The sequence below is a fragment of the Neltuma alba genome, unplaced genomic scaffold (genome assembly GCF_004799145.2).
Source record: "Neltuma alba isolate B1F8T4 unplaced genomic scaffold, ASM479914v2 tig00011850_pilon, whole genome shotgun sequence".
Classification (NCBI taxonomy): domain Eukaryota; kingdom Viridiplantae; phylum Streptophyta; class Magnoliopsida; order Fabales; family Fabaceae; genus Neltuma; species Neltuma alba.
The window spans coordinates 898,077-1,035,098 of record NW_021636455.1 but is presented as its reverse complement, the minus strand read 5'-3'; the positions used below and the strand labels follow the sequence as shown (position 1 = coordinate 1,035,098).

At 36.1% G+C, this 137,022-nt stretch overlaps 19 protein-coding genes and 1 long non-coding RNA gene across 26 annotated transcripts in view; 8 read left to right on the top strand and 12 right to left on the bottom strand.

Moving 5' to 3' along the window:
* Positions 1-6,270, bottom strand: part of LOC114718464 (uncharacterized) — an 11,206-nt gene extending 4,936 nt beyond the window's left edge. The window contains exon 1 of the long non-coding RNA XR_003737819.1: positions 6,192-6,270. This is a non-coding gene — a long non-coding RNA (uncharacterized LOC114718464). The remainder of the gene's footprint in view (positions 1-6,191) is intronic.
* Positions 588-2,571, top strand: LOC114718461 (pirin-like protein). The gene is made up of 7 exons (XM_028903779.1): positions 588-713; positions 854-900; positions 1,006-1,044; positions 1,161-1,189; positions 1,281-1,343; positions 1,772-1,875; positions 1,962-2,571. Exons 1-7 carry the CDS (start codon positions 622-624, stop codon positions 2,452-2,454), a joined length of 867 nt encoding a protein of 288 aa, XP_028759612.1. The 5' UTR covers positions 588-621; the 3' UTR covers positions 2,455-2,571.
* Positions 4,806-6,908, top strand: LOC114718458 (pirin-like protein). The gene is made up of 7 exons (XM_028903777.1): positions 4,806-5,043; positions 5,160-5,206; positions 5,298-5,336; positions 5,453-5,481; positions 5,587-5,649; positions 5,757-5,860; positions 6,197-6,908. The coding sequence occupies exons 1-7, from the start codon at positions 4,817-4,819 to the stop codon at positions 6,678-6,680; spliced, it is 993 nt and encodes a 330-aa protein (XP_028759610.1). The 5' UTR covers positions 4,806-4,816; the 3' UTR covers positions 6,681-6,908.
* A 1,117-nt stretch (positions 6,909-8,025) lies between these two features.
* LOC114718460 (pirin-like protein) lies at positions 8,026-10,470 on the top strand. The gene is made up of 7 exons (XM_028903778.1): positions 8,026-8,359; positions 8,533-8,582; positions 8,727-8,765; positions 8,882-8,910; positions 9,020-9,082; positions 9,212-9,315; positions 9,453-10,470. Exons 1-7 carry the CDS (start codon positions 8,142-8,144, stop codon positions 9,937-9,939), a joined length of 990 nt encoding a protein of 329 aa, XP_028759611.1. The 5' UTR covers positions 8,026-8,141; the 3' UTR covers positions 9,940-10,470.
* A 1,343-nt stretch (positions 10,471-11,813) lies between these two features.
* On the bottom strand, positions 11,814-15,048 carry LOC114718463 (ras-related protein RABA5e). The gene is made up of 2 exons (XM_028903783.1): positions 14,613-15,048; positions 11,814-12,441 (listed from the first exon to the last, which is right to left on the bottom strand). The coding sequence occupies exons 1-2, from the start codon at positions 14,944-14,946 to the stop codon at positions 12,119-12,121; spliced, it is 657 nt and encodes a 218-aa protein (XP_028759616.1). The 5' UTR covers positions 14,947-15,048; the 3' UTR covers positions 11,814-12,118.
* A 6,145-nt stretch (positions 15,049-21,193) lies between these two features.
* Positions 21,194-24,015, top strand: LOC114718412 (WUSCHEL-related homeobox 8). Its single transcript, XM_028903707.1, has 3 exons — positions 21,194-21,474; positions 22,598-23,128; positions 23,610-24,015. The coding sequence occupies exons 1-3, from the start codon at positions 21,270-21,272 to the stop codon at positions 23,693-23,695; spliced, it is 822 nt and encodes a 273-aa protein (XP_028759540.1). The 5' UTR covers positions 21,194-21,269; the 3' UTR covers positions 23,696-24,015.
* A 1,050-nt stretch (positions 24,016-25,065) lies between these two features.
* LOC114718522 (transcription factor bHLH128) lies at positions 25,066-30,991 on the bottom strand. The gene is made up of 6 exons (XM_028903867.1): positions 30,455-30,991; positions 27,878-28,200; positions 27,580-27,711; positions 26,948-27,013; positions 26,234-26,302; positions 25,066-25,502 (listed from the first exon to the last, which is right to left on the bottom strand). The coding sequence occupies exons 1-6, from the start codon at positions 30,828-30,830 to the stop codon at positions 25,449-25,451; spliced, it is 1,020 nt and encodes a 339-aa protein (XP_028759700.1). The 5' UTR covers positions 30,831-30,991; the 3' UTR covers positions 25,066-25,448.
* Positions 30,992-38,119: 7,128 nt separating this feature from the next.
* LOC114718508 (signal peptide peptidase-like 3) lies at positions 38,120-48,432 on the top strand. Its single transcript, XM_028903845.1, has 14 exons — positions 38,120-38,552; positions 39,446-39,604; positions 39,893-40,004; positions 40,817-40,930; positions 42,303-42,448; positions 42,816-42,989; positions 43,803-43,837; positions 43,948-44,104; positions 45,616-45,669; positions 45,779-45,871; positions 46,136-46,278; positions 46,867-46,937; positions 47,670-47,753; positions 47,903-48,432. Exons 1-14 carry the CDS (start codon positions 38,388-38,390, stop codon positions 47,992-47,994), a joined length of 1,599 nt encoding a protein of 532 aa, XP_028759678.1. The 5' UTR covers positions 38,120-38,387; the 3' UTR covers positions 47,995-48,432.
* A 1,544-nt stretch (positions 48,433-49,976) lies between these two features.
* On the bottom strand, positions 49,977-50,617 carry LOC114718445 (putative lipid-transfer protein DIR1). The gene has a single exon (XM_028903755.1). It carries the CDS (start codon positions 50,572-50,574, stop codon positions 50,263-50,265), a length of 312 nt encoding a protein of 103 aa, XP_028759588.1. The 5' UTR covers positions 50,575-50,617; the 3' UTR covers positions 49,977-50,262.
* Positions 50,618-52,629: 2,012 nt separating this feature from the next.
* On the bottom strand, positions 52,630-54,903 carry LOC114718500 (crocetin glucosyltransferase 3-like). Its single transcript, XM_028903833.1, has one exon. It carries the CDS (start codon positions 54,225-54,227, stop codon positions 52,773-52,775), a length of 1,455 nt encoding a protein of 484 aa, XP_028759666.1. The 5' UTR covers positions 54,228-54,903; the 3' UTR covers positions 52,630-52,772.
* Positions 54,904-56,412: 1,509 nt separating this feature from the next.
* LOC114718501 (transcription factor IBH1) lies at positions 56,413-57,391 on the bottom strand. 2 transcript variants are annotated; one of them, XM_028903836.1, is made up of 2 exons: positions 57,068-57,391; positions 56,413-57,011 (listed from the first exon to the last, which is right to left on the bottom strand). In XM_028903836.1, exon 2 carries the CDS (start codon positions 57,004-57,006, stop codon positions 56,449-56,451), a length of 558 nt encoding a protein of 185 aa, XP_028759669.1. In that variant the 5' UTR covers positions 57,007-57,011; positions 57,068-57,391; the 3' UTR covers positions 56,413-56,448. The 2 variants fall into 2 exon arrangements, with proteins under 2 accessions (XP_028759669.1, XP_028759668.1); XM_028903835.1 differs by having other exon boundaries at positions 56,413-57,014; positions 57,071-57,391.
* Positions 57,392-60,533: 3,142 nt separating this feature from the next.
* On the bottom strand, positions 60,534-75,642 carry LOC114718496 (histone-lysine N-methyltransferase ATX2). 4 transcript variants are annotated; one of them, XR_003737823.1, is made up of 26 exons: positions 74,717-75,642; positions 74,403-74,454; positions 74,248-74,322; positions 73,917-74,124; positions 73,520-73,643; positions 73,289-73,393; positions 72,820-73,025; positions 72,071-72,163; positions 71,870-71,967; positions 71,171-71,341; positions 70,955-71,098; positions 70,738-70,785; positions 70,448-70,565; positions 70,304-70,369; positions 70,163-70,224; positions 69,892-69,948; positions 68,947-69,015; positions 68,605-68,800; positions 67,350-67,634; positions 67,073-67,134; positions 66,915-66,992; positions 66,011-66,106; positions 64,944-65,047; positions 64,725-64,867; positions 63,868-64,062; positions 63,248-63,538 (listed from the first exon to the last, which is right to left on the bottom strand). XR_003737823.1 is itself a non-coding variant. In XM_028903829.1 (25 exons), the coding sequence occupies exons 1-24, from the start codon at positions 75,334-75,336 to the stop codon at positions 64,726-64,728; spliced, it is 3,279 nt and encodes a 1,092-aa protein (XP_028759662.1). In that variant the 5' UTR covers positions 75,337-75,642; the 3' UTR covers positions 60,534-62,397; position 64,725. The 4 variants fall into 4 exon arrangements, 2 of the variants coding, with proteins under 2 accessions (XP_028759662.1, XP_028759661.1); XR_003737822.1 differs by having other exon boundaries at positions 63,868-64,035; XM_028903829.1 differs by lacking the exons at positions 63,248-63,538; positions 63,868-64,062 and adding an exon at positions 60,534-62,397.
* A 3,341-nt stretch (positions 75,643-78,983) lies between these two features.
* On the top strand, positions 78,984-89,108 carry LOC114718497 (ATP-dependent DNA helicase 2 subunit KU70). Of its 2 annotated transcripts, XM_028903830.1 has the most exons (19): positions 78,988-79,151; positions 79,274-79,351; positions 79,886-80,002; positions 80,541-80,655; positions 81,048-81,153; positions 81,254-81,371; positions 81,480-81,563; positions 82,373-82,431; positions 83,161-83,294; positions 83,458-83,501; positions 84,063-84,139; positions 85,056-85,203; positions 85,734-85,795; positions 86,768-86,828; positions 87,008-87,100; positions 87,225-87,345; positions 87,908-88,010; positions 88,171-88,354; positions 88,599-89,108. In XM_028903830.1, exons 1-19 carry the CDS (start codon positions 79,086-79,088, stop codon positions 88,710-88,712), a joined length of 1,884 nt encoding a protein of 627 aa, XP_028759663.1. In that variant the 5' UTR covers positions 78,988-79,085; the 3' UTR covers positions 88,713-89,108. The 2 variants fall into 2 exon arrangements, 1 of the variants encoding a protein (XP_028759663.1); XR_003737824.1 differs by lacking the exon at positions 88,599-89,108 and having other exon boundaries at positions 78,984-79,151; positions 87,916-88,010; positions 88,171-88,310.
* Positions 89,109-90,327: 1,219 nt separating this feature from the next.
* LOC114718499 (aspartic proteinase-like protein 2) lies at positions 90,328-98,032 on the top strand. Of its 2 annotated transcripts, none has more exons than XM_028903831.1 (10): positions 90,328-90,673; positions 90,957-91,086; positions 91,322-91,569; positions 91,815-92,042; positions 92,592-92,754; positions 92,838-92,911; positions 93,943-94,030; positions 95,717-95,792; positions 96,493-96,564; positions 97,396-98,032. In XM_028903831.1, the coding sequence occupies exons 1-10, from the start codon at positions 90,447-90,449 to the stop codon at positions 97,548-97,550; spliced, it is 1,461 nt and encodes a 486-aa protein (XP_028759664.1). In that variant the 5' UTR covers positions 90,328-90,446; the 3' UTR covers positions 97,551-98,032. The 2 variants fall into 2 exon arrangements, with proteins under 2 accessions (XP_028759664.1, XP_028759665.1); XM_028903832.1 differs by having other exon boundaries at positions 90,614-90,673; positions 91,012-91,086.
* Positions 98,033-99,237: 1,205 nt separating this feature from the next.
* LOC114718527 (probable protein phosphatase 2C 33) lies at positions 99,238-103,262 on the bottom strand. Its single transcript, XM_028903873.1, has 7 exons — positions 102,808-103,262; positions 102,660-102,719; positions 102,186-102,569; positions 101,120-101,494; positions 100,922-101,039; positions 100,295-100,518; positions 99,238-100,140 (listed from the first exon to the last, which is right to left on the bottom strand). Exons 2-7 carry the CDS (start codon positions 102,666-102,668, stop codon positions 99,793-99,795), a joined length of 1,458 nt encoding a protein of 485 aa, XP_028759706.1. The 5' UTR covers positions 102,669-102,719; positions 102,808-103,262; the 3' UTR covers positions 99,238-99,792.
* A 4,227-nt stretch (positions 103,263-107,489) lies between these two features.
* On the bottom strand, positions 107,490-110,036 carry LOC114718543 (chitinase-like protein 1). Its single transcript, XM_028903897.1, has 3 exons — positions 109,434-110,036; positions 108,588-108,747; positions 107,490-108,106 (listed from the first exon to the last, which is right to left on the bottom strand). The coding sequence occupies exons 1-3, from the start codon at positions 109,819-109,821 to the stop codon at positions 107,689-107,691; spliced, it is 966 nt and encodes a 321-aa protein (XP_028759730.1). The 5' UTR covers positions 109,822-110,036; the 3' UTR covers positions 107,490-107,688.
* A 2,108-nt stretch (positions 110,037-112,144) lies between these two features.
* LOC114718423 (CRIB domain-containing protein RIC4) lies at positions 112,145-114,724 on the bottom strand. Its single transcript, XM_028903725.1, has 3 exons — positions 114,488-114,724; positions 114,199-114,372; positions 112,145-112,906 (listed from the first exon to the last, which is right to left on the bottom strand). The coding sequence occupies exons 1-3, from the start codon at positions 114,600-114,602 to the stop codon at positions 112,659-112,661; spliced, it is 537 nt and encodes a 178-aa protein (XP_028759558.1). The 5' UTR covers positions 114,603-114,724; the 3' UTR covers positions 112,145-112,658.
* Positions 114,725-116,151: 1,427 nt separating this feature from the next.
* LOC114718419 (phosphoglucan, water dikinase, chloroplastic) lies at positions 116,152-126,818 on the bottom strand. The gene is given in 18 exon segments (XM_028903717.1): positions 116,152-117,507; positions 118,257-118,365; positions 118,779-118,929; positions 119,041-119,117; positions 119,165-119,317; positions 119,817-119,934; positions 120,587-120,657; positions 120,991-121,109; positions 121,240-121,448; positions 122,299-122,351; positions 122,465-122,626; positions 123,210-123,294; positions 124,081-124,259; positions 124,350-124,475; positions 124,744-124,875; positions 124,961-125,050; positions 125,458-126,070; positions 126,506-126,818. Coding segments are annotated over 18 exon segments (3,552 nt in total). The 5' UTR covers positions 126,706-126,818; the 3' UTR covers positions 116,152-116,602.
* Positions 126,819-128,995: 2,177 nt separating this feature from the next.
* On the bottom strand, positions 128,996-130,552 carry LOC114718565 (probable xyloglucan galactosyltransferase GT12). Its single transcript, XM_028903922.1, has one exon. It carries the CDS (start codon positions 130,550-130,552, stop codon positions 128,996-128,998), a length of 1,557 nt encoding a protein of 518 aa, XP_028759755.1.
* Positions 130,553-131,987: 1,435 nt separating this feature from the next.
* On the top strand, positions 131,988-135,591 carry LOC114718418 (mediator of RNA polymerase II transcription subunit 18). Its single transcript, XM_028903716.1, has 6 exons — positions 131,988-132,222; positions 132,892-132,934; positions 133,276-133,375; positions 133,910-133,967; positions 134,063-134,419; positions 135,167-135,591. Exons 2-6 carry the CDS (start codon positions 132,899-132,901, stop codon positions 135,267-135,269), a joined length of 654 nt encoding a protein of 217 aa, XP_028759549.1. The 5' UTR covers positions 131,988-132,222; positions 132,892-132,898; the 3' UTR covers positions 135,270-135,591.
* Positions 135,592-137,022: the final 1,431 nt, after the last annotated feature.

Sequence of the window (137,022 nt, the reverse complement as noted above, 5' to 3'; positions counted from 1 at the left end):
CTATTCAATTTCTTTGTCAATAAATGGGATCGCCCCCGATCGATGTAGCAGCTTAAGGTTAGCATAGAAAAACTATTTCTTCAAGGAAGAAAATATTATTTATTATTAATTTTTTGTCTTTTGTGAGTGAGAAGCTCAGTAATAAGAAGAATGCTGAAGAAGATGACAGAGAAAAGAAAGAAAATGGAGTAGGAAACACACCACAGAAGGTGGTGAGAATCCAAAAAGATAATGTAGGCTCTCCAAACTAGTCAAAGGGAATCAATCATTCGGAGTACTCTTACAAATCCAATCCCCAAGAAAGCCAAAAGGAAAAAACAAATTGGTGCACGTTAAAGAGATTTAATGACAGTACTGCAATGGCCATTATTAAATATGATTTTGTCCATATGAAATGAAGCTGCATTCCCATTTGCCACCCTAATGTACGTGATCCTCTCCATTAAACTATTTCCAAATTCTCATCTCCCCTTTTCACACTGTTAGTCACATCGACCATCCCAATCAACAATGGCGACTATATATACACACCTACGTGCATATACAGTTGCAATTCAAGTCGACATTCCCAGAGATAGAAGATCAGAAACCAAGATCTAGAGAGAAGCCCACAAGGGCATCATGTTATTAGAATCACCAAGACTGGTTGCGAAGAAGGTTTTAGCCAAGTCCCTCCTGGAATCCAATGGAGCTCTTCTCAGAGGCTTTGGAAGGTAGTGCTCTGCCACATTCTTTATATGATTTTCTCTCCTTCTCAACCTTATTTACTTTCTTGACACTTGAATCTGCGATTCTCGATGGATATTCATGATTTTTTTTTCCCTTTTGGTTTCTAACCTGCGATCCTGAAAAGAGAGTTGGACTGTCTGGATCCATTCGTGATGTTGATTCACTTCTCAGGTACATAATTAATGCCAATATATGCATAGGTTTTATATGACTTGTATGTCACTTCAGCATGATTATTTTTATCGTGTCTGTGTATTGATAATTGTTTTTGTGCAGTGACTCCACCTGGAGGGTTTCCTGATCATCCCCACAGAGGTAATTTAGCGTAACACCCCCCACAAACATTATAATGCTTCTTTCATTATTTCATTTGATGATCTGCATGAACAAGGAAATTGATTTTGTTGATATATCTTTTGATTTGACTTCAGGTTTCGAGACCGTCACCTACATGCTGCAGGTATACACACACACACACACAAATTCTGATCATTATTAGAGAGTGCGGGAAATTTTTAGTGGGAATTATTAATTGAGTGGATTTATTATAGGGAGCCATAAACTATCAAGATTTTGGTGGGCACAAGGGTACTTTAAGAACCGGGGACCTTCAGGTGTGTTATCAACTACTACCTCTGGTTTTTAATATAAGATCTTGTTTGACTTTTATTTTAGTTCTAAATATAAGACTCCAATCCACTTTTTATCTCATATTTATATATATTTTTCAATATAGTCCTTCTAACAATAGTAGTTCTAGCCAATATACTTAATTAGTAAGGATATTTTAGAAAAGATAATATCTATTTATTACAAATAACTAGTTTAACTTCTTTTTTTAATCTCTTCAAATTAGTCAACTAGTTCTTATAAATAGGACCGGACGTAGTATCTTGGATTGCCCTTTTGTCATTTAGTTTAGTGATTGCAATAATGATCTAGTACACACAATGATACACACAATGATATACTAAATAATAACAAAGATACGTGTGTGTGTGTAAGATTGATATTTGTGAAACAAACGTGGTGGTGGATGCAGTGGGTGAGGGCAGGAAGAGGAATAGTTCACTCCGAAATGCCGGCAGAAGAAGGAACACACACAGGACTTCAGCTCTGGATCAATTTATCTTCCAAACATAAAATGTGTGTGTGTGTGTGTCATCACTATATTTTCGTTTATTAACTATACATGTATATATACTCATCAGTCATCGTCATGCATGCGTCAGGATTGAACCTCGGTGCCGAGAGGTTGTGAGCAAGGAGATACCGAGCGTGGAGAGAGATGGAGCAGAAATTAGGGTTTTGGCGGGAGAAGCATTAGGGGTTAAAGCTCCAGTGTGGAGCAAGACTCCGATCATGATGCTGGACGTGACTGTGAAGCCCGCTTCACAGGTGCATTTGAGGACCCCGGAATCATGGTGGAACTACTTCGTGTACGTGATCGAAGGAGAGGCTGTGGTGGGGTGTGAGACGTCAGAGGCCATCGCGGCGGAGGAGGTGGCGGTGCTGGGCGGAGGAGATGGGGTGAGGGTGTGGAACAAGTCGGGGGAGAAGAGGATGAGGTTGGTGGTGGTAGGTGGAGAGGCGGTGAAGGAGAAAGTGGCGCAGAGGGGACCATTTGTGATGAGCACAGAGTCAGAGATAGAGGAAGCCATGGAAGATTTTCGTCTGTTTAGGAATGGCTTCGAGATGGCCAAGTCTTGGAAATCTAATCCCTAGTTCATTTCCTCATATCAACTTCCTTTCTTTTTCCTTTTGGTTCTGTTCATTAGTACTGCACAATGCAGGCTAGCTAGATTCTCATCGTGACATCAATATTATCTGATGAATATATTTTTTTCAATGATTTTAGGCAGGAGTATACAGTTCTGAATTAAAAAATATTATATCTTAAAGTTTTATATCTACAGGTTATTGCGACCGGTGGTATTTATTAATTTTCTTATCTTTCTCACGTGTGAATTATTTTTATAAAAAGACAATTTATCAAAATCTAAGTAAAATGATCCACAATGTATCTGTTTCGGAGACCTTCCAAACACTTCTTGCATGAAAAGCACAAAGCACTGATGCATGTCACAAGAAATGGCTCACTTATTATGATTCTCTCAGGCTCTCTCTTGTGCTCGTCTCGAACACGCGACCTTGCGGCTGAGACCGTTCCTCCACGCCAGCAGGCCACGCGAGACGCAAGCGGAAATGGCTCACTTCTATCATGGGTTGGGCCTTAAGAAAATAGTACTAAGAAATAGTTTGGGTTTTTGGCTCCCTCACTTTTTTTTAAAACCTGTTTAAATCTTTTGATAATTTAAAAAAACTTTAAAAATTTTAAATAAAAAGCTAAGAATTCAAAAATCATTATTTTTGATAAAAATCATATGCGTTTTACTCTTATTATTTATGATGTTGTTTTTATGGTAATAAACTAGTAATAATAATTTACTTCGATGTTGCTAACTAATAATTCAAACATTAATTTATAACATTTATAAAAGGTATATTATTTATATATATAATAAAAATTATTATTTAGATATATATAAATATAACAAAATGAAATGATTCAAATTGTACAGTGCAATATGGATAATGCAATATTTTTAAAATTTTATATCACATATTTATATTGGTATTCATGTTCATGTCCTAAAAGGTATGTTATCCCCATTATTATTAACACAAAAACTGGCAAAAAAAATTGCTGTCGAAAGGCATCTGCAAATTTCTTTTTAATTTAACAATGAAAGGCAATCTATCTAGAACCTCTTCGATTACAGATGCAATTAAGACCATTCTAATTCTAAAACTAAAAGTATGAGCACCATTTTTTTTTTTTTGCGTGTTGCTACAAACGTAGAAAATAAATAAATTCATTAATTAACGTATGGTATTAAAATTTAATTTTTGATTATTCAAGCAAAACTGGAGGTGGACAAGTTATAGGATGATTGGATTGGATCCATTCATTGCATAAGATAACGTTAATCAAATATGAAACCTGGGCGATGGTGGGGATCTAGAATCAACAATTTTAAATGCCAAACAACAAACAAGTGTACATGAATATTGTATTCATTTTTCTGTTTCTAGATAGCGAACCATTTTCAGAACACGAAGTCAACGAAATCCTAATTATTCGGGGAAAAAAAAACTGTCGAATAAAATATCCGATTGCATGCTGTCTTACTTTCACTATTATATTGATGATTATTGACTTTCTTTTTCACTAGTTTATCCTCTGGAGATTGAATTTCTGCCGATCCATATTCCTTATCTGAAGAAAGCATATATAGCACTTGTTAGGCCAAAAAAATTGAAAGTCTGACTTTTATCATAGAAAAATTATCAAATAGGAATATTTGCTTCGATTTTAAGATAAGACGCGAAAAACAAAAAAGTTTTAACGACATATGATTAAAATTGTTCATATATCTCATCCAACCCTTAATTTCTAACCATAACGAAGAAACCTGTGAAACAGCTGTATCATTGGATGGTAAAACACAAGATACTTTGACCATAGAAAGAAGAACCTTCTCAAACAGCGCCGTGCGTTCACATGAAAGTTCGGTATCTTTATTCTGGTTTTTCACTATATTCTGCTATGTTCATAATTTTCAAAGAGAGAATCCCAAAAAATATATATAATTTTGAATTTTAAAATTCTAAATGACACTTTGATAAAAATTGACAATATTTAAAAAGTAAATGACAGTGCATTTTTGTAAAATTTAAAATTTTAAAGGTATTTTTTTGAGATTTTTCTATTTTCAAATCACGTTTGTTTTACGCTATGGGATTATTTGTTTATTTATACTATTTCTACCTGGTATAAGAAGATCAAGAATTCAACTTTTTGACCTGTGACCGGGATCTCCCACGTTATGACGACAGGAATGATGTGTCGTTTGTTTTTCCCCACTTAATTTAATGATAAAAGAATCATCCATCGTTTACTTGGTCCAAAGCAGGCCTTCTATTTTCAACTTCACTGCGTCACAACAATTTGAAAATCAGCATCCCGCAGGATATATATTTATATCCAAACCTGAGGGATCAAGCATACACATAAATTCAGTTTATGAGAGCCATAAGGAACATTTTGGGATTCAACTGGAGTGATTCTTTTAATTCTACTTCTGGCCTTAGAAGCATCAACAGCAGAAAAACTTTCTCCTTCGTTAGAAATATCATGTCGCAGTCAGATGAATCGCCTGCTTTTAGCAAACCCAGATTGGTACTCAAGAAAGTGTTTGCCAGAAATGTAAATGAAGGAAGTCGTCTAATGGTTAACAGGACCATTGCAAGGTAGTCCTTCGCTGTTAATGTCTATCTGATGATATTTATTGCTATTAATGTTATTTTTCCATGTGGGGTACTGATGATTTCTCTCATTTCCCTTTGGCGGTATCTGATTCTTGAAGCGAGTTCAAGGGTTTGGATCCTTTCTTGAACATGGATCACTTTTCAGGTACTCTGGATTGTGGCACACGGTCTTAATTACTAGTTCTGTTAGCCCCTAGTCTTAGAATTTTAAGCCGTTGAATTGTTTGAATCTGCAGTGACTTACCCTGGAGGATTCACTGATCATCCGCATAGAGGTACTTCATTTGCTTTTTAACTTGCGCATCGGTTTTTAGTATTCACTATTTCACTGCTGGATCTGTATACCTTGTAGAGTCCACTTCTTGATATCTTATCTGCTTGTTATTTTCAGGCTTTGAAACTGTCACCTATATGCTAGAGGTATGCACATATTTGAAGCCCATGACCTGTTTGATTATTTATTTGTGAGGGAGAGAAATAGTTGGACAGTTTGGCATTGACTCTGTTTACCTGTATGGATCTCAGGGAGCATTAGTTCATCAAGATTTTGCTGGCAATAAAGGAACAATAAGAGCTGGTGATGTTCAAGTGAGTAGCATAAACGGATCATTTATGCCTGTCGTTTTCGCCAGATCAAACCACTTTTGCTGCAGAAAAACAAGTCAATTTATCATGTATGTTTCCTTTTTGTGCAGTGGATGTCTGCAGGCAGAGGGATCATTCACTCTGAGATGCCTGCAGGAGTGGGCACACATACTGGAGTGCAGCTATGGATCAATCTTTCCAAGAAAGACAAAATGTAAAAACTCCTTTATTTTTCACTTGTACCCTTGGGATGATGATCATCTAGGACGGTCTAGTCTATTGGATCATCTAGATGTGGATTAGTTCAATATGGATTTGGAACTGATATTGAAGATTGAGTTTAGATAAAACTTGAGTTCAGTTTAAAGAGACGGCTGAGTCTAAATTCCCAGAGTAAGCTAAGTCTGAACTAGAACCTTAAATACTGGTTTCACATCTATTCTAGTGTGACAAACACAAACAGAGATCTTTTTTGAAGTAACAATGCATGCTAGGTAGGAGTAAAGCTTCGTGCCACAACTGAAAAAGGGGTTTGAAATTTGCACCGCAGGATTGAACCAAAGTATCAGGATCTGCTAAAGGAGAACATTCCAAGAGCAGAGAAAGATGGGGTTGAAGTAAAAGTGATAGCAGGCGAGGCATTAGGGGTTCAATCAGAGGTGTACACGAGAACTCCAGCCATGTTTCTTGATTTCAAGCTCAACCCACAAACCCAAATGCACCAGAACATTCCAGAGACTTGGAATTCCTTTGCGTATGTGCTTGAAGGAGAAGGAGTATTTGGCTCCCCGAGCTCATCTCCAATTGGACCCTGCAATGTGGTGTTCTTGGGGCCTGGAGATGGTGTGAGCGTGTGGAACAAATCTTCTGAGCCACTGAGGTTTCTGCTGATAGGTGGCGAGCCATTGAAGGAGCCAGTGGCTCAGTATGGTCCTTTTGTGATGAACGCACATTCTGAGATTGAGAAGGCCATGGAGGACTTCCAGTATTGCAAGAATGGTTTTGAGAATGGCAGGCATTGGAGGTCTTCGTGATGTGGGGTCTGAGTCAGAGGCTTGTATCAGAAATAGTCTGATGATGACGCGAGTATTATTATTCATGTAGTATTTACTATATTTTGCATAAAGTGAATGAGGATAATAAGGTTGCATGTTGGTCTGGGCAACGTTTGTTGTGTGGTTGGTAAAACTAAAGGGGCACTTTATTTTTCGTTCTTATGTATCTTAATTCTTAAATATGATTTATGTTTGATTCATGTAGTATTTTACTTAGTGCTTCGTTAATTTTTCCCCCGCACAAATTTAATCCTCCTGATGGGGAAGACTGTAACCTATTTGATCATCCGTAGATAATCCTCATGCTTGGTGAACCATTTATGCGGGGGAGAATTTGGGCAATGGAACTTTTGGGCCACTTTAAGTGGGCTTGAGTGGAGTGTTCTTTTGGCCCAAAACAATGGGCTTGAGCACCGTGGCCCAGAGATACAAACGAAGCTCATTGGGCGCGAGCTGTCCTGAAAGGAGGAGGTGCTGAGCTGCCAGCTGAGTTACAAAATTATTGACGATGGGAAATTGAGGACTGTTTTGAAAACTAACTTCAGTAATTGTTGTTATCATACTCCGGTTTGAAATTATTCCCAGAAAACTAACTTTAGTAACTGTTGTTATCATACTCCGGTTTGAAATTATTCCCATTAGTACTTTTTTGTAGGAAAAATTTATCTTTTTTCTTCCTTTCAAAAGTTGTCTGCTGCGTCGATTCCCTTTTTAAAAATACTTTTATTTATTTCCCATTAATTAATTGATTAAAGAAAATGGATCCTAATAAATGAAAGGATAATTTTAAAATTCATACAAATTATCGACCCGATGCAGTACCATAAACGTGTGTTAAAAGGTAATATTAGGAGGTGTTTGGATTCTAAAAAAAAAATATTTTAAAATTTTTTTGATATAAATCGAGAGAAATCTCCTCTGACATTATTAATGAGTGTTAGCTAGTATTGGCCTATGAGGTTTTACCTCAAATTCTTATGAAACGCACTTTGATTCTTGTTTGCTCCACTGGAATGTAAATCTTGACGTGGTTGGACGTATCACTCGCACGAAAAATTCTTCGTTATGCTCGATGGGTCCTTGTACACGTGGCGTCTCATGGGAAGAACACGTGGCGAATTGGAAAATGCGGATTCTCAGAAGGGTCGAAAGGAGCGCCAGCATCACGATGACAAGAGCTTGACATCACCATTATCATTGGTCCAAGGATAGAAAGTGGCCCCACACCCAAAGTGAATTCCCATCTCGCCCACGCCTCCAATCCGACTTCCAAATGTCAGACCCAACCAACCCCTATTCCCTCCTTGCTTCGCATTCCTTCCCCTCTCTCCACATTCTCTCCCATTCCCTATATATACACACACCTATAGATATATAGCTATACATCTACCTATCCCCGTTAGCGAACACGCATTATTCTCACGCACACGATTACCGTCTATGAGAGCCATCAGGCACAGCTTTTCACTGTTCAATTGGCGGCCTTTTCCTCCTCCTCCTCCTTCAACTGCCTCTGCACTTTCATCTCTCCCAATTATCATGTCGTCACAATCAGATCAATCTTCGGCTTTCGAAACGCCCAGGTTGGTTCTCAAGAAGGTGTTGGCCAAATCTCAACATGAAGGTGATGGTGCTGTTGTTAGGAGAGCCCTCGGAAGGTATTGTTGTTTCGCTTCATGAGGGTGATTTCATTTATGGGGGCATTTTTGTGTCCCTCATTTTTCCATTTCGCTTCACTCCTCGGTTTCTTCTTTTCCTCTTTCTCGTCAAATGGGTATGGATTGGTTTTCTGATTTCATTTGGTGGGGGCAACTGGAATTAAAATTATCAGGAGCGAGTTGAAGAGTTTGGATCCCTTTCTGATGATGGATCACTTCTCAGGTGCGTTCCTGGCGTTACTTGGCTCGCTGAAGACCACTTTGGTTGACACATTTCATTATTTCTTTTGTTCTGTTGCTGTCGGCCCATGATATTTTTATTACTAGTATTTTAAAACCGTGTGGTCTGTCTGACTCTGTTTTGCAGTGTCTCCACCCGGAGGTTTCCCTGACCATCCACACAGAGGTTTTCTACTATGTTTCATTTCCCTTCTATTTGTTCTCTGCTCAATTTTCAATTTCTGCAGCTATTTAATTCCCATAATACGTTTGCTAATATTTTGAGTTACACATCGCCTGCAGGTTTTGAAACTGTCACATACATGCTGCAGGTATATTTAGTTACATTTTCCTATAACCTATTTGATCCCTTGACCTTATGGTCAAAAAGGTAAAAACCACAGCTATATGACCCTGTTCTTTTGCCTTCGCTGATATCAGGGAGCCATAACTCATCAAGATTTTGCTGGGCATACGGGTACCATAAGAACAGGTGATGTTCAGGTAAGCGACGTGCATGCATGATTGATACTTTCTTTTCCATTTTTCTTTCCCCTGGAAAATTTATGTATCAGTAAGAATGATGAACTAGATTGTTGTCACTGCATGTTTCCTTTTGTAATTTATGTGCAGTGGATGACCGCAGGCAGAGGAATAATTCACTCCGAAATGCCTGGAGGAGAAGGAACCCACAAGGGATTGCAGCTATGGATCAATTTATCTTCCAAAGATAAGATGTAATTAATGAATATGATCCATTCACAGCAAAAATTACCAAAATTTGAACCACTAATTCACCTGAACTGATATTGATCTTGTTTTAACTCAAACCGTGCCACATAAATAATAGTGGGTTTTAAAATTTTTATTTCAGGATTGAACCAAATTATCAAGAACTTCCAAAAGAGGACATACCAGTAGCGGAACAAGATGGGGTTGAAGTGAGGGTTATAGCAGGAGAAGCAATGGGAGTTCATTCACCTGTTTACACCAGAACCCCAACCATGTTCCTTGATTTCTCTCTCAGCCCAGGAGCTGAATGGCATCAGAACATTCCAGAATCATGGAACGCCTTTGTTTATGTGATTGAAGGAGAAGGGGTTTTTGGGTCTGTGAGTTCTTCACCAGTGGCGGCTCACTATGTGCTGGTCTTGACCCTTGGAGATGGTCTAAGTGTCTGGAACAGATCTTCAAAGCCTCTGAGGTTTGTGTTGATTGCAGGCCAGCCACTAAATGAACCAGTGGTTCAATATGGACCCTTTGTGATGAATACACAGTCTGAGATTGAAAAGACCATAGAGGACTATCAATATTGCAAGAATGGATTTGAGATGGGGAGATATTGGAGATCTCAACAGTAATATGGATAGTAGAAGAAAATATCAGAAAAATAAAAATAAAAAATAGGATGGTATCCTTTTCAACGTCATTATCTGCATCCTCTGGGAGCAATCAAAGTAGTAGGAGCTGAAAAGAAAGATTGATTGCTAATTCTTTAGCAGCAAAAAAAGCTTCTAGAAGATTAAAATTGCTGCTGAGGCCATCATATGCTGTCACTAGAGTCATGATGGGCCAGCTTATCTTTAGTTCATCTCTCACTCTCTTTCCCTCCCTGCCCCAGCTTTCAATAGATATGTTCATATATTTAAACTTTGTGCGTGGTAGTTCATGACAGAAATGGATTTCTATTTCAGCTTTCTTTTGAGGGCTTTTCCCCCCCTCAATTTCTAATATATTTTCTTTTCTGGTGGTGGATTTGAGGGAAGGATGGGTCGGTTGGCTTTTGTTGTTGGGTTGACAATCATGCCTTACACCCACAGTTGACCCTCCACCAAGAATTTTATTGCAGGAACCACTTAGCAAAAATAAAAGAAAGATCAGTGGGGCATGAATATTTTCGTCAAAGTTATATAAACTAGACATTTTTTATGTATTGTATATAATTTAAAAAATAAGATGTCTGGTTCATAATTTATAAATAGCAGGCCTCAATACAAATTTTATATTTTATAGTTTTATACTGATGTGGGTCATCCACTTGATTCCAGGGTGACCCAATATCAATAGGTAGAATTTGTTCTTCCATTTTGTGATAAACAGGAGATCATCATGTTAAGTTTTTTTTTTTTAAAAAAAATAGTACAGTAAAACTGAGTTCATGGTTTAAATTTATAACTTTTTAATCATAATATAAATGGAGGAAAAAATATTACTTATAAGAGCCGGAGCAAAAAAAAAAAACAAAAAGCAAGAAGCCAGTTTTTCTTCCTATAACCATCACTAAACATAAGAAAACCAACATCTTAAATTCAAATCAGTTTGATCTCTTTAAAATTGGAGTTTGTAAGAGAGAAGTAGAGAGAAAATAATTAAGATATATAGAAATAAATCAAATAAGTTGTATAACTCTCCCTCCCATAGCAATACAACGCAGCTGCAGAGGATCCAAAAGTATATAATACGTTATATGGTCCTCCAAGACAACAAGGAACAAAGAATAAATAGTGCCCTCTAGTATGAAAGCAACCAGATAGTTCAGTGAATCATGCATAAAGAAGTAGAATTCAATGGATGGAGGTAAATTTCAACATAAATATCTGGGAGGAAAATCTGTGGGCAAGATTGTGGCCATTTAGGGAGTATTAAACTTTTCTGTGCTCTAATAATTCTTGAGGTTGAATTGGTTTGGCAACGCTCGGTAGTGGATTTGGCAACTTTTCATAACCTTTAGGTCCCATTTGGTACGAAGCAATGAAGACGAGGGATAAGGACTGAAATTGCAATTGAAAAAAATCATCAAAAAAGTCTTTAATATGAATAATTACTTGTTATATGGGATTAGACAAGCCCATGGAAGTGGGATTGGGAAATACTACTTCGTTCCATGATATTCCTCAATCCCACATACATGGGTTTGTTTAATCTCATGTAATAAGCAATTTCTCATATTAAATACTATTTTGTCAATCTCAATTCCAATTCCTACCCCCCATTTTCAATGTTTCATACCAAACACTACCTTAATGCCATTCTTGAAAATGAGATGGTCGGTCTGTTGCTATCTGACATATCCCTGAGTCTCTAGAAATGAGGATCTAGATTCCAAAACTTCCAACTTCATCCTCTCTTGAACTCCCAGAATATATTAGAGAGGGGAAAAAAAACACAAGAATCAGGGGGAAAAAAGAAGAATTTGTTCTAAAACTCAGAAGGCTCTTCTTTAGTGAAACCAAAATTTTGCTAACAAGTAAACACTAGATATCATGTGAAATCTTCTCTAGACGTATTTAAAAGATAAATGTCTTAATTTGATGAAAATTGCCGCTACAAGCTTCTTGTATCCCAACTATAAAATTATACTTGTTTTCGTACGGCTGAAGATAACAATTTCATTTCTGTACCATGTCTTGTTTTTGTAAGCAGAGCACCTTTCAAATTATATCATGTGCATTAAGGAACAAGCCAACCCATTTGATCAACCAGCCAACTAAGCACCAAATTGAATTAACAAACCAACTTGTATAGAAATAAGAATGGAGGTCATCTTGAACAGCAAGAAAAATGGCCTTGGGATTGCTTCGATGCGCTGGTACCATCATTAACAAGGTTCACCCTGTTGACTGACAACTCTGCCTTGCAGGTGTCGGAGTTGAGAACCTTCCTGCTGACATTGTTGTATATCTCACGAATGACCATCTCAAAAGCTGTATCAACGTTTGTTGAGTCTAAGGCTGATGTTTCCATGAAGCATAAACCTTCTGATTCTGCAAGGCTTTTGCCTTCCTCAATACTCACATTCCGGATATCCACCAAATCACATTTGTTGCCCACAAGCATCATGGCTATAGTTGTATCACAATGAGCTGCATGATAGTTGTGGTAAGCTTAGACCGTGAGAATTCCACAAAACGCACAATACATGAAACTTATATTCAGAAGAAGAAAATGCATGGAGAAAAGGACAGGAGGAGATCTTGCATGGCACTTTGTTGCATTATTGATAACAAAATCTCAGCTGAAAACTCTTTTTTGTCACACAAAGCACAGTACCATTGTTAGAATGTCAATATGATAACTCTAGACATGCATACAAGACACCCGCCATAACTATATTTAGCATGATCGTTTGAACAATAGGCGCTAGTGAAAACCATATACTCGCGATTTTTTATCACAAGATGAATTATTAAGCGCAATGATGGAATCATGCAACCAAAAATGAGAGCATATACCAGGATTACTCACAGAGAAGCAAGACTACATGCAGGGTGATAGTGGGTGAAAATCTAAATGCAACCAAAAAAAAAAAGGGTTCAACAAAAATAACAAAATGGCCCCCCAGAAAGGATTCAAAAAATACAAGCAAACTCTAAATTTTAATAATGAAGGGTAAAATCTACATGTTTTCCGTAAGTAGTACATAAGATCAATTTACTTCTAGGGGTTATTTTTTTCCTTCCTCCTTCAAATGAAAACTCCTAAGCGTTAATTAATTTACAAACGGTCCCACCTTAAAGGAGCACAAAGTCCACAAACCCATTGACATTTAACAATAAGTGTAAGGAAATAGCGGACAAACTTATAAAAAACAAAGACCTCGTGACAGCAAAAGAACAAAGAAAGAAATAGGGGAAGTTATTGAACCAAAGGCTTAAATTGTTGACAGCTAGAGAATAATATGTTCAAGATTAACTGTTTATCTTCCCCTTCTGGGTTGCTTAGGGAGCAAAATTTTGCCAGCTGGGGAATGGGGGGCCCAGCCTGCTCCCTATCTTTTGTGGAAAGGCGGGCTACCACAGAGATAAAGCTCAAAGATTAACTATACTTTAAGTATACAGTGCACTGAACTCTTATATGTGATCTTCACTAAAGACTTCTTCATATATGGTAAAGGTACAAAATGCCAGAACTTAGCACTTTTGTCAACATTTCAGGATGATATGGCAAATAAAGGAATAAATTTTTGGTATTTGCTAACTTACTGCAAGGTTTATGCCAAAACTTTTTACGTAAAATAGAGTTCAAAAATTTTAAGGGATGCCTGATGCCTCTGCTGCGCAATGTCAAAGAATATAAAAGGTTCCACAACCCGATCTTAAAAATACTCAGCATCCCAGTAAATTGCACCTTTCTGAGAACCTTCTAACGAGAGGCACTTTACTGGTGGCCCTACAATTTTAGCAGAACCGTCCTACATGCTGCAGGGAATATTTTGTGCTAAAATAAAATTCACTGGATAAAAAGTGAAGGTGATGTTTTTATTGCAAAGCAACCCCATAAAACTAGAGAAGAATGCGCAGGCTGCTTATTTATATATGCCTCACCTAATCGAAGGTACTTGCAGTATCTGAATTGAATTTTTGTCCTAATTGTATACAGCAGTTAGAGAAAAGGGAAACAATCGCAAGCACTGATAGTTGGCAACCGGTATGGTAAAGGAGAAAAAGACAAAGACAAAGAAAGTCATTTTTCCAACTAGAACCATCAAAGGATCCAATCCAATCAGATCCCAGAATAGAATTCAATGTGAAGATGGAAACTGAATTTGTGTAATGACATCATATCAAGATTAGTTCCATCTTCACATAGTTCCTTACATATTAAATCTTTACCTACACTTTCAAATAGTGCCCCATCGAGTCTTCTGTGTAAGTCCAAAATTTTAGAATTCAGTTATCTACGCCTAGAATGACATGCAATGATCTGTGTGGGAAATTTTGCAGCATCAGCATCACAGGCCATTTCGCAAAGCATCTAAAAAAAATTGGTGCCGCTAATGTTATCTATAAACGGTTTTGACAAAATGAGTTCCTGAATTTAGAAGCAAGGAGCCTTTTCGTTTTCCCTTTTCCCTTTTCCCTGTATCTTTCTCAAGCAGTTTCATTGCTGGCTTTCTTCTGAATTAAGTCAACTGAAGCCATCATAAAGCTCAGATCTATTAGCAATACGAGCACAATCATTCAATCAACTAGGAAATAACAAGCAGATAAGGCCCACAGGTCAAATCATGAGCATTGCAGCGTAAAATACTTACTTTTGAGCTCATCAAGCCAGCGACCGACACTCTCGAATGTGGTTCTCCGGGTGATATCGTAGACAATGAGAGCACCAACAGCGCCTCTGTAGTAGGCAGAGGTGACTGCACGGAATCGCTCTTGGCCAGCGGTGTCCCAAATCTGAGCCTTGACTTCCTTGCCGTCGATTTCCAAGCTCTGCGTCTGAAACTCGACCCCTATGGTGGCCTTAGAGTGAGGATTGAATTCATTGCGTGCATAGCGAGAGAGCAAGTTGGATTTGCCGACGGCGGAGTCGCCGATGACGACGATTTTGAAGAGATACTCTTCACCACTCTCGTCGTCGGAAGACATGTTCGCCAATAACACAGTCACTGAATCTTCACACGCACAGAGTGATGATGCACCAAGCTGGCAGTGGAAGAGCCATTATATTCGCATGGATTGTGGATTCATTATAGATTTTGAAGGCTTTTTTATTTTTCACGCAAGTTTCCAAATACTCGGATATTATCAATTCAACCCAAGTCAGATTGGATTAATTTCGTGTCAGTACAAAATTAACTTCATTGCAAAACTTAACTAATTTAACTATCAAATTATGAACGCATTATCAATTTTTTTGGTTCTTTCGAGAATTCCGTCTCTTTTTCCGCTAATGGTTCTTCTAAGAATTCGCAGGAAGGAAGAATTGGTTGAAGAATTTAGTATATGTGGTAAAAATTAACTAATATCTTTAATATAAGAATTAGTTAACTGATATGAGTAAACCAAAAAAATAGTTAAATTAATTATTTATAATAAGTTATCTTCTCTAAAATATCTTTACTAATAATATGTATTAACTAAAACTATATTTGATAAAATATTTAGCATATATAATTATCACGAGAACTATATTATGAAAAATGAATAAACATAATTAGAATTTAACCAAATTAAATATCAAACTAGTTCTTATATTAAAAATAAAAATAACATATCAAATGTAATAAGATAGGTTTAATTTTAGAAGTAAAAAATATATACATGCCCTGTAATAAATTAATATTATCACTTTCAAATAGTAATTAAATCAATAACGCGATGAATACTATATATTTTGTTTTCCACCTATGCAAAAAAAAAATTTACTTGTAAAAGAAAACAGTTGAAATGACCAACTCGTTGTGAGTTAATATATTTATGAAAACTGCAAACAAAAATAATAAGCTCGAAAGCTGCGTAATTCTCTCCTCGTAAATTCAGTTAATTCCGTAACACGTGATGGACCCCACTTCTGCCATTAGAAAAATAGAATTTGAGACCTTTTTTTTTTTTAGTTTCAAATTTAGAGATGGCTTTGCAAAAGCAAGCCCATTGTTTTTCTTTCTCTCCTCTTTCTTTTGAAGACCCAGGAGGTCACGATTTAGGCCCATGGTCCATTTCTTCTTAGAATAGTATCCCATCTCTTGGGCCGAACTTGTTAAAAATGCGATAGATGGCCCAATGAGATCTTGGGAATGTCTATTTTTACTTTCTCCGGTCTTTTTTTTATAAGATTCTATTAACTAAATTATACAGTTTGAGAAAATAATTTAAATCAGTAAAAGCAATAAATACTCCTCCAATTCTTAATATAGGATTTAATTGTTGAGTTGGTTTTGGTCCTAAATATAAGACTCATTTCTCATATTTATCAATTTTCTTTAAATTACCCATATGGATACTTCCTCAACCACAGTCAAATAGAAGAGGGAGAGGAGGTATTAAGAAAGTTGATTATGATGTTTTAGAAAAAATGTGTCACATTTCTTGTAATTAACTAACTTACCAAACTTCTTTAATCTAATCAAATAAGTTAAATGGATCTTATATTAAGGGCCGGAGGAGTATATAAAAATTAAACCTTTTTTGAAAATATGTCCTTATTTAATGAGGGAGAAAATAAAAGAGATAAATAGTAGGAATGAGAAAAAGGATGAAAAAAAATGAAAATTAATTAGGGACAAAACTGGTTAAAACTCATTTAATGTTCAAACAATTCTTAGTAAGATTCTATAAAATGAACCAAACTAATTTAAATTTGGGGATCTTATAAATAGAGAATAAGGGAGTAATAATCTAGTTAAATTCTTATTTTAATCTTTCAAATTCAAAGATAACCTGTCTCCCCCCATTCATTCTTCTATTCAAGTCATTTTATTCAGTATTTTGAGAAACAGATATAATAATGTCATCTGGAAAATAATTTTAATGATCATTAGACAAAGGGACTATGAAGACAATGACTGTGTGATATATTTAGCAATCATGAAAACCAAATCAAATAGGAGTATATTTTACTGTTATGTCTTTCAAATAAAGAACATTAAATGGTATTTATTTGTCATGTTTTTGGAGTTGTTGCCATTTGTTAAAATATGGGCATTTGTTTTTAAAAAATTACCCTATAATATGTTGTGGGTTGGGATTGTGTCTGATGTGGAAGCGGAGGTTGACGCGACGGAAATGATGTGAAAAGGGGTGGGGAGGAAAGCGTCAATTAGGTTGGGGGCGGGTCCCACGAACTTTTGACTTTGGTCACGGAGGTGGCGGTGCCACATGCTGTTGTCCCCCTTCTCCGTCTTCTTATTATCCGAATTTTCAAAATTCTAAAACACATTTTTTTTTTTCAGTTCCAATTTTGAGAGGGTCGCGCGTGATTTACGTTGCCATTGCCAGCTCCATTGGACTTAAATTTAATTTAATTTTCCCAAAATGTGAGGTTCGCTCATCGCATATGTGACTCCCTTTGACTGGATTCTTTTCAGCTCCAACACCATCATGGCGGAATCTCTTGGCCTCTGCCCTCTCATGTTTTTTAATTGAACAAAAAAAAAAAGAGAGCCGAAAAAGATTTTTTTTTTGGCAGCAATATATTACAGGGAGGTTATGACAAATAAAGATAAAAATATTTTAAAAAATGCATATGTATTTTTTTCCTGCCCTTTCTTTTTGGTTATTGCATGAGCGTGTATGCGATGAGGTATTTATTGCAGGCATATTTGACTCTACTCTGTGCGCATTAATTACTTGTTTGAAATTTGGTGGCGGAGGAATATGCAAATGGATGGAGCTTCTAATGTTATGAAAAGCTCGTTCATTTCTGTTGAAAGAAATGGAATTCATCAGAATATAAGGTTGGGCGTGAAATCATAGTTTGACCTTCCATATATCAGCTTTCAGAGGCTCCTGATCAGTAATGGTTATGAACCCAGCTATTTTGTGCTGCCTTTTCGCCTTTTATAAGAAATATTTTTTTCTTTATAGTGATGTCTATAAAATTAAAAAACAAATTTTTTTTGTCTAATATTTTAAACTAATCTGTTTAATTGTGTCCTCATCAATTCAAATATCCATTACTTATTATCTATCTGTAATAAATTTTTATTTATTATTTCCCATTCACTCTATTATGCATTCATTATTTTTAGCTAGATTTAACGTGAATTTTGAACTGTGTGATTTTGATTGTTGTAGTTTTTTTTTTTTAAATGTGAAGGGACGCAGAGAGTAAGATTTACAACCTTCCTTCGATTTTTTATATGGGAAGGCTGCTACTGCGACTAGACGAGCACCTTCAACACTAACGGCTTTCATTTGGCATCAAACCATGCATCCGTATTTAACTTTGTCATATTTATTTTGAGCGTGACAGCATGTAAATTTAATTGCACGATAGCATTATATCAACCTGAGTAAATCTGTACAAGCGAGAAAAATAAATTTAACACAAGTAAATTTGTATAGATGGGGAAAATAATAAGAACAAAATTGCTGGAAAAATTCTTCATTACAGAATTCATTATCCAAAACTAAAGGTACTTGAGGATTCAAGTGTTTAAGCGGATATAACTCTTATTCAGTTGCGAGTAACATATATTTTGCTCTATGCAAATACTTTTTATTTCACACATATAGTTAAAGATATGTTACACAACGCTGAAAAAAAGTTGTATCTGCGGAAAATAAGTTGCAAGTTGTAACCGAATCTTAAGCAAATTTTAGATATCTTATAATAAATTTTGCGATTAAGATGTATCTAGTACTATGAAATATTTTCTCAGATGTATCTAATATCTAAAAATATTTTGTGATACATTTAACACCCTGAAATAATTTTTTAAGTGTATCTAGCATCTTGAAATATTTTTTTTGACTTGATATTAGATGCACAAAAAAATATTTTTAGGTATTAGACGTACCTATAAAAACACTTTAAGGTACTAGATGTACTAAAAAATATTTTTCAGTGGTAAACACACCCAAAAAATATTTTAGGATACTGAAAGCATCACAAACTATTTTTGAATACTTAATGTACCCAAAAACATAATTTGAGAAGCTGGATGCATCTAAACCCTAAATTTTGTAATGAGAGATTTTCAGCAATTTTTTTAAATAATTATAATAATAAGTCAATTAAAACTACCACCTCTAAGCCTAATTATAAGGGCTAGTTGATTAATCAGAAGAGATTAAGAAAATACATTAAATTAGTTATTTATAATAAATATGTGCTGTCTTTCCTAAAATATCATTGCTAATCAAGTACATTGGCTATAACTACTAATATTAGAAGGATTACCTTAAAAAAATTATAAATAGAAGAGATAAAATAGATTAAAATTTTGTATTTAGAATCAAATTAAAAATTAAATAAGATCTTATATTAAAGATTAGAAATAGTATTAATAATTTAAAAAGAACGTTTAAAAAAAAAAAAAAGCAGGGGACAGCCAAGAAACGAAAAGACGGCACCAAAATTTTGGTGAGTCCAGCGGTTCACAGACCAGACATTCCCACCGAATTCTGACCATTTCAACTTCCCAACATATCCTATCCCTACTCTATCACAGCTGCTTTTAATGCTTGCAAAAATTAATATATAAAATTCACATTTTATTATGGCTTTCATTATATTTATTTCGGTTTCAACTTTCAAATACAAAATATATATATATATATATATAAATACACACACAATTGTGTGTGTGTGTGTGTGTGACTCAATAATTTAAAAACGTGAGCCATGCTCTCGTGTTCATCTCCCTTCAGTGTTGTTTTTAGCCACTTGAAAAATCTGCCTAATAATATAAGCCGTAAAAACTGCTTAATAATAACAATGACGAAAGTGGCCGGATAATTTTAAATTGGCCCGATTTAAATTCCATCCTTCAATTTGTAATGTGCTATTGTATTGTCGTCTTATAATTTTTTTTTAATAATTTTGTTTCCTTAGAAATGCAATAATACCTTAAAAACCCATCACGGTTCAGCCCCAGAAAAAATAAAAAGAAATATATAAAATCCCCTCGTGATTAATGCATTTCTCTGACCCCAATAACCACACTAGTAATATATTTAAATCCAAATATGGAAAAAAGCCATTTAACAATTTTTTGACACCCCCATTTAAATTTTTTTAAAAAAAGGGGGAAAAAAAGAACCATGGCTGATTGATATGATTTAATGCATGAAAAAAAGGCAGGAAATTATAGAGAAAATAATGTGACGAACATTGGAAATACATTACATGCGCAGCGCATGCATACTTTTATGCAGTGGACGAAAGGGTAAATTAAGTAAGAAAATTATGAGAATCCTCCTCCTCCCCCGCCTTCTTTTTTTCCCTGAAAATCTGGAGATGATTCAGGGATTTTATTTATTTTTCATACTCAAAACACGAGTTCATTTTTTATTTGCTTCCGATCCTCAGGCCCCGCAACCAATACAATTAATTCCATTCTATAATTATTTGTGTAAAAGGCCCACAAGTATTAAAATTCATTACAGGCCAAACCATTATGATTTAATCTATATTTTGGATTAAAAACAGAAAAATACAGATATTCTTAAAACATATAAAATCATTTTGGGTTCAAATTCCACATCGTTTTTACCTATGAAAATCATTTTAAAAAATACTATTCATATTGTACGTGTTGGCCGGAATTAAAATAATTTTTCAGATTATTCTATCTGATCCTGTCTTATTTGTTTTGTGAAAACCGTAACTTGTAAGAACACACCTAGTGGAGTTAGCTATGGTACTGTTTGTTTTAAAAAAAGTTATAAACTAGATTTTATATTTAGGAGAAGAAGTAGTATTATTATTTGTTTTAAAGCGTTTGCAATTGTGCGTGGTGGTCGTTTTAGTTTAAATTTGAACAATTTAAATAATGTGCTCGTGATTACATGTAAAATTTATCCAATAAAAGCTGCCAAAAAAAAAAAGGGATAAAAAATTGCTTGAGTGGGCGTCAGGTCCAGCATTTTTCTTTTTGGGACAAGATGGATTTAGATAATTTTAATACAAAAAATGCTTTGTCCGAAAATGACAAATTTGGTTAACGCGGGCAAACGAAAAATACAAAAAACGAGCAGACGATGGAATATAAATCACGTAAATATATATATATACATATGTATGTATGTATAAAGGAATTACTGTAGCGTTTAAATTGAAGAGGATGCCATATTGGGCGCAATTAAGAGCGAGAAATTAAGGAGAAGGATGACATGTGGCACCGTAAAAGACGGTTAGGGTTCATATTTATATGCGACTGTGTTTTGTCTGCTTGTGGAAGCTTTTTCTGAGGGATCATTGCTGACCGGAGACATTCTTCCTGAGAGAGAGAGAGAGAGAGAGAGAGATGGTGAACCTCATGGAATGGCAGAAGCAGCAGCAGCAGCAGCAGAGCGGGAATGCTAATAATGGAAACGGAGGAATGATGTACGTGAAGGTGATGACCGATGACCAGTTGGAAACTCTCAGGCAGCAAATCGCTGTCTATACCTCCATTTGCGAGCAGCTCGTTGAGATGCACAAGACTCTCACTGCTCAGCAGGATCTTGCAGGTCTTTTCCCTTTTCTTCTTCCTCTCTCCACTTTCCTCAGATAATTCTCCCTCTTTGTGCTTCTGATCATTGTCTGCGTCTCCCGCTCTTCATTACTACAAAATTGTTTTTGGATTTTTTGACAATTTGGGAAATTCTATTCAATTTTACCTCTTTTCCCGCGTCCTTTTTGCTTTTCTCCAGTGTGATCTGCGTATCGGTTGATTTGGAAATTATCTCAGTTAAAATTCATCAGATTATACCTTTGCTGTATACAGTTGGAGTAGTCAAAGCTTGGTAAGATTATTCATTGGGTTTTAAGTCCTCCATGAGAATTATCTTGAAAATATAGTATCTTGAAAACTGTTACCTCTCTATTTGATCCTCCGTCTCTGTACTCTGTTCTATGCATCTTCTATAAGTCCTGCTCTCAAACTCAATAGCTGTTAAATCTGAGTCTGGTCTAATCATATGTGCAATATTCTCTTGTTCTTGTTTGCCTTTACCCTTCAAGACTCAATGATAATATTTTTGGGTGGTTCAGTGCTCAACTGAGTTTCTTTGTGATAGTAGTGGAAGAGTAAGAAATGGATCACGTTGAAATAGCTATTTAATTACCATATGCTGCCCGGAACTGCTAATTTGGGATCACGTCTATGACAAAATCAATGCCCAAGGGCTTTGTCCTTGGATTTTCTTGTTCGCTTTTGCGTATGAAAATGGCTTTAAGTTGTGCAATAATGTTTCAGCTAGTTTACTATTTATTGATCAAATGTAGCCTGTGCTTTGTATAAAGGCTGAGATGTGTTGTGTTGCTTATATACATGTTGAGGCTCCAAGTAAGTTTTATATCATCTATAGATGTATAGATTAAGCAAACTCTTGAAAGATTGACGCTTCAAGCAAGTTTTATATCATCTATATATGTATAGATTAAGCAAACTTTTGAAAGGCAATCTAGATTTTCTTGACTTAAATGCAATCCTGAGGATGTATGCTACAAGACTTCAGTTGTTACTTTAGACTAAACATTCGTCCCAAATTAGTCACCATTTTAAGATCAGCTCCCGCCCGTGCATATTGTTTATTAAAACTGGATATTCTCTAATTCTCTAAATAAAAATAGTATGGTTTTCGATGTCAGGGGTTCGGCTGGGAAATATATACTGTGACCCATTGATGACTTCTGCTGGACACAAAATAACTTCCCGACAGCGGTGGACTCCAACGCCCGTGCAACTTCAGATTCTTGAGCGTATATTTGATCAGGGGAACGGAACTCCAAGCAAGCAAAAGATCAAGGAGATTACTGCTGAACTGAGCCAGCATGGCCAGATTTCTGAAACAAATGTCTATAATTGGTTCCAGAATAGGCGTGCTCGATCAAAAAGAAAGCAGCAAAATGTGGCACCCAATAACACTGAATCTGAAGTAGAGACTGAAGCTGAATCTTCCAAGGATAAGAAAACAAAACCCGAGGAGTTTCAGTCCCAACATAGTGCATCAACCAGGGCTGAAGATTTGTGCTTTCAGAATCATGAAGTCTGCTCTGAGTTGCACTACTTGAATCCAGACTCCTGTAAACCAGAATCCATGTTTCCATCAGATGGCAGTCTGAAAAATACAAGAAGTTTCGGCCAAATGTCTGTTTTTGATGGAATGCTATCAAACTCGAGTAAGTAATCACTATAATTCGTGGTGAACCGAGTAATACAGTTGTAGCACATCGAGGCAATTAAGTTAAAATTCATCAGCAAAATATTGGTTAACCGAGTATAGTAATATGGTCGCATAAATTTCCCTCTTCATGGTTCTTCTTCCATAAATTCTTTGATAAGTAAGCATCTCCTGATATACACAGATCACAGTCTAGCAATGGAAGTTTTAAATGTTTTTTTGATGAAATTTTTGGCTCCTTCCATAAAAGTCATTCTACTAGCAAATTTGGAAGTATCTTCGCTTGTTATTGCCATGGAAACAAAATATTTACCTAGTAATTTGGGGCTTCGGGCCCTTTAATATTGTTGAAGTTGCCTTTTCCTTACGATATAGATCAAGTTATTATACTTCTCAGATAATCCTCCTCTTCTACCTCCCTCTCTCTATCCTGGAATTGATCATCAAGACTGCTATCACAACCCAACCATATTTTGCAGGGGATGGATATATCACTGGAAAAATGCAAGTGCCCGGAAGCTACAATTTATACCAGCAAGCTGGAGACTACAGCATGACGGGTTGACATTCATTGTAAATTCTGACAACGATTACTTGAAGCTGTAAAGAATCCAGAGTGAGGTTGTTGGGCCTGTCTTGGAGTGGAACATAAATTCGTCCAATGAAAATCTGGAAACTTTTAGAAACCTTTATTTAGATTTGTTGTATAATAGCGGTGCTTAAACTTTGACTGGGGAATGGCGTATAGGTTTGACATCATATTGTGAAGTTGGTTTTCTCGTTACGGACTAAATACTGAAATATTGCAAGTATCATTTGCATTTGTCTTTTGGGTATTTTGCTGAAACAGATGCATTTAGAACGATAGTTCTTTGATCTTGTCAACTTGCCTTTAGCTTTTGTTTGCCTTTGCATAACAAGACTGTATCTTCTTTATTTTTTTTTTTTAAAGCAATTAAGCTGCGAATTTTTTTAAACCTCCTAACAAAAAGATCTTGACCAAAAGCTTCATGAAAACTTGGAACATTCGTTCACGTGATATCAACGTCCTGGATGTCGATACTACCTTCACTCCTATTCTTCTTCTTCTTCTTCTTCTTCTTCTTCTTCTTCTTCTTCTTCTTTAACAGGTAGAGGTATCTAGTTCACCCCCTGTTGGCTCCCTCTTATTTATCTTGATATTAAATGGAATTTTTATAACCAATCTCCGAGAATGCCCTTCGTCTCTGCCCTTGCCTCTCGTACTCTATATAATGGATTCTCTTTCCTATCTTCTTATTTCTTAATAAGCTTTGCCAATCAAAATGTAATTTTGGAGGAAAAAAATTAAGTTTTGAATGGTTAGCTAACTTCGACAAATTTCATTTATCTTAAGAAAGTAGCAAGACATTTCAAATTGGATGGGAGGTATCCATTTTATTGTGTTAAAATATTGGATGTTCATTTATGTGGAACGCGAAACCTGAGATTACCTAGAAGAGGTAAGATGGCGGAAGCTTGACTCAGACAGATGGTCCAATGGAACACAATTTGATATAGTTAAGCCATACCTGACAGATTAAATAACTGCAAGAAGACAGCGTTACGTCAGGGTGGCATTTGGTAGGAGGAATGCCTGCTTTTACATCACCTGCCTAGGCTGACATAGGACAACACATGTGCCTCAGTTTAGTCAAAAAAGGTTTGAGTCTAATTAATTGAACCAAGCCATTAACATCCACGTAGCTGCATTTTATGGATATGGAATAACTTGTATCGTCGTCTTCTTTCAACATAGAATCCCTTTTTGCTTTTTTAACTTCAGATATTAAAGAAGCTTAGAAAATGAAAGATACAATGTATTTGCTTCTGTTCCAGGGTAACTAAAAAGTTCCTCGTTCATAACATCGCCAACATCTTAATTTAATTTAAAATTTAGAGAACAGAAAAGGAAAGTTTACGCTCTACTTTTGCGACAAGCATTCCAAAATAAAGCATTTGTACACCAAACATTCGCCCATCCCAGACCCAGAGCTCTAAGAGTAATGCCAAAATACTTGAAAAAGGGCCATAACAAAAACCTTGAAGAAGAGGGGAAAATTATCTCCAATAAGATGTCGATACCCAATTCTTGAAGATGATGATGCGTTTTCTAAACGAGAAGATAACGACATACATTATGTACAGTTCTACGCACAGAATTTCTGTGATAGCTACTACTGCATTATTATTAGTATTAAAATTAAAGTTGGTAAGTCCAAAATCAGTTGATCCTTTGGCATCAGAATCCATGAACTCTATCCACTTTCTTCCGCCACAGCCTCTTGTCAAAACGAACACTATGAGCTTTGTTTACATCCACAGGTGCAATTCTCGAGTTCTTGGTGGAGCTCCTGCGAGGGAGAAGGGGGGAAAAAGTGGGTGGTGTTTAGGGAAGGTGATCAATTAAGATAAGTAGAAATATTGAATGTTCATGGATGCTTCAGTCCACACATTGAGATTCTAATATTTTCAATTTCATTATGATATGAACGATTATTATTTCTTTACACTAGAAAACACTCCCACCCGCTTTTTCCAATATACATACAGTCCAGTTTCATTTCACTAATATATAAGAACCAAGGTGCCATACCCAGCGTGCATGATGACGATTGAGACGGGTAACCGAATGGCAACCATATATGGCTTATTATAAAGCATTGCTGGTCAAACTTTTATTTTTATATACCAAGCTGAATAGTCTACTCTTCGCAATAAAAAATTAATGCGGGCGACGGGTGAAATGGATGTGAGCCAAACCATCAGGGTAGTTGGATTTGCGACTATTTGGATTTGACCCTAATCCAAGTAAATTTTATTATTACAAATTCTTTAGAATTTTAAATCCTTATTCTAACCTAATTATTTCAAATATGAACCTTCACAAAGAATTTTAATGTATTAGAATTTGAAATTTTTATACTACCCAAACTAGGATTTTAAATACATTATTTAAAAAATGAGATTTTAAATGTGAAATCCAAATCCAAATCCATCTATCCAAACAAATTCTAAGTTAATTTGTTGGTATACATAAAACATGTAGAATATTTTACAAGACTAATTTGGTTTTTTTACACACCTGTACTTGAGTTTGTAGACCTTTGATATGTTGAACAGCCAAATCCAGCATGTCCGCATAGCTTGTTTGCTGGAATGTCATGTTAAGCACAAAGTCAAGCCAATTGAAACCTACTAATACCAATTCAACATACAAAATATTATATGATACTAACTTACTAATGGATATGCTCCATTATTTCAAAGCGAAGCAACTTAGTTTTCCAAAAGGTTTGTATACCCCAAATCATGTTTCTCATGGCATGACTTGTATACCAAGAGCGGAGGTTAAAAAGTTACGTCTGCAGAAATAATCATTTTTGAATTAAAAAAAGTTTACTCTGCATCGTTACAAATCGTGCAGAGGAAACAAAATTGTGCTTGCTCTAAGATTTATCGCTGAGAAGAGACTTTCATGATAAGTAGCAAATGATAGTGCGTAAACAACTGTAATGAACTTTTCTTCTGCAAGCTAGATGTTGCCTCATTATTTGTGTGTGAGGCTCAACATCAATTCAATATTAATTTATCAATTTAATGAAAATGCAAATAAAACGTAATCTAAGTAAATCAAAAGCAGCTCCTTTTCTTCTCATGTCCTTAGATATAAGCAACAATGTCGAGAATGCATTAAGAAGGTGAACTTCACAAGATGATGGCATGCCTTAAGCATCGATGATGGCTAAAAAGAGGTAGTAGGAATAGATGGCATGATCAAAGAAGAGATTGCAATTACCTTGTCCATATTAGGCACCAGCTCTTGCAACTTCTTCAGCTTCCCACTAATTCTAGTTCTTCTCTCCTGTACACATGAACAATCATCAAAAGGAGTCAATGGCTTTTGAAGAGTTAATACAATGTATGAAATAGACTTTTCTTTTTGTCCCATTAACTAGCCAACATACAAAACATTTCAGGACAAGAAAATGTGTTGCTGGAAGCCAAAACTTCCAAAACCCAAGATCTGCTGGTGTCTAACCAGCTCACTTTGATTTACTTAAAAAGAATTAGTAAGAAAAGGGACAGATGCTACCAATTGCCATCACTTTTTTTTTTTTTTAGCGCATTAAAGTACAATAGAAGGCCACAACATGGCCAGGCCAAGGGTTAGCGCTTTCCTTTCCCTTGATCCCACCCAACCCCCTCCGAAAAATGTATGAAACTGAAATTTCCAGCCCAGAAATAAAAACCAGGCTGAAAGTTTCAACATAAATGGCACCCAAGAAAGGGAAAGCAAGAATTAGCTTTAAGGTTTACAAAATTATACAATGGCTGCAGCAAGGGATCACAAAGAAAATCATATTTAGTATTCCAAAATGTCAAGGACCCTATCCCCCCCCCCCCCAAAAAAAAAAAAAAGGTTCTAACCCGTTCTGCAATGCTTCTTGGATGAGTAGCACAGCCTCGCTTAGCACGAATTTTACAGGGGACAGAATCTTCAGGAATATGAAGTAGCTTTTCCACTGTTGCCATTTCCAGAGTTGTTTGTGGCAGACTAAACTGAAGCGAACAATTCAGTCAATATGACAAATAGTGGAACCGAGAATTCAGTATAATTCAACATATTTTTTATAAACCAATCCATATATTTCTTAACGTTATGGTTCATTAATTAAGATTCATCTCAATTGAATCCTTCCCCCAGAAGGGGGGGGGGAAATCTTACCTGAGATTCCAAGGCATTAAGACAGTTCAGAATGTCTCCATCTATATTCTTAGCCCGTTTACTAGGGGGAGCAGAAAACACAATGGAGTTTGAACCATCCCACGTGTCAATTCCAAAGCTGGTTGTGGCATAAGAATGTGTAGCTCTATGGTGGCCATCGTCAGAATTGATGCCATCAACGTGTTCGCTCATCTCCGCTATCTGAGAAAGGGATTCTTGCCCTGTGAAGCTCAATTGAGATTTTAGCCTTGCTATTCCATGGCCACTATTAGAGCCGCCTTGTGCGCTATAGCTTCCACTGCCCCTTGAGATTGAGAAACCTCCTGCTCATTTTGACAGAGTTAAAGTTCTGACATGGATTGCAATAACTGAGAAAAAGAACAACAGTAATAACGATTTTAAGCCATGTACAATTTTCCAATTTTAAACAGATGCACAGTTTGAGGGTGACGAGTTTTGATCACGTCCTTTGCCTATTTGCTTAAGATAAGTTGGATGGCCAGGTCTAGATTGATATAAAGATAAGTAGTTGAGATTCCAAGGCATTAAGTAGTTGTTGTTATTATCCAATGGAGGTGTTTGGCAACCTCCAAACCATGGTTTCAAAAGCACTTTTCTCCAAAACGAAGTAAATTCCTCCACATATTTACTTCGTAAGCTATAAAAGCACTTTTGAAACCATGGTTTGGTTTCTATCCAAACACCCTGAAAAGATTTAACTAGGAAGTTGTAGTATTAATCTATAAAAGTTGACGGCCAGTATCCCTCAGTTGCTTAACAAGAAAACCAGCACTTCCGTGGCTACGTTTGGATTAAATCTAACTATTCTGCTGTCTAACTATTTCTAGAAGTTGAATCATATTTATCAGAAAGAAATTATTAGCCCTGCTTCAATTTGATATCAGAACTGAAATCGATTGTTTTAGTTACAAAATCACGTATATACCAAGAGTCCCCACTTTTCCGAATCACGAGAAGCAACTGAGATTCAGAAACCAGATGCCAATGAACTCTTCTCAAAAGGACAATCAAAGAGCCGATATATTTGAAGGCTATTGAATTTCATTCACAGAGCACAGACAGGGGAGCCGGTCAGAGAAAGAGATTAGGAGGCATCAAAATATAGTACTATCGTAGGATTAAAGCCTTTCACAAGTGTCCCCAAAATATAAGGTCAGGACTGCTCAAGAAGCAACATCTGATTGTGGGAATAAATCTTTTTCGGCAGTGGGGCGTGCAACTTGTTTGAGCAAGTGTTAGCTTGCGTTACAGCTCAAGAGTATTTCATTCAAACTTCAAAAGTGAATCAAATCGTGGGGCAGGGACAAGTCGCCTATCACCTTTGATATAGTGGGATAAAGCTGATATAGCGTTCTGATTGGCTTGTACAGAAAAATGAAGCCAAGTTGATGCCACGCTTTTGTATGAACGATATCAGAATTGACTATATAAAAATTGACCCAGCAAGAGATTAGGAACAAGTCTCGAATGCCGCCTTCGATAAAAAAGACCTAACTCGAAAACTAAATTAGATATTACTAAATAAGATGCTGAAATTCCTTGCTTTTAAGAATTTTATGTATTTTATTTGATCAACCAAAGACTCTGCACAGTGATTGGCCTAAAAAAAGAAAAGACTTTGCCCAGGTCCATGATGGACAACAACAAGAATAAGGTCAAGCCGGGAGGGAAAATATTGGAGAAGAAAATACAGGTACGTCCCCGTTGACATGAATGAACGACCGTTAGGAGGCAAGCGCATCCGCTCCACAGAGCAATCAGAAAATTTTCCAAGCGATAAAAGATTAAAAAGATACCTAGATCGATGTGCTCCGCGTGTGGCACCCACCAATAAAAGGAAAGGTGCTCTGCTTATGGCTGAATTTTTATTTTTTGCTTTAAAAAAAATGCAAGGAGGCTCTTTTTTTAGACACTCCTATAAAATAAAGGAGGCTTCTTTTCTGGCCTACAAGCCAGCTTTCTTTTTTTGACCAGCTGCAAGCCAGCTTTCTAAACTTAGTAAATTGCTCTCATAAAATACTGCAACTTCTAAAAGCAAAATTAATAAAATATTATATCCACATTAAAATCAACTAGCATACCAAGTATATAATAGTACAAACTACCAATGGCTGAGATTTAACAAAAGCCATTAATATAAGGGGAAAATAAAAAAGAACATTAAAGCAGCCACCATAAGCAAGCCCCCGAAGGGGCATTTTCGTCATCTAAAGTTTCATGACCAAAGTCAACGATTTCCCGCTTATCCCAGGACGACGATGGTGGGATGACACACTCCATTTTTGCCATTCCACCCTTAACTCAAAAAACCAGAAGTCCAGAACTCCAATCATATATCACGAAAAAAAATTATTCCCAACAAAGGAAAAGACCCAAACCACCCTCATGCAAAGAGACTGGCCAGTGACCACGCGTAAAAAGAAGGGTATAACCGTCAATTAAATTAATTCGTGAACGGACCAATAAAACCACTCTTGGATAGTTGGATTCGCACACAGAAAGACGGAAAAAAATAAAAGTGATAATATTTGAGTAAAAAGACGAGAATATCCCTACCATTATCAGGAGGAGTAGCAGTGAGATTGCTGAGGAAGCCAGCTGGCGAGCTTCTCTGACGAAGCAAAGCCGAAGAGGAGATACCGAAGCCGACGGCGGCTCCGTCATGGAGACCATACGATCTCTGCAATCCGATGCTGGGAGGTTTGTCTTTTGGATCGGAGGATGAGTTGACCTTGCAGGAGGGCTCGGAGGATTCGCCAGAGAAGAAATGGGTGACCGGAGGGCGTGATCCGACGGCAGAAGTGGAGAATTCGCGGTCAGCTCCTCTGATAACGGCATCGACGGCGTTGGTGAGGAGTGATCCCGGGGCGGAACCGTAGCGGGTTAAGCCGCTTTGGGACTGGGAGGAGGACGATGAGGAAGAAGGGTACATGTGGAGCAGCAGGAGGTGGTTGGGTTTTTTTGGGGGGGTTGGGGGGGGGGGGGGGGATAAGAGGAAAAAAGGGGAAAACAAAGCAGAATCGCGGAGGAGAGAAGATTGGGGGATGCCTATTGGGGAAAGGTCCGGTTATTACATCACTCGCTGGTGACGGTGTTGCCTCATGTGCCTCGTGATTTCATGAACTCCTTCTCACTCCTTCTTTTCTTTCTTCCTTTTTTTAACCATAAATTGTTGTTGGTTTTTTTTTTTTTTTTGGTGTGTGGGGGTTACATAACTATAGGACTTTTTAATTAAGGGTAATTAATTACTTCATTCGATGAAGGATTTTTTTGATAAAAAATCATAGATATTTTATTAACTTTTATAAAAGATTTAAAGAAAAATGCGAGCATCATAATAAAGAGAATATTAAAAGAGTTCTATGGCAAAGATCAGAAAGAGCATTTAATTAACTAAGTTGGTTTAAAGAGTTTAAAACGAACCACACCCTTAAATCTTAATAAATAAGTTATATTGTTGCTAAATTTTAAATACTGTGAATTTTCATGGATTTTATCATCATCATCATCATATCATTGTTATAATAATAACGACATGTTAATTATACGCGAGTATAGTAATATATATTAATCAAGTAGTGATGATTTTTTTAATAGTTATAAATTTAACATATGTGTGTTCAAAAAAAATATTTTAAGTTGATATTAATTTAAGAAATTATTTTAGAAAACATTTAAATATTGATAATGAATTTTTATTAAAACTTAATATTTTGATTTTTTTTTTGCCAACTTATTAATTACTACATTTTGATTGATATTCCTTAAACTAATCAACCAGTCAATTGCAAGTTTCCAAATGGGAATAATTTTGTTGATGTCAGTATTTACACACACAAACGGGACTCTTACTATAGTTTTAATTTGATTTTGTTAGTATATTCATGATATTTACTATTTAGAAGTCACTTAGTTTAATTTAATTTTACTAAACTTCCGGGAAAAGGGAGTTTGCCCAAAAGCATTTTATGCGCGGTTTATAGATTATTTGAAATGACTCTAAAAATATTCATATACAGAATAGTAACGAAATGCTCTTTTACATGAATTTGTTAATTAGAAGGCTCGTTAAGCATCACCATCTCGTGTTTCTTTAGAAGGTTATCTTGTTTCGAAAATATTTGCTGTGTTAAAAAAAAAAAAAGCAAGTTTATGCCACATATATTTAAAGCATGCATGCAATTTTCTTTCTCTTTATTTCTGATTACATTAAAAAAAATATCACAATATAGTAATATTTAGCATACCATCCTCAAATGAAATTGTGAAATCTTTGGTTGTGTGCATGTTACGCTATACAATGCGTAGCGGGTCGTGTATGGCCACCACCAATTAAATGTGACCGGTAATTAAGGGGGTAGGTGGTAACATAGTTGACAAATCTTAAGTAATATTTGAAATTTTTATTTATATTTCACGAACATCAATACTCTCCCGATTTTAATATAAGATATGTTTTGTAATGTAAATTACACTATAAAATGGATCTTATATTTAGAATCGGAGTAGTAGTATTTAAAAATGCCACTACTATTTTATATTATTAATATAATAGTTTTTTATTTTAAATATAAGATTCTAATCCATTGTGTCTCTCATATTTATTTATAGTAATCCTTATAATAATAATAATTAAATAAGAAAATTTTAGAAAAGACAATATTTATTTATTATAAATAGTTAACTGAATTACGTCTCTTAATTTATTTAAATTAGTCAACCAGTTTTATATTAAATATAAGAGGAAGTCTGATGTGAATTATTATGTCCATGTATATCAATGATTAGCGTGAATGTACTGATCATCCTCAGTTTTTTTTTTTTTTTTACCAGCATTGATCATCCTCAGTATACTATATTAAGTTGACCATGAGAAAAACTAACCTTACCTTGTCAACGAATTCCATATAGATTATAGAAGGTTGACCATGCTTTCTTGACCCGTAGCTGTTTTGTATTTATACGCTTGAAATAGATTTTTCGTTCTTCTAAGAAAACCGAAGAGGGGAAAAAAAAACATAATTAATTGACTATTGTATTTGAGCTTCGAGGAATGAGGAATATCAATAATATTTCATATATAATCAGTTTATTAACATTTAATAGCACAAAATAGCAAATAATAATCATATAAAAAATAAGCAGGGACGGAGGTTCAAAATTTAAAAACATGAGATGCAAGATAAATGAGAATTGAACTTAATTATATTAATTATTGCCTCCTTAGTATATAAAAAAATGTTAGTACTTAGACTGACAAATTAAATTACAATTTCAGATGTCAGCATAAAATAAGACCAGAAGACATAACCAGATAATAAACTATATTAACTGAAGCATGGGAGGCCAAGGTCACAATTGTGCCACGACGTGGATCATGAATTAATATTAATATACCGTACGCAGAGCGGAACCTGCCCATATTATAATAATAATAATATAATACAGGACTAATTCGGTAGTTATCTTTACTATAAGATCTTGTTTGATTTTTATTTTAATCCTAAGTATAAGATTCCAATCCACTTTATTTTTCATATTTTCATGTTTTTTAAATAACCATTCTAATAATAATAATTTTAGTTAATACATTTAATTAGTAAGGATATTTTATGAAAGACAACATCTATTTATTACTAATAACTAATTTAACCTATTTCATTAATCTTTTCAAATTAATCAACTTTTTTATATTTAAGACTAAAGATAGTACACATGTGCTCATGAGTAATTGAGTGGGGTTGCGTGAGATTAATTAAGGAGGAGGCGCCACCTAATGTTGGAAGCCAAGTTGGAATTAAAATAATTAGGTGCAGTGTATATTTCACAAACTTTCAAAAGCCACACAACTCAAATCACATCCTCACCTCGTGACGTTGATCTCATCTAAATCTAATCCCTTATTTTCATTTCCCTTCAATATCCGTCGTTTTATTTTTTTTCTTTATTATTAACGCACATTCTAACATCTTGTTAATTAATTAGGGAGTGTTTGGAATGTTTCAAAAGCACTTTGAAAAAATACCTTCACCCAAATTTAAGACAAAACTCCTCTCATGTACTTACGTTAAACTTTGTAAAATTATTTTTAAAACCGTAATTTAGTTTTACACAAATACCCTTTACCCCTTTTCATTAACTATTTGACATAGAAAAATCAGTAAATTAAATGCAAGCTGGTTGGATCCGGGCTTGACAAAATTTCTTCATGATGTATATTTAAGTTTTTCCTCCGGGTTGTTTCAGCTGGAGAATCACATATAAGCCTGAGATTATGCTTGGTTGTCGGAAATAATTAGTAAATGGAAACAATATTACTTCACCGTGTCGCTATTTCATGATGTTTACTTCAATTTTGTGGCAGAAGAGTCTTCTTTATCGTCAGCTTTCTCTTGTCTGTTGCAAAAAATCCCACTTATACTAATAGACAGTAGCGATGCGAGGATATTTTTCTAAAAAAATGTTCGGATAGAAACAAAATTATAATTTTAAAAGTGATTTTATGATATACGAAATAAGTATGTAGAGGAGTTTGCTTTAATTTATGAAAAAACATTTTTGAGAAATATTTTTACAGCTTTCCAAACACACGCAGTTTAGGTGAATCTCATTAGTTTTTTAGAAAAAAGAAATGAACTGGCTAGTTGATTTTTTTAATTGTCCCTGGGACATTGTCACTATGCTTGCTCCCATGCATATGTATTAAGATTGATAATTCTCTTATACACAGTAACAAATGATTAATTCCTCGCGCATCATGAATAGTGTAACTCTGTTTTATATATCAAGATTGATAATTCTCTTATATATAGTAAGATAAATTAAGTACAATGAAAAGGGTTACGACAGATTAAAATTTATTTATTTATTTTGTTAGGAAAGATGTCTCCATTTAATAGTTAACGTGTTTTGGACAAAATCATTTTCAATAAAATATACCCATGCACCAAAACGAAATTTCTAGTTGATAAACATAATATTGATGGGAGTGCTTCTTTCATTCTTGACGGAATTTGTTTTTACTGGCGGAAATAGCAGAATTTCTTTTCCCAGGTACGGAGGGTAATTTTTTTTCCTTTTGGTGACAACGTAATTTTTATCATCAACCAAGGGTAATTTTGATTGTAAGAAGGAATTTATCATTAATCTTTAAATTTTAAACATTTATAAAATTAAAAAAAAAAATTCAAGTCATAGTATTGGCCCATGGTTTTATTCCGTTATTAGTAAGAAAAATAAGCCATCCATTCATTTACACAGTCAACATATAATATTATAATGTTACAATTTTCTATCTGCCAGAATATATATAAAATAATACCCTTATTATTGATCGCAACTAGTAAAATATAATTATAATACGATCCAGCTTTAAAATAAGTTGTCTTTTCGTGTGTCTATCACAATCCCATATATACTTTTACAAGTAGCATAACAAAGATACCGTGATTTATTCTTCTTCTTCAGTTTCCGTTTAACCAGCTTCTTTTCCCCCCCCCGCCCCCTGCTAATATCGTTGATTCATTTGAAAAATAAAAACAATAAAATAATATATTTAATAAGCTGGGTGATTGGCCCAAAACCCAAGCTGGGATTATGTAGTTTGGATTCAACGCATTGGACTGAATATTCGACTTTGGCATATATGCTACGTTCAGTTAACGTAATTTAGTTTAAATTTCTGTCTTTGTGGACCCCGATGCTCCCAGGCTTCGCAACTTGCTCCTATTGCAGCTTCGGATTGCGCATCTATAATTTAACCCCTTTTTTTAATAACATTTGTACTTGTAATTGCAATTTAACCTTTGCCCATCATGAGTAGCACTGCGCCACAATATTTTTGAAAGTAAAGTTAAATTAGATTCAAAATCAAGTTTGGGTATTGAAAATGAGAATAATAGCCGTGTGTTAGATCCATGTGCAGGTTAATTAGAGGTGCTTGGTTATGTTGTTTTTAGTGAATGGCATCAATTGAGAGAAACTCTTCTTTCGTTTGAATTGGATTTTCACTGATAAATACTACCTCCGGTCCTTAATATAAGATCCTGTTTGACTTTTATTTTGGTCTGACCCTAATTCACTTTGTCTCTCATATTGACTCAATTTTTTAAGATAATCCTTCTAATAATTATAGTTCTAGTTAATATACTTAATTAGTAAGGATATTTTAGAAAAAACAATACTTATTTATGACAAATAACTAACTCAACTTATTTTTTTAATCTCCTCAAATTAGTCAACTGGCTCTTATAATTAGGACGGAGGTAGTAGGTTATAACATTGTATGGCAACTGCATAAACTCATTTATAATTGTCAAACAAAAAATGTTTTCTTATAAGAATTATCCATCCATCTTTAAGGTTGTCTAGTTTTCCCTGTCATCCAAAGAAAATGAGTAAATATAGTACTCCCTCCGTTCTTTATTATAAGAGATAAATAACCAAATTACGTTACGTTGAGAGAGGTAATAAGGAGAGAGGGTATGAGAGAGAACAATTAAATTATTAAAAGAAAAGAAGTGGGAGGGAGAGAGAGTATGAGCTGGAGACAAAATAAATAGGGTTAAAATATGAAATCAATAAAAAAAATAGAGACAACTTTTAAGTGTATCTTATATATGGAAACATACCATAAGCATCAAATGTCTCTTATAATAAAGAACGGAGGGAGTAGCATTCAAAATTAAACACGAGGAGGCATTCGCCATTTCACATTCCAAGTCTCATGTTTAGTTACCAGGTTTGAAGCTGTACTGCTTCTCTTTAGCTCTCTAATCAACACAGGAGATTGTTGTACTCCTGCTTCACTGCTTCTTCATCGCACTACATCTTAAACCATAATTTTAATTTTTTTCAGATAAAAAAACATCATATGAGTTGAATACTGTGAATGAATTTGATTGCCTCTTTTGGCCAAATTATTCGTTTGCCTTGAAAATTTGACTTTTTAAGGGCTCTTGTTTGCAGTACAGCACTAAAATAGAAAGCGTCTCCGGTTTCGTGGGCGGGGCAAGTGGAGCATCATTGTGTGTCCTGTGAATGTGTTACTTGGATGACTATTTTCATTAAATATTGTCAATTTGCCAACTTGCTCATCTTTTTTGCTGTAAATATTGCCAACTGCAGCCTATCAACTTGTCTGCTCCTTTTAAATATACAATTTGAAGGAGTCAGCAGGATATATGCTCGCATACATGCATCGTAATTAAATTTATGTTTATCATATTTGTTTGATATTTTCTAATTAACTTGACTCTTCTGCTTTTAAACTTATTCACTGGTCAATGTTAAATTAACACGTAGGGGATACATTAATTAACATCCTATTTTTTCAAGACCTAGAAAGCTGGATATTGACAACAGTCTGAGTGCCTGGCATTGGATTGTGTTTTGATGCTGGTTTTGGGGTTTGAACATTAGGGTTTGATGGTTTTTGACATCCTAGCTAACAATTGCTTTTCACCATGTTTTATAAATCATAATGTTTAAGCATGTTAGGGTTGTGTGGAAAGGTGCATTGCAACGCACACATACATATACCATAATTAAATTTATTCTTCTGATAGCTGTCAGCTATTTCTAGTCTGACTTTTCTTTTTTTAAACTTGTTTATCATAGAAACAAGTCATTAATGTTATTTATTTCTCAAATTTTTTATAAGACAAGATAGAGTGGCAACGGTAGGTAACATGCATATGTCAATTCTTATTTGGTTTTATTTTATTTATTTTTGTGAATGCCTTGATTATATCTTTTATTGCAATTATCTACTCTCTTATCTATTGTGTTTTGTCCTTCCCTCTTAGATGTTATCTTTCTGTTTATTTTTATAATCTGAGTCAATAATTCAAGATAAATTTGAACTTCGCAGGGGCTTTCATGAAAATTGCAGACCAAACAAATCGTGAGTTGTGAATTCAAGTTTACTTCTCCTTGGTTTGAACTCTAAAGCATCGTCGCGCGGACAAGGTGATTTATTTTTTTATTAAAAAAACAAAAGAGACCAGACACAGAATTGGAATAAGAAAGGGTCACTGTTCATTGTTTTGGGCTTTGGGCCCATTTCACTCAAATCCTTCAAACCCAATTTCTTGGGTCGGGATTCCACTTCCCTCCTCAAAGTCTGTTTGGTTTGTTCATATGAATCCATATCCTCTCGTAAATGCTGATATTAAATCAGCTTGACCTAAAACTTAACTAAAAAAAAAGGGCGAAGAAGAAAGAGGGTCGGTGGATCGGGTCAGCTACAAGTAATTGCGAAGAGAAGATCTGTCCGATGAAATTATCCGATCCGTCAATCTACTGGCTTCGTCGCTGCACGAATTTCCCGTTAATGTAGGAGCCACCGGATAAGAGCGAGCTCTGCCTCCTGGGGTCACACAACGCATTCCGATCTCTAGAGAGAGAAGAGATTCAACCAAACGTTATTTCTCTCATCTCTCTCTATTTCTTTCCACCTGAATTTTGATACCTTCATCAGGTGGCAACCATGCCTTCCTCATCTCCTCCCCGCTCCCTTCTTCTCCCCTTCGCGGCGGCTCTCCTCCTTCTCTTCTTCGTCATTGCCGGTGTCCCCTCCGCAGCGGCCGACGATGTCAAGCACGATGACGAGAGGGCTCCCAAGTCGGACTCATGCAATAATGACTTCCAATTGGTAATTTACATCATATCCCTCTATTCTATTAATCAGCGAACCTTTTGTTGCTGATTGTAATTGTTACGTTTGGTTCGGATGTAGTGAAATTTCCAGGAAGGAAATTGGAAATGGAATTAAGATTGCAATGGGGAACTTTTGTAGTTTCATTTTTTTTTTTGCTTATATAAAAATTAAAATCTATTGAAGAAAAGAGGGGACAATGCTAAATCGATGCAAGAAGTCCTCTGAAAAATTGATACGGAAGTGCTTATCGATTTCTTTCAAAGTCCATTGTTATAGAAGTTGTGATGCTGCAATTTATGTCACTAAATCTTTTCACTCTTATTTGAGTTTTCCCTCACCATTTTGGATGTTGTTCATGAATGTGGTAGATGTTCCTCGCTGATCCAATTACAAAGTTTAATTTAACTAATTACTAAGTTTATAGTTTAGCTAATGATTTTAGATACGTGTAATGTTAGATGATAGCTAACTATTTGTTATAAATAAATATTTTATGACTAAATCAAATGATAATGGATTAATTAGTAAAATTTAATGTCTGATGGTATAATTTTAACCTTAATTAAATGAATCATATGATCAAATAAAAACACAAACACAAATTAAAAGGTACTGGTGTGTGACAGTTACATGACACTTTAAAGTTGCATTGCATGATTTTTTTCGCCCTTTCCAAAACCACAACCGTACTGGCCATGGTACGCATCCAAGGCATTGCTGGTCAGGTGCTTGAATGGAGCACTCTCATCTCAACCAGCAGGTTGAGATAAGGGCCTTTGAATATGCTGCTTCAGAATTATTTTCCATTACTGTTGTCATCTGCTATTTAGCTTCACCTTTCTATATCAATGTTGAATTTTTTTGTCTTCAACGGTGGAATCTTGCAGGTTAAGGTGAAGAACTGGATTGATGGCAAAGAAGGGGATATGTATAATGGGATGAGTGCAAGATTTGGGTCTATATTACCGGAGCAGGCTAAAGAAAGTGTTAGATCACCTGCTGCTGTTGCAAATCCTGAGGACTGCTGCTCCAATTCATCTTCCATGGTTCGGCTGTTTTTTATTTCTAAAATTTTATCCTTTACACTGCTTTCCCTGATTGATGCTTTTATGGCTGTAGACTATTTGCAGAATTACATGTATGCAGAAGACTTCCCCAGTGATGTGAATGTTTCTGTTGAAATGTCACTCTGGAAATTTATGATTTATCCTATCACAGTATACCTAAACTTTTGAGAACCTCCAAATTTTCCAACTTAGGATAATGATCATTATAGGATAGGGAATATCTGTTCAGGTGGCATGCTTAGCGTGCTAATGAATTGCCATTTGCAGATATCCGGGTCAGTTGTTCTATGTGAACGAGGTAATTGTGACTTTGCAACTAAAGCAGCATTTGCTCAGTCGGGAGGTGCTACTGGAGTGGTGATGATAAACAGTGATGAAGGTTCATTTTATTGTTTGACACATGGCATTGCTTCTTTGGTTTTATTTTATAGTGACCTCTTTTGCCTTATTGACAGAATGTATAATATAACATTGTTCAGCTAAAGTTTCGCTTGTTAGGCTTGTAAATTGTGATTTCCCTTTCATTTACAGCAGGTTATGTATTTAGATTGCTGTCCATGCACACAAGATTTCACTTTTGAAGGAGTTTTGGTTTGGCAAAACACCTTGATGAATTTAGAGTTAAACTATATCATCTAGAGAAGAAGAAAGACAAATAAGCGCTGGATTCAGTAAAAGATTTCTACAAATTCATGAACTTACATATTAGAGGGGTTTCTAGCAAAATGAGGATTCCAAGAAAATTTATTTCCCTGAAAAGACTGAAAATACTGAATTGGAGAACTAAGCGAGGGACGCATACTAGGAGACACTGTGATTTCATTTCTTTTGCCCTCATCTTGTTTGATTCGGACATTTTCTTTTTAGTGAAGTTTGATTTGGACATTATATACTTGAAACAGTCATTATATATTATAAATGTGAAATATTTCAATACTATTAACATAATTGGTTCTTGAAATAGGTGCCTTTCTTCTTCTTCTTCTGCTATTTTTTTCCTTAAATATTTTTTAAATTAAAACTGTTAAATCTAGTTTCCACTAAAATTTTCAGCATGATAATTGACTAGTTGAAACTTTGTTTTTATTGCAATTATCTGATTATTGTTTGTGCTTGTAAATGCATAATTATTATCTGCAATATTACTTATGATCGATTGTTATCTGAGAACTATTGATTTAATTTTCTCAGAAATTATTGAGATGACTTGCTCCAATGGCACCACATCAAACATTTCAATTCCGGTTGTGATGGTAGCAAAATCCGCAGGAGAAAATTTGAAGAAAATGATGTCTTCAAAGAGAGGTTGGCTCTTCAGTCATTATAACTTCTACTTGTAATTTTCTTTTGCTTTTGAGGGAGGTATTTAAGTTTATTTGTTAGAATATGTTAAATGTATTTAAGGTGCAAATAAGAAATGTTGAATGAAGCCATTGGCCAATGGAAAAGGTTAAGGGTGAGGTGGAAGTTCTTGAATTCAGCTAGGAAGTGAGTCATCATTGTGTTGTTGCTGAGAGTTAAAATGTGTTATCATTCAAGTTAGCATTAGACCTTGTAGGCTAGGTTACACTGAGACAACGAGCTGGTCGGTTGGTAGTTGATGTTGATTGTTGAAATGGGGACTAACATTTTCTGGCTTCCCTTTTTATTTGTGAAAGAGCCAGTAAAGTCTTGTGATTATGCTAGAAGTTGACATTGCAATGCTTGTTTTGCTAATCTTCGCATTGCTTCTCTATATTTTATCGGAGTTGCTGGAGAGAAGAGAACAGATTGGTGGATTTTTTTTCTAGAGCTTCATGGCATTGTCAAGCTTTGTGGCTCTATGATGTCTGGCTATGCTACGTGGTTTTCATTGTTTTCTTATCCTTGAGTTTCATTGAATTTTGTTAAGTTTTGAAATGGAAAATAAAATGAAAGACCAAAGCTCTTTATCATTGTACAGATACTGTAGATTGAACTGAGGGTTAAGTTTGATAATTAGCCACTGACAAAATTTTCAACTAATTAAAGTGGTGCCGGAGGGAAGAACTCAAATGAAGGGTCAGCTTTTTAAGGTTTTGCAGAGATTGACGTGCTCTCCTTCTTCTGCTTACTATTCAAAGAAATAAAATAATTCATGTTGGGATGATGGTTACAAAAGAGCAATCCATCCAGTCCCTCAAAATCTGGCAACTAAACTAAATCTGCGCCAATCCAATCTTAAGATAAAAATTAAGGAGACAAATATTAAGAGATAGAGTTGACTAAATAGAAATAAGTAAATACAATTAATTAGAAAATAATAATGATGTTCAACAGGGGAGGTAAAAGTAATGGATATAAAGAGTTCTTAGTTGGAGGCTCTAGAAGTAGCTTGTTCTTCATTCACAAAATATCTGTAAAGTCTATTGATTAATTAAAATATGTACTGTCGCCATGTAATACAATCTATTGGGCTATATATTCATGCAAAATCCTGAATTTTCTTATGTTGCCTCAATTTGTTAACTAGCAGAATTATTGACATTGCTAGGTTGTTGAGTATTGGAATTACCATTTTAATTGTCGCACAAATCAACACATGCTTGCTAGTCTGCATACTGATGCGTATCTTGGATAAACAAGATAAAAGAGAAACGTGCTTGTTGATTTCCAGTAGATTATTTACAGACGGTTAATTCTGTGTCATCCATTGCAGTGGAAATTTTGTTATATGCCCCAGTTCGCCCACTTGTAGACTACTCCGTGGCATTTTTGTGGTTGATGGCCGTTGGGACAGTTGCATGTGCTTCACTATGGTCAGATTTGACTACCCCTGAGCAGACTGATGATTGCTATAATGAGGTTTTTTGTTACATCCTATATCTGTCTCAAAGTTCATGGTGTGTCGAAGTTTTTTTTTTTTTTTGGGGGGGGGGATGCCTCAGGTTGTTAGCTGTCTTCTTTATTGTATGGAACAATTAATAAGTGATTTGAGTATAATTCTCAATCTTATTTTGCATGATGATTTTATATTTGCCGACTGTCTATGGTTCCTCTTACTTTTGCCTGCCTTCTTTGCAACTAATTGTTCATATAATTAGTTACTCTCAAAAAGGAGCTAGGAGCTTGTTTCCTTTGTTTTTTGGCCCCTTGTCACGGATTTATTTCTCATTTTTAACTCATCTTAAAAATTATTATTTTGAATGTTATATGGCCTCATTTTTTCTAGGAATCTTCAAATGCCGCAGCAGCCAAAGATGAGGATGAAGTTGTTAGTTTAGATGTGAAGGGCGCTATCATATTTGTCATAACAGCATCTACTTTTCTCGTGCTAATGTTCTTCTTCATGTCATCTTGGTTTGTCTGGGTGTTGATATTACTTTTCTGCATTGGTGGCATGCAGGTAATGTTGGTCATTCCTTTGTCTGAACTCTTACTCGTTAAGTAAATATGACTTTTCATGATGGGCATTAAGAGACCGTTAATAATTTGTTATTTCTTTCAAAAAGGAAAATGCCATAGCCATTTTCTTGCTAGAGATATGTTCTTAGACAATGAATTCCCAAGGTCCAAACCCATCAGTCTGTCTACAGCAGATATCCAAATTAAAGAGGTGAAATATAATTAGGACTCGGTGGATGGGAAGGCTTGCACTGTTGTTGGGTGCTCACGTGCAGATGCATTGTGGCAGCCCTTCCCTTCCTTTATTTGTAACGCCTTCAATTCTGAGATCAGTTACAAGACAAACTCCCATAGACAATGATAAGAGAGAGCTTTAATACTTGGAATTTGTTTTTGGTATTTGCTCATATAGCATTGTTTTCTTTCTTTTTATCTCTTCCAAATGCGCTGGTTTCTTTTGAATTATGAAGAAAAATCAAACAAGGGATTTTAGTTATTTAGGATTCATGTTCTTGAACTTTACTTTTGTGTATATGCTTCATTTAGAATTATCTCCCTCTTGGTAAACAACTTTGAGAGGCAATTTTGATAATTTAATCCTCAATCGTCTCATTATATCAAAGGAAAAACTACTGTCATATGGTCAGAGTAGGAGGACTTCTTACCTGATACATTGGTCTGCACAAAATCATAATGTCCCTAAATGCTGATAAAGTATTCTGTTCTGATTTCTCTAGCATATTGATTTTATACCAAAATGTAGTTAACGTTTGCTGCTTCCATTTTGCCAATTGAACAACGCTTTTGATATCAGGGAATGCACCACTGTATTGTGAGTGTGGCTTGTAGGTACGATCAGTGCTTATGTTTTGTTTTTGTCTTCTTGTGAAAAACATACTATCTTCTCTCTCTGCTTGTTTTATTTGCTGATAGTCTCTTATTTTCAAATATATGGGCAGAATATGTCCAAAATGTGCGAGGAAGACTGTGAATATTCCTAAGGTTGGGGAGGTTTCTGTTTTCTCACTTGGAGTGACGTTATTCTGTTTGGCTTTTGCAATTTCCTGGGCTGCTACTCGGCGGGAATCGTATTCATGGGTTGGGCAAGATATTCTTGTAAGTTTCACCCTCAGTAGCTAGGAAATATGTTTTAGTATTGTGTTTTTTTAAGATGTTATTATTGCAGCTTTTATATCTGAAGCAGGGTTTTATGTGGTACTTACTGACAAAAGGTCGATCTCTATTGAGACTTAATGACACATACTACACATGCGCCCACGCACAAAAGGAATAATCAAATGCTAATCCCATAGTAATTATGATAACTACACTATTAATGATATCCCCCTTAATCTGGAGAATGATAGCATTCATTCCAAACTTGATGGTTAATCTCTGAAGGTTGAATTGCAGAAAAGTTCCTGTGTGTCAGCAGAGAATAAAACACTTGAAAAATTGATCCCCACTTATTTAAAGAGAAACTGAATCACGTGTCATTGAGCTTACCTGTTTTCACTTAGCCCCAAGCGGCTGACATCTTAACTATAGCTATGTCAGCGTCAAATTTGAAGAATTGACTTCCTAGGTAGGTATGTTCAACATATACAACCTGAGCATGAGGGAGAGTGTTGGAGTCGGGTGCTTTGCTACCTGTTATTTCTCAATCCATTCCAAATCAGATGGGTTAATGGAGCAGAATTTCAACGTGTTGCTTTCTTTTTTGATCCCTATTAGATGGTTTTATAATGCTTTATTAGACTTGATTGTGTTGGCTTTATTGGCTGACTTTAGATAACAGGAGTCCTAGATAGTGGAGGCCTCAAATATTTTATCGTTAGCTTTAATTTAAACCTTTTCAGTGATGATTATTTGAATTTGAGTGCCAAGGTTTGTTGCTTTTTGTTAAACCCTTGATTTTCCATGTGTGTGTGTACACATGTCTGCAGTTTGTGTACGCACATAATAGGAAAAGCTGTACTTGGGACGAATTAGAGGTAACCCTGAAAAAAATCAGTAATTACAATAACTATGCATCAGTCACTCCCTTATAATGAGGATTACATAATCAATAAGAGGGATTTTCTCGCTCTCCATATGGAAATCATTCTCGGTTCTTTAATCTCACTAAGAATACTGACCCTGACTGATAGGAATGGGGAGGTGGGCGGACATTCTGGCTAGTAATAAAGGTGTAATTTGCAGTTGTTTCTAGCCTTCTAGGCCTGCCTATTGCCAATATTAGCATATTTCTAATTAAAATTTTGCATGCAGATAGATTAGTTAATCAAATTATATACACGGAAACACAGATACTCACATTTAACGAATGTGTATATTTATTTCTACTTCTCATTTTCTTTAATGTGAAATTGTGATCTGATCTGCTTCTAGGATGGGTAGATGATCTTGTTAAATATTGTGTTTTTTAAATGTCAAGACTTCCACAAGGTCAATTATAGTATTGCCAAGGATGTCCATTGGTTTCCTTCTGTGAGCTTTCTACAGCATTGTGGCAGAAACTGGCTTATCATCTTGATGTTTGTGGTTACTATTTACTGATGAGAATCTATAGTTGACTTTTTATTTTGTGATGTTCAGTTCGTGAAATATGCTTTTAATCTTGACAGGGCATATGCTTGATGATAACTGTCTTGCAGTTGGCACAATTACCTAATATCAAGGTCGCTCAATGGTTTCCTTCTTGTTTTTATTGATTATGATTTCTCCATAGTTAGTTGTTTATATGTTATAGATATTCTCCAAATTCAGTTTTTGCATTTGATGCCATAGGTTGCTACCGTCCTCCTCTGTTGTGGATTCTTCTATGACATCTTTTGGGTGTTCATATCTCCGGTATTCTTCCATCAGAGTGTCATGATCACGGTAAAGTTGTACTTTTACTTCGTCAGGTTTCTTTTTCCTGGTTTGTCTAGTTGAAGTTTGCATCTTAAAAATTGAGAACATAGTTTATAATATGAAGTAAAATTCAGGACATCCAAGTCTGAAGTAGTTACCTCCTTGTATGCTTTGGTGCGTGACAAACTGGACTGTATAAAGCACGAGGTGTTGGACAGATTGATTTAGAAAAACTTAAGCACATCTGCATAAAGATGTCTTCGATACATGTTGATAAGTTTTCCTTGCCAGGTTGCTCGAGGTGATAAAGCTGGTGGGGAGGCGATTCCTATGCTTTTGAGAGTTCCTCGTATTAATGACCCTTGGAATGGTTATGACATGATTGGATTCGGAGATATTCTCTTCCCTGGTTTGCTTGTTTCTTTTACTCACAGGTGCTAATTTCTTTCTCTCTTCCTTTTTAACCATTGACGTAAATGTGAGATTTATAAAATTGAACATACACGCACAGCTTTTTCTTTGGAAGGTTCTTTAACAAAACATCATGAATGAAGAATAAGGACCTCACTGATATTTGTTGACGTTTGAAGGAAGAGGAATGAGAGAGTGACAATCTTTTTGATCTACTGACGCCTCTTTCAGTTCTGTGTCATGCTTTGTGAGGTCTGAGCAGTGTAGTACATGAAGAGCAATCGAGTACATTTGTTATTACAAGGGTTTAGCCCAGCCCATCATCATCATCATGCGAAGAGTATTCTATGTTGATGATTTCTATCAAACATCCTTTAAGAGTATATTGCCTATATCACCTAAACTACCTAATAGTGCTAATGGTTTCTATTAAACATCCTGTTTCAATGTGTTGCTCTTTGATTGAAATATTCAGCCAAACAACTTAATGATCTTAATTTGCTATTCTTAGATAATTGTTATCTTTTTCATGTTTGGGGCAGTTTTGGTTCATCTGCCTATCAAAGATGCTTTTTCTTCATTGTTTTTATTCTGGATTTTGAGTGTCTCAGATTTGACAAAGATCAAAAGAAGGGAGGACCAAAAGGATATTTTCTTTGGCTGATGATTGGCTATGGAGTTGGTGAGTTCTGTTGCAACATGTTTCTGTTGAAATCTTGCTCATTTTTTGCCCCTTGATAAGTTCTGTTTTTAGCTGAAAGTGAGTTGTGCATTCCCCCTTATATGCATAATGTTAAGTATTTTCTGGACATCCTTTAATCATTGACTGATGCCAGGTTGCCGAAAATCACCCTATGGGCTATCGTTCTATGCTAAATTTTAAACGAGTTAAAAGTCTCTTTAGGTGTCAAGGTGCTCAGTTGGATGATTTCTGGGGCAGTAGAGGGGGGTTTTTATTGTGGATACAAGTTGATTTGGAGAACGTTCTGGTTTTATCTGTCCTGAGTTTTTGAAATGGAGGATTGAGGATTAATATGGCCCAGAGTTGCTGAACCGGGTGTGGATGATTAGATTCACCAATGACCTCTAGTTTACTTGAGTGCTCTCTTGGAAATCAATAGCTTCTTCCTCTTGGATCCATTGATCAAGACATATTTCCTTTGCAGCCTTTTGGTGGCACCTATGGAGAAAGTGCCTAAGTCTTTGGTTTCCGTTTCTCGTGCATGTTTACCTATTTGTCTAGTTGGCCTGTCAATTTTTTTAAAAAGAAATATGTGTTTCCCAATTGGCTTTTGCTGATGATTTCAGTTTCTGTCATTGCGTATGCCCCATGTTGATTTAACATTTGTCTTATTGCATGTTAAATTTAATGCTATTTAGGTTTTGGTTGCTTAGGGGTTCTTTTCTGTTTCAGGCCTGTGTTTGACATACTTGGGGCTTTATTTGATGAGCGGTCACGGACAACCTGCCCTCCTCTACCTCGTTCCATGCACATTAGGTAACTTATTTAGTGTTGTGCTTAGGTTGGATGTTCAGCTGGTCCTCATTTTGCTAGCGGGACTGCAAGAGTTTCTTCTGTTTGTTTGTCTGTCTGTCATGTGGATTTGGGCTCATGCACACTTGTTAATTTTCCAATGAAATCAACAGGCACTACAGTTGTGTTGGCATGTATAAGAGGTGATCTGAAGACCCTTTGGAATTATGGTTCGGACACGTCTAGAGAACCTTCTGGTGTTTAAATCGTAGTTTTCCCGGCTCTTGATGAAGAATTTGGACTTCTGCAAGTTGGAAAACCAATTTTGCGGATTTGAAATGAATAGTGGGGGAAGATGTCCCATTTATCGGCAATTCCTTTTTGAATATAATGATGAATGAGAGTGCACGAATGTTCTTGCTGCTAAGTTGTAGTCCTTGTCAATATAAAAGCTAAGAAGAGGAGGGTAAGTTTATGTTCTGTAACTTAGCATTGTGTATGTGTAGTAGTTTTTCCATTCTTTATGGTCGTCTTCCAATGATGTCCCCTTTAATACGCGGTTTCAGTGTTTTCTGTACGGGCCAACAAAAGATTTAAAGTTGGTTGGGCTTTGCTTAGAAGAGCTCCGCTTTCTGCGAGCTTGGGACCTTGCTGTGTATCATTTTGGTATCTGTGTATATACATAATTACTTATGACTGCACATTTGTCTGCGATGCGCATTACATTGTTTTCTACATCATCAATCACATAGAATCTCAGATTGCTAGCACATTAACGGTAAGTGGAGGCATGACTCAGAATTCTCAGGAGAAGCGTTCGAAGACTATCACTTGTTACCTTGACCTAGCATTGGACAAGCATATCGGAGCATGAACTTGTACCTGAAATTATCGTATTACAGAGAAATCTTCAACTAGATTCAAATAGCAAATACATAATTTTATAATATTAAATCGACTCATGAAGTTAATATAAATAATAATCATATAAAATAAATTAATAATTGATTCGTATGGACGTTGCTTGATTTACGTGTGCCCGAGGAGGTGCGTGTTTGTTAGAATTCAGATAGGTTCAATGAAAAATGCCCAATTATAGGAGGGGAAGGAGCAATTGGCCCAAAAATATGAGGATAGTTCGGATATGTTCAATTAATATGGACCAACGAGAGGAGAGGAGGGGGCCATTGGCTCAAAATTATAACGCTTGAATTCGAGATTATCTTTCAAACTTAATATTTTTTACATGTACGAAGCATCTCTGATCAATTCTTCATCTGCATCTGTGACAATGGTGATAAACAAAGTGAAGGTCGTTTTTTCCCCCCGGTTCTGATGAAATATCGGGTTTGGTGGCTTCTTGCTTTATGGCTGAAAGGTGGCATTCTGCATGCTCGTTATGTACTTCTCTGAACACTAGCGTAACAGAGAACTGAGTTTTCAGGTTTTCTGTTGTAATTCTTCCAAATATATACCTCCGGTCCTAAATATAAGAGCTAGTTGACTAATTTGAGTATATTAAAAAAATAAGTTAAATTAGTTATTTGCAATAAATATGTTTTTTCTAAAATGTCCTTACTAATCAAGTTTATTAGCTAGAACTATTATTATTAGAAGGACTATTTTGAAAAAAAATGGATAAATATAAGAGAAACGATGTCTTATATTAAAGACCGGAGGTAGTATATGCATGTATGCATGTATCTGCTGTAGTTACGATGCCCATCACTTTTATAAGACACAGAAGATTCTGGTTTTTGTTAATTTTAGCTCAGACTAGGGAATGAGAATCGCACTTGGATTGGTCAGCTATTGATGCTGCTAGTCATTTGAATTGCTGAATGAAACATCTCGAATAATCCAGGCTGCCAAAGGTGTGGCCTTCTAACACTGCGAAGAGATGATGAAACCCCCCATCCCACCCCCAAAAAAAGGAAATAATTCTATGAGAAAGTTGATCATTTACTTCCTTTAAGTTGTGCCCATTTTCAATTTAGTCTGCCATAGTTTACTTTTTTTCTTTCCACATCACTCCCTGATGCTATATATACTAAAACCAATTCCTCCTTCTGTCCTGATAAGAAAATGCAGTCAATATTTTGTTAACGTGGAGATGCTTTCCTATTAGTTTACACCTGATGGCATCGAGGACATAGAAGCCCTTTTCTCACAGCTTTCTTTTTCACCTACAGGAGCAGAAAACTACCTGATTGTCCCCTTATCATTACTTTCAGATGATCAGAAAACTAAAAGGAAGCCTTGGGAACAAGTTTGCTATTAATTCATACATTGCAACAACATCAGATATATGCAGACAGAATAAAACTGAGGGATGGCTCTGAACTCTCGAGTGAAGCGTTCAGATCCCATCACTTATTACTTCGACCAAGCATTAAACAAGTACATATCATCATATATTACAGGAAAATCTTCAGACAGACTCACATCACAAAATATATTCTGGATATTAAGTCAACTTAGCGAGTTGATGATTGATTTATCTAGTTAAGAATCTCTGAGATAATACAGAGACTCAGCAGCGAGGTGGGTGAGGAAGGTTGCACTTAGCAGGTAGCTGCATGGCGAGGTTTGGATCAATGCCAAGAGAAGGCAAAAGCTTAGAGTTCTTGTAGGAGCAAAGGCAGCGCAGATTGGCGTGAGAGAGTGCAGAGCAACAATCCCCAGATGGAGTGGTTGGGTTTGGAAGTGTCACTGATGGCTTGCAGGCCATTAGGCCACTGATTGGGACATTGCATATGGTTTGGCCATTGATGCTTGAAGCTGCAACTGTGACCAAAACCAGAATTAGAGCCAAAGCTCTCACTCTCTTCTCTTGTAACCCCATCTCTTCTCTTATTCTCTTCTCCTTTGGTTTATGGATTTTGGGGGGAGGGGGGTCTCATGGATTTATAGTGGGTGGAGGAATGAAATGATCACAGGCCAATGTCAATTTTCTAAAAGGACATTGCTTTGGAATGTTATGTTTGATTTCTCACGTAATTTTTTTTTCTTCTCTAATTCAAGTTGTCCAATGAATTTGAATTTAGAATTGCAAAAAAAGAGAAAGGGTCACTTTGCCCGTGAGTGAAAGGAGGAGCAACTACTGCGCTATCACGGGTATGGGATATGTGGCTGCCCTCTGCCTTGCAAAAGTGGAGCCTTTAATCATTTCGCCTTGTGTTCATCAAATCATACTCTGGCAGCTGCGCATCAATGCATTCTAATTTTATATATACACATATAAACCCCTTTCCTCTCATGTCACAGTATTTTATGTGATCCTGTTTTGTTATCTTTTATAATTAACATAATCCACTTGCGACATGCTTTCTAATTTGATCTTTGAATTTCTGTGCCTTCTAATTGAAAGTTGCCATTTTGGAGTTTTCTACCCACCATGGATTCGCTGGATATTTAGATCATTGCTATCTCAAATTCATAATAAGAGTAAATTATACTATTCTTTGATTTTAAGTAAACATCATCTAACAGTTTGTTATTGTTCCCCAGAATACCAAATGATTTATATATATACATACATATATACTCCTCCGGTCTTTAATATAAGATCTATTTAACTAATTTGATTAGATTAAATAAGTTAGATAAGTTAGTTAATTATAAAAACATGACATATTTTTCCTAAAACACTACAATCATCTTCCTTAATATCTTCTCTTCTTCTTTTACTTGATTATGGTTGAAGGAGTTTCTATAAGGACAATTTAGAAAAAATGATAAATATGAGAAATGGCTCTTATATTTAGGATCAAAATCAACTCAACAATTAGGTCTTATATTAAGAACAGGAGAAGTAATATTTTTCACTACAGTGAAATTAACCTTTTTAAACAATATAAAACTATGATTCAATTGAATTTTTTATATACTGATGTATTTGAATAGAGCATATGCTCCAATATAAGATGCATTTAACTTCTTGGGTACATCGTCTTCTTTTTCCCTTTTCCAAATGTACTTGAAATAATTGTTTCACTAATTTAAAAGAATTGAAAATGAATTATGCTTTCTTTTCAAAAATAATTGTAAATTGAAATAATCTTGTCTAAAAACTATTTTTTTATGGAACCATGTTAAAGCCCAATTTTATTCTTGAACTTTTTTTTTTTTCCAAAGTATGATACAAGGACTAGCAACACGCTCGAGATGCTGGTAAAAAAAAAAGCAACACGCTCGAGAGATAAATTGGAAGTTAATCAAATTTTTAGGATCACACAATTTTGAAGATCAACGTCTGAATTCTCAAATAAGAGAATCGGCCTGTAATTTAGAGCGTAAAGTCTTGTTTATATGGAATTTAGGAGTGTTTGACAACCCTCAAAAATACTTTTAAGAAGTACTACCTCCGGTCCTTAATATAAGATCCTGTTTGACTTTTATGTTGGTCCTAAATATAAGACCCCAATTCATTTTATCTCTCATATTTACTCAATTTTTTCCAAGATAGTTCTTCTGATAATTATAGTTTTAGCCAACATACTTGATTAGTAAGGATATTTTAGGAAAGACAACACCTATTTATTACAAATAAAAAATTTAACTTCTTTTCTTAATCTCTTCAAATTAGTCAACTGGCTTTTATAATTACGACCGGAGGTAGTACTTTTTTGTAAAACAAAGCAAATTCCGCCACATATTTACTTCATAACCTATAAAAATATTTTTAAAACTATAATTTGATTTCTATCCAAACACTTTTTTTTAGAAGAAATCACATTTTGGCTTTTCCCCCACCTCAATAGTGACATTTAAATTTTAAATTCATAAAAAATTATATTTTTCAGTAATACTTGTATAGTTTGTAAATAGTGTCAACAATGGTCATGCTTTGACTAATTTAGGGGAGACAAAGATAAGCTGATATATGGATAAGGATTAAAATATTCAAGCCTTCTTGATAGTTTGTAAATAAATTATTTCATTTATCATAAATTAATCAGTCCACTTAACGATTCATAATAGTTTATTATCATAATTCATAACCGACCAAGCAATTCAAAATTAACCGACTAACCCGCCAAATTAGGATACAACTTTTCTCACAAAATCATGCATTGCTCTTACGGAAGATCCTTCGTTTTCTTCCTCTGCTCTTCTGATCTGCTCTGCAATCTCACTCGCCTTCTTCCTCATCCCCTCTCCTCTCTCCATCACCCTCTCTATCACCTTCTTCACTTCCTCCCCAGAAATCACGCTCTCTACGGTGCGCGTCAGCTCCACTCCCACCCCCATCTCCTCCTCCACCATCTTCGAATTGTAAGCTTGCTCAGCTGCTAATGGCCACCCTATTATGGGCACTCCATGGCTCAGACTTTCCAACACAGAATTCCACCCACAATGGCTCAGGAATGCGCCTACTGACTTGTGTGATAGAATCTCCAACTGGGGTGCCCAATTTCGAATCAGTAACCCCCTTTTGGTTTCTTTCGTTCGGTTTTCGAATCCCTCTGGTAACCACTCTGCTTCGAAGTCTCTGTTCATGTCGAACCCAAAAGGTGGTCTTATAACCCAGATGAACGTTTTCCCGCTCTGTTCTAATCCCAGAGCCAGCGACATCATCTGGGTTTCACTGATCGAGTTCTGAGAGCCGAAGGAAATGTAAAGAACAGAGCGCTCAGGTTGCAGATTAAGCCATTCGATGCATTGTTGAAGAGGAATTCCTGGTTCCTTGCCTGCTCGATGCTTCGAATCCATGCCCGAATTTGTAGGAAGAAGAGGGCCGATGGTCCAGACAGGGGATCCAATGAATTTTCTCAGAACCTGTAATCCTAACGGCTCGATTTCTTCGACGGTATTGCAAATCCACCCATCGGATTTCATAGAAAGAGCGATTTGGGTTTGGAAGAATCGGGACCAGTTGTCGGTGCCATTGGCTTGTCTCAAGAACCGATGAAGCTGAGAGCGATGGAATCTGTAGTTTTCAGGGAACCCCGGAACATAAAACTCGTCGGAGTCGGTTTTTCGATGAGGGAGGTTCAACCAAATAGACATGTAAGCAAAGGTTCCATAGGCACCACAGGTGGTGAACGTAATACTCTTAGAACCGAAACTCTTGGCAACGTCGGAAACCCAGCCCAAAAAGACATCGGAGATGACGCAGAGAGGCGGACGACCTTCTTCTTCAGTGATTCTGGAGATTAAGGACCGAAGATGGGGTTGAAGGCTCACAGCTGCAAGGCCCAGATTTGGAAATAGAGAAGGAGGGATTTTCTCCGCGTTCTCAATGTTGGGTGGAAGGCCATGGCTGGTGGGTTCGAAGGGTAAAGAAGCAAGGTGAAGATTGGAGAAGGAAGAAGAAGAAGAGGAAATGGCGGATTGGAGGTGCTGGATGTTGAGAGGGGTGTTGGCTATGGTGATCGCGAAGGAAGTTTGTTGGTGGATCAGCCGAGCTAGAGCTAGAAATGGTATGAGATGACCGTGAGCCATGAAAGGGACCATCACAATATGACCTTCATTCTTCTTCTCCTCCTCCGCCATTGCAGCGTTGTTTGAGCTCAAGTTACCATTTCAGTCTGTTCTCTTAATGGACTTGCCTTTGCGGTGGTTGTACGTAGTGAATGAAAGAATAAATGAAATCTGACAGGTACCAGGGAGGAAGCACGTAGACCATCACTAGACTGGATCACTGGACCCAGGGCTTAAATGACCAGGCCCTCACCTTTTTTTTTTTTGGAATTGAAGAACAACAGCTAGGAAAAAATATTGTTAGTACTTAATTAGATTAATGGATTTCAATTCTTTTATTGCTTTAGATGAAAATGCTAAAAGTATCATATAAAAAGGACACATGGCAGCATGGGGTAACTTTGATCTTTTTTTTCTCCATTTTGTAAATTTTTTTCCACATGTATTAAAAATTGAAAATTAAATAAAATCATTATCACACTAGTTTGCTATGCAGGTGAAACTGAGAAAATGTAGTCATATTTATTCGTGTTTACTTTTTGGATGAACAACAAATATTGCTTTAATATAATTTTTTATTAGTAGTTTTGATAATAATTTAATCAGAAATTGACAATTAGTTTAATGTCTATATTGTTTTGAGTCATTAACCTATTTTATGACTGCTGACTGTCAAACATTCTAATTAGACATAAATTAACTTATGCTTTTCACGTTGCTTATCTCATATATATATATATATATATATATATATATGACTACATGTAGATCTTCAATTAAGATCACTATAATCAATTTAAAAGTCAGGCAAATATTTATCTGCATTTCCAATTACGTACTTTTTTTTAATTTAGTTTTTTTGACGGCTCAAACATTAACAATATATGAAGTGAGAGACACTTTCAATGTTGGATAATTTTTGCGTAATTTAGTGACAGCACGAATACCAAAAAAAATGCTATTAAGAAATAATGTAAATGTAAAATATTTTTACATAAGATATTAAAAAATATATAACATCTCAATGTGGAAAGCTACGCTGAAAAGCCATAAAAACCAGAAGGAATAAAAATCGCAGCTAAGTTATCCAGAGACATATACTCTGTCAAACCATGAGACGATATACTCCTCCGGTTCTTATTATAAGATCCCATTTGACTTTTTATTTGGTTCTAATTATAAGACCCTAATCCATTTTGTCTCTTATATTTATGTATTTTTTTCCAAGATAATCCTTCTAATAATGATAGTTTTAGCCAATATACTTAATTAGCAAGGATATTTTAGGAATGACAACACTTATTTATTATAAATAACCAACTTAACTTACTTGCTTAATCTCCTCAAATAAGTCAATTGGATCTTATAATTAGGACCGGAGGAGTATGATATATTATCAGAGACAAAAAAGATGATCTATATATAGTCACTATTCAAAATAATTAACCTATTTCATGCCTCACATGTAAGCAATATAATGCAGCTAATTTTTATTCATACAAGTTCATGAAAACTTCGTCCTAACCTGAATGATGCTTTATTATCAATCAATTTTCATCATCATCACTTGCATATTATTCTCGATCACCCATTACATGTATTTTGTCCTCAATAAAAATTAGCAACAAATTAAAAACATGCCTTCTCTCAATAGACAAAATGGAGATATATATATGTATATATGTGCGCGTATAAATAAATAGCAGCTATATATATATTGTCCATATTAATATGTATATACAGAACAATCAACACAAATGTTTAGAGAGCAGCGCCAAATGATTTAAGAGGGGCATGCACAGCAAAGGATCACTATAGCTTATTAAACAACAAATCTGCAAATTAAAAGAGAGAATACAAAAGATCTGCATATCATATAGATACGAACCAGACCAATATATAAATTTGTGTTCATGGACCTCTCTCTCATATTATCTCTGCACAAGCGCACAGTATCTTCAACAGATCTCACCAAACTCTAATAATTTACTTTATGAGAGAGCTATGTATATGTGTGTGTGTGTGTGTGTGTGTCTCATTTACCCGTGTGTATGAAGAGGACGGCATATATTACTGCTGAAATCATAATGTAAGCAACCAATATACAAATATATACATACATACATACATACATACATACATATATATATATATATATATATTGGTCTTGCTCTCTTTCTTTCTGCATCTGTTGATCAGCGTCTCATGGATCGGCAATTAATTCCAAAATGTTCCATCTTCGATCCATCTGTGTGTGTGTATCATCATCACCACTATTTTTTTTTTTTTTTAACTAGGAATAGTGATGAGCTATGGTTTGCATGACGTGAACCTGGGCAGCAAGGCAGGTCACAAAGTGAGCTGTTTCCTCCAACAGGCTGCAAATATCCATCGACTTCCCTCCTGGCACTACTTCTCTCAGCTTCTGTGTTTGCCTTTTCATCAGCCCTTCTTCATCATCGTCTTCATCATAAGGAGAAGGAGAACGAGTTCTGACCTCCTCCTCCTTCTTCTTCTTCTTGACCTTACCTAGCCACGTTGATCTATTCTTTCTTCTCATCCTTGTCTTCATCATCGTCATGGAGAAACAATGGTGGTGATGTTGTCTGCCTCGGCTCAGCTTCATCAGAATGGCTCGGCTCCAAGCCCTCCTTGAGCCAACCGCACGAGCCATACACCAATAAGCCGCCATCTTTATTCTCTCACTTCGCTTTTTCACGCAAATTGAGGAGGAGGAAGACGGCGGTCGGATCTTCCTCGTCTTGGACAGAGATCTCAGAAATCTACGAGCAAATTTCATCTCAGTACGAGGATTAGTGGCAGTGATAATTGTGCCGTCGCTTGGTGTCATGTCTCATAAATCGTAAAGAGAGGGGGAAAAAAGAACCAGAGAGGGAAGAGAAAGAGAGGTTATATGCGTGGTGGGGATTGAGATCCTAGTACAACAAACTCTGACACAAATAACTTTTTTTCTCAGTTTGGGGATTGGAAGTTGGGATTTGCTTCTGACACAAAACAAAAGGGTCCTCCTCTCTTATTTCAAAGTACAAACTGAGAGCCCCAGTCGCAATATATGAGCTCAGAGAGAGAGAGAGAGAGAGAGGGAGGAAGGTGTGGTGATATAAGAAAATAGAGGCGGGGCCGGGGAGGAGGGGAGGTAAGGGGTGGTTGAAGAACAAGAATCGAAATAATGGAGAGAATAAAGGAATGTGAGGAAACTTGAGAGGAAAGAATGATAACCAGTGAATAGTTAAAACATGAAAAGGGGAAGTTGAAATATCTACGAACATGTTTATGCACATATGTATGACATAATTAAAAAGCGGTATAGATTAGTTAGTTTGAAAGGACGAAGGAGAGAGGAGAGAGAGGAGGTTGCTTTTAAGTAGGGAAAGGAAGAAGAGAAGGTTGGAGAAGTGGGTCTTGGGGCCCACAACCACAAGAGCGCACATGGTTGAGTCCCCCACCCACTCCCTTCTAATATTTGCTTAGTTTCTTAATTATATTTTTCTCTGTCTGCTTTCTTGTGGGGTTAGGTTTAGATCTTTTCTTTATCATGTCTGAATTGTCATGCTTAAGCCATCTTCATTCCCTTCCTTCCTTGTTCCTTCACGTGTATATCTTCGTTTTCTTTCTTATAACATGATAAATAAAGGAAACTCCATCTTCAAAGCTTGTTGTTAAGGTGGGACAACAAAATTAAGCAATTGAGCGTCTCATGGCAAGCTAACATCTCAACAACTGTACTTTATAGCACTTTACTTGACCTCTTGCCACTCAGAACTGTTTATAGATAGCCCTCTTAGAATAATCAAACAATGTAACTTTGATGCAAATTGATGGGTGCTAAGTGCAATAAAAAAACCCACTTAAATACTTCATTAAACATTACATTCTACTCAGTATAGGACATCGTGTGCCATACAATCTCCATCACAATACCACCTACGCGCCCCATTTTGTAGGATCATCATCATCTGCTTTTATTATATTTGTATGTGTGTGTATATTAATGATTTGGGATCATTCTTTTAATTATATTTACATATTCATCTATCTAATCGGAAATTCTTCTTATCCAATAGCATAAAAAAGGAAAAGGAAAAGGAAAATTCTTTCCTTCTCTAAGGGACTCCGACTCCACAGTGTCACTGACACTCTGTGTGAAAGGCAGCATCATGTCGGCACATGGCTGTGTCCACCTATATTTCCTCATTAATATTTTCTTCAGTTACAGAAAAAAGAAAAAGAAAACGACATTTTGTGATACGAAAAAAGAACAAGGAGCTTTTAAATTCCATCATCACCCTTGCGTCTTCCCTAATAAGGCTTTATATATGCATGTACTCTCAAGTCTCAACATTCAACAAAGTATAAAAGGGTTTATATACGTGTGTGCTGAATAGTTTCCTAAAATATATATATAGGAAAACTCATCAACAAGGCTCCCATCAAAGAGTATCCAGCTCTCTGTCTTTTAAATGTCTTTCTCGTAAGTGAACATTTCTTAATCATATTTGCAGACAGAATATGGGCACGTTGTGAACTGTACAGATATTAATAACAAGCACTCAGCCTTTAGCCTTCCTTTTACTAAAGGATCATAAGGTCCAGTACTACAGCATTCAAGTGGTAACTAAATTGAAGTTCTGAGTCTGTTACTATAGATAGTGATATTTTTGTTTTTGGTTTTGCATCAATGTTGGTGCAGAGGAAGCCTAGGTTTATCCATAAAAAAACCACAGAATGGCCGTGGCAGTGGAACACCATTAAAAACTGGTCTTGACAGAGACTTGGGTCTAGATGGAACTGTTCCTCTCCCAAGAACAACTTAAAAAGACCTCATTCTCCTCCTCCAAAAACAGATCCTTCCCTGGATCTCATGTATCTATGGAAATTTAATTAAGATTCATGACGATCAAGTTAATTCTGCCAGTGAGCAGTTCACGGGATGGGATACTGTTCTCTGGGAAACAAGGCCGAGCTTGTTGGCTCCTGCTCCAGCTTTAGAATCAATCTGTCGTCTGACTTCATTTCTTCCTGCTCACTACTTTCTTTCTTTCTTTCTTTCTTTTTTAATAAACTCATCATCATATGCTATGATGACTTTAAAAATTATAATGTACTATACATAATTTATTTCTCCATAAAAGAATTCAAACCTGGAATTAACCTTTTCTATTCACTTTAGTAAGTACCTCAAGCTGTTATTTTATATATCAGAATCATTTGTAAAGAACCAACAAAACTCTCCCTTCCTTTCTTCTTCTTTTTTCCCCCCCTTCAAATCACAAAAGGACCACCAGGTCTGTACAGTCTCATTAGCAATACCTGAAGCATTATAGGCAGTGCATTCATTAGGGGTTTCTGATGCTCTCTTTCAATAACATGGGTTATTGTTTTTTGGTTAATATAATCTCTGATTCTCCAAGTTTACTCTCATTTTAGTTTTGGTTCCTCAAATTTTGAACTATAGATTTTGGTTCCTCAAATTTCAAACTATAAGATATTTTAAAATTCTGAGTTATGTAATTAATAATAATATCAAAAATTAAGTGGTTAATAGTTCAATTTCCAACTCTTACACATAAAATCCCTTATACCTCGAAGGATATTATAATCTCCATTGTCAGCAGAAAATACTCTTAGTTCTGCCATAAAAATAAATAATACCAAAAATTAGTTATCAGGTTATGGTTAATAAAGATAGATACAAGCCTGAATTGAATGGACAAGTATATCTTTCTTCTAGAGTCGAGTGACAGCTATAATTGTTGTTATTGATTGGCAATAATTCTTGAATTGGAATATGAACCAATTCTTAGGGAACTACTAACCTAATCCAAAAGCATGGTTGGAGGTCAAGCCTTGTGTTGACTCTAATTTTGGTTGGAAATATATGTATCTGTTAAATTGTTATCATCACTTAGCAGCTGTATATTTAATGCCACAAATGCAAAAGATAAGCCTCATGGGGACCAAGAAAGCAACAGTCAAGCAAATTAAGCTTCAGTTTTCTTCACCTGTCCCGTTTTTGGGACGTACAATTATACTGTGAAAAGTTTACACCCTTGTGGTTTTTGGATATGGACATAGCCAACAGCCTAACATGCGCATTTAATTTCACTGATAATGATCGATTAACAACTAGATTAAGTTTTATCTATATAATAAATCTTAGTTGGACATCGTCTTTGTTTTAAATGGCTTCATGCTAACTCATCTTGGTCCAATAGAAGCTCTTATTTCCCTTATAATTACTATCAATTTAATTAATTTTTTTATTAGCTTATCAGTTATATGACATGAAGGGTAACACTCAATAATAAATTTTGATTCGATTTAGAATCAAGCTTTTCTTTAATATAACTTGTCTCATAAAATGACAAATATTTATTGCACAACTTAGGACTATATGAATATTCATCAATATTCATTAGAATGGATCCTTCATTCCATTACAGCACTATTCAGCAGAGTAGTTCTACAGAAAGATTCACATGTTTCAAAACTAGAAACTGCTTATTACATGTTAGTCCCACACCCTCAACCTGTCTCTCCAACTTAAGTCAATCTCCTTGAAATGCAAATAATCCACATGTTAAGTTCCTCGCATCACCATGACCATGTCATCCATTGGCTTTTGCATATCTAATATTATCAGAGCCCATCTCGCATCCAGCCTCGTAACATAGTTCATATATAACTTGTGATCACTCGAACCCAAGAAAGAAAACCAATGGTTAGATTAAAAGCAGTCACAACAAACCAATTCCATAGTATACCATAAGCCCTAAATTTCAGCCTGAGAAGGACATTAATTAGAAAGACAAAACGTTGCAAGGAGGATGAGATATCTTCGAAGGAATCAAAGGACACAGCACAATCAAGAGAACAAAGATGCTTAACTCCTCATACCTGCATTTAAGGCAACCTTTTTAAAAGAAGCATTCTACAATATCAAAACCCCAAGCAATGTAGGAAGATTGTACAATTCCGGCGAACCTAAGCCTCCTCTCTATTGCCAAAATCTTTGTAATTTGTTGATACTTGAGAGAAACGGCTCATGAGACATATGAGATGCATAGAGTACCAATTCCTTGTACCTTAGTGAGTGTTTCATTAATATCTTTGAGAAGAGATACATTACCAATCATATGATCCGTTGCATTTGAATCTACCATCCAAGTGTTTATTAGGATAATCTTGGCACTGAGAGAAGCAGAAGAATTACCTATTTCTGTCAAATTTCCGCTGATACTTTGCTTTTAGGGTGGGGACCTAGCTAAATATGTCTCCCAAGAAGCCTCCTCAGGATCTCCACGTCTTGCTTAGTTTCCCTAAATCAATGTCAGATTTTCCTTCCTTTTCTGCAGCATACCCTCTGCCTGCTGGCCTCAGCTTTGTCTTCAAAATTGGTAACTTTCCGTGGAGCTTCTAGCATACCTCATTGATGTGTCCATTTTTGTTACAACGATCACACCATTTGCATTTAGCTTGCTTGTTTCCTCTTCGATTTGACATTGTCCTCCTCTTAACACCAAGGCTACTGATTCTAGATTAGGATTAAGATTAGATGACACTCCTTATGTTCATTGCTTTCTACTTTCCTCCCACTAAACAAAGTCGAAAGCTTCATGCCAGGAAGATAATGGACAAGTCCCCATGATTTTCCCCTTTACCTCATCAAACATTGAGTTTAGACCTAAAAGGAACCCATAAGTCCTCTCCCTCTATCCACAATCTGCTTGTAATCCATTAGGTCAGTGCTAGAAACCCATTGATGTGTCAAAACATGTCAATTTGCTCCCATAGCTTCACATCAAGTCGTGTCAAATTGCTTGAGTTCACGCTCTTTAGTTGGAATAAAGGGATGTTTTCTATAGAGGAGAACGTCAACCTGGCCGCTGGTTGTCTTGGCAAGCTTATCTCCAAAGTCATGGAAATGGCCAACCATGACATGATCATGTTATTTTCAGCCATCTCTGTCTCATTCCTTGGACCAAATAGCCTCTCCTGTGAGGCACTTTCCTTTTCTTCTCCCTCTAATGAATAGGAGCATTCTCTGGCGCCAGTAGTGATAATGGCTCTCCTTAAGTTTATGCCCTATCACTATCTGAGGGAAAGAATCTGTCATCGTCGTCATGGAAGAAAAGAGCCCTTGATTGCCCAGGCTTTGTGGGGTCGATAATGTCGGCAGAGAGTACATTGATTACTGTGCGACAGCTATGATACCGTAAAGCTGTAAAAAAAAAAAAAAAGGTTTTTGGAATTCAAAAGATAGACAGCATTTACAATTACACAGATACAATCCAGCTGTTCAATCCAAAGAAAGTAGAAGATAAGGAACTAACAAATTAAATATGATAAATAAATAAATTAGAATGATAAAACTAATAGGCCTTTTATTAATGGCCCAAGGCTTCGCAACATCAGAAAATGCTTTCGGGCCCCTGTTCACCGTCTCTAATTGGTGCATGCTTCTCCGAAGAAATGAGTGAGATAAAGGTGGTCCATCAGAAAATGCTTTGGGTCATCTAAGTTACAGTCCCCTCTCTCACTCTGGAACCTTCCATCTTCTTCCTACCGAGCATGTGGCGGGGGAAGGGGAAGGGGAAAGGGCAATTTCATCACAAATTATTAATGCAGCCTAATACTATTTGGATTGCGCACCGATGCTTCGGAGAACATCATCCATTCAGAACCACTAAATCGCGTTCTTTCTTTAAATGTTCTGAAGGGAATAGACTATTTCTCAGGAATGGCGCCAGCTGCAGCCATCAATTTTCTGGTTCTTGAACCATTGAAAACATTATGTTTAATGATTAAGTGCTTTTACATAGAGTAATTAGGGGAAAAGTTGGATATCCATTGATGTAAATGTACAGAATTACCATGAGTTCACTATGCCGAATAAAATAAACCTAAGATAGATTTTAGGGATTTTTTTTTAAAGATTTGAAAGTTAAAAAAAAATCAACAATACATGCACTTAATTGGGGAATTGGATGTTGAGTATGAGTTTTACCCTTTGAAGTGATCATATACGATTGATCCTATCAAAAATCGACTTGAAATATAAAGACAAGTCATTGGTGTTAATGAGAAGCACCTCAACTTTTGCATTGAAATTGAAATATATTACATTTGTAATGAGTTTGGCGACACTTTTCCAATTACTGTAACCCCGGGAAAAGAAAGAAAATAAAAAGAAACCAATTTGAGCCAACTACAGTTGAAGTTATGAAAACAATGGAAGAATAGGATGAGGAATGTACAAAGCTGCCCATTCAGCGAAATCGCAAGAACTGTGACAAACTTGTTGGACAAGACATATCGGCTTCAGAAGTACTATCACATATCACAACTTTGGAAGGAAAACTCTGTAAAGAACCAAAAAGAAAAACATAAGGAGGCTAATCAGTCCAATGAGTGCACAATTTCTATGAAACCAGTACATTCTCCAGATAAAATTTAACAATGAAAGTCATAAACTCCTCGATTCATCAAATGGCATGAAGAACACCAAAAATTTGACAACCAATAAAAGAGACAAGGGTTTCTTGCAGTTGACAAGAAGGATTGCAGCTATACAAAGGTCTAAGTTGGTAAGTTGCTACACATTCAAAGAGACATTGTGCTGTTCAGTCCCAAAAACTACCAGATGACGGTCAATGGAAAGGCAAATAGAAGTACAACGAGAAAGACTCACCGTGTCAGTGAGAGTGAGACAAGACTAGTCAAGATCCATTTGGTCCAGTGGTGCAAAGGGTGAGTGGTGATCAACAATTTACACTGACAAACTTTCGTTAGCGCACCCTCATTAATGTTAATAGTCATTCTCACAAAGAGGCAGAGCGGGGGCAAAGCCATCTGAGCACTACAGATAAAAGAAATAGAAAAGAAGCTGCTGACAAGTAGGCAAGAGCAAAACAACACAATAATCAAGTTCAGAGAACAGCAACCGGCACGAACTATCTTCACTCATTAAAAATAGTGCAATGTAAAATAAATTCTTAACTTACAAACCAGGCATGATTCGCTTTTATTAACTTTGTGCAGGGCCAATTTGTGCCCCCCCAAAAAAAAAAGCCTTTGTGCAAGTTACTAATGTCAGACACACTGACACAGGGTAACAAGTTTTGCATATTGGAAAAATTATATTCAATAGTATGATATGGTTCCACATCGACATGCTACAAGTAATCCAGATAGTACTTTAGGGGTGAGATACTTCCTTCTTAAAGCTTGTTTTTACAGATGGATCTCGATGTTTGCTTAAATTTCCATCAATTGGTATCTGAGATTCAGAGTTGGAACAAGCTCCTCAAATTTAACTACATGAGAAGGGCACAATCTACTGAGCCAGAGTGTGCACCACAGAGTGCTAGAGATGTCAACTCTTCGAGGGTAGTGTCATGGTGGAGTCTCACTTTTGGAAGCCACAAATCTAAAGGTAGGTTCACATGTTTGCTGTTTTCCATCACACACTACGATGAAAAAAAATCCTAACTCTGCCTGTGTGTCATCTTCTATGCTTAGCTCGTCAAATATCACAAATTTGCTCACCTTATTCTCCTCCCCAATCTATTAATTCACTCCGCGGTACATATAGCTTTGCAGCTCGCTCTTCTGCCTCTGTATCATTTACAACACCTCGGCATCTTGGGAAGCCACAATAACAGGCTAATCGTTCATCAATTGAAAAAAACCTGTTACCCGAATTCAATAAAGTCAGAGCAGTAGTTTAACAGGAAAATTAAGATTATCTTTGGAAAGATAGTGAACCTATAATCATATGTGAGCTCCTCCCATTGTTTAATGTCCCGCTTTGCAAAGATTATTATATGCTCGTCACCGTTGACACTGATAACTCTTGAGTAGCAATTTGGCTGCATATGACAAAAAGAAAATAAGCAAAGCCTAAGGGTGTCATTGAATCTGCATTGACTCTTCAGGAAACAAACAAACTTGAATTGCAGCAATTTAAAACCAAAATCAATAATCATACTTCGATGTTCACGTCAGGCAATTGTATATCAGTATCATTATGCTCTAAAATTTACTTGCAGTCTATGGGAACTTAATAATATTTGCAGATCCCAATTCAAACTTTTACCAGCAAATGACAATCTATTTGATCCAAAGACATTTAAGAGTACTGTAATTCTCAGGCCAGAGAATATAAATCAACATTTGAATTAGGAGGCGTTCGGTAAAAGCCAAACCATGATTTTAAAAATGATTTTACGATATACGAAGCAAGTGAGAAAAGTTTTGTCTCGATTTACATGAAAGCACTATTTAAAAGTGCTTCTAAGTTACACCAAACACCCCGTAGAAACCTGAGAATATATGATAGACACCAGCGTCCATTTTTAGCATATACTGGAAAGAAAAGAGGGAACAAGGGGTAGTTTTCACGTCAGTTATTTTGTATGGTAGTTATATGCAGTTATTTCTTTTTATGTCTGTTATTATTATCCAAGTTCTTAGGAGTCATCTGTTAGTTATTGCTGTTTATGACGCTGACTATAAACGCCTAGTATGTAAGAACTACCATTATGCAATGAAGTATCATTCAGTAATCTCTCTCTCTCTCTCATCTAGAATTTCAGATCCTGGTTCTAGATTCCCGTTCTTCATCTCTCCCTCTCTCTTTTCCTCTGTAACTCTTTTTCTGTCAAAATAATATAAATCCTTGTTTCAATTAGAAACTTAAAAGTTTGTGTGATTAACAAACAAATGAAAATAGCAAAAACAATTCCTCAAGCTTCAAATCAAATATTAACAAAATTACTAGTACTTCAGAAGCAGTAAAAGGGAAACATCAAATCCAGGGATAATGTACATACTGCACAAGAATGATTAATCAAATGAGCAATGCTTCCTGCTCTGGTAGCATCGATGACTCGTTCATCATCAATCCGAAACATGTATGTTCCTGCACCCTGCATTGGAGGAAAAAGTCAAGTTACTGCGTCCTGCACATGCAGGCACAGAACATTCTAATTCTAAAGTTATTACTCCTATTCTTAGCCAGTTTCCATTCATTGCCAGCCAGAAAAATCTTGAAATGTTATTGATGTTTGTAGCAGTAGTGCCTCAAACCTAAAAGTAAATACAAAGACAATGGCCAGAACCATTTCCTTCCGTAAGCCCTATCACCCAGGCTAACATAACATCATTTGATTAATAGCCATACACATCACAATATCCTCATCGCTAAGGGGAAGAAACTAGTATGCATCTCTAATGAGCAATAGGTTTATTCAGTGAAATAAGATTATCGTCTTTTGGCTATTAAAGGTGAGGAAAAATATTAATATAATGTTTGGTTGATAGCAAAGTGGCTTTGTTTTTAAAAAAGCTCCTCATGTTTAAGGGAAGCTTTCCTATTCCCATTCTTTTTCCCATTTTGAACCAAATGAGCACTAAGCTCACAGGCTTGTAGTGTCTATGATTTAAACACAATGCAAAAGGTTTTAACCAGAACTTTCTTGCAACAAATCTTCTTTGGGAGAGAACTGTTATTTTCATTGCTTTTGCTTCAACAAAAAAATATTTTAGGTGTCCCTTGTGGATATACAGGGAATGTACAGTACAGTGATAAAGTATGCATAGTCTTGCTAGTTTTTCTTTTTTAAGTATGATTCAGGAGGCCTCCTTTTGCTCTGTTGTATTATTTTTTTTCTTCTCATCAATTTAATTTTGCTTTTAAAAAACAATGCAAGCAACAAAATAATTAAAAATACCTACCACCATAGAATTATATATAAAATGCTCTCTCCGGTCAGCTATGGAAGGCCTAACAAGTTCACCAGTGTATTCAATCACCTGAAGGAAGACAACCAACAGGTCCAATGTGAGAGGTTCAATCACTAACAAGTCTCATTTAATTTTGAGAATTTCTTTACCATGTCCCCGCCTTTATATGGATGCTTTGCAAAGATGCCAAATCCATGAATTCTTGATTTCCCTAGTAAATAACACATGTCACATCAGTTCAAACACAAATTCGAGATTTTCTAACTCAAATAATTCAACAGAATAAGAAAGAACGCAGGGTAACAACTGTAGGAAATTCCCAAAACAATCAAGAAAAATTAAATCCCAAAGAACAACCCATAATGCCAGTGACAGTCCACTTTCCACAAAACAGACAATTCTACTATCTTCCCCCTTGATTCTTACCAAATGCTAGCCTTTTCCTAAAGGTTTCCCTCATGTATTTATATTTCTCAGCAATAGAAAGTATGCCATTTGAAGCATCAACCAGAGAGGTCTTCAGCCTTTGTTGGCTGCAAAAGAATTTAGAGCAAACCCCTCTTCCAGATGGATCTACATTGTCCGACACCCCATGCTGGCAATGTCCACCAACCAAATAAGATTGATTTTCTACAAACAAGCGTTTCAAGGATGCTGCTGCAAGCGCTTCGGGTTCTTTTCGCCCTCTCCTGCCAAAGTTATTGTATGGTTCTGCCCAAGAATAAACACAGACATTATGAGGAATATTAAATACTTTTATGTAACTTTATACATGTACATTTGCAATCCAACACCAAACCCATGCAGTGTTCATCCAAGAGTCAGCTGTAATTAAATTATACTTTATGTATGCTGCTTTCAAATCAAAATCAATAAAACAAGCTAGAATACCAATTTGAGCAAGACAGAGAAAAGAATGATGCAAGCAGCGCAAAAAAACCACTTCAGCTTAAAGATTAAAAGAACACTCTTTCATATTCTATTTTGCGTTTCTTTTTTTCAGGAAAATGAGGAAGGACAAAAAAAAAGAAAGACACTTTATTAGAAAGAAAGACATTGCACATTCAACCATCTCTCAAGAAACCCCCATGAGAAAAACGCCATAGGGAGGCCATAAAAATTATCCAATCCCTAACTAACAAGGGTGCCGGCAAATAAGCATTTATAATCGTTACCAAAACTGTGCTAGGTTAATTTATTGTTTTGCAATTGATCAAGTGGCTAAATTTGATTTCCTGGGCAGGCAGTAGTATAATTTATTGCTTTTAGACATTATTCCAGCTTGAATCCGCCCAAGAACCCATCAAACTATAATAAAATTTAGTTTCAGAGTCACTGTTCACTTTCTCAGGACCCCTAAAAGAAAATAAAGCAATAAATTCACTAAAAATATCTCCACAGTTAAGTACAATTAATTGTTGTACAGCCAAAAAAAAAAAATGCTGTGGGACAAAATATTTACATCAAACTAGAATAAACCTCCTCCTAGTTGCCTGCACCCAAATGTGAGAGAGATCATATATTGAAACTTGACAAAAAATCTGAACAGATAACTTTATCAGAATACGCAAATCCAAATAACATATTAGCAAAATAATCAGTGGGAAAAAAACGGCAGAGGAGAAAATGAACTAAGGCCACAATTAGGACAACTCAAGAAAGCCAACTGTCAATATCATACCACTGCGAGCACAACCAGATGGGTTGGGTGGCGGTTTATATTCTGAACATTGACTGGTAACTCGCCCAATGCGTTCATCAGCAATAGAATGATCATTTGATGGATGCCTATGTTTCTTGCAGAAAGAGAGCAAGCGAATGCACTGATCTTCATCATCATCAACAGAAAGTAGATAGAGCCTGTCCTCATTCTCAAGCTACAAAAGATAAAATAAAATAACATCTATGAGCGTCCTTTGATGAAAATTTCTTTCCCCTAGTAATTCCAGCAGAGCACATGAAATATAGTCAAGGTTAAAATAAAATAAAATTAAATATTCAAAAAGACAAGCAGGAGCAATACCTCAACACAGAGACCAGCCGCCCGTGCACAAAGCGGATGATATGCCACTCTACAAGAATTATTTGAACACTGTACAACATGGATATTTGGGGGAAATCAATATTAAAAGAGGAAAAAGAAAGAGAAAATTGCTGAATATCAAAAAAATTTACGTTGCTCCATGCATTATGCCATTAAGTTCAATTTTTTTTTTTATTAAAAAAGTTCAAATCTATCTGTGCTAACCTTTCTAAACTTTTGGAAGTGCAAGGTATCTTGAATAATATGATTTCGTCAGTAAGAAAATACTTGTGTGCCTCAGTAAAAAAATGACTAGAAGGACAGATTACACATCTTTCTGAACTGACCATATAAATTCAAAATTCACAGGTTTGGCAGGCTAGGTGAGCAAATTCAGTGTATTAGTCAACATAGTCTTATATATTGCCATAATTTTACAATTCCATGACAATAGTTTATACAACAAAGAGCAAGAAAGGACACCAGATTAGAAAATCCTTTACGAATAGAAGACATCCCATAGCATGCAGGCAGAGCACCAAATTGGAAGTGCAGTGTTTGTTTGTAGGCATTTAGTGTGCCAAAGGTGCTTCAGCCAGTTTAAATTCATGCTCAACTTAACCAAAACTCAAATCGTGATTAGACCTATTGTAGAATCCTCTAAATGCAGACATCACAGATATTATAAAGGTATCGCAGAGGAAGTTCACCAACACCAAGAATTCAGTCACAAAAGCTAAGCATTCAACAGTTTTCATGATCAACTACAACAAATTTTGAGTAATAAAATATGAATAGCCTTCTTTTCCTTTAAAATGCACACAAATGCCAAATTGATACCAGAAGAAGCAAAGACACTTAAAATTCATAGTCTCTAAGATGGGTGAAAGAAAATAAACTCATTCAAATTGACCTTCATTATTAGAAAACTTCCAGAAGACTAACCTGGATGCAAGCACCATAAGGCACCCCACAAATGCTGCATAACAATTTCCAGCGGTCCTGCTCATAAAGAATTAGGACATTAAAAAGGAATGCAGTTACAATAATGTTAGTGGGCAATTGAGCATTAATTCCTTGTATAAATAATCCAGAGGCTTAAACCTCACAACAAGTATAGAATATTTGTGAAACAAAAGAAGCAGCAGCAGTTTTACGGGAATAATCAATCTTTACAGTACCAAAACAGGCATAAAAACAACCCAGAAAAGCGTACCTTGCTGATTCTACTTATCCCATCAATAGGCTCCATCCGCTTGACATCAGCTAAGCAAGTTTCTGGCAAGAACTGTAACACTTAGAAAACATAAGCAAGCAAAAGAAAAGAGTGGTGAGATAAATTAGTGAGCTAACGAACCAGGTATCCACATGGCACATGCCAAATGAGCCCATCGACCATCTGTTGTAGGCTTCATTGCACCTCCTAGAAGAAACTCAGTTACGATACTCAATCTCGTTTAATTACAAATATGGCATAAAAACAAAAAAGATCTCTTCATACCTATCAGTGGACATAAGCAGCAAGGTGGTGGGGGGGAGGGAGCACCAGAACGACATAGGTTACACAACCATAGCACTCCATTAGAAGGTTCTATTTCTCCATAACATCTGGCATGGACCTGATAGAACATGGCAATTTATGGCTCAGAAACTAATGAACTGATAAAGTAGCAGGGTCTACCAGCTGATCAAGCATTACTAGAGGCATTAGCCCACTGATTAATTATTGATTTGCAGCAAATCTGCTTTAATTCTGAGTAAAAAATCATGAAAAATGTAAGGAGATCATACCATCATTCTGCATTTGTCACACTGCAGAAACAGATTGTTCTCGTATTCCTACAAAAACTCACATTTAGCAAGCAGTGAATAGATCAGGGAAAAAAAAAAGTCCATTTCCCTTCTGCAAATTGAACAAGGGACGAGTAAAATAGGAAATGCATGTAGTAAAAATCACACATGGAAGACCAGTAGATGCTTGACAACATGTTAGAGATAAGAACTGTACCTCATCCATGTGACACACATTGCACTTATCAAGGTCAAACCAATCAATATGAACCTGTCTATAACCAACAGGCAGATCACCATATCTACCAGAACCTATCTTGCACATTAAGTTTCTGGAAGAGGTGCTGCATTTATATAATCCCTGGTAGTGACAGTGCATCTCAGTTAAAAGTCGTTTGGAAGCTAGAAAACAGAAGATTGTCGTACAGCATACCTGTATAAGTTTAGCAACTTTAGGATTCGAAAAACCAAACATATCAGCTCCTGATTTATAGTCCCTAACAAGCCTACCATCTGCAGAGGAAACATCAGAAGCACCCTTTTCCAATTTTTTTATCCGTTTGTATATTTTATTCCAGCAAGCTGATGCTGTGGGACCATTGAACTGCAACAGAAAATTTGAGGGGATACGACAAGAATTACAGACACATCAAAGGTTCTTTTTCCATACTCCAAAAAGCTGACAAGGAGCACACGCACAATACTCATCTAGCATTCGCAACTAGTGATCCTCGCTATAGCTTAAATTAGCAAAAAGGTCAAGAAATTCATACAAGTCCCACCCATGACACGCCCAACATCTTTAAAAATTCTGCCATCAATGAAATCATGTTTACCGTGTTTCCCATGCAAATCCTAAATCCATTTCTTACACAAATATATATATGTATATATATTCATTGAAGAGGGAAAAAACAGAACATTTTTGAGATTTATGATCAGAAGGAGAAAGTAAGATAGAAAAAGTTTCAATTACTATGAAAGGTGAAATTAAGATGCTAGTTCCTTAGAATGGATTTAATTAAAAAAAAGCTAATTTACGGGAAAAAATTAAACATTAGATGCTTCGGAAGAAATCTAACAGAAAAACATGTTTATGAGAGCAAAATCACTTCATTATGTAGGAACTAACCTGCTCTCCACCATCCAGTGTCACCCTAAAAAGCGGTCGAACCTTTGACTCAGGATCTCTCAACACCTCCATCTTATATGATGTGCAAACTTTTGGGTCTAAACATCCCAAAAACAGATAAAAGAATAAGTACGCGCCTAAGAATCCAACATGAAGAATACGGCTTGCAAATATCCCAAATAAGACAAAAACATGATTCACCAGTGATTGAAGTAAACTCCCTCACTGCCATGTAGCCCTCTGGCCAGATTATACTTCCATCTCGAAAACTAGCAGAATCGTGCACAATTCTTCCTGAAAGAAAGTTTACATCTGTAAATACCAACACTCCCACTGAAACATAAATAAAACTACTCAATTTTAGCAGCAGTACTCCAGGAGCACAAGAAATAAATAGGACCCATAAAAAGTGATGTCTGTCATTGTAGAAACCATTTAGTAGTTGCTGATAAAGGACATCCAGACTTCCACAAAAATGAACGTCGGATTTGTTGATCATTTATTGGATGCAAGATATAACATGAAAACGTTGAGCTGCCATGGTCAATACCCCACGACATGCTAGACACTAAGATTCCTAAAGTCATATTGCCAGAAAACAAAAGTGGTAATAATGCTTGGATAAAAACAGAAAAACCAGTTTCATACTTTAAATGAGTTTTGTCGATAATAAAGGGGCATTTAGAGCTAAACATGGTCAAAAAAGAAATTAAACGATTTTGTTGAATGGTCCATTTGGGAATCAATGCGAATAGTGACGAAAGAAAATTATTTCCCAAAAGGAAACCACAAAACAACTTATAACAAGCATGAATAGAATTAGAAAACGTGAAATCATCAGAAAATAAAGATTATTCCTGCAGAAAGGGACCACAAAACAACTTATAACAAGCATCAATAGAATAAGATGGGAAACTATAAACATGCAAATTGAAATCTTGAGAGCTTACCCAGGCTTAAAATTTTCAAGTCTCCTACTACATAAGGAGAAGTTTCAATGTTTTTCAATGCTGTCTGGGCCCATCCATCGTCTAAACAATCTTCACCTGAATCTGTACATCCTTCGTCCTCTCCATGCACATTTTTGCAGTCATCAGCCTTGCATCTTTTCTGTGAGCGCAGCATTTCAGAAGGAAGCTTCTGTTTGCTTAAATAGCTATTCAAAATTCAATAATAGCAGTAAGCAACAAATCTGAGCTAACAACTGAAATCCTTCAATTCTGGAGGTCAAATCGGAAAACTTAAAAATGCCACATGCTAAACAATTAAAGATAAACCACTAAAATAAGAAGCTTGAGACTTTCACATATGAGCAAGTGGACTGCAGACTAAATGGAAACTGATTTCAGAATAAAACTTGTACATAAGATACATTGATTAATGCACCCACAGCAAGGAACAAAAGTATGAATAGCATACATTTTTGCCTCTTCTAGTCCCTCAAAAAAATGAGGTTTCTTGCACTTCAAGTGTAGACGAGAAAGAAGCCCAGTGAGAAATGATTTCACCTGCTGCAGTCTAACCCTAGAAAAAAAGAGATTAAAGGGTGAAAACTTCAGTTTCAAAGGAGAAATAGGTCAAATGAGGTCAATAGCTCCTCAGTGATAATTGAAAAAACCAATTTTCCTTAATTTTGAAGATATCAAGAACCTTGCAAAGTCGTGTGTGCCAAAAAATTGCACAGGAACGGATCTTCCACCCGAAAACAATTTTAAACCTTTACAATTCCCAGCAAGCGATTCATCCATAACAAGAGCTGGCCACATTGCATGGCCTGCAATTGAAATAAGCAAACTGTTAATAAAACATAATCACAACAATAACTGATGAAATTCATGTCATATACTATCAACTAAAATTGCAAGGAAAAGCAAACGAAGTAATCAAAAGTGTATATTGTTGATCTCCACAACATAGAATTTAAAGATAGATTTCAAATGCATAAAAATTCTTTTTTCTCAAAAGAATAAAAAGAGCATAGAACTTTCGAAGGTACTAAGATCCAACAATGTACAAATGGAACAACTAAGTTAAATTGAGCAAAAACCTGTTAGCTTGGCCCATACAACTTCACCAGGTTCAAACTCTTGACAGTTGTCTAAACTAGCAGCCAAGGCAAGCAGCTCTTCCGCATCATAATCAGAAATGTTACAACTACTCAAGTTTAACTGCTTCAGCTCCTCACGGGAAACATGAAACCTTATTTTCTCATTAGAAAGAATCAAGTTTTCTTCATCACCATCTTCATATTTGACCTGCATGTTTACACAAATCATAATATCGTCAAGACCAAAATTATCATTTCTACATATACACATCATTAGCAGATTCGGATTATTCAAGCCAAAGAACTAATCATTCAAATAAGAGGGCCATACATGATGTATCTTAGTTTCTGAATCATAACCTCTGACTCGACCAATGTACCATTTCAAATCCATGGGCCAATAAACCTGCAGAAAATAACGTCAACATTGATAAATTGTGATTATATGAACATCCAGGGGAATCAGAGAGAACATCAAAATATTGCCTTGCATCGTAGTCCAACCAATGTCTCAGGATCAGCATTATCAAAAGTCAACCTGCATTGAGTTCAATTAATATTTATGTAAGATTTTCTCCTTCGTTTAAAGAAGAATGTACTCATACAAAACAAATATATATCACATAACCATAATCACAGTTAAACATCATATTCAATTCCACGAAGCCTTTGTCTCTTCAGTACAGAGGGAGAGCCATTATCAATGCCAGAGAAGTAGAAGTAAATGTGGTCGATGAATTTGCAGACCCGAGGGAGAAATTTTTGTTAAAGCATTAGAAGTGAAAGGGAGAAGGAACCACCTGACCCATCTCTTTACGGTGCGGGATGCAGGCAATAGCTTTGGAAAATTTTCCAAGGGGGCACGATTTTTCTTCATGCTAGAGTCACAATCACTGATATTAGTAACATTATGACCACGACAATCCCTCAACCGAGGAACGTCAAGAGTACCTAATGCGCTCAAATCCACCCCCAAATTCACCAATTCCGCGCTTCCAGCTTTTCTCTTCTTCTTCAGTGTCCCAGCCTCAGAATTGTCGTTCTCCCGGTGCTCCCCAGAATCATCAATTTTGCAAATATCCGAGGTGGGTCCACCCTGGCGCATCAAAGAATCAAAAAAGGACAAGCTCTCCGTGGAATGCCGAGGCCTCTTATGGCGGCGAGAGTAGACGTGAAGAAGAGGGGGCTTAGCAAGTGAGTTCTTAAGATCAGGGTCAAACTCAAAGGGGGTAAGATTGAGCTTGCGGGCCTTGACCTTCTTCGACATGACGTTGGAAGAACCACTGGCGCTGACACGACAGGGGGATGTAGCAGAATAAAGATGATCGAGAGGAAGATAACGAATGGGAGTGCCGTGGGTGGTGTGAATGTCGACGTTGGTGTCTTCTTCGGCTTCTTGGGGTTGGGGAACAAACGCCATGGATAATGATGGCGGGTGCGAGAAGAGAGAGAGCAAGAGTCTTGGCCCCTTTGCTCTCTCGCCCTCTCTGTACGACCAAGGTGTTGAAAATGGAGATTAAGGAGTGTTAGGGTTTCGCAATGTGCCGAGAGATACAAATTGGAAGATCGTTTGTGGGGAGGGAAAGTTGTTTTCGGGGCAAAAAAATCTGTTTCCCGCCGTGTACTAACACAGATTGAAACAGAGGTGCTTTGAAGCCAGTTGCCCATATGATGTAGCCATAAAAGGAGGCTGCTTCAAGTGACAATTTGGATCGTTTGGTCTTTTAATTTCGCCAAGGTGTTCTGATGTTCTCTATATTCACAATCCATCTGCCAACCAAATTTCCTCACTCATGAATTCAGTTTGAAATAATAGTTGAATTAATTTATGATGAGTGAAGATACGGCAGGCTTGTAAGTTTGATAAAGTTGATCCTATCAATTCATGCCCAATATTATGGGGAAGATCCATAAATCATGCCCTTAATGTGTCACGTATAGAGAGAGGAGTTTTTGTTTCTTGACAGTAAGAAGTCTTGCTTAATTATGCACCTCAAGACGTGTTCCAAATTTTCAATAAGGATAGCAAAAAGTTCAATAAATCTTGTGCAAAACTTTAGAATAGATAAAAACAAGAAAAAGAGGGTGAAACGTGATTCTGATTTAACGATTTTAACCGCTTCAAAATTGAATATTGAATAATTAGTAATGCATGAATGTTCATTGATATTAACAACCCTACTGCAAGTTAGTCAGGACATGGGCAGACAAGTGACTGCCACAAGTTAGCATTGGGGGAGGTTCAAGACGAGAGGAATATTGGTGGGGAAAAATAAATAACTCGAGGGGCTTTGAGTGGGGATTGGGTGTACCAGTCAGGTTGAAGCGCTTTCTATGGAGAACCTCATCAAGTGTTCTAGCAACAAGAATAGGCTCAATGGAAGAGAATGCGGAAATGACCATTGTGTCCAGTCTGCAAGGTTGAGCTATAAATAGTTGAACACCAGTTCTTGACTTGTAACAAGGTTGGGAAGGGCTTGATATGATTGCTGCTTGACTATAAATATACAAGAGGGTGAAGTGACTCTATTGGGGTGCGTTTTGGGAAAAACTCATTAGAAAACGATACTGCATGATAAAGCCAGGCAAGAAGGGAAGTGATTGATAAAAGAACTATGTTGTCTAACAAGGCAGTCTAGGTCTTGTTATCATTTGTTTCTAGTGCTTTTCTAGTCTTAATCACAGTGGAAGCTCAGAGGCGATGAAACCATAATGGGCGGGTCATGACTGCTAGCGAATCATTGTTCCTGCTATCATTTAGAAAAGGACGAGGCTGGGGGACAGAGAAAAAATAAATAATTTTTCTTTTGTTTTAAAAACTTTTCTCAGTCTTTAATTTACACAGTCTGTAAAAAGAGAGAAAGAGAGTGTTTTTAAATTTTAATTAGTTTTCTTCTATTTTGAAGACTTTTCTCAATTTTTAATCTTCACAGTCTCTAATCCTTATTGTCTGATTAAGTTCTAACTCTCGAGGATGTATACATTTTGCCTTGCGAATTCAACTAACTATGCTTGGGTCCTCATGCTCATCTCTCCCAGCCAATACACATTCTTACTTGATATATTCTTTGTTATTCTTAGTTAATCTCATTGTTGGGCTTTTAACCACAAATTTGGTCTTATTCTGGTAGCAGCTCATTAGCTTCTAACAAAAGCCTTCTAAAACATTACAATCTTTGCTTTCCCTGGCTTATAATAAGCATACATGGTTACGGTATAGGTTAGGGAGCAAGTTAAGTTTGATTGGAGTAAAGGTAAGATGAGATTGTAAATATATACCTAGTGTTAGTCTGAGGAGTGATTGAATTCAGAAACAAAATGAAGAATTGAGAAATAGGAGTGACAAGTGGGAACTGTGAGTAATATCGCTGGTGCTTAGCATTTGTGATCAGGCTTTGAATTAATGAATAATTGTAGTGATTATGTAGTTTGAGTTTGAAGTCTAAGATGTTCGGCATTGTCCTGCTCTTACACCTGCGAAATCGGCTAATAAATAAAATAAGCATTGTCAATTCATTTTGTCTACTTGTGGCTATGTTGCAAGTATATCTGGCTATAAAAACGAAATCAAACGTACATTTTGTATGCTTCTGTATTTGGTTCCATATTGAAAATCACGCTTCCATCAAACTCGTGGTTTTGTTTTTAGTGTGAAGCCAAACATTCCTTCATGAAGCATTTATTCTTTTAAAGAAGGTCAAAAAAAAATTTTAGCCGGAAAATAATGTCAAGAATAATGAACTACAATTACGCGCTTCGTTTAAAAATTCTAACATGTCATTAAGTTGCCAATTATGCCTGCCTGCGTCCTTCCCGCCTTCCATGCGTGCACACCGTCAGCCACCTTAGCAAAATAAACAGGGCAGGTGCCATTTGAGAAAATTTTGAAACATAAGACTTGAATTTAAAATTTTGTTAAAATTACAAGGATAAAAAATTACTCATCCTTGTCGATACAAGGGCCAGAGCCAGTAATATGCAGGCTCAACCCTTCAACTTGCCAAAAAATAGGGGGTTGGGTTGATAAAATCAGGTTCGTTTTAAAACGGATCTTTTGAGTCCGTAACCGCCAAAACAAAACTCGCGACGGGCTAACCCGTAAGGTTGGTGGGTCAGCCCATTTTATTTTTATTTTATTTTATTTAAAATTTTCCCTCCCTCAAATATAATTATATTTATTTTTTAGTCATTCATCTCATTCTTATTATTTAAAATTACCATAATGTAATATATCTTTTATTCTGTATTATGAATTTTACTTATAGCAAAGTTAGTTAAGCAAAAAGAAAGTGATTCTACTTATGAAGCTTAACCAAATAATTTCACATTTTCATATCATTCTTTAAATTATATCAATATTGAATGGTAGCTCATGGTTGAGCACTTGATTGTAACATTGTGTTTTGTATTATTATTAATTTAGATTTGTTATGTTTTAATTTGGGATTATGTTTAATCATTTAGGATGATGTATCATGTATGCTCGTAGTAGTAGTATTTTGGAATGTTTGAACTTTGGACTTCATATTTTATTTATGATAATTTCGATATGCATATTTTATTTTAGATATTTAAGAATCAGAATAAATTTTATTTAAAAAAATGAAAGGCACAACAAAATTTAAAAAAAAAAGTGGCGGGTTGGTGGGTTAGCCCTGGGGGGCTGGGTTGAAAAAAATTAGCTCGCCAGAAGTCGGTTTTTTTAGGACTGGCCCGTCAGTCTTTGAGCCCGCCATGGGCCAACCCATAACCGGCAGGTTGGCTAGTATTACCGACCCTAATAAGGACTAATCAGTGAGTTGATGTTAGTTCTATATATAAAAATTATTTCACATATTTATTAATTTTTTAAATTAAATATTTTCCGAACAACAATTAAATAGGGAAGAGAGAGAATTTAAAAAAATATTTACACGAACTAATTTAATTAATATTTTTAATTTATTTAAATTAGTTAGTTGGATTTTATTCCGAGGACGAATGGGTATTTTACTTCGTGGACTTTATGCGCCGAGGAGGCGGGAGTATTTAGGCGCTCAAAGAAATGCAAGGAACGAGGCTTCTCATGGACGCTTTGGACACCCTGGCCATTTTAGTTCGCCATTCACTCTTGGGCACTTCATCGCTCCATTCCCGTCTATTTTGTCACTGCAGTGTTCTCCTTGGGCAATGGATATGGACCCTGATGATGTTTTCAGAGACGACGAAGATGACCCAGACAGTGGGTTTTTTCAGGTTTGGCATGCATTATTGTTACCATGCTGCTTCTTAGACGTTTCTACCAGGTCTCATGCCCTTCTTCTTCCACTGCTAGTTTATTTTCCGCACTGGACATTTCTCGGTTCTATGTTTGTCAGGAAAAAGAGTCAATCAAAGAGCACGTGGTTTACCTGGTCGATGCTTCGCCTAAAATGTTCAACACCACCTGTTCGGCGGTTAGTTTTCTCCACTACAGTTATTATTACTAAGCTGCTTCATGCTGCAGAATAAGACAGAATATAGGATTCCCAGCTAGGGATATAACGCACATCAGCGTTTACCTCCATTGCAATAGCAGTTGGGCCTAATTGTCAGTCAACATGAACATGCGTCTAATTCTGTAGGACCGTTTTCTATTTTTAATGCTTTCGTGCTGTGACTTGATGCCTGCATAAATTATCTATTATGTTTTATGGCGTTAGAAGGTTTGCCATACTCACAGATTTTCTCTGTCTCATCCTAATCTTATGCATCTTACTTAAATGGAAGGAAGGTGGACTTATTGTGGGCCTTCCTATGCTTGTTTCCTCCTGTTCCATTGTGACTGTTGACATTGCTGTTTGTCAACATGCACAAATGCTATAAATTATTAAACTAGCTAGATTTCAATTGATGCTTCTTAGTATGCAACTCTTTAGACTTCCGAATACACTATTTGTATGCTCAAAAGCCACTTCTTACTAAGTTTTTTCTCTTCTCTATGCTAGCAGGAAGACCAAAAGGATGAAACTCATTTCCACATGGCAGTGAGCTGCATCTCACAGTCATTAAAGGCTCAGATCATTAACAGATCGTATGATGAAGTTGCTATATGCTTTTTTAACACAGTAAGATGTTAACTATATAAGACATATTTTATGAGATGATTTAGGGTGTCTTTGTAACTACTACCTCTGGTGCCAATTATAAGACTTCGTTTGTAGACTATAAACGAGGTCTTATAATTAGAATCGGAGGTATTACCAATTTTTATGTTTTGTTATCATTCTTTCTAATAGAAATCATCAGGACGGGGCTTTTGAATTTAATATGGTTTAGTGGAAGAATACCTTTATCTCCATTTGATGTGATTTATGAGGTTTTGGTCACCATGAATGAACACTGTAAGGCAGTACAATGCTGCGGTGAGACCTTTTCGGTACTGTTATTTTAAAAGGACTATGTCTCTAGCCTGACGCTTTTAATGGTTTTACATAGTTGTTATTAAGAACCTTGTACTCAAATCAACCCATCACAAACGTTGTTGGATGACAAAATCAGGATTTGTGTGTGGCTTTACACGTGTGTTTGGTAGGGGGTCAGTTTCAATGGTATAAGCCTCTTCCCCTTCCAGCTCATTAGTTTTTATCTTTTTGCTTTTTGCAGAGAGAGAAGAAAAATTTGCAAGACTTGAATGGTGTTTTTGTGTTTAATGTCACTGAAAGAGAGTTTCTAGACAGGCCAACAGCAAGGCTGATAAAAGAATTTGATAGCATAGATGGTAAGTTTTTGGGCTTTTGGGTTGGATATATCATATTGAGAATCAGACTGATAAACCAAGCTGATGAAACAATTGATCTTGTTAATCTTTGTTTAAGTGTGAGATGAGATTATATTATATTAAATCTTGCTTATGTCTCCCCTGCACCAGTCAAATTAAAAGTGAACCAAATCATTAAATTCTTAGCTCACCTCTTGATTTTCATGCATACTTTGCATTGATTTGAATTAAATCCATGTGGAAATACACGCGCACACACACGATATTCGAATTAGTTGAAGATATGAGAGCTTGGTCGGGGTATTTTAAGCTATATCATTTGCCCTTGTTATCAATTATATGTGGCTTGAAGCTAATGCCTTAGTTGACATGTGGATTCTCATTATCTGTAGAATCGTTCTTAAAAGATATTGGAAGCCAATATGGGATTGATTCTGGGAATCGAGAAAATTCTCTATACAATGCTCTCTGGGTGGCACAAGCACTTCTTCGGAAAGGGTAATATGAAGTTCATTCATGCAGATGTAAACGACTCATAGTTTTTGTACATTATTGTAACTTATGGTCATTGGTGAAAATAAGCAAAAATTAATCACAGGTCAGCAAAGACAGTTGATAAACGGATACTTCTGTTCACAAATGAAGATGATCCTTTTGGAACCATCAAAGGGGCTATAAGACACGATATGACAAGAACCACACTGCAGAGAGCTAAAGTATCCATTTTTATATTTTTCTAGGCTTCTAGCATATATAGATCATATGAAGTGAGGCTTAACTATTTTATCAGTTCATCAGTTTTCTTTTATTCTCTCTTTTTGAAGGATGCACGAGATCTTGGTATCTCTATTGAACTCCTTCCCTTGAGTTGCCCTGATCAAGAGTTCAACGTATCTCAATTCTATGCAGTATGTCCATGGTTTGAACATATGAATTTTATATATTTTTCCCTGTATTTGTCCCATAACTTGTTAGACATATAGTGCCTGTTTGGCATCACTTATTTTGAGCTTATAAGTAGCTTATAAGCTCTATAAGCTCTATAAGCTCGATTGACACAATTGGGTCTGTTTGGATCAGCTTTTTTGCAATCGAGCTTTTGTCTGAAAAGCTACAATAAGTTATAAGTTAAAATTAACAGCTTATGACTTATAGCTTATGGCTTATAGCTTTTGAAATATGGAGAGAGAAAAAGTTAAGAAATTTATTACCTCTCTTGGTTCTTATTATAAGTCTCAAATAACTAATTTGTAGATAATAAAAAATCAGTTAAAATTAGTTGAAAGTAATGAATAAGTTAGAAGTATATTTTTATTTTTAAATATGCTCCTAAAAATATACTTTTATTTTTTCATGTTTCACTTTATATTTAAAATATTTTTTATGACTTCTTCATATTAAATTATTTTAATTTCATTGTATTATGTGAAATTATTTTTTTAATCATGTTTCATTATTTATTAAAACTCATATCTATTTTGGTCATTTTACAACCAAACTTACTTTTACTCAATCATAATCCAAACAACCTTTTACCAATCTCACTTTTGCAATCTAGCTTTTCTGAACTCCAATCCAAACACAATTCAGCTTATCCAATTTAGCTTTTATCCAATTTCACTTCTCTATAAGCTACTTTTTTAATAAGCTACTTTTCTAATCACTGATTCAAACGGACCCATAGTCATTCTTACTTGGCTGATCTTATGCCTTTCAGGATTTGATTGGGCTAGAAGGAGATGATCTCGACAAGTTTATGCCATCTGTAGCAAACCAGTATGGCTTTCTTTATATAATACTCTTGCTTATTTCTTACCTGGACTTGTATGCTCATCACATAACAATTTGTTGAAATAGAGACATAGCTATATATTTGGAGTCTGGCTTGATGAAGTAGAGATAACGGGCTTTCAAAGTTTCATGATTTCATCATTGTCTTGTATTTTATTGCTGAATTGGTTAGAATTGAGTGCATATGCTCCTGAAAGTCTGAAACAGATAAGAATGAAGGTGAACCACCCGTTGTCTTCTATAACAAACTTAAACTCATTTATATTGGTTTGCTTTGCAAATATTTGGATTCCGGGTAGATACAGCATAGAAAGAGCTACTTACCTGAATTGAAGTACAAAATCAATGTTTGATATTGTTTATGTTTGTTTTGACAATAAGTGGTGTAGGATAGGAACAAAAGAAATAGAATATAACGAAACAAACTTAAGGTCAATATATTAAATTATCAATAATAATTAGGGCAATATATATACTAACTAGAGGACAGACTATCAAAATAAAGTACAAGATATGATGATGCTATGGTGTGTGATAACTTCTTTATGAGTTCAATAGCTTTTGATCAAATCCTAGATTATCCCAACTATCTAATTTCAAACCTTGATCTCCAAATATTATTACATCATCCCATAATATCATATTGCATAACGTAATTAAGTAATACTTCCATCTTCATATTCTATAATAGTTAATATAATTTCTTTTTTTCAGATTGGAGGATATGAAGGATCAACTAAGAAAGCGCATGTTTAAGAAGCGCATTGTCAAAAGGATTAAATTTACAGTTGTTAATGGGTTATCAATTGAAGTGAATTCATATGCTTTAATTCGTCCCACTGTGCCAGGTAAACATTCCCCAATTTTTTCTAGTTAAAATATGTGTCAACTAGTCTAAATTCTTTTTTTTCTTTTCTTCGGTTCTTCCGTCCTGGATCATTTTTATTTTTTTATTGCAAAAGAAATAACATTTTTAGCTTTCCTGTGACATTGCACGTTTTGGGTGTGTAGGAAAAATTACATGGCTTGATTCTGTCACCAATCGTCCTTTAAAGGTGATGAATGTTATAACCTTTTATTGAGCATTGTTTGCATGCGACAATTTATTATTTATGAGTTCAACGACCACCATGTTCTTGGTTGTGTACAATGTGTATGTTGCATGATTTGCATCTTAAAATATTTCATGGTTGATATGATGATCTCAATTCACTTTGAGTAAGACTGACTCCTGTACTAGTTCCACTATAATCTCAAATATAAAAAATAGCAGTAAGCACTTGCTGAGGAATTGAAATGGGATATAATTTGAGATATTATGTTCTTGAATGCATGGAACATAGCCATCAAACAGGAATTTAAAAATTGCTTCTGGAGTTAAGGCAGAATAGAAGCACAGTTGCTGACAGAAAAAAGGAAGAAAAACTATGCAATTTGCTTCTTCATTATTTGAATATCTTGTTAGCGCCATATGGATTAGCTTGCTGAAAATGCGAAACAGTACTTACATTTGTGTTACTGTCATCTTAGCCTTTGGTTATAATTTTTTTTTTTAACTCGATCATAAAGCTGTCAGGACTAGATCAGAAAAGCCTTTAATTTGTTTGATGGTGCAGACTGAAAGATCTTTCATTTGTGCTGATACTGGTTCATTGCTGGAGGGACCTACTAAAAGATTTCTTCCTTATAAAAAGTATGTGTTTTATGTTTATTACTATCTTATTTCTTTGTCTTGAATATGTACTTTTTTCCTTTATTCTTGCCTAACCGTAGTGTGAAATTTGATAACTAATAGCTATTGTATAACATAGCATGTCATTTGGCGAGAGACTTCTGGAGGATAACCAGTTCCTTGTTCTTGGAGATATCTGTCTTTCAAGGAAGAATGGGATGATTACAATTATCTGTATGCTATATACTGAAAATGGTTTGAGAGTAAATTAAAGTGGTTGCAAATATTTGAACATTTCTCAATCGCTAATTTGACTCTAGGATAGTTGGTAAAATTTTTTTGATGTGGGTGATGGTATTGGAGGATTCTTGACTGTACTTGAAAATTATGCTTCTAACAGGGAAGTTTGATTCAATGCCAACACTATAATTCGTAATAAATGTCCTTGATAACATCTCTTATAATCCGTGGCAAATCAAGAGCATGCCTTATTAGCACCCTCTTTGCTTTGCAGATAAAAACTGAGCTGACCGTAAACGACAGTCATGATGAATCCTAGTCCTAGTTGGAAAAGTTGTGTCAGAAACTATAAGGAAACCTGGGTTTATGGTTTACTGTTTACCTAAAGCTAATTGAGCGCAAATCGGAAAAAAAAAAAAAAACTTTGTGCCTATTATAGAAATGTACCTTGGTTTGCCAGTGTGATATTCTTTGAAAAAGCGGGGCTAGTTGAGACTAATAACGCTGGCCATGAAGCATTATTTGTATTGGCTGATTAAACGTGTTTGTTGAAGCTGATGGCTGTGTTGGGTAGGATGACATGGTTTTACTAATTTCAGGCCTATGGAAATATGGGTTTGCCTTTATTGTAACTATTAAAGTTGTGTTGTCTCCTTTTGTTTTGTAATTATGTTATGACAGTTCTGACATTTTTCAGCAAGAATATAATAATCTCGATGGAGGAGCTATCTGAGATTAAAAGTATTTCTCCTGGACATCTACAGCTTCTAGGGTTCAAGCCCCTAACTTGCTTGAGAGATTATTACAACTTGAAGCCATCGACTTTTCTTTACCCAAGTGACGAGGTTCGTGTTCAAATCATTGTATGAACTGCAAATTTAATCTTTGCGCAAGAGATGTGTGAGGGAGAAAGTCAGTCTCAAGATGTCTTGCCCTTGGAAATAAACCTTGGTTAGATGACACATTGCTCACCAAGGCCTTGGAAGCATTATTAGAATACCAATTGACTTGTCAAGGGAAAAAATTCCTAATCAGAGAATGATTATGAAATGGAAAATAACACTTAAAAAACTTAGACTGTAAGACTCGAGAGTTCAATATCTCATGCCAATTATTCTAACTTTGCATTATTTTTTTAATACTTATATTATATTCTTTTCCCTCCCTGATGATATTCTTGGCTTTGCGCTGTTTCGAATCCTTTGAGCCTGGAATTCTGGACATTAAAAGTAAAGAACATGAAGTGGATCTCTTATTATTTGGTCTGCCTGTATTTGTAACATGCCTTGACCAGTTTTTTAGCTGAACCCAAGTGATTTTATATGTTTCTGTATTATATATTATTTCTTTAGGTAATGCCTTTTCTTTTTGGCAGGATATGGTTGGGAGCATGCGCGTCTTCATTGCTCTTCATAACTCCATGATACGGCTCAAGCGGTTAGTTTGTTAGCCATAAATATTTTTGTACTTGTGGTATTCTTCGTGGTTTAATATTTCACAAAAGTTGTTTTGGGTATAAATATATCTTGTTGTTAGTCTATTTATGAGCGTATGCAATGCTTTTCTCATTATGGTGCTCTTCTGCTTTGTGGATTTTATGATACTTGTTCAAGTTGCCTTTTTCTTTTGTGAATGGTTTTTGCATTTCCAAAGGGCTTTGGAAGAGGTGGTTGGGGCTATCTGAGTTTCTATCTTAGATGGATCTTTTTGTTTTGGCATGATATAGGATGGAAGAATTGGATGCCTTGAGAATAGCCTTCTGTGGGAATTTTCTTCATGTTGTATGAAGAGGCTATATTTTTTGATGGATGAAGTCTCATTTTTCATCCTGGGCAAGTATTTTCCAGTATGTTATGTGAATTTCCTTTTCTTTGGGGCTGGAAAGGTTCAGCATACTGATTCCAAAGGCATTTTATGTTTGGTACTGCAAACTTTACCTTATTCGGGTTAATGGCATTTGCTTTCTTTCATTTTTGAATGAATCTTGGTTAACTTCAATTTTGTAACTGGTATGAATTGCTGGAGAGAGTTCCGAAGGGTGAGAGAAGGTGGTAGAATGCTGAGAACTCATGACTGCTAGCCTCAACTTCAAAATGTGATGTCAATTCTAGGAAAGTGCATAGTAGTCCTTTTTTAACTTGTAAATGAGGATTTGTTTAACTTTTCAAGGTTAGCAAAGCATGCTAACCTGCACTTCATCTCAATGTTGGGAGTACTTGTGGTAAACTTATAGCCTTGTGGCTTAACTCATGAGTGTATGAGTTTATGTTAACTCTACAATATGGCTTCTTTTCTTAATTTTTTAATCTTAGATCATTAATATCACCTTGTTTTGATAACTATGTTCCATGGGATATTGATATGTGATAATATTTCTTGTTCATGTGATGTCTTGGTATGTTGTCTCAGTTTTGCGATTGCATTCTATGGAAGTTCTTCTCGACCTCAACTGGTTGCTCTTATTGCACAGGTATGGTTGGTTGGGTGCTTACTATAGCACAGTTATTTTGATGGGCTCAAGATTGATACATATACAGCCTGATAAATATGGTTTTCTAAGTTTGATTTGAATTAGCTTAATGATTATCAAGTTAATGATGCATGTACGAGTTTATATTCTAAGTTTGTTCCAAGAATGATATGTTGTAGGATGAGGTTATTCGATCAGGTGGTCAGATTGAGCCGCCAGGAATGCACATGATATATCTTCCATATTCGGATGACATCAGGCATGTGGAAGAGGTATGAAATTGCCTTAGTTGGATTTCTTTGTTAAGGGAAAAGAGATTTTTTTTTTTGTTGGGGGGGGGGGTTGTGCTGACTTGCTTTAAATACGAAGTTAGTAAATTGTGTAGAATTATTTCAGCATTTTTCAGATAAGCATATGGGAGTGCCTAAAGCAACTGATGATCAAATTGAAAAGGCTGCCGCTTTAATTAAGCGTGTTGACTTGAAAGATTTTTCTGTATGCCAACTTTCTAACCCTGGTAAGTTCCCAATACTCAGCACCCCTGCCCCCTCCCCCCAAAAAAAAAAAAACAAAGAAAAAGAGGGGGGAAAAAAACAGAACAATGTTGCGTGTTCCCCTTGTAGCCTCCTTGCTGAAATCGCTCAACTCCCTATTTCTGTGGTTTGATGCTCCTTGATTTAAACTTATAAAGATACTGGATTAAGCATTTCAATGATGGCAGGCTGATTGACTTTGAACGGAGAAAAATGATTCTGAACAGCTGCACAGCTAATCTCACTTACGAGCATGTTTTCTCCAACCTTGTTGAAAATGCTGGTCTTGTCATATTTTTCCAAATCAGGAGTGTAGTGGCAGATGATTAAGTTCATTGAATTATTGAAAACATGATCTGTAACATTATATGTGCTAAAACATACCCTTTCTGTTGGCCATACTGAGTTTTGGGCCCGTTGGTGTTATTTTGAAATGTTATGTCTATGAACCTAAATTTTACTTTATATTCTGCTGTTAACTTTGACAGAATCTGTAGTATCATTAGCCGGTATTTTTACCCAGTATTAGTAACAGAAGTTCTTCAGCCTTGCAGAGACACTATACGGTGTTGCAGGCCTTGGCTCTGGAAGAGGATGAGATCCCAGAAGTCAAAGATGAGACAGTACCTGATGAGGAAGGCATGACTAGGTAAGAGCAAGGCTTTCATCTTGGGTCGGATATCATTGTGTGTCTGACCCCCAGACCTAACACTGAAAGTGAAAGAATAAATTCTTTCTGTTATTTTTGTTCACGATTGGCTCTATAACTTTATGAGCAAAGTTAAACTACATGAAATGATAACCTGCAGACCTGGAGTGTTGAGAGCAATAGAAGAATTCAAGACCTCTGTTTATGGAGAGAATTATGACGAGGAAAGTGAACGTGGCACTGGAAAGCCAACAGAAGCCGCCAAAAAACGAAAAGCAATTGCTGACCATGCAACACAAGAGTGTGGGAACTATAACTGGGGGGAGCTTGCTGATACTGGAAAGGTAAACTTGCAAGTTCCTTCGTCATAGTGCACAAATGTCAGTCACAGTGGGGTAGGAAACGGCCTAATTTATACTTTGTTCAAATCTATATAACATACTCATTTCTATTAGAGGGCTGGTCACTTGATCTTTAGATTGTTTCACTGCCTGCGGGGAAACTTGAACTTGGAAAATTGAGGTTCAAGTGATCCTTCTTTTTGAAGGCAAGAATATTGATGTGGAATCCATTGATGTTGTCTCGCAGTTGAAGGATTTGACAGTCGTGGAGTTAAAGTACTATCTCACAGCTCATAATCTTCCGGTTTCCGGGAAGAAGGAAGCACTAATTAGCAGGATATTAACACACCTGGGAAAGTGATCGCTGAGGGCTAAAATGCTCATGAAAGATTTTGCATCAGAATGCCGGGGTACTTCTGGCAGTAAGAGCCGCTGGAGTTGGCCTCGAGTTTTTGAACATTACATTTTAGTGATTGGTGATCAACATGACAGTACAATGGCCAGTGGGAAGAGGGGCTTAATATGTGATGTACGTAGATATTTGAATCACTCACTATTTTGCAGAGTCGTTACTTTTGACTTTTTCCAACTTGTTCTATGCAAAAATGGCGGATGGCAAAAGGTAGGGAATGATATGCTGGGCAATGTGTAATTAGTAATTAGTAATTAGTAAATTATTAAAATTGTCTGTATTTTGAAACTATATTGTTGAACAATTATCAGTGTTTAATGCATTTGAGAGAGAAATTCTGAATCATTTTTTGCGGCAAAAAATTAAATTATCTTTGTTTGGATGCGCGCATGCATATTCATGAAAACAAACTAAAAATATAACTGCAATTCAAAAAATATCTAAACTAGCATACTTATGTAGGCCTTTGATAATATATCAATTAAAAGCATAATCGGTAGCTAGACTTTTACTACTATGGCTACTAACTGCCTAGGCCATCGTATGCAAAAGGGATATATGATTTGTCAAGAGATAAGCTGCCGGCGCTAGGAAAGTACCCTATGCATCTCTATTAATTTCCCACGTCTTAGAATTTCTCTGGCTATACTCTTTTTATTGTGTCTGAAACTTATCTTTTAAGAGAAATTTACTCTTTTTATTTAAATATTAATTTTTTTCAATACAAAATCATGGAAATATTTAAAAGCAAATAATAAAAAGATATTGACAAATAAATAAAATATTTATTTTTGGAACCATAAAACCTATTTTAAAGAAAATATAATCTCTTATTTCAAAAGCAAATGATAGAAAGATATCAGGAATTAAAAAAAAAAATCAGTAGAGCAGCTTTAAACAAAATTTATTTATTTTTTAAATATCTGAAGTATCAGCTCAAAATTAAGCATTATGGAATGTGTATCAAAAATTAAAATGTTTATTTTTTTTTACATGAAAAATTAAAATCTTTATTAAATTTTAAAAGTAATACTCTGATACTTGCACGTGTTCAAGTAACATCGGCATGTATCAGTATCAGTATCAGTATCATATACTATCCCCACTGGGATATATCGAAATATCGAGGTTTCATAAATGGTTTAAAAAAAAAAAAGTACTCCTCTGGTACTTAATATAGGACCCATTTAACTAATTTGATTAGATTAAGGAAGTTAGGTAAGTTAGTTAATTATAAAAATTGTGACATGTTTTTCCTAAAATACCATAATCATCTTTCTTAATACCCCTCTCTATCTTCTACTTGATTATGGTTGATGGAGTATCCATAGGGGTAATTTAGAGAAAATTGATAAATATGAGAAATGGGTCTTATATTTAGGACCAAAACTAACTTAACAATTGAGTCCTATATTAAGGACCGGAGGAGTAATATTTTATATTTATATTTTTATTCGTAAGCGTAGGTAGCCAAGCCACTCACGCGCTGAAGATGCGAATCAGCGATTATAACGAACCTTGTGGAGCCAACAGTAGAAGTCTTACGCTACTTGAAGACTTGGCACGCAGGCACTCGCACCTCCATCCCCGCCACCATTGGCTCTGCATACTACCCAACAACGGAGCAATTTTGGTTTTTCCAGAGCTGACTACTTGATAAATTATATCTTCTTCTTCATCGCCATGCTCTTTTTTAGACCCTCTTTCGCCTTCTCTCTCATTGTTGCTTTCTTCTCTCTTTTGATTTCCTCTGCCTCAACCAACCATGGCGTCTTCAGCGTCAAAAACAAGTACGCCGGCCAGGAACGCACCCTCGCTGTCCTAAAAGCTCACGACAGTCGTCGTCAGCTTCGTTTTCTCGCCGGCGTGGACCTCCCTTTGGGTGGCAGTGGCCGCCCCGATGGCGTCGGGTCTGGTTTTCTTTTCTTACTTCTCCTGCTCCTGTTGTGCTTTTTTTTTTTTTTTTGGGTGTTTTACACAGTGCTTGTGTCTTCAATTTGATCCCTTTTTTACTTTTTTGAAAGAAATTGGGAACTTAATTCTGATGGGCCATAGTCTGAATCTTTAATTGGTGAAATGGGTGATTGGTCATTTTCGTGCAGCTGTATTTATGAGCTCAATCCTTTTCTGTTTCCATTTATGTTTTAATTGCTGTCCTGAATTCGGTGTTATGGATTTGTGGATATGTTGTAGGCTTTATTATGCTAAAATTGGGATTGGAACACCTTCAAAGGATTATTATTTACAGGTAGACACCGGAAGTGATATTATGTGGGTTAACTGCATCCAGTGCAGAGAATGTCCCAGCAGAAGTAGCCTTGGTGTATGTTTCTTATCTACCATGCTAGTTTCTTTGTCATCAATCATCGTCGGTGTATTATTATTATTATTATTATTATTATTATTTGGTTGTTATCTAGGACTTACTGTTATCCCTTTGCATGTCTAGACCCTGAATCGTACACTACTACAAGATGTTCTGATACCATTCCTCTTCTTTTTCTTCTTTTGCTTATTTCTTAGATCTTTTCTTACGAAAATTTCTTTGGGTATTGCAGATGGATCTTACACTCTATAACATAAAGGACTCCTCCACTGGTAAATTTGTTCCCTGTACTCAAGAGTTTTGCAAGGAGATAAATGGAGGTCTTCTGGCAGGATGCGTGTCTAATATAACCTGTCCATATCTAGAGATATATGGCGATGGGAGCTCCACTGCTGGTTACTTTGTAAAAGATATTGTGCTCTATGATCAGGTGTCTGGAGACCTTGAAACTGCTTCTGCTAATGGAAGTATTATATTCGGGTGAGCTTGTTATGATGGCTATGCTTGTTATTAGCAAAATCTTGGCTTGCATGCATGTGGATGTTTTATTATTGCGGACCTGTTACTGAACGTTCAACCCTCAGGAACACCAAGATATGGTCTAAAATAATTCATTTTCACTTGCCCATTATCTCTTCTACATGGTTATTTAACTACGAATTCAAGTGTGGGCTGCCCTTGTTTGCGCCTGTTTTGTATTTCACAAAATGTATGTTGTTTTGTAGGTGTGGCGCTAGGCAATCTGGAGATCTAAGTTCTTCAAACGAAGAAGCACTTGATGGAATACTTGGTTTTGGAAAGGCTAATTCCTCGATGATTTCACAACTTGCTTCATCCAGCAAAGTGAAAAAAATATTTGCTCATTGCTTAAATGGAGTAAATGGAGGTGGTATATTTGCTATTGGTCATGTTGTGCAGCCTAAAGTGAATATGACTCCATTATTGCCAGACCAGTATTATTCCTTATCCTTTAAGTTCGTTCTATTTTTAGTATCATAGATTGATTTTACTTGATTTCCTTGCTTATTAACGTAAGTGACTGATCTATATCTTACCCTGGTTTTGCTTGGTTGCTGCATGCCTTCTTTAATGCTGCTTCTTTCGCCCACTAGAGTGATTATTTGCATGTTACTTTTCAACATCTAAACTCTGTCATGTAGAAGTGCTGGTTGCATAGCATCTCCATGATGTGATTTATTGTCATAATTAAAAAAAAAAAAAAAACGTAGCAGTTTTTTTGGGAAGTTATTATTGCATAATCATTCATTTAAACTGATTTTGTTACTCAAACTCATGATGGAGGAACTTCTTACAATTCAAAAACTAAGAGCCGGGCTACTGTCAAATGTCCTTGTTTATATTTCAATATATGCTAAATGTTGGCAGTTTTTTAAAGCAGGGTTATTTTATTTATTTTGACACTAAAACTTTCTCATTAAGATTGATATTAACTTACAGAATTCAATTTGTTGAGGTGAATCTCATTCTCAAATTCGTTTTAGGCCACATTACAGTGTCAACATGACAGGAGTTCAAGTTGGTCATGCTTTCCTTCGGCTACCGACAGATGATTCTGAGGCTGGTTACAATAAAGGAACAATAATAGATAGTGGCACAACTTTGGCCTATCTACCTGAATGGATTTATGAGCCATTAGTAAATAAGGTATATAAGCATGATGATAAAGCTTACATTTTTATCTCACCGTATGGCGTATCTACCTGAATGGAATTATGCTCTTTTGTTAGGTAATTTCTGAGCAACCTGACTTAAAGGTTCAAACACTTCACGATGAGTATACATGCTTTCAGTACCTTGAAAGGTATGATGCATAACATGCCTTCATAAATCTTTGTATATTGATATGTTTGATTTTTGTGATAAAGGAGATAATATAACTAGGGATTGTCAGTATGGACATACATGAAATAGATACCAAGGCTCAATATATGATATTTTATGAGAAAGAAGGTGATTCATGTAGATGGGTGATTTTAATGGTGGTCTGGTTAGTGTTTGCAAGTGTATCCAATGACCTAAAACAGTTCTGCCATTTTTGGTACAGATATCTGTTGTCTTGATGGTAAATTTTTTCGCTTCCTTTTGCTAAAATTTCTTCTTTTATGGAAAAGGGAAAAACTACACCAACAATGATTTAGTCTAAAATCAGTGCTATCTTCTACGTTACCTGTATTAGGTCTGAAATGTATTCTCTCTTCCTGGAGTACATTAGTGGGCTTACTTAAGTATGCTTCTTCGAAGGGTTTGCAGTCTTTTCTGTTGTTTTACCACATGATTAAAATATTTAATTGGGCAAGATGGCAGTATTCCTAGCACTAACATATCAACTGGAAGAAGAAGGATTAATCTTTTCAAATGACTGATTCTTGTCTCATGTTTTTCGCAAAGAATATGCTTAAATTTATGCGAACTCTTGATAATGTTACTGATACCTTTCATGTTTGGTAGTTAAATATTTTGTCTGTGAAGTTTTAAGAACTTTCTCACTGATTACATGCGAGATTGGAACAGAAGGAAAAAGTACTTTGAGAGAAATAAAAGTTCTAGACTTTGAAAAGAGCCAAAGTGAAACCTATTCTCAGAGTTTTCTTTCTTTAAATATCAAAAGCATTCTTAGGATTTTGAAAGAAAAGCCCACTCCAACGGGTGTTATGTATTTTGGAGTTCTTCCACAGATGCTTTGATTTCTGGTTTTTTGTTATTTTATTTGCTGAACTGTTGGCCAAAATAACTGAGTTCTTCGTAACATGTTTTATTTTATTTATTTTTACATAATTTTATTATCAGTTCCATTCAGGCGCATATAACTTTCATTTTATGTTACAATTGTAGTGTTGATGATGGATTTCCGGCTGTCACTTTTTATTTTGAAAATGGACTCTCTTTGAAGGTTTATCCACATGAATATCTATTTCCCTCTGTAAGTATATGGAAATGGAATATCCTTTTCTTTTTTGGTTCTAGTTACTGAAGGCTAATTGAACTTTGGTTGTTTGTGGGCAATTAAACCTAGAACATATTTTTAGTGCTTTTCCTCTTAGTCTGGTGATGTCTCTGACTTGTTAATGTGGTCATGCTTATGCACGTTGTAGCTTGTGATTATTGCACTCATCCACAGTAAAAGTCTTAACAATTGTGTATACTAAATTTAAAAGATAATGTTTCTTCTGCTGCATTTTATAAGTCATATGTTCTCTTAGAAACTTTACTTTTTTGTGTGGGGTGGTCGTGGGGGAGAGTATGCTTCCAAAGCTAATGTAAAGATAAAATATTCCCCAGCTTCTATGGAATTGTAATCACCGTCCCCTTATATTCATATGGGCAACTAAGATTATTTCTTTCACAGGACTAGCACAATTTCCATCTTGCTTAACATTAGAGGGAGGTTCAGTTGTGGCTTACTTCTGTCTATGGCCCCACACCTTGGTGCTGGCATCTTTTGTTGGAGGACCTTAGGTTTATGTGCTCCTTGGCGTTTAGAGGGGGTCTTAATGGGGGGTTAAATTTCTTAGTTGGGGAAAAAAAAAAGGGCTGTTGTGGTTGCACTGTATTGTTTTTGGAATTGCAAAACACTTTAAGCCTTTCATCAATATAGTTCTCTGTAGGCCGTTCTAGTTGATTTAGGGATCTGTTGTGACCCTGCTGCAATTACTCATAAACCAGAAATAACCAGCCAAGAATGTAACAGTGCAAACAATAAATGGGGAAAATCCTGAGGCTTTGATATTAATATTCAAGAACTGAATCAAAGATACAACAAGCTTCAATGATTCAAGCCAAGGCCCTATTTCCCTCTAAACCAAAAGAAAATCACAACAGCGATAACAACTTCTACAACACAGAATTACACTAAAGACAAACAACCACAGCTAGCTTAGTGACACTGGCATTCGAGAGGCCAGGTCTCTCCCTCACCAACGCTCTTCTCAAAATCTATCCTGAGGGCATTACCATTCCATTACCAACATTATACTTCCCCAAAAGCAGTCCTACACCCCCTACAAGGTTTCAGACCCAAAAGATTGGTGGCTAGCTGTAAATTATAGTTGCTCCTCATTTTCTGGAGCTCTAGGACAATTGCTTTGACCAGTGGGCTTCCCTTCATCTACCCTTGGCTGCTTCCTCAATTTCTTATATATCTTCTTAAAACCAACAGCTATATTAGCAGCTGTATCAGGATCTCTTTTCAGAGACCCCTGTCTGTTTGGCTTTCTGGAAAAACTTGTCTTCAATTTATCCACAGCCTCCTCAATTGCAATTTGAACATTCTAATAAATTGGTAACTGATATATCGTTTTGATTTTTGTTTCTTGGCATGCACCATAATCAAATAATTTTTCAGAGCTCATATCTTTTCCTCGACATGATCAGAGCTCCATATCAAAGAACTAGAATCCCAATTTTTGTATTAAAAAAGGGCACTATAGGACAATTGAAGCTGTGGAACCTTTAACGTCTCTCATAGTTTTAACCCTTATCTCCTGTTTCTAGATTCATTCCTTGTCAAAACGCACGGGGACTATATTTAATGCTATTTTTGTATTTCTAGATTTTTCCTATTTACGATGAAATCCACCAAACTTGATTATTGTGAATATCTTTGCAGGAAGGTCGCTGGTGCATTGGTTGGCAAAATAGCGGGATGCAATCGAGGGATAGCAAGAACATGACATTACTGGGAGGTATTCTCATGAGAATTTTATGTACATGAATGTTACACTTCAGCACTTATTTGCTGAGTAATGCTTCTAATGTTTAGTTTTTTTGTCTGGTTGTTTAGTTAGTGCCAAGATACGTAACACTGCGAGTATGCATCACATGTTGAATAATCCAGATAACCTAGTTATGAAGTCTAAAGTGGAATTAATATGCACAAGCATCATAGCTTGGTAAATGATTACCAAGTGGAGAGGGGAGTTTGGTTTCCACTGGTTGGACCTGCAAATAACACAATTGTTGTGTCAAGTAGGATCAACCTATAATTGAGTCTTAAATGAAATTTTAGGTTGGATCTGAATAAGCACCTTTGCTAAGCATTATAAGTGAAATGTTAAAGTCATATTATGCTCTATTACATGGAATTAAGGGAATAATTTGTTGCCTGGAGAATTAAAAAGGAGGGGTTGTCTGTGGGATTAAGAGCCGGACCATTTGCATGTGGAGATGTGTCTCAAGTACAATCCTATACGAGCAGTTTGTTAACGTTAGTCTATATACTCAAGTAAAATGTTGTTAGCTACCTATACCAAGTTTTCTTTTGCTAGCAGAAGATATTTTCTGATCACTGTTTTTTTCCAGCTTTTGATGGCGATCATTGATAATGCAAAGTTTGCTCTCCATGACTGTATTTTGTTGTTTCAACTACATCTTTTTTCGTTGCAGATCTAGTGCTTTCGAATAAACTAGTCTTGTATGACCTTGAAAAGCAGGCCATAGGATGGACTGAGTATAACTGTGAGTATTGCGTCTATTTCCCTTCTACTTTCTCTTCCTTTTGGGTAGATATTGAAAATCTTGTACATGTACAATCTACGTAGGACTTTGAAAATGTCAATATCTTCAGGCTATTCGTGGTCTAATTTGGTTAAAGTTAAAAAATTCTCATGAGATTGAGCTTGGAAGATTATTTCTAGTTTAGATATCCTGCAGCACCTTGAAAATCTGAAGAATAAATCACTTGCTTAACACATGACTAACCCACAGGGAGAAAAATGAATACAATGAAAATTTTCCATAGACCATGAACTGAAACCCACTGTCACTTGCACTAGGGGAGAGAAAAGTTCCCTGCCCCTCTAGCTGGCGTTAAGTCCTGCACTTTTGAATGAGTACTGGAACTTTTGACTTCTTTACCAGAGTTTCCTCTTTTGCTCTGTAAATTTTCTGCATACAATGATTTTTTTATGTATTTCAAGAGAGGGATATTTCCATTTTCCTCCTAGATGATTGAATAATTCACGTGACATCAGAAGTGTTAGGATTGATTGTTATTTTGAAGTTATCCCATGTCAAATGGTGTAATTATGTCAAAATGTTGTATTTTAGATTCTTTTCCACAGTTCACAGCACATCATATTTTTAAAGCTGAAATCATGTAGTGTATATACATGATGTACTTTCATTTTACTCATGCTTCTGTATGATTTGCTTGCTGGAATCTGATCTAAAGAAAGTTGGATATAATGACTTGGAAAATTACAAGAAATCTATTATGAATTACTGGCATTATTTTGTGTTTCTGTTGATCAACCTTCGATTATTTGTGTCCGATGTTTATATCTTTAGGTTCTTCAAGCATCGAAGTGAAGGATGAGCAGACTGGTACGGTTCACTTAGTAGGTTCCCACTACATTTCTTCTGCCTCCTCTGTATATATTAATCGGGTTATAATAATTTCAATTCTAATCTCCGTGGTCAATTTATTGAAATGCGGCAGCTAATAAACATTTCATAGTCAAAATTACAGTACAAAGAATTGAAGATTAGGATGAGCGTCTTGAAATTATGGGAGAAACTTCCATGATTTGTAAATGTTATAACTTAAAGGGGAAACGCAGGACACTACGTTAGCATAGCATAAACTGTGAGTAAAATTTTTCTTCCCATGGTGAATTTTGTAAATCGCTGAAAGCTTGCTACTAAGCAGTGAGCACCAACTGTATATGATCTCAGAATCTAGCTGATTATTACTTGGCTTGGATCGTGATGGCAAATTGGCAATGTATAATTAGATGCTACAAGCCAAAACTTGAGTTTTCTTTTGAGATAGCTATTTGTATACTGAGGCATCATAGTTCCTTCATGCCTGCCTCTGGAACTTGCGTTTTGGAACTCTGAATTATAGCTCTTCGATTTTCAATTTTGTAACATTAGGAGGTTTTGAATACTACTACGCCTCATGTTTATACATGTTTCACCATTATTTCCTGAGTTAGCCTCGCAACCTTCTTTCAAGATAGCTTACAAATGTTGACCGTTGATAATGATCCCACTTCGTTTGAAGTACTCTCTTCCTCTTTCCACTGAAAAGCATGTATTGATTTTTCAAACACTAAGCCATGTCATTAGATTTGGATTATCATTGCCAAAAATTACGAGGCGTTTGGACGCCAATGCTGGCCTTGTTTCCTTCAGCGTATTATCTTGCTCGTGCAAGAGGCCTAGTGGGTTTGTCTTGAAAGATTGTGTGGAAGGGTCACAATTTTGAATCAAAATTTGAATGTTGGTCAAGAGAGTTGTCTACATTGATACACGGTAATACCCTGAATATAATTACTTCTAATAGGAGGATATATAAACTTATTAAAAAATCACCAACCTTCGAGTTGAGTGGTTAGAGGTTTTCTTTTTTGGGGCTTGATTTAACATCTAAAATGATAATACTTCTTTTGGTCTTTATTTTAATACAAGGGTTAATTAATTTAAGTATATTAAAAAAATTAGATGAATTAGTTAATCATATCAAATATAACACAATACTCCTGAAATACTCTCAATAATATGTTATACATAAATTTGGTTTGGAAAAAAGAAAGATAAATATAAGAGAAAAGGGGATTTAAGTCATCCTCAATTAACATATATATCAAGGAGTAATTATAAAAAGTTATATTTGACTAATCCATGGAGTCCTGAATGGTGATTATGAAGTCATTCTTTGATAGGTCTTTTTTTTTTTTTTTTTTAACAAATTCAATTCATATAGTGCTATTATTGGGCATAGACAATCACAGGATTTTTTTTCCTGAATTACATGGGATAATATACAAATATATAAATTTTTTAGTAATTAATTGTCTCACACAGAGGAATAATCTTTTTTAGTACGAAAATTTTGAAATCAATATTGAAAAATATTTTATTAGAAGCCGGGGTTGAATATTTTCATTTTTGAATTTAAAAAATGTATATACACTTACATAATAAAATTATACGGCTTTTACCAAAACGTATATATAAATAGGTTCGATTTCATCCCAGAAAAATAAATATACATATTTTCTTTTTTAATTTGCTTTTTTGCGTAGTGTGATTTTATACGTCTTTTGGTTGTCCGATTTGGAGGCTGCAAATGATCGCAGCCCATGTGGAGCCAGGGTGCCAACTCCGGACTCGTTCAAAAGATCATAAAAACAAGGATCCCTTAAATATTCCTTTCACATTTGCTGTCTTTGTTGACCAAATCGGGAGCACAAATCTACAATTGAAGAACAACCGTCCCAACAACATAAGTTCCCCAACAACACGACCTTATTGTTGAAAGGGACCAACAAATTGACATCAGAGGACAAGGCATCAAACCCAACAACCAGACTAACAAGCTACATATTATGTCCATACATAGACTTGGATTTACAAAAACTCCAAATCTAAACCAAATATACACCGAGAAGGAAGATCTCCGGCACAAAAATAAGGCCGGTTCTCCCTTCTCCCTCCAAATATAAAGGATTAAAAAAAAAAAAACAGAAGAAAAAGAAAGCCCCCTACCTTCCTCTCAAATGCAATTGAAGGAAGTGACGGTTGAATAATGAAAAGAATTGGTAGTAAAATGGACCCCAAAAAAAACCCAAAAGAATGGCCACTTTCTTCTTTCCCTTCCAGTGTTGGAACCTGGTTCTCCCAACCTTTCAACAAAATAAGCAAGGCTTGGGCAGAGACAAGAAGTAAAAGCTAATGCTACTACTGCTGTACAGCTTCTACTCCATCTCCTTCCTTCCCAAGCACAGGAAAATTCTCAAGGGAAGCAATAGATTTTTCTGAACAGTTGACTCCAGTTTCGGGAGGAGATCCCTCAGACTGGTGGTTAGCCGATGCCTCGGGCATCTCCTTGTCTGTGGGGTGAACTGCCTTCGGGTCTGAATCTGAATCAAAAAAGAGACACACTACAGCACAATCATCAATTTTGGAAGTAGGGTACTTTGTCCTCCATGCTCGAACAGCAGTCTCAACGAGTGTTCGGGCTGCGGAGGAGCGTGACACAGATGCCACAATGTCTACAACTTCTTGGTTCGACAGAACATCCCAAATCTGCCAAAAAAAACAAGAGACAGTTAGAAAAAAATAAATCAAATCAATAATCATCGACTTTTTCCAGAATTTTCATGAGGTTGCGTGCATCTTGGAAAAATGCACTTTCAACAAAATATGCTGGTTATTCCATAATAGACCATGATGTCTTTACCCCATCTGTGGCTAACACAACAAATTCATCCTTCTCAGTAAGGCGGTGATGGGAGACATCGGGAACAGATATCAGACCAAAGTCTTTAAGAATAAAATCTCCAAAAGCTCGTGCCATAGCAAGGCCTGGGGAGTCAGCATTGGGCAACCAAACTCGAGCAACCTCAGGTTCATTACGAAGAGCAAATACCCGTCCTCTGCAACGCTTGATTCTCTCTTCTTCCCCTAAATGAAAGAAACACAGATTTTACATCAATATATTAGAATTATATTTCTATTCTATCTGAGCTACAAAAATGAATTCCATCCTGAGAATCACAGCACCATATAAAACACTGATCAATGCTACATAAAGCAGAACGTTACAAGCGTGTAGATGGCTGAGAAAATTTTGCAGTTTGACAAGTTTAGGTGGTCAATATGTTATTAATGAAGGTTAACAGATGTCAAAGTTCTTGTTTAACAATCAAACGGGAGTTGCAAGAATGATATGCTTATCCATCAAAAATACCTAGTAGTTGGTCAAACGTGTTTACACCTGTTGACAATAGACAATCACATTCAGAGATGGAATTCTTTATGTGCATGCGCATGAGTGAGAGAGAGAGAGAGAGAGAGAGAGAGATACTTGGAAGATTTGGCTTCAGGTCAATGGTCAACTGAACAGCAGTAAGAGAATTATCATGATCCCTAGTACCCAATATAGCTCTTGAATCCCCAACATTTCCAATAACAAGATCCTGCCCCTATAAGAACATAAGGCACAGAAAAGTGAAAAAAAGAAAACAGTAAATGATTAAAAAAATTATAAGTTTAAACCTCTTACCTGTTTGACCAAGGTGACTGCTGTTGTCCCGCTGCAAAAGCAATCGATACCAGGATGCAATTTCAATTCCTTGTCCATAATCTTGCAAGCCTTCAGAAAAGATTCCTTCAGCGTCTTCAAAGCATTAGTACAACTGTGCTCATGATCAGGAAGACCAGGTTTCTCATCAACCATTCTAAACCCAATCTCCCCTGACTTATGGTTTGCAGTAGCATTTCCGATATCACTTAGTCCATCCTTATTGTTATGATGCAATTCCCATTGGGCAATAAGCCTTAAAGGGAAATAATCCCTGACTCTCCTTGCTACCCTATGACCACTAGGGCCATGACCATCGAAAACTCCACAAAAAATGGTGTCCTTTGAACGGAAGTTCTGAAAATGGAGGGCAAACAAGTTATTGGGATCGTTAATGATATCTATTCCATTAATTGTCATGCAAGACAGAATAAAATAGTATCGGAGTATCGATTCAGTTTCACCAACAAATCTAGTACCACAAAGGTCTACCTCTTTCCAAAGAAACTAAAGGATATTTAAAGAAAGGAACAAGAAAAATTCATAACATTATCTGGTAGAATGACGCATACGCAAATTTTCTCAAGAACACTAATGTTATTAAACAGTTGTGCAACTACAGAACGGGAGTGAAGACAAGGAACCAATGGGACAAAAGTAAATGAATAAATTTGGGAAAAAATAAACTGGTAAAAGATTATCCTCAATAATTAATTTTTGACGGAAAATTATACAAATCATGGAAACCAATTTCCATTGAGCAGACAATCATAAATACATTTTTACGTCTCGCATGCAAATGACAAGAGGAAATTAACGGAAATTAGGCCATCTCACGTTTTAAAGCCAATTGGAGTAAATTAGAAACTGGAACAAACCATTCACTAAATCTTTAATACCTTTCAAATAAATGCAGGTCTGGTTCACGAGTCCAGAGACCAAAATATACCACCTTCAACTTTCATGTATTTAACAATTTCAAAGCATGAAGACGTGCTAGAAATAGAAAGCATATCCTACAAGTACACTATATAAGAGATTGGCTAACCTCCCAAACAAGCATGGCATCCTGGTTGATCCCCTTTTTGCCTTGCTTGCAGAACAGGGACGCAACCTCACTGGATCCATTTACGAACATTCTCCCTGGGATTTTATGTAGGCCCAATTCCGTTTTAGAATCAAGCGAACAGTTGCTCCTTAATCTCCTCCTTCGCTTCGCGATGTCCGAAGTGGATTCAGGTGAACAAGGGAGGGGATGGGCCACAGAGAGGCATGATCCCATCCCCAGTGCCCTGACAATGTTCAGAAAGCATTCTAGACCGACCAAACAGTCTGAGCCCCCAACGTCCACCACTGAATCGGCAGCCTCTAACCGGTTTACTGTAACCGGCTCCTCTTCCTTCTCTTTCAGCAGCAAAGCAGTGCTTATAGCCTACCATAAACATAAAGCATTCAAGAACCAACAATAATTTCAAAAAGAGAATAGCACAAAACCCAGATTCAGAAACCAAATAATAATAACCTGTGTCATGTTCGAATGAAATTGAATTCACTCCAATTCCACGATTCCCCAAAACCGTTTCTGGGCCGGAAAGAAACCAAAATTACCCACTCCAATCCAACCAAAACTCTACTGCATTTGCCAGAGAGGACAAAGAGATGTTAAATACCAGTGCAACGGCCTCAGTGTTGACGCCCTTACGTCCTACAATAAACGCGTGGATCGAAGAAATTCAACAATCAACACGCTGCTTCTTGAGTTCGATCCAAAACTCGAACAATACCGAATAAAGAAAATCCAATAACAATCCCCGAATGGTGATTCGCTCAGGCAGTTTCGCTGTGCATATTCTTCCTTTGCATAATCATACCATACAAATCACGTCGCAATCACAACACATCAAGCCACGAACAATGATCAGAACCGCTGAATCGAGAAGCTCTGAGAAGCAAATCAATCGATCGATGGTTAATGAGTGAATCTAAATTTCCATTCAACCAATATTCAAGGTCGAAACAGCAAATTTTCTCTTCTTGGGACCAAATCCTGCAAATTTTCGCGCAAGATAGTTTTCCGCGTATTTTTTTCGCCCCTCCCCAACCTGATCTTTTCTGCCACAAATAGCTATAACTTTTGGGAGGCGGAAAAAGAAAAATAAATTTAAAATATAGCTATGTTATCGTCACGGGTAGGTCATCACCGACCGCTTCGATTTAAGTGGCGGTGATATTCGATGCCGTTGAGATTCACCGTCACTCTAGATGTTAGATGCCCACAAAATTAGACTCGTCAGAAAATGAAGAAAGGATAAGTAATGCTAATTGCTAAAAATGAAGAATGGACTAGGATGTCTTTAATTTTTATTTTTAAAAGGGATTCCGTTGAGTATGTTTAATATCCATGAAGAATTAAATTTAAACCCTTCGATTGCGTGAATTATCATGTAAGGAATATTGATTTGACTGGAACCACGCAAATTGAATTACTCACCACGTTATTCAACTAAGTACCCAAAAAAATAGGGAAAAACAAATAAATTAATTTCGATCAAAATGCTAGACGAGGATGCTACAAATTTGTTCGGGTGGAAAAAAAAAAGAGAATTACAATGAGGTCCCACATAAGGAAAACAATTAAAAAACAAATCCCAGAGGTTGTCATTCTCACTATATGACTTGTTATTATAAGCTGTTGAGGTTGTTATTGAGACCTTTCGGTAATTATTTCTCTTCTGTGGGACTTGATTATAATTCCTCCAAAAAAAATGATCATCTCCTATTATAATACAAGATCTAGGCGAGTAATTTGAAATTTGAAGAAATTAAAAAATTTATTAAAATACTTCATTGTATCATATGTTACATAATTTCTCTAAAATAATATTATGAGTAATAAATTAGTTTGCCAAAAAAAATAAATATAAATATTTTAGAGTAATTTATTAACTTTCTTCATCTCTTAAAATAAAATCAATTAAATTTTATATTGTTCTTATTCTAAATATAAAACCTATTTTATAATACAATTTTATACTATAAAATAAGTTTTATATTTTAAAAAAAAAAAAGAGTATTAAGTCGTGGGGACAGTGGTATCTTATTTGAAAATCAACGTGGAACCGTGGGAGAGAAGGCAAAGTGAAGGTTAAATTTTATTATGGCTGTTAATGGTTAACAGTGTATTTTGGGATTAGTAATATAATTTGGAGACGCAAGAGTTTAAAATGTGAAGATTTGTGAGGTTGCATGTAAGCGCGGAGATCATGTGAAGGGCAATAATGTAGAGGCGACACGTCATCTGATGTTGTTCTTATCCGGTTGGGTCAGATCTGTTTGTTAGCAAATCATAGTCAGTTAGCAAACTGTACGGTACCCAAATAATTAATGAACTAATACGCAGTATTAGCAACAAAATAATCGTGTGATTGAAAATTATGGTAGTTTATGTTATGGTGGTGGCCTTAGTGAAAGTGAGAAGCTGAAAACGGTCCACGTAAGCTCGAATGGTTTGGAGGCCCTTTGACAGCTGTGAGACAGAGCTGATGAAATGATCCCCGGGCATCGTGGGAATTTCACCCCTCCGTCCACTGCTAAAATAAAAGGACTACCGCCACCAAACATGCACCGCCGCAGCAGATAATGATTCAACTTCAATTTAATACTGCCATGCATGTAACAGACAGGAATGGAATTATTTAAGTATACATGCGATTTATGGATATGGATCAACGAATTGAATGAAATGTTGGGGGTCCTTTTCCAAAGCAAGTCTCCCGGGCATATGAATGATGATTGAGTGCTTGTGTGCGGATCAACTTACTTTAAATATGATCAGATATGATAATTTAATAAAATCAACACGTATTTTTTACACTTAATCAATTTAATTAATTTTTTTAAACTAGTTATTTAGTTCTTCTCTTAAAGACCAGGATTTTTTTTTCTGGAAATTTGATGTTTTGGATTTGTTTTTGAATTTGAAATTAGTGATAATTCTTGACATAATGGATTCTTTTGGTGAATTAATATTTTATAAAATACAAAAATATTTGTTGTTGTAAAAGGGGGTAAAATTGGCATGACGCCATGATGAGAGAAAGAAAGTAGGCCAAGAAACAAAAGGAAAAGAAAAGGAGAAAAGACAGGAGGGAAAGATGCGTTTATAGATGATAGATAAGCGGTGGTGGTTTTCCTGGCCGGCAAGAGATGTGAGAGAGAGGAAGGGAAGGGAAATAAACAAATGGAAAAGGGAGAGAAAAGGTGAGGAAGCTTTTGATGGAATTTTGAAGAGAGGGGAAGATACGGACGAATAATAATATGTTGTTGAAGGAAGGAATCCAGACGGAAGTTATTATTTTATCTTATTTTTATTTTGGGCGTTTTTGGGGGCGGCGGCCGTGGAAGGTCAGGGGTTACGAGTAGCCACGTATGGTTTAGGAGCCGGGTCCTTCACGTTGTATTTCTGATGAAAAAAGGTTATTGGATGACACACCAACTTGTTCATCTCCACTGAAAGAGAACCTTCTTTTTACCTTATGAAACAAAACTACTTATCTTAAATAAACTAATTCAAACAATCACTGATAACTTTTTATGTATTGGTTTATGCATGGAAAGGGGGCTTTTTTTTTTTTGTCTTACTATTTCGAAGGAAGATAAACGGTGTTGATGGGTGGAGTGTAATGGAACGATAGATATACATATATATATATATATAACGACAAAAATAAAACAACGGCAGCAGAATGAGAAGGAGGGAGGACCGTTGCTTCAGCCTTGGCCTACGTTATTATTAGTCCTCTCCAATCCGGTCTTTAAAACATACGGAAAAAAAAAAGTTTGGCCAAAAAAAGAAAAGAGGTGGGAATGACAAGTAAGCAAGGAGATGGAGGGAAATAAGAAACAAAAGAAAAGTTGACTGAAGGGTAAAGCGGGAGGGACAGGTGGCACATTGGGAGCCAAGTGCGTGTGTGAGTGCGGACCCCCGCCGTTCTTTTCCTTTCTCATGTTCCGCCGGGGCCACTAACTTCATAATAACCCTTCGCTCCCTCGCCAAATGCTCACGTTCCCAAAAGCCAACTAATTTTCTTTCTCTCTTTTCATCCCCCTCTCGCTTTCACGCCCATCCCTCGTCATTCGTGCACCCACTTTATTATAACCACAAATATGCTCTCTTTTTCTTTTTTCCCCCCACCTTACAGCAGTTCAATTTTACAACTTTTAATTAGGCACATCTATTCTTCTATTAAAACAATTATGTTTGAAGTACTATTAAGTGTTAAATATAATCATTTTTTTTTGTTAAAACCAACTCTTTTGTCTTTTTTTTTGGGTGGGTAACAAAACCCAACTCTTGTCAGTAATTTTGACCCTGCTCTTATTTCTCAGGTAAAATTTTATCCTTAATCTTTCAGTAGTATAATTTTGTCCCTGATCTTATTTCTCATGTGTAATTTTGTTCTTGATCTTTTTTTCTATGGTACAATTTTGCCACTGATCTTTGGGTGGCAAAATTACACCCAAAAAAAAAAAGATCAATGTTAAAATTACACTACTAAAAAGATCAAAGGTGAAATTACACGTCAAAAGAAAGATTAGGGTTAAAATTATAGCTTAATTTTTTTAATATTATCCGGCAAGTTTTCAATTTTAAACATGGGCAAAGGAATATGGCCCAAAAACAATTCCTGCACGTTTCGGAGGTGCCCCCCATCTCTCAAGTCCAATACACGCTCCACTTCTCCAGGTGTCGACGCTACTTTCTCAGCCCAGTCATAGCCCAAAGGAAAAGAACAATCAAAAAAGGTCCGTTCGAAACAAACAAGTTCAAATTTTCAACGCCTGAACTCTTTTTTTTTTTTGTTGGTTTTTTGGAGAATTACACAGATAACAACTCCCATTTAAAGGCTTGTTTGGACTAGTGTTGACGAAAAAAAACTTCCGTAAGAAAACCACATGCTCCCCGGTCCCCACAGCCATTCTTCCATTTCTCTTACCATATGAAAATTCGCTTTTAAAACATCATATTGTTCACGGGGTGTCTAATTCTGAACACAGGAGCAAGAATATTGCCAAATACAGATGAGCCCCATGAGGCCATATTCAGCGCTATTTCCTTAACCCAGTCGTATACGACACCACCAAAGAAAGCCATACAAGTTACCCACACACGCTATGTACATACAACGGAGGAAGAACACACGGTACACAAACCAATAGCTACCAAAAAACGGCTTGTTTGAAATAAACAGTCTCGAATTTCCAGTCTGCCACCACCGAATATGTATAACAAATAATGCATCACGAAGATCACCCCCCCCCCAAAAAAAAAAAAAACAGAATACATCACGTATATACCACATCCAGAATTTTCACGTATAATTTAACGATACAGAGTTTTATACTTCTACACAGCAACAAAAGAATTCACACACTTGAGTACAGTTGAACATATCGTATACTTGCAATTTAAGAACTCTTTATTGGCCCCCCACTTCTCACGGGATTGGCACAGCACCACCATATGCTACTTACTCCAAACAGCCACGAGATCAAGAAGATGCAGTGGCAGCAGGAGAGGATGGGTTGAAAGGAACCTGCTCAGCACAAGTTAGCAATTCATGGGGCCCTGCATCCTCACGGCCCACACCCAGCAGGTCGAGATAATACAGGTAATGGGAAACGATGTCGTTCATGGAGTCAACGTCGCCTTTCCCACATACACCATCACCGTATAGAATGTTCATTGTAGTGCCAAAACCAGGAACCCGATGCTCCAACGTGTCATTCTTGGTGGGCTTCCAGGTGCCAACAAAGGCCTCATGGGCAGAAGGTTGTGCCTTCTTGATTGGAGTCATCCACCTCCAAATTGCAGCCTGGAAGGCGAGGGTTGCATTCTGCTCTACGTATTCTGGATGATTTAGTAGATCTACTTTCAAAGCTTCTCCAGCAGCGCCATAATTGTAGTTCCTATGACAAAAACACCAGACATGTTTTACAAAGACTTACTTTCCTCTTACTCCCCTTTTTTCTCCTGTCTCTTGCACTAGGGCTTTGAACTATGATCTTATATTTCTTTTTAAACTGATGGCCATGCTTAACTAAGTTGTCAAAATTTAGTAAGGTATAGGTATGATTTGTTTGCAAGGGCACTCAAGGAGGAGATTTAGAACAAATCAATATAAACCATCAATATCAATCAATATAAAATATATAGCAATTCACACGATCAACAAAACACAACGTGATTCATTGCTACTCTGCAATGCACGGGAGGCTCATCTAATTTGAGGACAATTCAACAATGTAACTTATTATCTGCAGGCACTAACTTTTGGGATACATATATCAAATAAAGCATCTCAGACAAAAAGTGAAAAGTAAACAAGGTGATAACCAAGAATGAAGAAGCAGATATTCGAATATCATTCAGGTTAAAATATAAACATACCAGTAGAGAGGCAGGGCACCACGTCCATAATATTGGGCACCAGGAGCACAAGGGTAGGTGTACTTGAAATAGTCATCACAGTATGACTGACTAGGACTCATTTCGTGATTGTAACAAAGACCCCAGGCCAAAGGTCCTCCGGTGGCCACTCCATAACCACCTGGAAATAGCATTAACAGAACAATGATGAATAACAGAATTATATAACTGAAAGAGAAATTGAACCGAACACAGAACTATTTCATGTCCTAGTCCCTCTACCTAAAGCTTAAGTCAAAACCCCGGAAGAATGAATTTGAAATGATTGGTTTCCATCGTATGATGGGGGATGAACATATTAAACAGTCACAGATGCTAGTGTTCTCCCCCTTTAGTTCAACCATAAGCAACTATGTAGCTATAAATGAATAAATAGATCATGCATAATGTCTTTAAATATATTCAACCCATAGGCAAATCAAGCTTTAAAGTTGACCAATCAAATCAACAGCCAATTATCAAATCCATTCAAAATAACCAAGAGAATGGATCGTCTACAGTGCCTATAATACTACTCTAAACATAAATGTAACTGGCTTGTTCAAGCTGGGCAAATCTAAAGACTAAAATCTCGCTGGTCAACCCCCTTACAGCCTGTTCATCTAAGTGGTAACTATAGTGTCGGCGCCAAAATAGAAATAAGATTTCTTATGAACCAGACGGTAAATGACCCAAAACAAATTACGCTGATTCGCATCAACAAAACCCCAATAAAGATAAAGAATAGGACAATGAAATCCAACTAATAATCATAACAACAATGATGAACCAAACAAACAGCAACAAAAGGTCGGGATTCGGACTTACAAGAAGTTTTACTACCGACGTGACCCAGGAAAGCTGCAATTTCTTTCATCTGCATGGTCTTGTTACCGGTGGTGCCGAAGCCCAATGGCTCAAAAAGCGCAGCAGCAGCGATGAAAGAATGATAATCCCAGAAACCTACTGCGTGTGCTACAGGCGAGTTACGCTTGGAGAAGAGATTCTCAAACTGGTAGGTCTGGAAGTAATCAGTGATAGTCAGATTACAGCAGTATTGGGACCATCCCCTGCATTCCCACCCTTTGTCACAAAGCTTCTTCCCCTTCTTGTACTTCACCAGAGTCTTCGTATTGGACTCATCCCCATTCACAACCAGCTGGCTCAGCAATACCAGAGCTAGAAAAAGCAGAACTCCACTTTTAGTTACCCCCATTCTCGATTCCCACAGGCTCTACCACCACAGCTGATCTGGGTGGGTCTTGATTTCAGCTCTGAAACTCAATAAATCAAGGATCTTTTTTGTTTGGGTGCCAAAATGGGGATGGCGGAACGGAATGCAAGAGGGAGGGAGAAACAAAAGAGAACCAAATAGAAAAAGGGAATTGTCAGATGGAAGGTCGTTCTCTGCGGTGGAAGATACCAATGGCGCTGCATGGGATTAAATCTCGAGCACATTTTTTGCTGATGGACGGTAGTTGGGTGGGTAATGCAATAGAACATGCTCGATGTTTAAGCGATAACAGACTGGCTTTACGGCAAAGAACTCATGTAAGGGATGGCCCATCGTGCTACTCCACCGACAGCTCATGGATGGATGAAATGTCGATATCACCCTTGATGTTTTTAATCCTAATGGTCAATTGGGCCTCTTCCTTTCGTGGATCTTCTCTACACAGTGATCTGGCCTGGACAATAAACTTTCCGTGCAATTCGGAAAAAAATATGGTACAATGATTTATTATTTATTACTACTTTTAATGCTTAATATAAAATTTCATTTGATTTTTATTTTTGTTTTAAATATAAAATTATAATTTATTTTGAATTTCATATTTATTTATTTATTTTCAAAATAGTTTTTGTAATAATGAAAGTTTTAGCCAATACACTTGATTAGCAAGGACATTTTAGGAAAAATAATACTTATTTATTATAAATAATTAACTTAAATAATTTTCTTAATTTACTCAAATTAGTTAAATAACTCTTATATTAAAGACCAGATGTAGTATATTAAAACCACGCTGTGTGTTCACGAGTGCTTTATTGATTAATGATAAGTGATAATGCTGAATTTTTTTTTTTACTACTACCTTCAGTCCTTAATATAAGATCTTATTTGATTTTTATTTTGATCTTAACTATAAGACCTTAATCCATTTTGTCTCTCATATTTATGTATTTTTTTAAAGATTTTCTTTCTAATAATAATAGTTCTAGCTAATAAAGTTAATTAGCAGGAATATTTATGAAAGACAACACATATTTATTACAAATAACCAACTTAACTTATTTTTTTAATCTATTCAAATTAGTCAGCTAACTTTTATATTTAAAACCGGAGGTAGTATTAATGAGCAAAGTAGCAATTGGCCTTTAATTTTATACAATGGAACAATATTATAGTTTAAATTTTATTGAATAATAATGCAACCCCTTGGTTTTGGTGTAAATTAGTGTATTCATTTGTTTTTATTGATTAGTGGAATTTAATTTGCTCCCAAAAAAAACAGCCCCATATTTTTTTTGGGCATTTATATTGTTTTCATTTCCAGCTTTATTGGCTGTCCACTTCGTTCCCGCATGGATTCCTGCATAGGTCATTTGTGTCTCGTGTCATTTTCAATATAATTGTCTAAACAATTATATATGATTGGGCAAAATCAACTATGCAATCTAAATCACATTAAGCATGGCAAAAAAGAAAGATCCCATTAAATATTAAAAAAAAAAACTCTCGGTGAGGAAACAGATGATTCTACGAGAAGGATTTTCTAAATGCTAATTTAAATGGGAAAAAAAAAACAAATCAAATGACTTGAGTAGAGAAAATATCAGATCTACACACAATGCTTCTTTTCCGTCACAATCCTACTAAATTCAACCAAATCAAGTAGATAACAGAAGAAGGCATTATTAGGATAGAAGTAGAAAGCAATGGAGTACACAATTGATATTTTGTCAAATATAATATAGGCTTCATTTTCACCTATTTGATTGGACTTCAGCTTCTCATATCGGATTTATTTAGTTTTTCAAAGCATACTCTGCAGTCAGTTGTTCCGTTGGAAAACACAAATACTAAACTGGAAAATGGGCCTTGAGTTATGGACTCACAGGCTGGGCCGGCGAAATAGATATCATTGGCACTTGGAAACTAAGGAAGGGTGTTATAAATATCTAGGGTTAGGCAAGTGGGAAGATCGAAAAGGATCTACCCGTAGGCTAAGACCGCCAGGCGATGAGTTGCTCGGAAGGTCGACGCCCACCATTGTTGATGGATCTGACAGTGAACAAAGTGGCATCTCAGAAAGCCATTGCCCTGTTTTCCCTCAGCTCTTGGCTCGCTATGATGCCTACATTCTATACCCCATCCACTTCTTCCGTCTGGCATTTTTTTCTGTTTGTTATTCATTTCGTGGATTCTAGTTTGTGGATCCTTTTGCTTCCTCTATTCTTCGGTCGATATATTACAGTGCAGTTTGTTCCTCCATTGGTAGAAATGTTAATTCTTTTTTTTTTTTTGGGGGGGGGGGTTTGGATTTGTCGCTTTTTCGGTAGATGCTTGTTTTAGGTTTTGATGGCAGATTTGGTGATCTTTTTACTAAGCAATATTCGCTTTCTAAACTAGTTATCCAATTTCCAATTTTTCATATCGGGCAATCTCTTTAGTAACTTTTTAGTTATTCTTGGAACCTCAAGCTTAAGGCCTTCCAAGTTTGAAGTCGTTGTTTCTCATTTTATGAACCACAAGTTTTCTGAAATGACGTTTCCCTTTTTTTTTTTTTTTCCCTAACTAATATTTTCTGCGATAAGATGAGTACGGAGGCAGCATGGACCCAGCGATAATGTTAATTCCAAGATTCCCGTGAGAATCTACAAACTCCATTTCTGGCTTTCAAAGAGATTACAAATGTAGAATATCATTTTGTGTAATTTGCAGGTTAACTCTCCAGACACATGGCCATCAAACACCAACTTTCATCATCATTAATCTACAACCAGAGAGGGGAAAAAAAATGAAGGAATGCCATGAGTGTCACGAATGTGCTAACCAAATTTTGAGGAGGGATCGTTCATGAGAGGGTGGTGAGCTTGGGCAGCCATGGCTATCTCGAACTGCTTGAAAGAGATTGAAGAGAGAGACAGAAGCTCTGGAGGAGGCTTGAGATTGTCCCAATCCTTGTCATTATTTGTTGTGGTAGACCCATCAAGTCCTATGTGTGTCAAGTGCTTCACATCTGTTGGATATCCAATTTCCATCTCTGCTTCCATATCCTCTGTTTCTTCTTTATATACTGACGTCCAACAGAATGGAAGGGGAAAAAAAAAGGCTCAATTTATGAAACACACCACATTTCCAATTGCAATCAAGCAAAGAGCTTATCCAAATAAATTGATGCCATTGTTTTTCTGGACCAAAAATAAACTGATATGATTTGAACATAGATATAGATGCCGGCAAAAATGTTTGTTCTTTTATATAAAGTAATCATTATCTTCACACTAAGGCAGTTGAGTAAAGCACACGTTATTTGGATAACATTTGCATTAATTGATTCATTCTTTATGGTGATTTGGCTCAGCAGAAGAAATGGATGGTACTATTTGATGAACTTAGCAAGTAACAAATATTCCAAAGTGAAAATGCTAGTCACTTAACACCTGAAGCATGACGCGAATAATGGTTAGTGTTCAAATTCAAACTCCTCTATGTCAAACTCCTCTAACATAGAGGCTCCAATGTAGGTTGAAAAAATTGCTACTTGACGTTATATCAATGTCCACTTTGGAATATGTATGCATGTATCGAGAAATTTGACCATAAAAAATGATACTTTATTATGTACTTTATTTCTTTGATTGTGCTTTATTAACAAAAGGTCAAAAGCTTTATATTTACCATGATATGCTAAAATAGTGGATATTGTATTTTATGTATAATTAAATTTACATTTTGACTGAATAAATGGTTGATTTGGGAAGTACTATCAGCTAATAAGCAAAAACGATTAAGTATCATGAACCTGCAACACGTGAGGAAGGTGGCAGATCATGAGATCAATGATAGTTGTGCATAATAACTCACTTTAATACGACAATCATAGATGGTCACACATAAATTAATTTAAGATTTAATTTTATAATACCCCCGAAATGGATTGCCATAATAATCCAAGGCTTTCAAAATTCAACCAAGTATCTCAGAAGAAGAGTTAAAAAAATGCCGTGAATTTTAGCATTTAACGCATCACAATGAGAACATCATTTACAAAGTAAATGGTAACATCAGAAATCAACTCACAAAAGAATTTTACAAGATCAATAATAGTTACTCATAAGAACTTACTTTCATAGATGATCACATGTCAATCGAATCTATTCTAAAATTTAACTTCATGATATATCCGAATTGTATTGGCATATTAATTTCAAATTTTGAGTAAGCCAAGAACTTTAAAATTTAACCAAACATCTCAGAAGAAGAACAAAAATCACCTACCATGCGTGTGAGTTCTATTATTAGACGAGATCATAGTCAAAACATCGTTTGAATTAAGGAAAATGATAATATCAGAAATAAACTCACCGAAGAACTGAGACAAGCTCTTGATGCCTCTGATCAAGTGTTGAATGCCACCAACAATGTTAGGCTTTGGAAGAGCATGCAGAAGTCCCGAAGAAGACTTGTTCGTCCTTACGATCATTTTGGATGAATTTGATGAACTCTCTCCTCCTCCTCCTCCTCCTCCCACTTCTCTTCCTTACACATCAAACACCTCAGAATTACAGATAGATAGATACTCCAATTGATGCCAAAAGAAACATACAGAAACAGAAAGAAAGAGAATCCAGAAAGAAAGAGAGAGAGAGACTACTGGTAACAGTTGAGGCTTTTGATTCTGCTTTAGGTGCGCCTAACTCGACACTTGAATGAGAAGCACAGCCAAAAGAGAAGGGCAGAACCATGAATCTTCCCATTTTTCCTCGCATTTTCTTCAAAGCCAGCCAAACTGTAGGTATATCAGCTTCCAATTGATGAGCGCATGTAATCAAATAAGCATCATAACCTCCTAGCTTAGCCTACCTATACAAGGGAAGGCTATCGCCTATGAGGGGTCTATTATATCAGGCACTGTTTATCTTTATGGACAAGCTAGAATGATTTACACGAAGAATTAAAGAAATATATGAGAAGTCAAGTTTGGTATGTGAGAGAAATAGTATACTACAAATGTCATAATGGAGTGGGTGTTAGAGTTGTTAGTTGGTTAAACTGTGCGACTCAAGACTCAAGACTGCTTTAAGTATGCATTAGTATTTAGCTCTGATTAAACCTACTTTTATTCCTCTAAATGGGTCCCAAAACAATTATTATATATTCCCACATGGGTTCCGCCAATCTCTGCATCACTTGGCTGCCAAGGCATGGTTGTGTAGAGATGCTATTATGTCTGATTCTTCTGGAAAATAGTAGGACATTTTCAAAGGCAGTTCTTTAAAGGTTTATTTTCAAGTTTTTTTCCCCTTAAATTATTATATGAAATGAAAAAGCAATAAAAAAACTTCATTCAAGTTTAATCCTCGTGTACTTGATTTTCTTCTTGGTAGTTTAGTATCCCTTTAGGTGTTTAAATTAGTCGTTTGAACTTCAATTAATTAGGTCATCTTAATTTAATGAGAACCTATAGATGACGCTGACTTTAACTTGCATCCATAAAACGCCATAGAGTAAATCACAAGGGAGTTCTGCAAATGAAATTCAAAAAGAGAGTCGAGTATTTCTTTGTGCCCAAGTTGGGTAGCGCAAGTAACTTTCATGGGTCCTGGCAAGCAAAGTCTGATGCTTTTGACCTTCCTAATGTTGTTTGTGGGAACATTCATGAATAAGCTAAAGTATCAAGTGTTCACATTTTTATTCTTAACTCTCATTAAGTGTTCATGATTCCCATTAAGTTATCTGATGGAACAGTATGATTTCTGAGATTAGAAATTAGACTTTTCGTCTAAAGAACAGAGTGACAAGCACACATTACCTGCCATTGGAAGGAGATCAAAGGAAATCTAGAGATGAAGGGTTAACTGATCATGAAAATCCAAGTTAACTAGACAGTTGTACGAAAGACACGTTTCTGATTTCCCTCTTCAACTACGTTGTGGCTTCTCTTTTTTTGGATCAATTGCAGTTTGATGTTTGACTAGAAACACCATATTTGTTATTCAAATTCCCAGCCCATGGTTTTTTTCTTCTAGTGAATCAGCCTACGGATATCAATCTTTGAAGAACCCCCCAGCAATCCAGCACCTACTGGCAATGAATTAAGCACGCTCAAGCTTGTTTTATCTCGTGACCTAATTTTTCAAATTCAGATTGTTAGATGGTTCAGATTTAGTGTTTTATAAAAATATCATTCAAATGTCAAAAAAGAATGGTCAGATCCCAAATATTTACTATAAATCTGTGGTGAAGATGAAATAGATGGGAAGTGTACTTCGAGATCAGAAAACCCAGTGGAAATTTGAATAACGCAAGAACCAGGAATTAGAAGCAATACGGGGAAAAGAATAAGATTTAGAAAATCAATCTCTATTGTGATATTTGCACTCTACTCGGCTAAACTCTATGAAATTCCGATCCCTTTATTGCATTTCCAACTCCTTTTTGTCATAGTTTACCATTATTTCTGATCCTTATTAGACGAATTATTACACATCAGACCCACCATGTTCGATCTCTCCCGAGTGTTCTAACACATTATCACCATGAGTTCTTCAACTTCCTTCAGACTGATTTCGTTCCTATCACATGCTGTTATACCACTGTGCACTTCCTCTCGCACGTCTGATATTTCAAGGTGATGGAACCCAAGAGTGCAGCAGCTGGTCCATAAACCCTAAATCAACTGATGCGATGTCCAAACTAACAGCGAATGCTTTTATATCTCATGACACTTGAGGCTGCCACTCAAAAGATAGAGTTGAAGAGAGATGTATTAATGGGGCTGTGGCCGTGTTTGGACAATATATATATCTTTTCCAACAAGACATCCTTCCACATCTTGTGGGCAACCGAACTTCCTTTCAAGGAAAAACCCCACCGCACAAAGACGTTGACCTACTTGTCGGCGGAAAACTGGGTCAACCGTCAATGGTTTTTTGCTATAATCCACGGTCAGACGGATAACCTCCCCATCTGCAGGTCCTGCCCCACGTACAAGCAATTCCTCGCTAAAGTTTGCGAATGCTAGTGTTTGCACTAGCCCATTAAATTTCCCAGATGAGACACGCCATGGGGTTCCCCGGGTCCCAGAAGCCAGAGTTTCACCAAGGCCAGAAGCAATCTCTGCCTCTACATAATTATGATCCTGGTTTGTTGTGCCGAAGGTATGTAATACAAAAGATAAATCTGGTGAAAGCATCTCTTGGACCAGAACTGCCATTGCAGCTTCTTTCTGAGGCACACCAGCAGCACGACGGCTTAAGATTGCCCTTCTTGTGTACAATGAAGCCCAAACCTGGCTAACTGCAGCAGCAAAAACTGTTGGATTGGAAGGACTAACATTGGGTATTGATTCATAGAGTCCAGCTGCTGACATGCCGGCCAAGTCCTCAACATTGGCACTCGAACGAACAATTAAACGTGCGCTGTCCGGAAATATCCTTCTAATGCTTTCAATAATATCTTTTGGAGGCTGCAGAGAAGAGATCAGTGCCTGGAGTTGATGGCATAACGTATCGAGTTCACCATCATCCAATTTTGCTGTCTCTATCTTTTCCAGCATAGAACTAAATGTTTCCACGGACTTGCTCTGCTCCAGTGCCAATTCCATGGAGCCAAAAGGAATAACTGCCCCGGAAGGTACTTGAAAAGACGCTGGCACTCCTTGATCACTATAAACTGTAACACCAGAATCAGAATTTCAGAAGTCTACGCACATTGAGGAAGAGTTGACAAATAATATAATTTGTGAAAGCGCATGACTGGTAATTATATTAGTGTGGATATATTTGCAGATCGCTAATAAAACAATTTTGCATATGCTTCATAAAAATTATGTACTTAACATTATCAGCCACCATACTTCAAGTTCTCCTGAGCTTAATAGATTATGGAAGGGACAAATTCAGTTAACAAATAGGTCAACATGAATATACAGAAATTACGGAAACAAGTGAATGCTTAGTCAACGAGGCAAGTGTGGATGGATTAGCTTATTTTAAGTGATTCTGTATTGCATGGGATAAATAATAAAAAGAGTTTTGTCTCGTAAAACACAAAAACTATTTTTAATTGATTGTGGGGTTTTCCAAACAACCCCAGTTAGAAGTATTTCCATAATTTAAAATAGCGTTAACCATTTTTCTTTTTACGAAATTCAGAGAGTTGTACAAGGTGCTTTATTTTTCCGTGCCAGTTCTTTTCCCAATGTTTAATGTTTATTGGTCTTCCGTGAACTTCACCAAACATACCCATTTGAACTTCAAACCAATTTATAAGTTTATAATTAAGTTATGAGATTTTGTTTTGAAAAATACAAAAGGAACTGTTAGCAAAGTAAGTTGGAAGGGTAAGGATTTAAGCGGTCAAAATCTAAGGTTTAGGGCTTAGTTTCCCAAAAGTTTAATTATTAAGCTACTTCTTCATACCTTTATCAGAAATTCTTGATAAAGAAGACAAGCGACCACAAGCTGCAGCCTTTGCACCAGAAGTCTGTGTCTCTGCATCTGGAAGCAGGATAATTCCAGTAGAAACACCCTAGAGATGTGTACAGCAATTATTGAACCGCAAGCTCAATAAAAAAATAATCGAAAGTGATCGTAACTATGGAAATATGAGGAAAAAACAAAAAATGCTATAAATAAATAATCTAGATGTGAAGATCAAGCGATGGAATTTTAAAAACGAAGAAGACCAAGCAAATAGAGAACATGATTGCTACCAAATGTAGCAGGTTTTTGCTAAGGAACTTATCAAAGGCACCACCTTGATCTAATATTTCTCTTAATTAGAGAAATTAGTTTTTATTTCTACCATGTAGAAACCAAATCTACCGTTAAAAACACACTAATCATAAATCAATTATCACCTCCAAAGTCAACTTAGAATATGTCGGAAGAAGGAATAAAGTCAACTCAGAACATATCAGAAAAAGCAAATATATTCTCTACCTGATTAGCATAGGAGAATCTGCCAGCAGACAATGAAGGAATTTCAGTTCTGGGAAAAACGTCATCAGAAGCACTTTCAGCAAAAGAGCTTCCACCTGTATCAACCGATGGTGATGGCTTGAGACTAACGCCTGCAGTGGATGCTTCCAACCTAAAGAGTTCAGCAATACAAACAAAGGTGAAAAACATCATAGGATTAAAGGAGTTATAGTTAGCGAGAGATATGAGTTTTGAAAATGAGTTCACATTACAGTAATACAACCTCACACGTGTGCCCAGAAGTTTATGCATATCAGCAACTTTTTCTTCATCCTCACACGTGACAAAAACCACCTTTTCCTGTAGCAAGAATTTATAGATGTCAAAGACGTAAATATAATATAAACCTCATTAGGAAGTGAATGTTTAAGAATGTTTGAGAAGTTAAACCTAATAGCCTAAAGCCAGCAAACCTCTTCATCACCATCAGCTTTGTCAACTACAAGGATAACAGGTCCTTCTGTTGATGGTGGTAATGACCCAGGGATAATTCTTTCAACCTAAGTCAAAGAAACCCAGATTCATGTAATTCAGCCACACCTTTTGAAATAAACATGAGAGACACAACATTCAAGAGCAAAAAGTTTTTGCCAACACTAGATTTTCTTGTTATTTCTATGATCAAGGAATTGCAAACAGTAAGCAGAAGATGGGTTATCACGAGAATTTTAGGCAGCAAGCGCATCAATTCTCTTGGCTATTTTCCTTTCCTTTGTTGCAGGCATCAAATACAAGAATGAACAGCTACTAATTTCCGAATATTAAAAAAAAATTATAATTTTTCTCACGCAAACATATGAATTGCAGAAGATAATACATTCCAGAAAACAGTCCGCAATCAAGAGGTCCAAGGCTGAATAGAGGAGCAAGCGCCTGGAATGTATCATTTCTTGCAATTCCAATCCATGAAATTCAAGTATTAAAACTGACTGGTGCGTAGATAGAAACAACAGTATAAGAAAATTAGAGGCAACATTACTTGATACAACTTAAGAGTACCTGAATCAATGTTCCCAAAGCATTTCCAGGTACAAGAACATCCCAACCTTGAGAACCAAGCGTACTTCTCACAGCTTTTAGAAGAAGAGTACACAACTTTGAAACCTGAAAAATCACACTAAGGTTTCCAAAGGAAAAAAGTCAGACAATCTACCAGGTTCCTAACAGTTGCACTCTTTATAAGTCATAACAATGCAGCTCCTTTCAGGCTTTATGAAGCCTTTTTCTTTATTCTTTCAACTTTTTCCACGAATATGATGGGGAACCATGCAACTTTGCTTTTATTCCGTCAATACTTCACATATTTCAATAGGGTTTCTAGCTAAAAAGATGAGTACGATTTTTGAAACATTTAGGTCCCCTTTGGTATGAAGCATTGAGAATTATAGGTAAGGATTGAGATTGTGATTGATAAAACACATTAAAACAGTATTTAATATGAGCGAGTGGGATTGGAGAATACCATTTCCCTCTGTGGTATTCCTCAATCCCACCTATACAAGTTTGATCAATCCCAAGTAATAAGCAATTACTCATATTAGATACTTTTTTAATGGATTTTCAATCCCAATCTCAATCATTACCTCTCTTACCAAACAGCACCTTAAATATCTTCATGCATCACAGGGGGAAAAATTAGGCTCGCTGAACTTTACAGTTAAGGAAGAAGAAAATTAAAGGAAATCACAGATGCCCCTGAAAGGCACAAAAGCTTTTAACTCACCAGAATTTTCTGGTTACAAAAATGTGAAGCAAACAAATAACCATACCTTGCGCGAACCTCAGCTTCAGTATATGTTCTTACACTGTTTTCAGGGATTCCTAGGGCTTTTCCTAGCACCTGGAACAGTTCATGTGACATTTCAGTACACTCCAAGATATATGCATCAGAAGAGGAACAATTGCGTTTTGTAAAAAATTCAAACAGTCAAGATAAACTGTTAATTAGTTAGTGGAAGAACAGCGTAATGCACATTAATGGTATAGATGCTCATTATTCTAGTGAGAAGGGACGTCAAAAATGAAACAAAACCATCAAAACTTGTCAGTGCATTTAAAAGACTGTTATCTTGGAAGAAGAAAATAAAGTTCAATCCTCCTTTAAAAACTTCAACTCAATTTTAGAATTTGGTGTTACAAGTATGAGGTCATGAAGAGAAAAATGTACTCTAACCTGGACTTTTTCAGGGAATATCTTCAAAAGTTCTTCAGTATATTCATTAGTGAGCCGTCTTGATCTATCAAGAGTAGCCTTCAGTCTCAATGCCCAAATTGTTTTCCCATCTTCATTTCCTTCAAAAATGGAGAACAGAAAGGACAGTCAGAATGGAGAAACGGCAGGAGACTATTTGAGTTAACAAAACAAAACCCAAATTCAAGGCTTCAACCACCAGAAAAAGGGTTGGGGGAGGGGGGGAGCTACCTTCCATTTCGGAAAGGCCTCTTTTCTTCCAAGCAAGGAGCTCATTTTCAATAGCAGCACATTCTTCAGGTTTCCAACTAGATAACTTCAGCTGGTGTACTCCGATAATAAGGGCTCCAAGTGGGTCGTTCCAAGCATTTACATTCTTTGATTGCACATTTGCGGCCAGCCAACGAGTACCTCCCATAACATCAAGTACATTGAGAAACCTGAAAAAGAAGAATAATGGAATGCGTTGCCATAATCATATATGTATCTGGCAAACCTCTAAACTTCAACAGGAAAAATTTGATACACAGGTACAGAAGTAAGATATTTTTTTAACAGGTTTTAAAAACACTTGTTATAAAAGTAGATCCTATATCACGACTCACTTGTTCCTTTTCTGGCAAAATATGCGGAGCAGTGCTCCTAACAATATATTCTAAAGACTTGTATGCAGCAAATGGACCAAATATTAATACGAGGTAATTAGTAATTACATCTTTTACAATTTTTTTGGTCAACCAAGGATGGGTAACACTAAAGAATAAGAAGGGCTGTATCAAAAGCACATAACAAGATATTGCTTTGGGGAAAAAAAAAATGCACCAACAATAAAAAGGACATCACTGCAATCTGCAAGTAGTGTTCTCATCCATCAGCAGATCTAATAAGAAGATCCCTATGGAAACCATGGCATGATACCACAAAGTGAAGCCAAAAACGTATTCTATCCCGCAGCAGATGAAAAGATAGTGATTGAATTAATAAAAATAGGAACATCCGACTCCACCACATGCACAAAATATTGGCATAAACTGCATACAGAATGAAGTTTTCCGATGCTTCTTCCAGCCAGAAACTTTAGAAATTAATCAACAAGCACTGCTCCAAATAGAATGGACATCCCAACATTTCCGGAAAAAGGCCCAAACAATTCATCTAGTGTTAGACTAGCTGAGAAGAATTCTTTACTAAGCAGAATGCTGTGCTCTTAACATATATATTGTGAAAAAGTTAACACCTACCAATAAATGAACTTTCTATTAGGAAAAGAAATACCAAGAATATACTAACCTGCTTAGAAGAACAAATGAGTAGTCCTCTAGCCCAATCTCACAGAGGCGCCACTGTACATGGAAGATTTTGAATCAAAAGGTATTAATAATGCAAGTTCAAGCATGCATGGAATAAATATCCATTCAAAAGCTTTTGCGGTATAATCTAATAGAATCCTTGTCACCTTTTGACGCATAGCTATTGCAGTATCAGGAGCATCATTCCTAAGGCCACTTTCAAGACCCTTTACAATTATTTCTCTTAATGAATTCAAAGATTCCATGGTTTTAAATAGCAGAGTAATCCCTTGGTCTCCCTTGACATCAATTGAATCCGCATCCATATTCTGGAAATATATGATACATAATCACTTATCAATAGATGCAAGAGAAAGGCATATTTAGGAAACCAAAATCAAATAAAGGGGATCAACAGTACTTGTTCCTCCTAGAAAGGCAAAGCAACGACAGTTTCTATGCAAGCAATAGTTTGGAAAACAACCACCAGATTTCATCTTATTTCCTCCATTCGACAGGAACAAATTTAATTTAGAAGTTATTCTTGTAATCTTATTCCATTTCTATCTATTGTGGAAAAGCATTACGATAGAAAACAGAAAGAGGGAGCAGGAGACAAATGGTTGAAAAATCACATATCACCCAAGAAAGTGATTAAGCATTTTATATAAGCTGCTAATTCACAGAGACATATTGCTCAAATAATATCTGTGTCCTTCCCTTATTAATATTCCTTTAAATTGGGCAGGCAAAAGAAAAACAGTAGACTGGTTTAGACTAAAGCAACTAGATTTCAGGGTCAAATCATAGTTAACGAGGGTAACTCTCTTTTCTCAGCCTTTAAAAATCTTCATATCATCCCACAAATGGCTTGTTAGTACAAACACAAGGATACCATATTAATCAAATTACCTTTTTGCACTCCAAGAAAGAATTAAGAGCTAAAATACCATTTTCGCCCAAAGAATCCCTGATGGAGTCTAGCTGTTCAGCAAGGCTGCAAATTGACAAAATTATAATGCATAAGCAGATACTTAATCAGTACACTTATGATTTACTGGCTACCAATAAGTTACATGCCGAGAAAATTTGAATATCTACACAGGAGTTATTAGTTATTCCCTTACTTTATTTTCTGTTGCCATTACATTCATTCAGTTTCATCATTTTCCTCTTCCAAAATCCAGAGAAAAGGTGTGATTAATTTCCTGATAGTTAATATAATACTGTTCCCACCAAATTTTATCAAGAATCCCAATGAAACCTTTAAATTAAATAATCACAAGTTTCACATATTGCTTAATAGGGTTGAGAAAACTTTCATTTTTCAGTTTATTTCATAAAATAGATTGAAATTTCATTTCTAAGTCATGACCACTTCACTACATTAAATAAAACAACTCAATCTTCATGAGATGACAATAATATCTCCTCTAATGTTATGGGCCTAACAGTTAATAGTAATAGCACTTCCTTGGCATTTCTTAGTACAAATAAAAATAAATAGAAAAACATGCAACTGAAGCTCGTGCAAGTCCCACCAATAAACACGTCTTAACATTTGACAGAAACAAAAGAACTAAAAGTTCACTAAAGTAGAGTAAATTTTTGTGTGTCCAAAAACCACTTGGTGATAGTAAAATCTGTTAAAGGTTAAAACAATCCAAAAATAAGGTTTAAGCCTAAAATAGTGATGACCACTACATCGTAAAAGAAACAAACTTAAATTTACATAAGGAGTGGAATGAGGCTTATGACAAAGTTTAGGACTTATAAGTCAAACCTGCCAGCATTAAAGAAATCTTTGAGTTCACGATGAAATATCTTGAACTGTTCAACAAATGGTTCACTAAACTCTCCAGGGTTCTTTGTAATTTTAGCAAGCATTGCTTCAGTAGCAACCAAATCTTCAGGGCCAGCATTTCTGTGAAGCTTGTTTTGTATTGTATGCTTAATATGAAGCTGGAGTGTAAACAAATCATAAAACAGAAAATCATTATCTAACTATACTAAAAATAGATGCACCAAACCAAATACTTCAGTAAGGATTACCTTAATGTCTTTAGGGATATCATTTCGGTGAGCAATATCTCTAATTCGAGTCAGAGGTACAGAGGCAGTGAATTCTGCCTTGAAAGATGGTAAACATGGATGAATCTTCCGAATGACTAGAATTTCCTGCAAATGAATCACAAATTAATGTGAAATTTTATGAGCAAGACAGCCATTATTAAAACTATCAATTCAATCCATAATGATTTTGGGCAAAAGTTATCCAGTGAACTAAAGTTGTGATTTTAGTTCATGAGGGCAAATGCGTTCTATCAACATCTGTTTCAATGGTTGGAATAAGCAGAGAAAAGGCAACCAGCTAGAAAATCAACCATATTTTTTATATGAAGAAAATTAACCTTCTACACACATGTTAAACAAATTAGTGGACTACCTGCGGTGAGACATCTTTCCTACTAGAATGTCTCTCTAATTCACGAAATATGAGCCTTGAGATTTCAGCATGTCTATTTGGCCGGTGGTGGCCTCCATCTTCAAAACAAGCAATTTGCCCTGTGTTTATCCACTGCATAAGATAATCATATGGAGGCTAAGAAGGGCATGTATGGATTGATATCAAGAAGAGACAGAGATAAAGGAGCAAAGAAGACCTTCAGATAGATAGCAGAGTATATAAGAGCCTCCAATCGTTGTTCACCTTGCAAACCTTCAGCAATGATATCGCGTACAGCATCGAGCTTCAAAATAAAATCGTAGATAAGTGACATTGTAATCCGTTAGTGATATATTCCAACCACTCCCCCCCCCCCCCCCAAAAAAAAAAAAAAGAATTGCTTCCACAAAGTACTGACCGTAGTGCTAAAATCATAAAACATATGGTTATAAAAGAATCATGTATGAAATACGCTAGGGCAGCTTCAAAAAGGAAGCCACATCCACGTGTTCAAACACTTTGAATTGAAAACATACAACATTTCAAACAGCACCTAAACACTTTAGATTTGGTCATTGTCATTGTGTCTATGTCAGCATCTATACTTCTTGTAGGTTCTTAATATCAATGCAACTCTACCAATAAGAGAATACCACAACAAAGAAGTCCTGCAAATGAAAACTCTGGCAGAGAAAAATTATTATTGCATTACCTTCTCCACCAATTCCTTGCTTTCTGATCACCTTCAACCAACTTCAGAGCCAGGCCTTCGAGACCAGTAAAGTCCCATTTTCTTTCTGCTTCTCGGTCGCGATGCTCATTGGATTGCATGAAAGAGGCAGCTTTACCTTGCCACTGCCCTACAAAAGGACTTGGCTCTTCCTCCAAAGCAGAATCACCATCAATTTCTTCATACTTTTCGTCCACCAAATTCCTCTCGTCTTCTTCACCCTCATTATGACCCAAAGGAAGCAGCTCCAGATTCTCCTTTGTGGAGTTCCATCTAGCAACAGTACTAAATTTACCTCCTTTCGGGAGTTTCAAAACCCTGTTCTCTCCATCTTCCCATGCTAAACTTTCGTCCTTCCTCACAATCGCAAATTTAAACTCAATATTTTTACCTTCTCGTAACTCCAAGTCACACACCCACCCACTCTCCGTCCAGGACATTGGTACACTTTTCTTCCATGAGCCCAGATCTTTAGTTGATCCTAGAATCACAACATGCTCACCAAATCGAACTTGGTGATCCAATCTAATATGCAGTTTCACTTTCCCACGCCCGGAAGCTTTCATCTTTTCCTTCTTTAGTATCGCTTCCTCTTCCCTATCAAAAGCATCACAACATTAAAGAAAAAAAATCAAATTCCAAGGGCACTCTCAAGCCAGAAAAACAGGACATTCAATACCGTTATAGAAAAGGTGACTTTCTTATAGGGGAAAATTAAAGGACAAAGAGTAGCGCCTTATCGGTGAACTGCTACACAGCGATCATTTCCCAATAAATCACCAGCAATTCGCTTTAACTCTATCCTCCCTTGCCACCACACCACAGATTTTTGATCCAAAAATCCAGCCGGACCAGCCCCATTAAGGGAACGCTACAGAAATTTTTCCTTATTTTCCTTTTCTTGAAAAGCTTCCACACACTTCAACTCCCTCGAATTCGTAGCCTCGATTACCCTCAAATGCAAATTCAAGAAACAACACAACAAAATAAAGGAAGCAAGAAAAATGCAAAAAACAAGTGAGCATAGAGTACCTAGTTTCAGTGGAGACTGCAGAAATAGCTCTATGAAAGGTTTTTTTGGGGCCGTGGAAGTAAATAGAAATGGGGTGCCTGAATAAGAAGGAATCACTAGGCAGTGGAGTTTTATTACATCGATGAAGGAATCTGAATGGCTTCCGTGAAAGGTGGATCTGGGGAGAAGAAGAGCAGTGCAAGGCACGCAGAGAATCCATTACTGTTCAAAGAGAGATACAAAGGATGAGTCTAGGCGCGAGTGTGTAATAATGAAGACTGAACAGAGGAGAGTCCGGAGAAGAAGAGAAGGCGGGGGCTTTCATGACGACAGAGGAGCGAAATATATGAACACGTGGATCAGAATTTAACGGCTGAACGAAACGCTATATTGGGATCTTAATTTTTTTTTGTTTTTTTGGCCAACCTATAATGGGATCTTAATAAATCATCATGGGATGACAACGCCGACGTGGTAATGCAGTGACATTTTCAGAAACCGGAAGATCCAAATACAGCAGCTGCAAAAATATCCCGAAATAACAAATATAATAAAAAGCTTCACCTGAAAAGATATTTCTAATTATGGTTTTACCAATCAATTAAACAAATTTCAGCTCAATTAATTCTTAAGACTAAAATAAAAAATTAGAAAATTTGGTTAAAAGTCTTATTTAAAAACTAAATTAGTTAAAAGGACCTAAATTTAAGTGAGTGTAATTTTTCTTCCACTGCATGTAATATATCATCAATTATGTGTAACAATTATCAATACTGAAAACAGCAAAAAAAAGTTGTACTTGCGAATTACAATTGCACATGCTCAAATTTAAATCATTTCAACCAATTAAGTTTTTAAACATAGATTATTTTTACTAAATTTTCCAAGAAAATTATTACAACTTATCATTAATATAAATATATATAATGAATATATCAATATAAAACATAGAAATCTATATTATTTATTTGTAAGATCGATTTAATGCATCTTTTTTTTTTTTTGACTAACTATTTAATTCATCTTATTCATTAAGTTTCATGCGACATATACAAAATTTACTCTTTTTGTCCTAAATACTTCTCTGGTCATTAATATAAGACCTAATTGTTGAGTTGATTTTGATTCTATATATAAAATCTATTTCTCATATTTATTAATTTTTCTAAATTACCATTATAGATACTCTCTTAACCATAATCAAATAGAAGAAGAAAGGAGGATATTAAGAAAAATGATTATGGTATTTTAGAAAAAACATCTCATGTTTCTTATAATTAACTAACTTACATAACCTCCTTAATTTAATCAAATTAGTAGATGGGTTTTATATTAAGGATCGGATGAGTATAATATAAACTAAAGGATACAGTTAGTCCTATAACTTTGTATAAGACTTTAATTTGATCCCTTAACTTTAAAAAGATATTTTTAGTCTTTTAACCCTAAATTTTTTCCAAAAAATTGATAACATTAAGATCTTAAATGTTGATAAAATATTCTCAAATGCTAACATATTAAGTTTAATTTTGAAAATATTCATGATTGTTACAAAAAAAAATATCATTGAAGCCTAATAGTTTTAGGATTAAAAGACCAAACGTATGCTTTTTAAAGTTAAAGAATCAAATTGAAACTTTGTACAAAGTTAAAGAACCAAATATATACTTTAGCCTATAATATAATATTTATTTTGTAATATAAATTATATTAGAAAATAAATTTTATATTTAGAATTACACGAGTTATTATAAAGTCTTATAGTAAAATATGAATAATACAAATATTCCATTCTAGTGGACTTCAAGCCATCTGTTGTTGAATAATTTGATAGGGTTTCAAAATTTATTATGCCTTTCATTCAGGAAAAGTCCTATGTCTCGAAAGTTACAAAGGGTGTGTTTGGATAGAATCCAAACCATGGTTTCAGAAGTGCTTTTACGAATTACGAAGTAAATATGTGGAGGAGATTATCTCGTTTTGCGGAAAAGTGCTTCTGAAACCACGGTTTGGGGATACCCAAACAGGCCCAAAATCACTTCTCCAGTTTTCAACTTGTATTGCACTCCACCCATAGTCTCAAATCTCTAGGCATCAGTGTCATGTGAAAATATAGGTGCTGGTGGATATCAAAACAAAGCAATCTTTATTGATGGCGTAATAAAAAAAAAAGAGCAATATTTATTTACTCAATTTTAATATAAAATTAATTTATCTATCATGGCTTTCCAATTTTCAGGAGCATAACAGAACAAGGCACGCAAAAAAAAAAAAAAAACTCATATTTAAATCAATTACATTACAAATATATATTTATTTTTAAATTATAAAAGCATGAATCCTAGAACTCGATCAACGTCCATCTGATTTAATTATAGAGAGTAAAATTGTAATGTATCACTAAAGTAATATACAAAACTGATGATGCTGAACTGAAAGGTCAAATTCACTTGAAAAAATATAGCCTGCTGATTAATGTGAGATTATGCTGTGAGAAATTAAAATCTCACTCAAATATTGACATTAAAAATCTCTTTTCTCAGCTTCTCAACTCTCGTCAGAATTTCCTTTACTGCTATATCAAATGCATCTTCAATGGTCTCAAATCTAGACTTTGGATGGCCATATATGATTCTGGGAATAAGCTTTATAACCTCTTCTCTCAAAGCCATCACTTCACTCTTTGAAACTCTCAACAAAGTATCACTGATCTTCACTCTCTTCTTTATCACATCCTCTTCTGGGATGAACACAGAGTACGTAGACCCAGCCTTAGGCAAATGCCATAAATATTGGTCATAAGCTGAACTTGGATGAAAAAACACCGGAATACAGCCTGTTAAAATAGAGTCAAAAGTTGATCTTCTGGTGAATGAATCTCCAGGAGGCTGCAAGCAAAAATGTGAACTCTGAAACACCTTAGTAATACTCACAGGGTCTTCACATGGGTTACTATCACCATCATAGCAGCCAAGAAACTTGCAGGTTTTGGAAGATTCAAGGCATTGCTTGATGAGCTCTTTTCTGATGAGCTGTGTTGAGTTTGGCCTTGGAGCACCTACAAATGAAAACAAGTAGGGTCTTTTCACCTTCTTCATTCTCTTTTGCCATTTCAGAACCTCATGGTCCTTTAAAGGGTGAAAGTAAGTCGGGTATGGAATGGGAAAATCATTAGGATATGAGCCAGATTCTATAGGCAAAAACGTCATGTTGGAAAATTGTGGAAGAAACATAAGTTTTGTTCCCCAATCAGAATCATCTTCTGTTCTTCTTCTGAAATCCCAACCAATTCTTCCTCCAACAAGGAAATGGTCCCTACCCCACATTCTCTTCCATTCAGGCCTTCTTGAAAGCCACTTTGAGAGTTGTATTGGAGAAGCATCTCTTACTGAAACATTAGTATCCCATAGATATTGACCCACATCAAGACCAGCATAATAAGGTACAAGTACAGCAGAAGCCAGAGAGGAATTCTTGGTTAAGCATCTGTAATGCTTCATCTTGTTATGAAAAATGACTTCTAGTGAGAATTGGTTAGTGGCATACCAACGATTCTTCAGCAACAGAACTTTTGCTTCTGATCTCTCTGTCAGCGTAATCTTTGGTCCAAGTCCTAAATTGGTCATGTAAGGACACATATCCATCCATTTCATGAGCGTGTGACATCTTTTAAGTAAATCCTCATTGAACCTACTGGGAAGATCATACATATAGATATATTTGCCCCGACAAGGATCCCAGTCTTGTTTCTCAATCCCTATGGGGTTTTCGTTTTCTGTGACAGTATCTGTTTGCGTATCAGGGACCCCACTAGTTGAAACAGGGTCTGATATGTCAGAAGAAGTGGTGCTCTTTTCTGGGAAATTCATGGTTTTACCAGAATTACTTACAGGAGTGACACGATGATTAGGCCGTTCGGCTTGGTCGGATATAAGCAAAAAAGTGATCCCACTTTGACCATGAAGAACAGCCACGTAATCCAAAAAGAACAACGAGAAACATAGTACAAAGGAGGTGAGAAACACGAACCTCAAGTTATCAAACAACTTCTCCATCATCTTCTTCATTTTTTGATGTGGCTAGGGAGAGGGAGGACTGGAAAGAGAGACTGTTCTGGGAAGTGGGAATATAGGAATTGACCCTGTCTTATATTGGCTGAAAGGGAGGAAGCCATTAAAGACAAAGAAGGAATAACCATAAACGTACTATTCAATGAATCTGGTGAGTGAAAAAATTAAGGAATTTTATTATGTTGTGTCATTAATGAGTTTCTCATTTACGCTGACATTTGATAGCAAGAATGATGATATATAGTTTTATTGCATTTAATATGATTAGTGATTTTCTTTATATATACACGTATATGGCAAATATGTTTGATAAGTTGGGGTTCAAATCTTATTAACCGGCCTGCTTGTAATTTTGTTTTCAAATACTGCAAAAAGGAGGTGAGAAACAGAAACCCCGGTTGAGGAAACAACTCGTGTGAATCTTCATGATTTGATACGACTAAGAAAAAGAGGTCGTGTTATAGGAATTGACCCTGTCTTGAAGAATGCAATGCAATGAAGGAGAATATGACAACTGGTGGAGGAAGGCATTAAAGTTAAAAGACAAAAGAAGAATAGCCACAATAACTGTTCATAGAATCTGGTGAGTAACTAAAAATAAATGAATTTATGTTGTGTCATTTGTAAGTCATTTATGTTGACCTTTTGTAGTAGTAAGAAATGTGATATTATTGCATTTAATGATAATGATCCTCTTTTAATATATCTGATTTTCTTTTAATATATGGAATTTGTCTGTGGAATACGAAAAGGGGCACAGCTCGTGAACGACTCTCCATCCACGGCTTATTTCCTCTCGTCTTTTATGTCGGGTTCCATTATATTTATATTTTTTTATATTTCTAATTAAATTTTGCAACTTATTGTTTCCCTATGACATTTCGGGCATTTGGTTTAATGTGTCTTTTTTAAAAACGTGCTACCGCTCGTCCTAAGGGTTACAATAATTCCTCACCCTATGAAGTTGGTCTCGTGCTTTTTTTTTGTTTTGCTAAAACATAAGTATTCTCTTATTAGAGATAATCTTATTCAAAGTACTATTTGACACTAAATGTGAGCACCTCTCTCAGTGAGAATTCGAACCTTGATTCGTCACGTTATGAGAGACTAGCCCGTTCTGCTAGACCCAACTCCTGTTAGTTCGTGCATGTTTTTGTTCACGTTTGATGAGCGTGGCTTTGGTTTTTTTGTTAGTTTTTTGGGTGTTTTGGACCAGATTCTTTGTTGGGTTTAATTGGGCTTATCCCAAATGGCCCGATATGAAGTTGACTTGATTTTAAAAATACAAAAAGGACAAAGCCCAATTATTTCGAAGCTTCCTCTTCCTCGCGTAAACGACGAGGATTCTGGGAAAAGCGAAATGTGTCTAATGACTGAAATACCCTCCTACCAGCGGTTTCTTTCTCGCAATCCCTCCTCCGAAGTCGGAAGGATAATCGGCATCTTCTTCCTCTCTTCTATTCTCGCGCACGTTCTTCTATTCTCGCATCCCTCCCAATAGAACGATTCTCTCTTCCTCTGAGTAGAACGCCCACATTTGACATCAAAGAGAGGCAAGTAGCGGCTGGCAACTTGGAGTTTGGTCTCAGCATCACTTTCTCTTTGGGAACGTGCCAGGGCTGTTGTGTCACTTCATTTTCCCAACTTCGAAACTCACTATTCTCTCTGTGAGTATATTTTCTTTTTAACTAATAAACTCCATTATAGTTCTTTCCTGTTCGAGGCTAGGATCTCATCATATGAACTTCATCTAATGCAAAGTAAAACGACACTCGCATAGCAAAGTTACTTGATTGAGCTAATAGAGCGACAAACAGAAATGGTTGAAAGGAAAGTACACCTGTTGGTAGAATGAGCGATAGAGCCGTTCGTTTTTGAGCGCCTTGCCTGCTGAGTGTTGGATAATATGCAGAAGAATCATACCCGGCGTTTGAAGACAAAGACCTTAATTTTGACAGAACGTTATGTTTGGCGTTAAAATTGAGAGAAACGAAAATGTGAATGGCCAAATTGGAAGTCCATCTATTTGCTTGGATTTTCTTCTCATTAGACGAGGAAGGATGGAAGTTTGTCATTTAAGCTAGGAGATTCTATTAGTTATTTCCAATTAAAAGGACCGAAGGGGAAGAAAACGTGCTAGTTTGTTTGCTTATTCACCACCATCATCTTCTTGGATCAAAAGGGAAGAATTTCATCTTTACAAAACATTCTTATTTGTCTAAGCCTAAAGGGTGAACCCTATGATTTTTAGTAGTTAAATTAGTACATTACAGATTTGTTATAAATTTGTAAACATATAAATAATTTATCTTTTGGCGTTTGATGTTGTGAAACAGACTTTATATGGAGTGTGTGGTGCAGGGCATCATAGAAACACAGGTTAGTTCCTAAGTCAACTTTATTCTTTGGTTTGGTTGCTTTCTCTGAACAACTGGGGAGGTCTTCTGGTGGGATTAAATTGACGACCTTTGTCTGTCTCTTGCTGTTGCAACTTCTTGATCCTGTTTCTACGATATCACAGATCTTGAGTCTTGACCATTTTGTGCCATTCTTTCCGGCAAAGCAAACTGTGATTACTCAATTATTGCTTGTGTTTCATATTTGAACTTTATCCATGAAATACATCTTAAGATTCCGGGACTGGTAGACACCCTGGAAGTTTATCATACGCCAAGAAGTGTTTCAAGTCTATATAGTTTATATATTGTTATCTTTTGCAGCATGTCGAGGCGCTCGAGATTCTCCTACAAGGTCTATGTGGTGTTCATAAAGAGCGATTGAGGATCCATGAAATATGCCTTAAGAGTGGTCCCAACCTTGGTGAGCTTCTTTATTTCGCCGTTATGATGATAATGCGTGGCACGCAGAGTTTCCATTTCTTTTTTCCTGAACAAAGTTGAAATTTTATTACTCAGGGAGAAGAAACTGTTATTTTCTTAGAGCAAAGGATAATAACATTAGAATAAACTAAGATTGATTATTAAAGCAAAGCTCTTCAATATCTTTACATATCTTACAAAGTGGCCCTTGAAAATACTCATAACTAGCACAGCAGTGAAATGACAGATGAAGCAGTAATTATATTTTTCTTTAATTATTTGCTGTGGACAGTGCAAACTGATCTGGTTAATCAGTGCCCCTTTTTCTTGCTGTACAATATGAAGATTCAGGGTCTTGTAGTGTTTAGGCCAGAGTTCTGGTGGAATGGCTGCATGAATTTTGATTTTTTCTCTCAAGGCATTTCATCTGCTGTGTCAGAAATGTTTGTCCAATAACACATGTAAATGAAATTGAGAAATATTAATTTTGTGCGTTTGTCAGGTGAACCATGATTCTATGATTTACCTTTTTCAGGAGCTGTGGCTTCGGAGGTTAGACTCTTGTGTGATCTTGAACAGGCTGAACCATCATGGTACTAAATTATGAATTTTATAGCCATTTACTCTTGTTAGGCCTCTGTTTTATGCCTGTTTATGCATGTTTTACTTGTATAACGACTTGGCGCAGGACTGTCAGACATATAGGGGGTGCCATGAGGGGTGCTGGTGCTGAGCAACTTTCAGTTCTGGTCAGGACAATGGTGGAAAGCAAAGCAAGCAAGAATGTACTCCGAATGTTTTATGCGCTGGGGTACAAGTTAGACCATGAATTATTGAGGGTGGGCTTTGCTTTCCATTTCAACAGGGGTGCACAAATCACTGTAACTGTGTCATCAATCAATAAGATGCTGAAGCTGCATGCAACTGATGAGGCTGTGCCGGTAACACCTGGTATTCAGCTGGTGGAAGTAACAGCCCCTGCTACTTCGGAAAACTATACTGAAATTGTTTCTGCTGTGTCATCCTTTTGTGAATACCTTGCACCGTAAGAATCCCTCTATTGTCTTCTGAATTGCACCTTTTTTTATACTCACGAAGAGCTGCTACCTATCAATGTATGGTGGCTGTGGCTGGTACCACGTGGATTGTAGTAGAGATTTAACCAAGCCATTCCATTCATTCTTGCCATAGCTTGCTGATGTTCTTTGCATAATTGTTGATAAAACTAAGGGTGTGTACTGATGGGGGATAGTTGAGGAAAAGGGAAGAAAAGAGGTTCCACTGAAACTTTTTACTTGTTCGGGAGTTATCAAGGAAAAAATATAGGATAGTGCACGGTGTTTCACTGATCTTTCAAAATCCTAGAAAGCATGTCCTTCCTTGTAATTTTACGTTCCTTCCAAGCTATTCATTCCCCTTCTTTGCCTTCTATCCTCTAAGGTTGAAGTGTCTCTAAATAGAGGGGAAGAGACAGAGGGAAGGAGGGGGGAGAAGCGGGGAGAGTGGCACAAGAAATTTGTGCATGGGGTCCAGTTTTTCGCCCACATTCTTTATTCTCTCTGTTATTTCTGAGATATTTTTCATTTTTTGGGCAACTCTATTTTACAAGCCAGAGAATTCAAATTTTGAGAAACGATTATCCGATGTCTTCCTTGCGCTGAGAATTAGTCATTGGGTCTTTTCAATCCTAGTGGACTGGCAATTTAAATGAAATTTGGAATGGCTCATCAAGGTTTATGTTTCCTTTCATTTAATCACTGACGCGCCCAATCATTTGGCATGAAAATTTCAGGCTTCTCCATCTATCGAAACCAGGCATTTCAACCGGAGTTGTTCCTACTGCCGCTGCAGCTGCTGCGTCTCTTATGTCTGATGGCGGGGGTACCGCCTTATAGCTTCCTTGTTCTGTTGTAACATCCTTTATCTCTGATACTTTTTTGAGCCTATCATAAAATAGGATTTTGTATTCGCTTTGATAGCTGGAATTGGAAATATGACATCCACTGCAATATTCAAGTGTTCATTTATTATCAAATGATGGAGCCTTGGTTTGGCCCAACCCATCCAGCTCCATCTCTAACGGTGGCTAGCCGGGTACCACTTCAAATGGACTGCTCGAACCATCTGAAGGGTCTTGTGTTGGGCTGATGCAGGTGATACCAAGTTGGGCTAGTGATTTAGGACTTATTTGGGTTAACTTATAAGTAACTTTTTAAATATGATTTACGGAATACAAAATAAGTATGTGAGGAGAGTTTTATCTCTCCAAACAAGCCCTTGATGCATTATGTGGAATGAAAGATGTCCGGTATGCGTTTTAAATGTACTTCTAAAGTGAATAGAACTTGCAAACTCAACGGGGTGAGGATTGAAATAAAATGATGGCTCAAATTCTAGTTGCGTACCATTAATTAAGAAAATGATAAAAAAAAATAACGACTTGTTTTCAAATGTTTTCTTCAAGCTGCCATGGATTATTTGGGCATCGCATTTGTGGTATGATGGAACAGTGGATGGCCTAATAAGCTATGATTTCTGCCATTATAATGAGTACGCTTCGAAATAATTAAGCCCAATATTATTTTAATTAAAAAAATAATGTAAAAAGACGTAAAATGTACGGTAATTTTAGGTTGGTTCGGCCCAATCCATGCAACTCCATGTCTAGCGGACTACCCGGACTATAGTGGTGGGCCTGGTCTGGCTTTGACTTGACTAACCAGCCCATCCGAACGGTCTTCTATGCGCATGAGACTAAAATGATCTTCACCAAAAAAAAAAAAAAACCCATACTGTCTCACATAATAAGAGGATAATACGCCACAATGTAGTGAACTAAGGAGCCTTTCACATTTAATGCCTGCACTACCTCAAACAGGGTTGCTTCAATAAAATGATACTTATGCAACGCTAAAAACAAAAAATTCCAATGTATAAATCTTAAGTATATATACTTCCAAATAATAAGTAAATCAAACTTGCAACTTCTACTGGTCAGGATTAAATAAAAACAAATATTTGGCAATTTGTAATGCTTCTAAACTTCTGATTGCATAGCATTAATTTTTGTTTTAAAAAAAGGGAAGGATCCTGTCATCTTTCATGGAAATTAAATTAATAGAAAATAATTTTAATAATAATTCAATATAGGAATAATGCTATAGAATTTCTTGAACAGTTTTTCCACACCAGAGTACTTCGCTGGGGGCCAATAGAGAAAAGGAGAAAATGAGCGAGGAGCTTAGTCATACTTATAATTCACGAACTTTGTGAATAAACTGGGGGGAAAATTATGTGCCGGAAAGTCCTGCCAAACTGATGCATCTAGTTTAATTTTTTCCGCTGTAAGAAATATCTTGAATATAAAAATAAAATGACCCAGTTTTTATCTGGCAAAAGAGGACTAGTTGTAGCCAAAATTAGTTAAAGTTGTTCTGTTTTTCTTTTTTAATTTAGTCATAACGAAAAATTATAACTTACATGTATGATATTATTATTGGTCAAAATGTAACGTTTATTTTAATAATATCTAAAAGTAAGCAATTTTCATATCTTTACTGCGACTGAATTAAAAGGAAATTAAGCAGACAGTTCTCCAAATATACGCGCGCGCGAGCGATGAAATGAGGAAACTGCAAGAAAATACGT

What these genes read in the sequence shown, in the direction of transcription:
- LOC114718461 (XM_028903779.1), top strand. Translation starts at nt 622, where the DNA reads ATGTTATTAGAATCACCAAGACTGGTTGCGAAGAAGGTTTTAGCCAAG. An exon ending in TCCTGATCATCCCCACAGAG is followed by an intron (nt 1,045 to 1,160) that starts GTAATTTAGCGT and finishes ATTTGACTTCAG; the next exon opens with GTTTCGAGACCGTCACCTAC. An exon ending in TAAGAACCGGGGACCTTCAG is followed by an intron (nt 1,344 to 1,771) that starts GTGTGTTATCAA and finishes TGGTGGATGCAG; the next exon opens with TGGGTGAGGGCAGGAAGAGG.
- LOC114718458 (XM_028903777.1), top strand. Translation starts at nt 4,817, where the DNA reads ATGAGAGCCATAAGGAACATTTTGGGATTCAACTGGAGTGATTCTTTT. An exon ending in GTTAACAGGACCATTGCAAG is followed by an intron (nt 5,044 to 5,159) that starts GTAGTCCTTCGC and finishes TGATTCTTGAAG; the next exon opens with CGAGTTCAAGGGTTTGGATC. An exon ending in GAACATGGATCACTTTTCAG is followed by an intron (nt 5,207 to 5,297) that starts GTACTCTGGATT and finishes TTGAATCTGCAG; the next exon opens with TGACTTACCCTGGAGGATTC.
- LOC114718460 (XM_028903778.1), top strand. Translation starts at nt 8,142, where the DNA reads ATGAGAGCCATCAGGCACAGCTTTTCACTGTTCAATTGGCGGCCTTTT. An exon ending in GTTAGGAGAGCCCTCGGAAG is followed by an intron (nt 8,360 to 8,532) that starts GTATTGTTGTTT and finishes TAAAATTATCAG; the next exon opens with GAGCGAGTTGAAGAGTTTGG. An exon ending in GATGATGGATCACTTCTCAG is followed by an intron (nt 8,583 to 8,726) that starts GTGCGTTCCTGG and finishes TCTGTTTTGCAG; the next exon opens with TGTCTCCACCCGGAGGTTTC.
- LOC114718463 (XM_028903783.1), bottom strand. Translation starts at nt 14,946, where the DNA reads ATGTCTTCCGACGACGAGAGTGGTGAAGAGTATCTCTTCAAAATCGTC. An exon ending in CTGGCTTGATGAGCTCAAAA is followed by an intron (nt 12,442 to 14,612) that starts GTAAGTATTTTA and finishes ACTATCATGCAG; the next exon opens with CTCATTGTGATACAACTATA.
- LOC114718412 (XM_028903707.1), top strand. Translation starts at nt 21,270, where the DNA reads ATGGTGAACCTCATGGAATGGCAGAAGCAGCAGCAGCAGCAGCAGAGC. An exon ending in TGCTCAGCAGGATCTTGCAG is followed by an intron (nt 21,475 to 22,597) that starts GTCTTTTCCCTT and finishes TTTCGATGTCAG; the next exon opens with GGGTTCGGCTGGGAAATATA. An exon ending in TGGAATGCTATCAAACTCGA is followed by an intron (nt 23,129 to 23,609) that starts GTAAGTAATCAC and finishes CATATTTTGCAG; the next exon opens with GGGATGGATATATCACTGGA.
- LOC114718522 (XM_028903867.1), bottom strand. Translation starts at nt 30,830, where the DNA reads ATGTACCCTTCTTCCTCATCGTCCTCCTCCCAGTCCCAAAGCGGCTTA. An exon ending in CAAGAAGCATTGCAGAACGG is followed by an intron (nt 27,014 to 27,579) that starts GTTAGAACCTTT and finishes TCATGTGTACAG; the next exon opens with GAGAGAAGAACTAGAATTAG. An exon ending in TGGTGCCTAATATGGACAAG is followed by an intron (nt 26,303 to 26,947) that starts GTAATTGCAATC and finishes ATGACATTCCAG; the next exon opens with CAAACAAGCTATGCGGACAT.
- LOC114718508 (XM_028903845.1), top strand. Translation starts at nt 38,388, where the DNA reads ATGCCTTCCTCATCTCCTCCCCGCTCCCTTCTTCTCCCCTTCGCGGCG. An exon ending in GATGATAAACAGTGATGAAG is followed by an intron (nt 40,005 to 40,816) that starts GTTCATTTTATT and finishes TAATTTTCTCAG; the next exon opens with AAATTATTGAGATGACTTGC. An exon ending in GATGATTGGCTATGGAGTTG is followed by an intron (nt 46,938 to 47,669) that starts GTGAGTTCTGTT and finishes TTTCTGTTTCAG; the next exon opens with GCCTGTGTTTGACATACTTG.
- LOC114718445 (XM_028903755.1), bottom strand. Translation starts at nt 50,574, where the DNA reads ATGGGGTTACAAGAGAAGAGAGTGAGAGCTTTGGCTCTAATTCTGGTT.
- LOC114718500 (XM_028903833.1), bottom strand. Translation starts at nt 54,227, where the DNA reads ATGGCGGAGGAGGAGAAGAAGAATGAAGGTCATATTGTGATGGTCCCT.
- LOC114718501 (XM_028903836.1), bottom strand. Translation starts at nt 57,006, where the DNA reads ATGACACCAAGCGACGGCACAATTATCACTGCCACTAATCCTCGTACT.
- LOC114718496 (XM_028903829.1), bottom strand. Translation starts at nt 75,336, where the DNA reads ATGGCGTTTGTTCCCCAACCCCAAGAAGCCGAAGAAGACACCAACGTC. An exon ending in GGCACACACGACTTTGCAAG is followed by an intron (nt 73,394 to 73,519) that starts GTTCTTGATATC and finishes CTTTTTTTCTAG; the next exon opens with GGTTAGACTGCAGCAGGTGA. An exon ending in CTTGAAAATTTTAAGCCTGG is followed by an intron (nt 72,164 to 72,819) that starts GTAAGCTCTCAA and finishes ACTTTCTTTCAG; the next exon opens with GAAGAATTGTGCACGATTCT.
- LOC114718497 (XM_028903830.1), top strand. Translation starts at nt 79,086, where the DNA reads ATGGATATGGACCCTGATGATGTTTTCAGAGACGACGAAGATGACCCA. An exon ending in TGGTTGCTCTTATTGCACAG is followed by an intron (nt 86,829 to 87,007) that starts GTATGGTTGGTT and finishes GATATGTTGTAG; the next exon opens with GATGAGGTTATTCGATCAGG. An exon ending in GATGAGGAAGGCATGACTAG is followed by an intron (nt 88,011 to 88,170) that starts GTAAGAGCAAGG and finishes GATAACCTGCAG; the next exon opens with ACCTGGAGTGTTGAGAGCAA.
- LOC114718499 (XM_028903831.1), top strand. Translation starts at nt 90,447, where the DNA reads ATGCTCTTTTTTAGACCCTCTTTCGCCTTCTCTCTCATTGTTGCTTTC. An exon ending in ATGAATATCTATTTCCCTCT is followed by an intron (nt 94,031 to 95,716) that starts GTAAGTATATGG and finishes ATATCTTTGCAG; the next exon opens with GAAGGTCGCTGGTGCATTGG. An exon ending in GAACATGACATTACTGGGAG is followed by an intron (nt 95,793 to 96,492) that starts GTATTCTCATGA and finishes TTTTCGTTGCAG; the next exon opens with ATCTAGTGCTTTCGAATAAA.
- LOC114718527 (XM_028903873.1), bottom strand. An exon ending in ATGCCATGCTTGTTTGGGAG is followed by an intron (nt 101,495 to 102,185) that starts GTTAGCCAATCT and finishes CTCCATTTTCAG; the next exon opens with AACTTCCGTTCAAAGGACAC. An exon ending in CAGTCACCTTGGTCAAACAG is followed by an intron (nt 101,040 to 101,119) that starts GTAAGAGGTTTA and finishes ATGTTCTTATAG; the next exon opens with GGGCAGGATCTTGTTATTGG.
- LOC114718543 (XM_028903897.1), bottom strand. Translation starts at nt 109,821, where the DNA reads ATGGGGGTAACTAAAAGTGGAGTTCTGCTTTTTCTAGCTCTGGTATTG. An exon ending in CGTCGGTAGTAAAACTTCTT is followed by an intron (nt 108,748 to 109,433) that starts GTAAGTCCGAAT and finishes TGCTATTTCCAG; the next exon opens with GTGGTTATGGAGTGGCCACC. An exon ending in GGTGCCCTGCCTCTCTACTG is followed by an intron (nt 108,107 to 108,587) that starts GTATGTTTATAT and finishes TTTTTGTCATAG; the next exon opens with GAACTACAATTATGGCGCTG.
- LOC114718423 (XM_028903725.1), bottom strand. Translation starts at nt 114,602, where the DNA reads ATGCGAGGAAAAATGGGAAGATTCATGGTTCTGCCCTTCTCTTTTGGC. An exon ending in AAAAGCCTCAACTGTTACCA is followed by an intron (nt 114,373 to 114,487) that starts GTAGTCTCTCTC and finishes TTGATGTGTAAG; the next exon opens with GAAGAGAAGTGGGAGGAGGA. An exon ending in GAGCTTGTCTCAGTTCTTCG is followed by an intron (nt 112,907 to 114,198) that starts GTGAGTTTATTT and finishes GTTGGACGTCAG; the next exon opens with TATATAAAGAAGAAACAGAG.
- LOC114718565 (XM_028903922.1), bottom strand. Translation starts at nt 130,552, where the DNA reads ATGAAGAAGATGATGGAGAAGTTGTTTGATAACTTGAGGTTCGTGTTT.
- LOC114718418 (XM_028903716.1), top strand. Translation starts at nt 132,899, where the DNA reads ATGGAGTGTGTGGTGCAGGGCATCATAGAAACACAG. An exon ending in AGGGCATCATAGAAACACAG is followed by an intron (nt 132,935 to 133,275) that starts GTTAGTTCCTAA and finishes TATCTTTTGCAG; the next exon opens with CATGTCGAGGCGCTCGAGAT. An exon ending in TTTTGTGAATACCTTGCACC is followed by an intron (nt 134,420 to 135,166) that starts GTAAGAATCCCT and finishes TGAAAATTTCAG; the next exon opens with GCTTCTCCATCTATCGAAAC.